Source organism: Phyllobates terribilis, unplaced genomic scaffold (genome assembly GCF_046119375.1).
Source record: "Phyllobates terribilis strain yellow unplaced genomic scaffold, ASM4611937v1 Scaffold_9__5_contigs__length_417890890, whole genome shotgun sequence".
NCBI classification, from domain to species: Eukaryota; Metazoa; Chordata; class Amphibia; order Anura; family Dendrobatidae; genus Phyllobates; species Phyllobates terribilis.
This window is the reverse complement of record NW_027362769.1, coordinates 94,550,329-94,694,507: the sequence shown is the minus strand read 5'-3', so window position 1 is coordinate 94,694,507 and position 144,179 is coordinate 94,550,329.

Here is a 144,179-nt window from a genome sequence, read left to right as displayed (position 1 = left end):
ACGAAGATGTTTAGTGCGGACGATGCCATTATCAGCATGACTATTCCGGTGATTTACATGCTGGAGCACATGTTAAACAGAATTCGGAGTCAGGTGGTGGCACAAGAGGAGGTGGAGGAAGTAGAGGAGGAGGAGTTGTATGCGGAAGGGCTAACATCTGCAAGGTCCAGACGGTCGGCAGCACCAAGGCGGCAGGCATGTGAGGGTGGGGGAGATGGTTTTACCAGGGCGCATGGTAGCAGCCAAACTAGTGAGGAAGGTGCAGGAGCCCAGGAAGAAGTGGAGGACGAACTGATGGAAGACTCATCAGATGAGGGAGACCTTGATCACATTTCTGTTGTGCGAGGTTGGGGGGAGAGGACAGAGGAAGGAAGCATGATTGTTACCTCGCCACCAACATAACAGGGACTTGGTGCTCCTGGATGCGCAACACACATGAGTGCCTTCTTGCTGCACTACCTGCAACATGACCCTCGAATTGTGAGAATTAGAAATAATCCTGACTACTGGGTTGCCACACTGTTAGATCCCCGGTACAAAAGTAAATTTGCAGAAATTATTCCTGCCATAGAAAGGGATGCACGCATGCAGGAGTATCAGCAGAGACTGTTGCAGAATCTTACATGTGCTTTTCCACAAAATACCAGTGGTGCACGTAGTGAATCTCACAGTTCCAACTTGCCAACCGTGGGACCGTCAAGTGTTCAGCACTCAAACCGTAACAGAACCACAGTATCTGCTGGTAACATCAATTTTGCGGAATCATTTCACCACTTTTTTAGCCCATCCTTTGCAAGGCCACAGGAGACAAGAAGTCTGACACATAGTCAACGCCTAGAGACGATGGTACAGGAGTATCTCCAAGTAAACATTGAAGCCACGACTGTGTCACTGGACCCTTGCTCTTTTTGGGCTTCCAATCTGGATAAATGGCCGGAGCTAGCCACTTACGCCTTGGAGATCTTGTCATGCCCCGCAGCCAGCGTTCTGTCTGAACGTGTGTTCAGCGCTGCTGGTGGTGTGCTGACAGATAAGCGCACGCGGCTCTCCACTGATAATGTAGACAGACTCACGTTCATAAAGATGAACAAATCATGGATCCGAAACGACTTTTCTACCCCTGTGTCATCCTGGGGAGAGTAAAAGCTTGATGATTGGTTAAAATCACCCTACCAACCGTTTTAAGCTTTCAAATTACTAATCATGTTTATCTGTATCTTGACTGGAAAATAATTTGGGCTTTGTAGCAGTGTGCAGCACTGATCCTATTAGGCCATCTATACTAAAGCTTCACCAGATTTAAAATTAAAATAATTTTTAGCTGCATCTAGCCCGGAAAATAATTTTGGGGCTCCGAGATGCGCAAGGCACATAAGTGCCTTCTTGCTGCACTACCTGCAGCATGACCCTCATATTGTCAGAATTCGAAGTAATCATGACTACTGGGTTGCCACACTCTTAGATCCCCCAAACTTTTCGATCAACCCTTTCATTTTAATAAAGACCAAAAAAATGGTCATTTTTGAAATTATAAGCATTAGCAGGTTGTTAGAAACTGAAATCAAACAGTTTTCAACTCAAAACTTTATTCTAGGTGATGTTACATTTTCACATAGGACCCCTTGTTCGAAAGGAGCTTCTGAACTCTCTCGTCCATTGAATTTGTCAGGTTTTGGATGGTTTCTGCTTCAATTGTTTTGCATGAGGACAGAATACCCTCCCAGAGCTGTTGCTTAGATGTGAACTGCCTCCCGCCATCATAGACACTCCTTTTAATGATGCTCCAAAGGTTCTGAATGGGGTAGAGGTCAGGGGAGCATGGGGGTCACACCATAAGTTTGTCCCCTTTTATGCCCATATCAGCCAGAGATGCAGATGTTTTATGTGCAGCATGAGATGGTGCATTATCATGCAGAAAAATGATCTTGCTGTGAAATACACGGTTCTTCTTCTTGAACCATGGCAGGAAGTGCTGTTTGAGAAAATCCACATACATTATGGAGTTCATCTTTAGCGCCTTCAGGGATCCTAAAGGGGCCGACAATCTCTCTCCCCATGATTCCAGCCCAAAACATTACTCCACCTCCTCCTTGTTGGCGCTGTAGCCGTGTTTGCGTGGGGTGTCCATCAACCAGCCATCCTCCACTCCATCCATCTGGACCATCGAGCGCTGCACGGCACTCATCCGTGAACAAAACAGTTTTGAAATCAGTCTTCATGTAATGTTTGGCCCACTGGAGCCGTTTCCGCTTGTGTGAAGTGGATAGAGGAGGTCGACAGGATGGCGCATGCACAGCTGCAAACCTCTGAAGGACCCTGCATCTTGTTGTTCGGGGGACGTTGGAGGCACAAGCAGCTTCAAAAACTTGTCTGCTGCTATGACAAGGCTTTTTTGCCGCTGCTCTTTCAACCTGACGTAATTGCCTGTAGGAAAGAGTCCTCAATTTGCCCTTATCAGCACGCACACGTGTGTACTGTGAATCAGCTACATACTTCTTGATTGCCAAGACACTTCATCCTGATCATCGCACAATGTTGATTGTAGTCATGCCTTGACCTAAACACTCCACAATTTGTTGCTTCTCAGCAGCCGACACATCCTTTTTCTTTCCCATTTTGGCAGAAAATGTAGGCTGCTTAATAATGTGAGAGAGCCTTCTTAAGTAGTCTTGCCTTTCATTGGACACACCTGCCAAACTTATTAGCACAGGTGTCTGCAATTGCTTACAGTGATATAAAGAGCCCTGACACACATCACCATCAATGAGTTTAACTGACAAACAAACAAATTCTTCCCTTATCACTCCTAAACACTTTTTGTATAATAATTTGGAACGCAGTGTACATGTGCTTTTCCACAAAACACCAGTGGTTCACGTAGTGAATCTTACAGTTCTAACTTGCCAACCGTGGTCTGTATGGAGTTGTTCAATAAAGGGCCCAAAATTAAGATAACATAGATGGGAGAGGTCTCTATGAATAGGAATTCCTAAGTATTTGATACCCTGTGAGGGCCAGGCAAAGGGAAAGTTGGACTGGATGGAATCCTATATGGATTTGGGGAGGGAGACATCGAGGGCCTCAGACTTCGCTGCATTGATTTTAAAATTTTACCATGTAACAAAGTGATCTATTTCAGCCATAACAGCATGGATGGATATATGTGATTGAGTGATATATACTAGGACATCATCAGCAAATAGAGAGCACTTGTACTCGGTGCCTCCCACCTCAATCCACCTAATATTGGGGTTATGGCGAATTGATGAGAGCAGGTGCTCCGTCACTAGGATGTATAAGAGATGGGACAGAGGACATCACTGCCTTGTCCCATTGGTGATTGTGAAAGGTGATGAAAATGTTCTGACGCACCCCCTGGGCCTTGGGACACCCGGAGCCGGACCCTTTTTGGTGGATGCTGGTGGTTGTAGTCTTCGTGGCGGCGACCCAGTTCCGTGGCTCAGGGCGGTCAAACCAGTGGCGGAACTATTTATGTGGTTTTCATGTTTAAATGTCCGACTACGCCACCCGTGGATTGCGGTCAGAGTGAACCGCCGCTACAGGGCAGACCACTGAGGCTGGTGTTGTGGGTGCAGCAGAGCGTAGCATAACTCCCCACGGGAGGAGTATAGCCTCAGGGCAGTGTATGCGGAGGATGGGGGTGATGGTGCAGGGCAGCAGCAGTAACGACACGGAGTCAGTGATGCAGTTCAGGGCCTTTACTCACAGTTCTTATTATCCAGACCACGTCTGCAGGTAACGGCTGCCCACGTCGTATTGTGCTCACCAGGTGAGGGGCTCAGACAACTCCCAGATAACTTTGGAGCACTTCACAGGACCCCCTTTGTGTGTCCTTTGTCTGGCCTTTCTTACCAACACTTCTGTCCGGCTGCCTCGGGCCTCCTCTTGGTAAACTTGGCGCCAGTTTCCCTGACCCTATGTGGTGCCTTCCTAGCGGGTGTAGCGAGGGGCTGCGCCACATAAAATGTCAGAGCCTCCGGTTTCTAGCTGAGGGTCGTTTCCTGCCTCCACTAGTTCGGGGACCGGTCTCCCCCTTTGGCCTGACCCCTCCACGCAGGTGGATTCGGGCGTGCGGTGGCGACTCGCCCGTCCGCACCCCTGGGATCCCTTCATTCCTCGTTCCTGGAGCCTTCTCCGCTCCTCTTCCTTCCTTCTCCCTCTTCCAGGCCTGGGCCTCTGTTACTAGGCCCGCCTCCGGAGCAGAGCTCATGCAGAGCCCCTGCTCCCTGCCACTTCTGCTCAGACTTCTCTGCACTGAACTAAGATGGTGCCCACCTTTTATACTCCCTTCTCAATGCACCCAGGAACTGCTTCCTCCCTGCTCCTGCACTACAGGGTTCCCCTTCCTCAGTGTTCCCTCCCCCCACTCCAGCCAGGGACAGGGACTGTCGTGCCCATCTCAGGGGCATATTGGTCGCCCTGCCCCACGGCAATGTGGTGAAATGCATGCAGGTGTCGGGTCCTGATCCACACTCCATCCTTACCTGAGAGTGAGATATCACACCTATGGGTGAGGTGCAATACGTCTGTAGCAACCGAGCCCTCAGGGTGCTACAGTTCCATTTATCTTCAGCCTAGGTGACGTATTGCGATACAGGGCCGTGATTTTGGCTATAAAAAGGTCCCCTAGACCCCTACCCCAAGCTTTTTAAGAGAATCATATATGGCGTGCCAGGAGACTCTATGGAATGCTTTCTCAGCATCCAACGAGAGTATCTAATTACAAATTTTTAACTGCATCTAGCCCAGGAAATACTTTGTGCCTAGTAGCAGTGTCTGCTAGTGAGCGGATTATCCCGGCTGTTAAGCAAGCAGCACCACCTGTAGTTTAGACACTTAATTTTTTCAAAGGAAATGCTTCGGGACCATGGGATACTTAGTGAAGAGCATCAGGAGGCACCCCAAGGCATAGGGGCTGGGACTGGCAGTAGGATGCCTTGCGGTGGACAGCCGAGCTCGATCCTTATAAAAGCTTTTTAACTGCAGCAGCTTTAGTGGACGCTACTGGAGCTGGAACTCTATTTTATTATAAATTTAAGAACACAAACTAGTACAAGTAACGAAAACAATTTCCAGCAATATAACCGATACATAAACAATGTATATACAAGGGACCCCACCTGCCTGACAACCACCATACAACCACAGCCTATCCAAACATACCTCAAACTTCCTCCACACTTACACCTGATTCTGCCGTAACAAAAACCAGAGATGCAGAAGCAAAATACATATAACAAAATATAAACCACATAAACCATATGAAATAACACACAACACTTAAATCATGAGTAACACATAATAACACATACACTACCCCAACTCTCACTATACCCCCAACCCGAACCGGCCTCTAAGTTCCGAAAAAGTCCTTCCGGACTTAGGGCGAACCCCGACAGTTTTGGGCCCGGGCCAGTCCAAGTTCATGCTTAACCCCCCTCAAAACCCCCACCCCACCTAACTAACCCCCAAAGTAAAAGAACAATAAGACAACAATAATAATAACAACAAGAACAATAACAAAAATACCATCCGCACCGGTTCGGTGCTTGTAAACCCTTTTCATGATACCATTCTCAAAACAAAAAGCTACGGTGAGAACTTAGCCCACCACCAGGAGGCTTGGAGCAATCCAGAACTAAGGCACCTGGAAGGAGAAACCCCTCCAGAGACGGGAGGCCCCCGATGCACCCAGCCTTTCATACTCCAAGGAGCGCATCTTCACCAGGTCACCAAGGATGTTGCTACATACCTCACCCACTGGGAGGATTTTACTGCCCGTCGACACTAAACACCGTGCATTCCATGTGAAAAACCTAACCACTAGGCTAACTAGAAAAAGAGTGCACTGGTCCCGTCCACCAAGGTCTCTGAACGCTCCATAGGCCCACTCAGCGTAGGAGAGGCCCGCCAGCCTAGGCCAGTCAATGGAAGCGCCCACCCTGTTGCATACCTCTGCATTAAAGGGACACTGAAGCAGGAAGTGCTCCATGCTCTCAAGCGTGTCAGCACAACTCTCACGAGGACAATTCCTATCCTCGGAGTTCCTGTACTTCAAGTTGTCCCTCACATACAGCTTACCCTGAAAGCAGCGCCAAGTCAAGTCCCAATACTTCGCGGGGATCCGTTTTGAATTTAAAAGACGCAACCCCACCTCCAGATCCCGACTTGGGCAGTCCCTGAGTGCCAGTGGCTTTTGAAAATGGGTCGATAAGATCCTCCCCTCGAGAAATTTCCTCGTGAGAGTCCTCACCTCCCACACTCCCAAACCCCACCGGCGTATTACTTTCAAAACCGGGGTAACATAAGCCGGGAGATGCCCGTGCGGTGTGCGAAGATCCTTCACACGCCCTCCTGTCTCCCAATCCTGGAAGAAGGACTGCAACCATCCCCTACAGGAGAATACCCACAGAGGAGCCCTCTCTTTCCAGAGGTTTGATATATTTAGCTTAAGAAAGGTGCAAACCAAGAACACCACGGGGTTGACCATATTCAACCCCCCTAGTCTCCTCGTACGGTAAGTAACCTCCCGCTTGACTAGGTTCAGCCTGTTTCCCCATAACAGTTGGAAAAACAGGCCATAGACCCGCGTCCAGAGAGGCTCTGGCAAAATGCAAATGCTGCCTAGATACATTAACAATGGGAGCAGGAAACCTTTGCACAAGCTCACCCTTTCCCTCAGGGTCAAAGACCAACCCTTCCACTGGTCCACTCTCTGGGCGGCAGTTTTAAGTCTACTTTCCCAGTTTTTGGTTGGGTAATCACCCTGGCCAAATTCAACGCCTAGGATCTTGGCATACTCTTGGGGCTCTGGGAGGGTGTCCGGGAGATCAAACCTGGGATCTCCTCCCCCCAGCCAAAGACTCCCACACTTGCTCCGATTGACAATGGAACCAGAGGCCCTGGAGTAGCCCTCCACCTCAGACATCACTGCCCGCACCTCCTCTTTTGAGGAGACAAAAACAGAAACATCATCAGCATAGGCCACTACCTTCAGGGCGGCCTCCCGTTCGCCCGCCTGGTCCATCCTCACCCCCGCTATTGGTCCACGATCCACCCTCCTTATGAAGGGATCAATCGCGAACACATACAGCAGGGGACTGAGAGGACATCCCTGACGAACGCCGGAGCCCACCGCAAAGGCCTGTCCAATCCAACCATTCACAAGTGGGAAACTCTCCGCCCCTCTGTACAATGTCTTCAGCCAGTCCACGAACCTCCCTGGCAGACCATACCTCAGAAGAGTGGACCACAGGTACTCGTGATCAACCCGGTCAAAGGCTTTGGCCTGATCCAAGGACAGCAGATACCCCTTCCAGAGGCCAGCCCTACCCTGTTCCACAGCCTCCCGGACACCGAGAACAGCACTAAAAGTGCTACGGCCAGGAACACAGCAGTGCTGGGACTCAGAAAGGAGCCGTGGCGCAAACTTCACCAACCTATTAAAGAGTACTTTAGCCAAAACCTTCCTGTCCACATTGAGAAGCGCTATGGGCCTCCAGTTCTCAATGTGCGACGGATCCTTTCCCTTAGAAAGAAGGATCAAAGCTGACCTCCTCATTGATCTCGGAAGAGTGCCCGAGGAGAGACACTCATTAAAAACCTGAGTCAATAAGGGGACCAAAAGGTCCTTAAAGGTCTTGTAGAACTCCGACGTTAAGCCGTCCGGACCTGGTGATTTTTTGAGCTGGAGCCCGTCAATCGCCAGTCTAACTTCCTCTTCTTTGATCTCATCCACCAAGACATCGAGCGAGGGGTCTACCCCTGATTCAGGAATGGCCTCAGCCAGGAAAGCCGACGTCTCATCTCGATCCAGCTCCCTCCTCCCCAAGAGATGTGAGTAAAAGGATCTGACGACCTCCAAGATCCCTGACCTGGACCTGGTCAGGGATCCTGTACTGTCCCTCAGACCCGCCACTATCTTACTACTCACTGACATCTTGCAGTTTCTGTAGGGGTCGGGTGAGCGATACTTCCCGAAGTCCCTCTCAAAAACCAAAGATGTGTGCCTATCATACTGACATCTCTTGAGTAAGGCTTTCACCCTGGTGATGTCCTCACGGCCACCCCCAGTCGAGACAAGTTCCTCGAGTTTCCTCCTCAGGCCCCGATACAGGAGATCCCTGTTCAGGCTTCTGAGGTTAGAAAGCTGGCGGAAGAATCTCGCCACCCGATGTTTGAAGATCTCCCACCACTCTGACTTAGTGTTACCAAGGCCCAGTAGCGGTACCTGACTTTGAAAGAAATCCTCAAAGGACTGTCTTACAGCTGCTTCCTTCAGGAGTGACGAATTCAGCTTCCAAAAACCTCTTCCCATCCGAGGAGTCTCTGTAACATTCAGAGAAAACATAATCAGGCAGTGGTCGGAGAATTCAACCTCTACCACCGATAAAGGTGAAGAGACTGCCTCCTCCTTCAAATAAAACCTGTCTATTCTAGACCTAGTCTGACTACCTCTGAAATAAGTGTAACCCGCGTGGCCCGTGGTGTTCCGGATGTGGACATCCACTAGGCGAGCCTCACTAACTATGCTATTCAAGGCGACGCTGTCGTAGGCCAACCGGTCTCTGGAACCTCCTCTGTCTTGGGGCCTCGAGACATTGTTGAAGTCCCCTCCAAAGACCACCAGTCGGCTACAAAACAAAAAGGGTTTAATACTCATAAAGAGACACTTGCGGTCCCACTTAGTCTGGGGACCATAGATGTTTATGAGCCGAAGCTCTTGTCCCCTTATGAACACATCCAAGATCAAGCACCTCCCCATTTCCAACTCAATAACCCGTCGGCATACTACATCTGCGGTCTTGAAAAGGACCGCCACACCGCTATACGGCTCAGCCGCAAGAGACCAATAGGAAGGCCCGTGTACCCACTCCCTCTTAGCTTTTTTAAGGGACGTGAGATCGACCAACCTGGTCTCCTGCAAAAACAAAATGTCGGCATCAAGCTGGCCGAGAAAATGGAAGGCCGTGAACCTAGCCGCATCAGACTTTATGCTGGCAACATTAATGGTCGCCAGCGTCAACGGGGTGAGTGCCGCCATCATGAGTGATCAGGTTGGACAGCGACCTTCTTCCCACCCACCTTACCCTTTACATGTGCTCCATTTTCCTCCTCAGAGGACGATATAGCACGTTTCAGGCACACCGACACATCCATACCTGCTGTTCCACACACAACTTTAACGGGCACAACTGTTTCAGGCGCACCCTTGCCCTTGTCAGGAGGCCCTGGGTCGACCCCCCCCACCAGAGGCCCGGTTTCCCCAACCCCCGATGTTGAGGGCCTGGCGCCCCCTTTAGCCCCTACATCCTTGTCCGCAACCCCCAGCACCAGACCCCCCTCCTCCCCCCCATCTGAAGACAAGGGAGACTCGCTTAGGGCCTGGTACTGGTTGGAGAGCTCCACCGGAGGAAGGGAGGAAGAGCCTTCCTTTGGCACCTGGCCCCGGGTTGCCTTCTCCTTCGAGTTACCCTTCTTCCTCACCCTTTTCTTCTCCCTTTTCTTTTGCTGTTGCCACTCTTCATTCCCCCCCTCATCCACACCTTCGCTGGATGAGGATAAGGGAGAGGTGGCCCCATCCTCCCTGACCATCCTCCTGACCTCTTCGTCTATCTCACTGTCCGGGACCTCAGCTGCAAGCTCCCCCGAACTAGGGACCAGAGGCAGGGACATAATCCCCTGGTCCCTCTCCACCACTCTCCTCGGACGCTGCTCTTTCCCTCCCGCCTCAGGGGGAGTTCTGCTCCTCACCGGTCCCTTACTTCCTACGCCGCCGCTAGTCCCTTCACCGGCTGGTCTGGTCCTCGCCTCCTCCCTACCAGCACCTCCCGGATTCAGGCCAACATTGGCATAGGAGCGCGGACAGCGACTAAACGGGTGTCCCAAGACACCACACAGGTTACACCGAATGTCCCTACAGGTTGCGGCCAGATGACCCACCCCTCCACACATTGCGCACTTCTCCACCTTACACCCCGCGCTGAAGTGAGAGGGGCTGCCGCACCTGTGGCACAACTTCGGCTGCCCCTGGTAAAAGATCAGGATTCGGTCCCTTCCCAAGAATGCTGAAGTGGGAATGTGGGTAACCGAGTAACCCGAGACCTTCAGTTTTACCATAAAGGTCCAGGCCCCTGACCAGATGCCATGCTTGTCCAGATTCTTTTTGGGAATCTGGACCACCTCCCCATACCTGCTCAGCCAGGTCATGATGTCCATCTCAGAAAGTGACTCGTTACTGGTGAGCACGGTCACTTTCTTCACTGAGTTTTGGCGAGAGATAGCCTGGACTATAAACCCTCGCCATTCAGGGCAAATCCGAGCCAGCTCATACTGAGACCAGAAGAGCTCTAGGCCCTCCGATCTCACAAAGCTGACGTCGAAAAAGGTGGCACCATAGGGATGAATCAGGGCATAGATGTCATCAGCCCTGAAGCCCATCCCCAGGAAAAGCTCCACCACCTTGTCCCTAGAGGGGCAAGTTTCATTGCCTTCCCACCGGAGACGGACCACATTCCTACGGACGCCACCCTGCCCTGCTGTCGGCAGAGACCACGTAACGTTCTCTGCCCCTAACTCTCGGAAGGCGGACAGACCATGTCGGTCTATCCAGAACGATAAATCTACCTCCCTACCCTCCACTGTAATGGACTGCTCTCCCCTCTTCAGGGCGTCCAGGAGACGCCATTGCAAGTAACCCTGCCCAGTGTCCCCTGACAAGGACCCTCCACTACCCGCGGCAGCGGCCGCCGCAAAGGTGCGGACATGTGAACCGCCCTCTAACGAGGCCACCAACGAACTGGGATTCCTTGGCCTCACACTTGGCCCCTCATTCACACTCACACTCTGCCTCACAGCCTCACCTACCGCCCCTGCACCACTACCATCACCACCAGCCGTACCACTCACCACTTCCATACCTGCATCCTCACCTCCATCCTCACCTCCTTCATGTACCCCATTCATCCCCACCTCATGCACCCCATCCATGCTAGCCAGAACAGGTGGGGTACTAACCGCTTTACCCAAGGTCCTGGCATCACTGGGGGGGGGTTTCAGGACACTCACCACATCCGCAGCATTGTCCTTACTCCCCTTCTCCCCCTCTGCCACCTTGGACCCTCTAATATTCATGCACTGGGTATCACAGGGGCCGGGATTTTGGGCGCCGGGTTTTACCAACCTCACAGGTGCAGACACCCCAGCCGGTTTACCCCCGGCAGCCTTGTCCCCAGCATGCGGCCCCTCAACCCTCTGGCCAGATATGGAAGCAGTGTCTCTCTCCTCCCCCACCATCCTCCGGACCTCAGCCAAGATCTCTGAAAAAGCTGCTCCGGCTCCACCGCCACAACCCCCACCTTCCTCTGCCTGAGACCCAGAGGCCATGGGAGACAGAGACGGGAACTCCACCACACTGAATATGTCTGGCGCCACTGCCAGCGATGACCCTTTGCCATCCCTACTGTCCTCCGTAGGGATCGCCACACCATCACCACTTGCCTTACATTTGCCTTCACTCTCCCCACCGGACCTGCGCCGAGGACCAACTTCATGATTCGGGCGCCCTTGACCGGTGGGGGTTACACAGGAGACAGCAGCAGCATCAGTATCATCATTAAACACGTAACGCATACTCACCGTCTCCTGTGCCTTCTTCTTGCGCCCCTTCTTCTTTCCAGGTCCCGGATCTTCGTCCCCGAAACAAAAATGCTGGAGGTTCACCGGGGACTCCAGCAACCGGATGGCCGCCATGAGCCCCCCGGACCCCGAAGACGCCTCCATGTCCTCCTCCTCTGATGTGCTAGAGGCAGGCAGCGCCACCTGCTCAGGACGCAGACCGGAAGATTTAGGAGGCTCCCCAGTAACGCCGGCAGGCTGCTCGACCGGGGTTACTGCCACCTCCTGGGACACTGTTCCTGGATCCGTCTCTGTCTTCCCTGCTGTTTTCCCTGCTGCCTCCCTCCCAGCCGCAGGTTTCTTCTGGGTAACTCCAGGTGCTGTGGTGGGCAGGACGAGGGGCGGGGCACTGGCGCAAGGCTTGCTGAGCCTTCTGGTACTATAAGCATTGCTTGCTGCTTTTTCTTTCATGTCCCTCCTGCCTCCCTCCTTCCCTCCGCCCACAGACTGTACAGAGGCAGTGCAGAGAGCTGCGGTGGGCAGGACTAGAGGCGGACCAGCAGACCGGGAACTGCTGGGCTCTGCAGTTCCACTCGCGGCCCTCATGGTAGCTGCGCCGAGCGCTGAGGTGGGCGGGGCTTGGGGCGGGTTGGCAGACTGGGGGCCGCTGGGCTCGGTAGTTCCATGTGTGCCTCTCATGGTGGCCGCGCTGAGTGCCGAGGTGGGCGGGGCTAGGGGCGGACTGGTAGACCGGGTGCCGCTGGGCTCTGCAGTTCCACGTGTCTCTCTCATGGTGGCCACGCCGAATGTCGAGGTGGGCGGGGCTTGGGGCGGGTTGGCAGACTGGGGCCCGCTGGGCTCGGTAGTTCCACGTGTGCCTCTCATGGTGGCCGCGCTGAGCGCCGAGGTGGGCGGGGCTAGGGGCGGGCTGGCAGACCAGGTGCCGCTGGGCTCTGCAGTTCCACGTGTGTCTCGCATGGTGGCCACGCCGATTGCCAAGGTGGGCGGGGCTAAGGGCGGGCCGGCAGACCGGGTGCCGCTGGGCTCTGCAGTTCTACGTGTGTCTCTCATGGTGGCCACGCCGAGCGCTGAGGTGGGTGGGGCAAGGGGCGGAGCCCCGGACCGCGATCCCCCGGCCTTTGTGCCCGCACCCACACTATCCTCTGCTCGCACTAACAGCGCGCCACTTCCTCCACCCCCCACCTTCTCCTCCTCCACGGCTGGGGTAACCCCCGGGGCAGCACCCAGAGCTGTGGTGGGTGGGACAGGGGGCGGGGCTCCAGACAAACGTTCCTTTCCAGGCTCCTGGCTGCCATGCGTAGTCCTGGGAGTGCCTTCACTGGCCGGCAGGCCCCCTTCACACGCCCCCCTTCCTTGCTGCGTGGTTAACCCCTCCTGGCCCGAGAACCGCCGATCATTAGAGAATTTCTCCAGAAAGGGACCCGCAGCCCTCTCTATTTCTGCCTGCCTCTGCTCCACCTCGGCGATCCTATCCTTGACCCTCTGGATTTGCGTGGCGATCGCCGGGCGCTTCCTCTGGGCTGCTGCATTATATAGCGCCTTGGCCTGCCGCAAGTCCAGCAGGAGTTTCGCCAGTGCCACCTTCCCCTTTTCGTGGCACCGCAACATCTCCACCACCCGCTGGGAGAAAGCCTCCGCTGACTCGTCCGGGCCCCTCTCGGCCCATGGGGCACTCCCCTTGCTTCCCTTGGGCTTGCCAGTCACCTTGTTAGCCGATGCCGGCATGCTCACCGTAGCCGTTTCACGCTGGGACAGCCTCCCAGACCTCCTCACAGAGTCCTCCGATGGATCCATATTCAGTCCTCCGACCCCACCCGGCCCAGACCGGGAGGGCCGGAGCCCGGGGATACCCCCCGACACCCCTGCCTCGGTCCTGGGAAAACGAAGAGGCAAGGGTCGGGCTTAGAAAAAAGTCCTAGTTGGAGCTTCCCAGGAGCTCCTCCACACAGCTCTCACTCAGCTAGGAACACAGGCCACACCTCCTCCACTTCCTGCTACCGTGGCTGCTGGCATGAGACTTGCCCTCCAATAGATCCTTGTAAATGGATTTAAAGTGTATTCATTCAAATTAGAGAGACAATTTAAATTAAAAAGCTTAGAGCTGTCTCCACCACAGGGGGGCTCGCTCGACCCACCAGCGGACAGGCACCAGTATTGGGAGAGGGGGGCTGGCCGTCAGGGTTCACCGCGGCTCTGGCACAAACCCGGCGACACGGAGGTGGCACGGGCAGGAGCGGACTGGCCGTGTCGGCTTCTCACTTTTTGGATTTTAGAAGGGCATGACATGCCTATATCTGTGTCTCCCCCTCCTTTTACTCCTCCACCTCTTTTATTTTCGCATGACTATATGTACTTGTCACTTTTCCATGTGTTAGTTATGTCTTCTGAGCAGTTTGTCAGCTTTTGGACACCTTTGAAGGTGTTTTCTATGTGTTTCTATGTGTTTTTGTTTGCCTGCCATTGGTTTTAACGGTGTTCGAAGGTGTTCGACGAACAGTTCGACGAACAGTTCGGCGAACACACGGGTGTTCGACGAACCGAACCGAACTCGAACACTACGGGGGTGGCTCAACACTACTAGCTGCAGATTATAATTATATTGAATTTGAAACCTGGTTGAGGTTAGTATAGATGGACTAATAGAACAAGTCCCACACACTGCTACAAGCCGAAATATTATTTCACAGCTAGAGGCAGAAAATAATTATATTGAATTTGCAATCTGGTGGAGGTATGTATAAATGGACTAATAGAACAAGTCCCACACGCTGCTACAAGCCGAAACATTTTTTCAGAGCTAGATGGAGAAAAAAATATTGAATTTGCAACCTGGTGGAGGTTAGTATAGATGGACTAATAGAACAATTCCCACACACTGCTAGAAGCCGAAATATTTTTTCAGAGCTAGATGCAGATAAAAATTATATTGAATTTGCAACCTGGTGGAGGTTAGTATAGATGGACTAATAGAACAAGTCCCACACACTGCTACAAGCCGAAATATTTTTTCAGAGCTAGATGCAGATAAAAATTATATTGAATTTGCAACCTTGTGAAGGTTAGAATAGATGGACTAATAGAACAAGTCCCACACACTGCTACAAGCCGAAATATTTTTTCAGAGCTAGATGCAGAAAAAATTATATTGAATTCGCAACCTGGTGGAGGTTAGTATAGATGGACTAATAGAACATGTCCCACACACTGCTACAAGCCAAAATATTTTTTCAGAGCTAGATGCATATAAAAATTATATTGAATTTGCAACCTGGTGGAAGTTTGTATAGAAGGACTAATAGAACAAGTCCCACACACTGCTAGAAGCCGAAATATTTTTTCAGAGCTAGATGCAGAAAAAAAATATATTGAATTTGCATCCTGGTGGAGGTTAGTATAGATGGACTAATAGAACAAGTCCCACACACTAGTACAAGCCAAAATATTTTTTCAGAGCTAGATGCAGAAAAAAATGATATTGAATTTGCAACCTGGTGGAGATTAGTATAGATGGACTAATAGAACAAGTCCCACACACTGCTACAAGCCGAAATATTTTTTCAGAGCTAGATGCAGAAAAAAATTATATTGAATTTGCAACCTGGTGGAAATTAGTATAGATGGACTAATAGAACAAGTCCCACACACTGCTACAAGCCGAAATATTTTTTCAGAGCTAGATGCAGATAAAAATTATATTGAATTTGCATCCTTGTGGAGGTTAGTATAGATGGACTAATAGAACCAGTCCCACACACTGCTACAAGCCAAAATATTTTTCCAGAGCTAGATGCAGATAAAAATTATATTGAATTTGCAACCTTTTGGAGGTTAGTATAGATGGAATAATAGAACAAGCCCCACATAATGCTACAAGTCGAAATATTTTTTCAGAGCTAGATGCAGATGAAAATTATATTGAATTTGTAACCTGGTTGAGGTTAGTATAGATGGACTAATAGAACAAGTCCCACACACTGCTACAAGCCGAAATATTTTTTCAGAGCTAGATGCAGATAAAAATTATATTGAATTTGCAACCTGGTGGAGGATAGTATTGATGAACTATTAGAACAAGTCTCACACACTGAAACAAGCCAAAATATTTTTTCAGAGCTAGATGCAGAAAAAAATTATATTGAATTTGCAACTTGGTGGAAGTTAGTATAGATGGACTAATAGAAAAAGTCCCACACACTGCTAGAAGCCGAAATATTTTTTCATAGCTAGATGCAGGAAAAAATTATATTGAATTTGCAACCTGGTGGAGGTTAGTATAGATGGACTAATAGAACAAGTCCCACACACTGCTACAAGCCGAAATATTTTTTCAGAGCTAGATGCAGATAAAAATTATATTGAATTTGCAACATGGTGGAGGTTAGTATAGATGGACTAATAGAACAAGTCCCACACACTGCTACAAGCCGAAATATTTTTTCAGAGGTAGATGCAGATAAAAATTATATTGAATTTGCAACCTTGTGAAGGTTAGTATAGATGGACTAATAGAACAAGTCCCACACACTACTACAAGCCAAAATATTTTTTCAGAGCTAGATGCAGAAAAAATTATATTGAATTCGCAACCTGGTGGAGGTTAGTATAGATGGACTAATAGAACATGTCCCACACACTGCTAAAAGCCGAAATATTTTTTCAGAGCTAGATGCAGATAAAAATTTTATTGAATTTGCATCCTTGTGGAGGTTAGTATAGATGGACTAATAGAACAAGTCCCACACACTGCTACAAGCCGAAATATTTTTTCAGAGCTAGTTGCAGGAAAAAATTATATTGAATTTGCAACTTGGTGGAGGTAGTATAGATGGACTAATAGAACAAGTCCCACACACTGCTACAAGCCGAAATATTTTTTCAGAGCTAGATGCGGATAAAAATTATATTGAATTTGCAACCTGGTGAAGGTTAGTATAGATGGACTAATAGAACAAGTCCCACACATTGCTACAAGCCGAAATATTTTTTCAGAGCTGGATGCTGATAAAAATTATATTGAATTTGCAACCTTGTGGAGTTTAGTATAGATGGACTAATAGAACAAGCCCCACACACTGCTACAAGCCGAAATATTTTTTCAGAGCTAGATGCAGAAAAAAATTATATTGAATTTGTAACCTGGTGGAGGTTAGTAAAGATGGACTAATAGAACAAGTCCCACACACTGCTACAAGCCGAAATATTTTTTCAGAACTAGATGCAGATAAAAATTATATTGAATTTGCAACCTGGTGGAGGTTAGTATAGATGGACTAATAGAACAAGTCTCACACACTGAAACAAGCCAAAATAATTTTTCAGAACTAGATGCAGAAAAAAATTATATTGAATTTGCAACTTGGTGGAGGGTAGTATAGATGGACTAATAGAACAAGTCCCACACACTGCTACAAGCCGAAATATTTTTTCAGACCTAGATGCAGGAAAAAATTATATTGAATTTGCAACCTGGTGGAGGTTAGTATAGATAGACTAATAGAACAAGTCCCACACACTGCTACAAGCCGAAATATTTTTTCAGAGCTAGATGCAGATAAAAATTATATTGAATTTGCAACCTGGTGGAGGTTAGTATAGATGGACTAATAGAACAAGTCCCACACACTGCTACAAGCCGAAATATTTTTTCAGAGCTAGATGCAGATAGAAATTGAATTTGCAACCTTGTGAAGGTTAGTATAGATGGACTAATAGAACAAGTCCCACACACTGCTACAAGCCGAAATATTTTTTCAGAGCTAGATGCAGAAAAAATTATATTGAATTTGCAACCTGGTGGAGGTTAGTATAGATGGACTAATAGAGCAAGTCCCACACACTGCTACAAGCCGAAATATTTTTTCAGAGCTAGATGCAGATAAAAATTATATTGAATTTGCAACCTGGTGGAGGTTAGTATAGATGGACTAATAGAACAAGCCCCACATAATGCTACAAGTCGAAATATTTTTTCAGAGCTAGATGCAGATGAAAATTATATTGAATTTGTAACCTGGTTGAGGTTAGTATAGATGGACTAATAGAACAAGTCCCACACACTGCTACAAGCCGAAATATTTTTTCAGAGCTAGATGCAGAAAAAAATTATATTGAATTTGCAATCTGGTGGAGGTTAGTATAGATGAACTAATAGAACAAGTCCCACACACTGCTACAAGCCGAAATATTTTTTCAGAGCTAGATGCAGATAAAAATTATATTGAATTTGCAACCTGGTGGAGGTTAGTATTGATGGACTATTAGAACAAGTCTCACACACTGAAACAAGCCAAAATATTTTTTCAGAGCTAGATGCAGAAAAAAATTATATTGAATTTGCAACTTGGTGGAGGTTAGTATAGATGGACTAATAGAACAAGTCCCACACACTGCTACAAGCCGAAATATTTTTTCAGAGCTAGATGCAGGAAAAAATTATATTGAATTTGCAACCTGGTGGAGGTTAGTATAGATGGACTAATAGAACAAGTCCCACACACTCTACAAGACGAAATGTTTTTTCAGAGCTAGATGCAGATAAAGATTATATTGAATTTGCAACATGGTGGAGGTTAGTATAGATGGACTAATAGAACAAGTCCCACACACTGCTACAAGCCGAAATATTTTTTCAGAGCTAGATACAGATAAAAATTATATTGAATTTGAAACCTTGTGAAGGTTAGTATAGATGGACTAATAGAACAAGTCCCACACACTGCTACAAGCCGAAATATTTTTTCAGAGCTAGATGCAGAAAAAATTATATTGAATTCGCAACCTGGTGGAGGTTAGTATAGATGGACTAATAGAGCAAGTCCCACACACTGCTACAAGCCAAAATATTTTTTCAGAGCTAGATGCATATAAAAATTTTATTGAATTTGCAACCTGGTGGAGGTTAATATAGATGGACTAATAGAACAAGTCCCACACACTGCTAGAAGCTGAAATATTTTTTCAGAGCTAGATGCAGAAAAAAATTATATTGAATTTGCATCCTGGTGGAGGTTAGTATAGATGGACTAATAGAACAAGTCCCACACACTGGTACAAGCCGAAATATTTTATCAGAGCTAGATGCAGAAAAAAATGATATTGAATTTGCAACCTGGTGGAGGTTAGTATAGGTGGCCTAATAGAACAAGTCCCACACACTGCTAGAAGCCGAAATATTTTTTCAGAGCTAGATGCAGATAAAAATGATACTGAATTTGCATCCTTGTGGAGGTTAGTATAGATGGACTAATAGAACAAGTCCCACACACTGCTACAAGCCGAAATATTTTTTCAGAGCTAGATGCAGAAAAAAATTATATTGAATTTGCAACCTGGTGGAGGTTAGTAAAGATGGACTAATAGAACAAGTCCCACACACTGCTACAAGCCGAAATATTTTTTCAGAGCTAGATGCAGATAAAAATTATATTGAATTTGCAACCTGGTGGAGGTTAGTATAGATGGACTAATAGAACAAGTCTCACACACTGAAACAAGCCAAAATATTTTTTCAGAGCTAGATGCAGAAAAAAATTATATTGAATTTGCAACTTGGTGGAGGTTAGTATAGATGGACTAATAGAACAAGTCCCACACACTGTTACAAGCCGAAATATTTTTTCAGAGCTAGATGCAGGGAAAAATTATATTGAATTTGCAACTTGGTGGAGGTTAGTATAGATGGACTAATAGAACAAGTCCCACACACTGCTACAAGCCGAAATATTTTTTTTAGAGCTAGATGCAGATAAAAATTATATTGAATTTGCAACCTGGTGGAGGTTAGTATAGATGGACTAATAGAACAAGTCCCACACACTGCTACAAGCCGAAATATTTTTTCAGAGCTAGATGCAGATAAAAATTATATTGAATTTGCAACCTTGTGGAGGTTAGTATAGATGGACTAATAGAACAAGTCCCACACACTGCTACAAGCCGAAATATTTTTTCAGAGCTAGATGCAGATAAAAATTATATTGAATTTGCAACCTTGTGGAGGTTAGTATAGATGGACTAATAGAACAAGTCCCACACACTGCTACAAGCCGAAATATTTTTTCAGAGCTAGATGCAGAAAAAAATTATATTGAATTTGCAACCTGGTGGAGGTTAGTAAAGATGGACTAATAGAACAAGTCCCACACACTGCTAAAAGCCAAAATATTTTTCCAGAGCTAGATGTAGAAAAAAATTATATTGAATTTGCAACATGGTGGAGGTAAGTATAGATGGACTAATAGAACAAGTCCCACACACTGCTACAAGCCGAAATATTTTTCCAGAGCTAGATGCAGATAAAAATTATATTGAATTTGCAACTTTCTGGAGGTTAGTATAGATGGACTAATAGAACAAGCCCCACATAATGCTACAAGTCGAAATATTTTTTCAGAGCTAGATGCAGATGAAAATTATATTGAATTTGTAACCTGGTTAAGGTTAGTATAGATGGACTAATAGAACAAGTCCCACACACTGCTACAAGCCGAAATATTTTTTCAGAGCTAGATGCAGAAAAAAATTATATTGAATTTGCAATCTGGTGGAGGTTAGTATAGATGGACTAATAGAACAAGTCCCACACACTGCTACAAGCCGAAATATTTTTTCAGAGCTAGATGCAGAAAAAAATATTGAATTTGCAACCTGGTGGAGGTTAGTATAGATGAACTAATAGAACAAGTCCCACACACTGCTACAAGCCGAAATATTTTTTCAGAGCTAGATGCAGATAAAGATTATATTGAATTTGCAACATGGTGGAGGTTAGTATTGATGGACTATTAGAACAAGTCTCACACACTGAAACAAGCCAAAATATTTTTTCAGAGCTAGATGCAGAAAAAAATTATATTGAATTTGCAACTTGGTGGAGGTTAGTATAGATGGACTAATAGAACACGTCCCACACACTGCTACAAGCCGAAATATTTTTTCATAGCTAGATGCAGGAAAAAATTATATTGAATTTGCAACCTGGTTGAGGTTAGTATAGATGGACTAACAGAACAAGCCCCACATAATGCTACAAGTCGAAATATTTTTTCAGAGCTAGATGCAGATGAAAATTATATTGAATTTGTAACCTGGTTGAGGTTAGTATAGATGGACTAATAGAACAAGTCCCACACACTGCTACAAGCCGAAATATTTTTCCAGAGCTAGATGCAGATAAAAATTATATTGAATTTGCAACCTTCTGGAGGTTAGTATAGATGGACTAATAGAACAAGCCCCACATAATGCTACAAGTCGAAATATTTTTTCAGAGCTAGATGCAGATCAAAATTATATTGAATTTGTAACCTGGTTGAGGTTAGTATAGATGGACTAATAGAACAAGTCCCACACACTGCTACAAGCCGAAATATTTTTTCAGAGCTAGATGCAGAAAAAAATTATATTGAATTTGCAATCTGGTGGAGGTTAGTATAGATGGACTAATAGAACAAGTCCCACACACTGCTACAAGCCGAAATATTTTTTCAGAGCTAGATGCAGAAAAAAAAATTGAATTTGCAACCTGGTGGAGGTTAGTATAGATGAACTAATAGAACAAGTCCCACACACTGCTACAAGCCGAAATATTTTTTCAGAGCTAGATGCAGATAAAGATTATATTGAATTTGCAACATGGTGGAGGTTAGTATTGATGGACTATTAGAACAAGTCTCACACACTGAAACAAGCCAAAATATTTTTCCAGAGCTAGATGCAGAAAAAAATTATATTGAATTTGCAACTTGGTGGAGGTTAGTATAGATGGACTAATAGAACAAGTCCCACACACTGCTACAAGCCGAAATATTTTTTCATAGCTAGATGCAGGAAAAAATTATATTGAATTTGCAACCTGGTGGAGGTTAGTATAGATGGACTAATAGAACAAGTCCCACACACTGCTACAAGACGAAATGTTTTTTCAGAGCTAGATGCAGATAAAGATTATATTGAATTTGCAACATGGTGGAGGTTAGTATAGATGGACTAATAGAACAAGTCCCACACACTGCTACAAGCCGAAATATTTTTTCAGAGCTAGATACAGATAAAAATTATATTGAATTTGCAACCTTGTGAAGGTTAGTATAGATGGACTAATAGAACAAGTCCCACACACTGCTACACGCCGAAATATTTTTTCAGAGCTAGATGCAGAAAAAATTATATTGAATTCGCAACCTGGTGGAGGTTAGTATAGATGGACTAATAGAGCAAGTCCCACACACTGCTACAAGCCAAAATATTTTTTCAGAGCTAGATGCATATAAAAATTTTATTGAATTTGCAACCTGGTGGAGGTTAATATAGATGGACTAATAGAACAAGTCCCACACACTGCTTGAAGCTGAAATATTTTTTCAGAGCTAGATGCAGAAAAAAATTATATTAAATTTGCATCCTGGTGGAGGTTAGTATAGATGGACTAATAGAACAAGTCCCAAACACTGGTACAAGCCGAAATATTTTAGCAGAGCTAGATGCAGAAAAAAATGATATTGAATTTGCAACCTGGTGGAGGTTAGTATAGGTGGCCTAATAGAACAAGTCCCACACACTGCTAGAAGCCGAAATATTTTTTCAGAGCTAGATGCAGATAAAAATGATACTGAATTTGCATCCTTGTGGAGGTTAGTATAGATGGACTAATAGAACAAGTCCCACACACTGCTACAAGCCGAAATATTTTTTCAGAGCTAGATGCAGAAAAAAATTATATTGAATTTGCAACCTGGTGGAGGTTAGTAAAGATGGACTAATAGAACAAGTCCCACACACTGCTACAAGCCGAAATATTTTTTCAGAGCTAGATGCAGATAAAAATTATATTGAATTTGCAACCTGGTGGAGGTTAGTATAGATGGACTAATAGAACAAGTCTCACACACTGAAACAAGCCAAAATATTTTTTCAGAGCTAGATGCAGAAAAAAATTATATTGAATTTGCAACTTGGTGGAGGTTAGTATAGATGGACTAATAGAACAAGTCCCACACACTGTTACAAGCCGAAATATTTTTTCAGAGCTAGATGCAGGGAAAAATTATATTGAATTTGCAACTTGGTGGAGGTTGGTATAGATGGACTAATAGAACAAGTCCCACACACTGCTACAAGCCGAAATATTTTTTTTAGAGCTAGATGCAGATAAAAATTATATTGAATTTGCAACCTGGTGGAGGTTAGTATAGATGGACTAATAGAACAAGTCCCACACACTGCTACAAGCCGAAATATTTTTTCAGAGCTAGATGCAGATAAAAATTATATTGAATTTGCAACCTTGTGGAGGTTAGTATAGATGGACTAATAGAACAAGTCCCACACACTGCTACAAGCCGAAATATTTTTTCAGAGCTAGATGCAGATAAAAATTATATTGAATTTGCAACCTTGTGGAGGTTAGTATAGATGGACTAATAGAACAAGTCCCACACACTGCTACAAGCCGAAATATTTTTTCAGAGCTAGATGCAGAAAAAAATTATATTGAATTTGCAACCTGGTGGAGGTTAGTAAAGATGGACTAATAGAACAAGTCCCACACACTGCTAAAAGCCAAAATATTTTTCCAGAGCTAGATGTAGAAAAAAATTATATTGAATTTGCAACATGGTGGAGGTAAGTATAGATGGACTAATAGAACAAGTCCCACACACTGCTACAAGCCGAAATATTTTTCCAGAGCTAGATGCAGATAAAAATTATATTGAATTTGCAACTTTCTGGAGGTTAGTATAGATGGACTAATAGAACAAGCCCCACATAATGCTACAAGTCGAAATATTTTTTCAGAGCTAGATGCAGATGAAAATTATATTGAATTTGTAACCTGGTTAAGGTTAGTATAGATGGACTAATAGAACAAGTCCCACACACTGCTACAAGCCGAAATATTTTTTCAGAGCTAGATGCAGAAAAAAATTATATTGAATTTGCAATCTGGTGGAGGTTAGTATAGATGGACTAATAGAACAAGTCCCACACACTGCTACAAGCCGAAATATTTTTTCAGAGCTAGATGCAGAAAAAAATATTGAATTTGCAACCTGGTGGAGGTTAGTATAGATGAACTAATAGAACAAGTCCCACACACTGCTACAAGCCGAAATATTTTTTCAGAGCTAGATGCAGATAAAGATTATATTGAATTTGCAACATGGTGGAGGTTAGTATTGATGGACTATTAGAACAAGTCTCACACACTGAAACAAGCCAAAATATTTTTTCAGAGCTAGATGCAGAAAAAAATTATATTGAATTTGCAACTTGGTGGAGGTTAGTATAGATGGACTAATAGAACACGTCCCACACACTGCTACAAGCCGAAATATTTTTTCATAGCTAGATGCAGGAAAAAATTATATTGAATTTGCAACCTGGTTGAGGTTAGTATAGATGGACTAACAGAACAAGCCCCACATAATGCTACAAGTCGAAATATTTTTTCAGAGCTAGATGCAGATGAAAATTATATTGAATTTGTAACCTGGTTGAGGTTAGTATAGATGGACTAATAGAACAAGTCCCACACACTGCTACAAGCCGAAATATTTTTCCAGAGCTAGATGCAGATAAAAATTATATTGAATTTGCAACCTTCTGGAGGTTAGTATAGATGGACTAATAGAACAAGCCCCACATAATGCTACAAGTCGAAATATTTTTTCAGAGCTAGATGCAGATGAAAATTATATTGAATTTGTAACCTGGTTGAGGTTAGTATAGATGGACTAATAGAACAAGTCCCACACACTGCTACAAGCCGAAATATTTTTTCAGAGCTAGATGCAGAAAAAAATTATATTGAATTTGCAATCTGGTGGAGGTTAGTATAGATGGACTAATAGAACAAGTCCCACACACTGCTACAAGCCGAAATATTTTTTCAGAGCTAGATGCAGAAAAAAAAATTGAATTTGCAACCTGGTGGAGGTTAGTATAGATGAACTAATAGAACAAGTCCCACACACTGCTACAAGCCGAAATATTTTTTCAGAGCTAGATGCAGATAAAGATTATATTGAATTTGCAACATGGTGGAGGTTAGTATTGATGGACTATTAGAACAAGTCTCACACACTGAAACAAGCCAAAATATTTTTTCAGAGCTAGATGCAGAAAAAAATTATATTGAATTTGCAACTTGGTGGAGGTTAGTATAGATGGACTAATAGAACACGTCCCACACACTGCTACAAGCCGAAATATTTTTTCATAGCTAGATGCAGGAAAAAATTATATTGAATTTGCAACCTGGTTGAGGTTAGTATAGATGGACTAACAGAACAAGCCCCACATAATGCTACAAGTCGAAATATTTTTTCAGAGCTAGATGCAGATGAAAATTATATTGAATTTGTAACCTGGTTGAGGTTAGTATAGATGGACTAATAGAACAAGTCCCACACACTGCTACAAGCCGAAATATTTTTCCAGAGCTAGATGCAGATAAAAATTATATTGAATTTGCAACCTTCTGGAGGTTAGTATAGATGGACTAATAGAACAAGCCCCACATAATGCTACAAGTCGAAATATTTTTTCAGAGCTAGATGCAGATGAAAATTATATTGAATTTGTAACCTGGTTGAGGTTAGTATAGATGGACTAATAGAACAAGTCCCACACACTGCTACAAGCCGAAATATTTTTTCAGAGCTAGATGCAGAAAAAAATTATATTGAATTTGCAATCTGGTGGAGGTTAGTATAGATGGACTAATAGAACAAGTCCCACACACTGCTACAAGCCGAAATATTTTTTCAGAGCTAGATGCAGAAAAAAAAATTGAATTTGCAACCTGGTGGAGGTTAGTATAGATGAACTAATAGAACAAGTCCCACACACTGCTACAAGCCGAAATATTTTTTCAGAGCTAGATGCAGATAAAGATTATATTGAATTTGCAACATGGTGGAGGTTAGTATTGATGGACTATTAGAACAAGTCTCACACACTGAAACAAGCCAAAATATTTTTCCAGAGCTAGATGCAGAAAAAAATTATATTGAATTTGCAACTTGGTGGAGGTTAGTATAGATGGACTAATAGAACAAGTCCCACACACTGCTACAAGCCGAAATATTTTTTCATAGCTAGATGCAGGAAAAAATTATATTGAATTTGCAACCTGGTGGAGGTTAGTATAGATGGACTAATAGAACAAGTCCCACACACTGCTACAAGACGAAATGTTTTTTCAGAGCTAGATGCAGATAAAGATTATATTGAATTTGCAACATGGTGGAGGTTAGTATAGATGGACTAATAGAACAAGTCCCACACACTGCTACAAGCCGAAATATTTTTTCAGAGCTAGATACAGATAAAAATTATATTGAATTTGCAACCTTGTGAAGGTTAGTATAGATGGACTAATAGAACAAGTCCCACACACTGCTACACGCCGAAATATTTTTTCAGAGCTAGATGCAGAAAAAATTATATTGAATTTGCAACCTGGTGGAGGTTAGTATAGATGGACTAATAGAGCAAGTCCCACACACTGCTACAAGCCAAAATATTTTTTCAGAGCTAGATGCATATAAAAATTTTATTGAATTTGCAACCTGGTGGAGGTTAATATAGATGGACTAATAGAACAAGTCCCACACACTGCTTGAAGCTGAAATATTTTTTCAGAGCTAGATGCAGAAAAAAATTATATTAAATTTGCATCCTGGTGGAGGTTAGTATAGATGGACTAATAGAACAAGTCCCAAACACTGGTACAAGCCGAAATATTTTATCAGAGCTAGATGCAGAAAAAAATGATATTGAATTTGCAACCTGGTGGAGGTTAGTATAGGTGGCCTAATAGAACAAGTCCCACACACTGCTAGAAGCCGAAATATTTTTTCAGAGCTAGATGCAGATAAAAATGATACTGAATTTGCATCCTTGTGGAGGTTAGTATAGATGGACTAATAGAACAAGTCCCACACACTGCTACAAGCCGAAATATTTTTTCAGAGCTAGATGCAGAAAAAAATTATATTGAATTTGCAACCTGGTGGAGGTTAGTAAAGATGGACTAATAGAACAAGTCCCACACACTGCTACAAGCCGAAATATTTTTTCAGAGCTAGATGCAGAAAAAAATTATATTGAATTTGCAACTTGGTGGAGGTTAGTATAGATGGACTAATAGAACAAGTCCCACACACTGCTACAAGCCGAAATATTTTTTCAGAGCTAGATGCAGGGAAAAATTATATTGAATTTGCAACTTGGTGGAGGTTAGTATAGATGGACTAATAGAACAAGTCCCACACACTGCTACAAGCCGAAATATTTTTTCAGAGCTAGATGCAGATAAAAATTATATTGAATTTGCAACCTGGTGGAGGTTAGTATAGATGGACTAATAGAACAAGTCCCACACACTGCTACAAGCCGAAATATTTTTTCAGAGCTAGATGCAGATAAAAATTATATTGAATTTGCAACCTTGTGGAGGTTAGTATAGATGGACTAATAGAACAAGTCCCACACACTGCTACAAGCCGAAATATTTTTTCAGAGCTAGATGCAGATAAAAATTATATTGAATTTGCAACCTTGTGGAGGTTAGTATAGATGGACTAATAGAACAAGTCCCACACACTGCTACAAGCCGAAATATTTTTTCAGAGCTAGATGCAGAAAAAAATTATATTGAATTTGCAACCTGGTGGAGGTTAGTAAAGATGGACTAATAGAACAAGTCCCACACACTGCTAAAAGCCAAAATATTTTTCCAGAGCTAGATGTAGAAAAAAATTATATTGAATTTGCAACATGGTGGAGGTAAGTATACATGGACTAATAGAACAAGTCCCACACACTGCTACAAGCCGAAATATTTTTCCAGAGCTAGATGCAGATAAAAATTATATTGAATTTGCAACCTTCTGGAGGTTAGTATAGATGGACTAATAGAACAAGCCCCACATAATGCTACAAGTCGAAATATTTTTTCAGAGCTAGATGCAGATGAAAATTATATTGAATTTGTAACCTGGTTGAGGTTAGTATAGATGGACTAATAGAACAAGTCCCACACACTGCTACAAGCCGAAATATTTTTTCAGAGCTAGATGCAGAAAAAAATTATATTGAATTTGCAATCTGGTGGAGGTTAGTATAGATGGACTAATAGAACAAGTCCCACACACTGCTACAAGCCGAAATATTTTTTCAGAGCTAGATGCAGAAAAAAATATTGAATTTGCAACCTGGTGGAGGTTAGTATAGATGAACTAATAGAACAAGTCCCACACACTGCTACAAGCCGAAATATTTTTTCAGAGCTAGATGCAGATAAAGATTATATTGAATTTGCAACATGGTGGAGGTTAGTATTGATGGACTATTAGAACAAGTCTCACACACTGAAACAAGCCAAAATATTTTTTCAGAGCTAGATGCAGAAAAAAATTATATTGAATTTGCAACTTGGTGGAGGTTAGTATAGATGGACTAATAGAACACGTCCCACACACTGCTACAAGCCGAAATATTTTTTCATAGCTAGATGCAGGAAAAAATTATATTGAATTTGCAACCTGGTGGAGGTTAGTATAGATGGACTAATAGAACAAGCCCCACATAATGCTACAAGTCGAAATATTTTTTCAGAGCTAGATGCAGATGAAAATTATATTGAATTTGTAACCTGGTTGAGGTTAGTATAGATGGACTAATAGAACAAGTCCCACACACTGCTACAAGCCGAAATATTTTTCCAGAGCTAGATGCAGATAAAAATTATATTGAATTTGCAACCTTCTGGAGGTTAGTATAGATGGACTAATAGAACAAGCCCCACATAATGCTACAAGTCAAAATATTTTTTCAGAGCTAGATGCAGATGAAAATTATATTGAATTTGTAACCTGGTTGAGGTTAGTATAGATGGACTAATAGAACAAGTCCCACACACTGCTACAAGCCAAAATATTTTTTCAGAGCTAGATGCAGAAAAAAATTATATTGAATTTGCAATCTGGTGGAGGTTAGTATAGATGGACTAATAGAACAAGTCCCACACACTGCTACAAGCCGAAATATTTTTTCATAGCTAGATGCAGGAAAAAATTATATTGAATTTGCAACCTGGTGGAGGTTAGTATAGATGGACTAATAGAACAAGCCCCACATAATGCTACAAGTCGAAATATTTTTTCAGAGCTAGATGCAGATGAAAATTATATTGAATTTGTAACCTGGTTGAGGTTAGTATAGATGGACTAATAGAACAAGTCCCACACACTGCTACAAGCCGAAATATTTTTCCAGAGCTAGATGCAGATAAAAATTATATTGAATTTGCAACCTTCTGGAGGTTAGTATAGATGGACTAATAGAACAAGCCCCACATAATGCTACAAGTCAAAATATTTTTTCAGAGCTAGATGCAGATGAAAATTATATTGAATTTGTAACCTGGTTGAGGTTAGTATAGATGGACTAATAGAACAAGTCCCACACACTGCTACAAGCCAAAATATTTTTTCAGAGCTAGATGCAGAAAAAAATTATATTGAATTTGCAATCTGGTGGAGGTTAGTATAGATGGACTAATAGAACAAGTCCCACACACTGCTACAAGCCGAAATATTTTTTCAGAGCTAGATGCAGATAAAGATTATATTGAATTTGCAACATGGTGGAGGTTAGTATAGATGGACTAATAGAACAAGTCCCACACACTGCTACAAGCCAAAATATTTTTTCAGAGCTAGATGCAGATAAAAATTATATTGAATTTGCAACCTTGTGAAGGTTAGTATAGATGGACTAATAGAACAAGTCCCACACACTGCTACAAGCCGAAATATTTTTTCAGAGCTAGATGCAGAAAAAATTATATTGAATTCGCAACCTGGTGGAGGTTAGTATAGATGGACTAATAGAGCAAGTCCCACACACTGCTACAAGCCAAAATATTTTTTCAGAGCTAGATGCATATAAAAATTATATTGAATTTGCAAACTGGTGGAGGTTAGTATAGATAGACTAATAGAACAAGTCCCACACACTGCTACAAGCTGAAATATTTTTTCAGAGCTAGATGCAGATAAAAATTATATTGAATTTGCATCCTTGTGGAGGTTAGTATAGATGGACTAATAGAACAAGTCCCACACACTGGTACAAGCCGAAATATTTTTTCTGAGCTAGATGCAGAAAAAAATTATATTGAATTTGCAACCTGGTGGAGGTTAGTATAGATGGACTAATAGAACAAGTCCCACACACTGCTACAAGCCGAAATATTTTTTCAGAGCTAGATGCAGATAAAAATTATATTGAATTTGCATCCTTGTGGAGGTTAGTATAGATGGACTAATAGAACAAGTCCCACACACTGCTACAAGCCGAAATATTTTTTCAGAGCTAGATGCAGAAAAAAATTATATTGAATTTGCAACCTGGTGGAGGTTAGTAAAGATGGACTAATAGAACAAGTCCCACACACTGCTACAAGCCGAAATATTTTTTCAGAGCTAGATGCAGAAAAAAATTATATTGAATTTGCATCCTGGTGGAGGTTAGTATAGATGGACTAATAGAACAAGTCCCACACACTGGTACAAGCCGAAATATTTTTTCTGAGCTAGATGCAGAAAAAAATGATATTGAATTTGCAACCTGGTGGAGGTTAGTATAGATGGACTAATAGAACAAGTCCCACACACTGCTACAAGCCGAAATATTTTTTCAGAGCTAGATGCAGATAAAAATTATATTGAATTTGCATCCTTGTGGAGGTTAGTATAGATGGACTAATAGAACAAGTCCCACACACTGCTACAAGCCGAAATATTTTTTCAGAGCTAGATGCAGAAAAAAATTATATTGAATTTGCAACCTGGTGGAGGTTAGTAAAGATGGACTAATAGAACAAGTCCCACACACTGCTACAAGCCGAAATATTTTTTCAGAGCTAGATGCAGATAAAAATTATATTGAATTTGCAACCTGGTGGAGGTTAGTATAGATGGACTAATAGAACAAGCCTCACACACTGAAACAAGCCAAAATATTTTTTCAGAGCTAGATGCAGAAAAAAATGATATTGAATTTGCAACTTGATGGAGGTTAGTATAGATGGACTAATAGAACAAGTCCCACACACTGCTATAAGCCGAAATATTTTTTCAGAGCTAGATGCAGGGAAAAATTATATTCAATTTGCAACTTGGTGGAGGTTAGTATAGATGGACTAATAGAACAAGTCCCACACACTGCTGCAAGCCGAAATTTTTTTCAGAGCTAGATGCAGATAAAAATTATATTGAATTTGCAACCTGGTGGAGGTTAGTATAGATGGACTAATAGAACAAGTCCCACACACTGCTACAAGCCGAAATATTTTATCAGAGCTAGATGCAGATAAAAATTATATTGAATTTGCAACCTTGTGGAGGTTAGTATAGATGGACTAATATAACAAGTCCCACACACTGCTACAAGCCGAAATATTTTTTCAGAGCTAGATGCAGAAAAAAATTAAATTGAATTTGCAACCTGGTGGAGGTTAGTAAAGATGGACTAATAGAACAAGTCCCACACAGTGCTAAAAGCCAAAATATTTTTCCAGAGCTAGATGTAGAAAAAAATTATATTGAATTTGCAACATGGTGGAGGTAAGTATAGATGGACTAATAGAACAAATCCCACACACTGCTACAAGCCGAAATATTTTTTCAGAGCTAGATGCAGATAAAAATTATATTGAATTTGCAACCTGGTGAAGGTTAGTATAGATGGACTAATAGAACAAGTCCCACACACTGCTACAAGCCGAAATATTTTTTCAGAGCTAGATGCAGATAAAAATGATATTGAATTTGCAACCTGGTGGAGGTTAGTATAGATGGACTAATAGAACAAGTCTCACACACTGAAACAAGCCAAAATATTTTTTCAGAGCTAGATGCAGAAAAAAATTATATTGAATTTGCAACTTGGTGGAGGTTAGTAGAGATGGACTAATAGAACAAGTCCCACACACTGCTACAAGCCGAAATATTTTTTCAGAGCTAGATGCAGAAAAAAATTAAATTGAATTTGCAACCTGGTGGAGGTTAGTAAAGATGGACTAATAGAACAAGTCCCACACAGTGCTAAAAGCCAAAATATTTTTCCAGAGCTAGATGTAGAAAAAAATTATATTGAATTTGCAACATGGTGGAGGTAAGTATAGATGGACTAATAGAACAAATCCCACACACTGCTACAAGCCGAAATATTTTTTCAGAGCTAGATGCAGATAAAAATTATATTGAATTTGCAACCTGGTGAAGGTTAGTATAGATGGACTAATAGAACAAGTCCCACACACTGCTACAAGCCGAAATATTTTTTCAGAGCTAGATGCAGATAAAAATGATATTGAATTTGCAACCTGGTGGAGGTTAGTATAGATGGACTAATAGAACAAGTCTCACACACTGAAACAAGCCAAAATATTTTTTCAGAGCTAGATGCAGAAAAAAATTATATTGAATTTGCAACTTGGTGGAGGTTAGTAGAGATGGACTAATAGAACAAGTCCCACACACTGCTACAAGCCAAAATATTTTTTCAGAGCTAGATGCAGGGAAAAATTATATTGAATTTGCAACTTGGTGGAGGTTAGTATAGATGGACTAATAGAACAAGTCCCACACACTGCTACAAGCTGAAATATTGTTTCAGAGCTAGATGCAGTTAAAAATTATATTGAATTTGCAACCTGGTGGAGGTTAGTATAGATGGACTAATAGAACAAGTCCCACACACTGCTACAAGCCGAAATATTTTTTCAGAGCTAGATGCAGATAAAGATTATATTGAATTTGCAACCTTGTGGAGGTTAGTATAGATGGACTAATAGAACAAGTCCCACACACTGCTACAAGCCGAAATATTTTTTCAGAGCTAGATGTAGAAAAAAATTATATTGAATTTGCAACCTGGTGGAGGTTAGTAAAGATGGACTAATAGAACAAGTCCCACACACTGCTAAAAGCCAAAATATTTTTCCAGAGCTAGATGAAGAAAAAAATTATATTGAATTTGCAACATGGTGGAGGTAAGTATAGATGGACTAATAGAACAAGTCCCACACACTGCTACAAGCCGAAATATTTTTTCAGAGCTAGATGCAGATAAAAATTATATTGAATTTGCAACCTGGTGAAGGTTAGTATAGATGGACTAATAGAACAAGTCCCACCCACTGCTACAAGCCGAAATATTTTTTCAGAGCTAGATGCAGATAAAAAGTATATTGAATTTGCATCCTTGTGGAGGTTAGTATAGATGGACTAATAGAACAAGTCCCACACACTGCTACAAGCTAAAATATTTTTTTCAGAGCTAGATGCAGAAAAAAATTATATTGAATTTGCAACCTGGTGGAGGTTAGTAAAGATGGACTAATAGAACAAGTCCCACACACTGCTACAAGCTGAAATATTTTTTCAGAGCTAGATGCAGATAAAAATTATAATGAATTTGCAACCTGGTGGAGGTTAGTATAGATGGACTAATAGAATAAGTCTCACACACTGAAACAAGCCAAAATATTTTTTCAGAGCTAGATGCAGAAAAAAATTATATTGAATTTGCAACCTGGTGGAGGTTAGTAAAGATGGACTAATAGAACAAGTCCCACACACTGCTACAAGCCGAAATATTTTTTCAGAGCTAGATGCAGATAAAAATTATATTGAATTTGCAACCTGGTGGAGGTTAGTATAGATGGACTAATAGAACAAGTCTCACACACTGAAACAAGCCAAAATATTTTTTCAGAGCTAGATGCAGAAAAAAATTATATTGAATTTGCAACTTGGTGGAGGTTAGTATAGATGGACTAATAGAACAAGTCCCACACACTGCTACAAGCCGAAATATTTTTTCAGAGCTAGATGCAGGGAAAAATTATATTGAATTTGCAACTTGGTGGAGGTTAGTATAGATGGACTAATAGAACAAGTCCCACACACTGCTACAAGCCGAAATATTTTTTCAGAGCTAGATGCAGATAAAAATTATATTGAATTTGCAACCTGGTGGAGGTTAGTATAGATGGACTAATAGAACAAGTCCCACACACTGCTACAAGCCGAAATATTTTTTCAGAGCTAGATGCAGATAAAAATTATATTGAATTTGCAACCTTGTGGAGTTTAGTATAGATGGACTAATAGAACAAGTCCCACACACTGCTACAAGCCGAAATATTTTTTCAGAGCTAGATGCAGATAAAAATTATATTGAATTTGCAACCTTGTGGAGGTTAGTATAGATGGACTAATAGAACAAGTCCCACACACTGCTACAAGCCGAAATATTTTTTCAGAGCTAGATGCAGAAAAAAATTATATTGAATTTGCAACCTGGTGGAGGTTAGTAAAGATGGACTAATAGAACAAGTCCCACACACTGCTAAAAGCCAAAATATTTTTCCAGAGCTAGATGTAGAAAAAAATTATATTGAATTTGCAACATGGTGGAGGTAAGTATACATGGACTAATAGAACAAGTCCCACACACTGCTACAAGCCGAAATATTTTTCCAGAGCTAGATGCAGATAAAAATTATATTGAATTTGCAACCTTCTGGAGGTTAGTATAGATGGACTAATAGAACAAGCCCCACATAATTCTACAAGTCGAAATATTTTTTCAGAGCTAGATGCAGATGAAAATTATATTGAATTTGTAACCTGGTTGAGGTTAGTATAGATGGACTAATAGAACAAGTCCCACACACTGCTACAAGCCGAAATATTTTTTCAGAGCTAGATGCAGAAAAAAATTATATTGAATTTGCAATCTGGTGGAGGTTAGTATAGATGGACTAATAGAATAAGTCCCACACACTGCTACAAGCCGAAATATTTTTTCAGAGCTAGATGCAGAAAAAAATATTGAATTTGCAACCTGGTGGAGGTTAGTATAGATGAACTAATAGAACAAGTCCCACACACTGCTACAAGCCGAAATATTTTTTCAGAGCTAGATGCAGATAAAGATTATATTGAATTTGCAACATGGTGGAGGTTAGTATTGATGGACTATTAGAACAAGTCTCACACACTGAAACAAGCCAAAATATTTTTTCAGAGCTAGATGCAGAAAAAAATTATATTGAATTTGCAACTTGGTGGAGGTTAGTATAGATGGACTAATAGAACACGTCCCACACACTGCTACAAGCCGAAATATTTTTTCATAGCTAGATGCAGGAAAAAATTATATTGAATTTGCAACCTGGTGGAGGTTAGTATAGATGGACTAATAGAACAAGCCCCACATAATGCTACAAGTCGAAATATTTTTTCAGAGCTAGATGCAGATGAAAATTATATTGAATTTGTAACCTGGTTGAGGTTAGTATAGATGGACTAATAGAACAAGTCCCACACACTGCTACAAGCCGAAATATTTTTCCAGAGCTAGATGCAGATAAAAATTATATTGAATTTGCAACCTTCTGGAGGTTAGTATAGATGGACTAATAGAACAAGCCCCACATAATGCTACAAGTCAAAATATTTTTTCAGAGCTAGATGCAGATGAAAATTATATTGAATTTGTAACCTGGTTGAGGTTAGTATAGATGGACTAATAGAACAAGTCCCACACACTGCTACAAGCCGAAATATTTTTTCAGAGCTAGATGCAGAAAAAAATTATATTGAATTTGCAATCTGGTGGAGGTTAGTATAGATGGACTAATAGAACAAGTCCCACACACTGCTACAAGCCGAAATATTTTTTCAGAGCTAGATGCAGAAAAAGATATTGAATTTGCAACCTGGTGGAGGTTAGTATAGATGAACTAATAGAACAAGTCCCACACACTGCTACAAGCCGAAATATTTTTTCAGAGCTAGATGCAGATAAAGATTATATTGAATTTGCAACATGGTGGAGGTTAGTATTGATGGACTATTAGAACAAGTCTCACACACTGAAACAAGCCAAAATATTTTTTCAGAGCTAGATGCAGAAAAAAATTATATTGAATTTGCAACTTGGTGGAGGTTAGTATAGATGGACTAATAGAACAAGTCCCACACACTGCTACAAGCCGAAATATTTTTTCATAGCTAGATGCAGGAAAAAATTATATTGAATTTGCAACCTGGTGGAGGTTAGTATAGATGGACTAATAGAACAAGTCCCACACACTGCTACAAGCCGAAATATTTTTTCAGAGCTAGATGCAGATAAAGATTATATTGAATTTCCAACATGGTGGAGGTTAGTATAGATGGACTAATAGAACAAGTCCCACACACTGCTACAAGCCAAAATATTTTTTCAGAGCTAGATGCAGATAAAAATTATATTGAATTTGCAACCTTGTGAAGGTTAGTATAGATGGACTAATAGAACAAGTCCCACACACTGCTACAAGCCGAAATATTTTTTCAGAGCTAGATGCAGAAAAAATTATATTGAATTCGCAACCTGGTGGAGGTTAGTATAGATGGACTAATAGAGCAAGTCCCACACACTGCTACAAGCCAAAATATTTTTTCAGAGCTAGATGCATATAAAAATTATATTGAATTTGCAAACTGGTGGAGGTTAGTATAGATGGACTAATAGAACAAGTCCCACACACTGCTACAAGCTGAAATATTTTTTCAGAGCTAGATGCAGATAAAAATTATATTGAATTTGCATCCTTGTGGAGGTTAGTATAGATGGACTAATAGAACAAGTCCCACACACTGGTACAAGCCGAAATATTTTTTCTGAGCTAGATGCAGAAAAAAATGATATTGAATTTGCAACCTGGTGGAGGTTAGTATAGATGGACTAATAGAACAAGTCCCACACACTGCTACAAGCCGAAATATTTTTTCAGAGCTAGATGCAGATAAAAATTATATTGAATTTGCATCCTTGTGGAGGTTAGTATAGATGGACTAATAGAACAAGTCCCACACACTGCTACAAGCCGAAATATTTTTTCAGAGCTAGATGCAGAAAAAAATTATATTGAATTTGCAACCTGGTGGAGGTTAGTAAAGATGGACTAATAGAACAAGTCCCACACACTGCTACAAGCCGAAATATTTTTTCAGAGCTAGATGCAGAAAAAAATTATATTGAATTTGCATCCTGGTGGAGGTTAGTATAGATGGACTAATAGAACAAGTCCCACACACTGGTACAAGCCGAAATATTTTTTCTGAGCTAGATGCAGAAAAAAATGATATTGAATTTGCAACCTGGTGGAGGTTAGTATAGATGGACTAATAGAACAAGTCCCACACACTGCTACAAGCCGAAATATTTTTTCAGAGCTAGATGCAGATAAAAATTATATTGAATTTGCATCCTTGTGGAGGTTAGTATAGATGGACTAATAGAACAAGTCCCACACACTGCTACAAGCCGAAATATTTTTTCAGAGCTAGATGCAGAAAAAAATTATATTGAATTTGCAACCTGGTGGAGGTTAGTAAAGATGGACTAATAGAACAAGTCCCACACACTGCTACAAGCCGAAATATTTTTTCAGAGCTAGATGCAGATAAAAATTATATTGAATTTGCAACCTGGTGGAGGTTAGTATAGATGGACTAATAGAACAAGCCTCACACACTGAAACAAGCCAAAATATTTTTTCAGAGCTAGATGCAGAAAAAAATGATATTGAATTTGCAACTTGATGGAGGTTAGTATAGATGGACTAATAGAACAAGTCCCACACACTGCTATAAGCCGAAATATTTTTTCAGAGCTAGATGCAGGGAAAAATTATATTCAATTTGCAACTTGGTGGAGGTTAGTATAGATGGACTAATAGAACAAGTCCCACACACTGCTGCAAGCCGAAATTTTTTTCAGAGCTAGATGCAGATAAAAATTATATTGAATTTGCAACCTGGTGGAGGTTAGTATAGATGGACTAATAGAACAAGTCCCACACACTGCTACAAGCCGAAATATTTTATCAGAGCTAGATGCAGATAAAAATTATATTGAATTTGCAACCTTGTGGAGGTTAGTATAGATGGACTAATATAACAAGTCCCACACACTGCTACAAGCCGAAATATTTTTTCAGAGCTAGATGCAGAAAAAAATTAAATTGAATTTGCAACCTGGTGGAGGTTAGTAAAGATGGACTAATAGAACAAGTCCCACACAGTGCTAAAAGCCAAAATATTTTTCCAGAGCTAGATGTAGAAAAAAATTATATTGAATTTGCAACATGGTGGAGGTAAGTATAGATGGACTAATAGAACAAATCCCACACACTGCTACAAGCCGAAATATTTTTTCAGAGCTAGATGCAGATAAAAATTATATTGAATTTGCAACCTGGTGAAGGTTAGTATAGATGGACTAATAGAACAAGTCCCACACACTGCTACAAGCCGAAATATTTTTTCAGAGCTAGATGCAGATAAAAATGATATTGAATTTGCAACCTGGTGGAGGTTAGTATAGATGGACTAATAGAACAAGTCTCACACACTGAAACAAGCCAAAATATTTTTTCAGAGCTAGATGCAGAAAAAAATTATATTGAATTTGCAACTTGGTGGAGGTTAGTAGAGATGGACTAATAGAACAAGTCCCACACACTGCTACAAGCCAAAATATTTTTTCAGAGCTGGATGCAGGGAAAAATTGTATTGAATTTGCAACTTGGTGGAGGTTAGTATAGATGGACTAATAGAACAAGTCCCACACACTGCTACAAGCTGAAATATTGTTTCAGAGCTAGATGCAGTTAAAAATTATATTGAATTTGCAACCTGGTGGAGGTTAGTATAGATGGACTAATAGAACAAGTCCCACACACTGCTACAAGCCGAAATATTTTTTCAGAGCTAGATGCAGATAAAGATTATATTGAATTTGCAACCTTGTGGAGGTTAGTATAGATGGACTAATAGAACAAGTCCCACACACTGCTACAAGCCGAAATATTTTTTCAGAGCTAGATGCAGAAAAAAATTATATTGAATTTGCAATCTGGTGGAGGTTAGTATAGATGGACTAATAGAACAAGTCCCACACACTGCTACAAGCCGAAATATTTTTTCAGAGCTAGATGCAGAAAAAAATATTGAATTTGCAACCTGGTGGAGGTTAGTATAGATGAACTAATAGAACAAGTCCCACACACTGCTACAAGCCGAAATATTTTTTCAGAGCTAGATGCAGATAAAGATTATATTGAATTTGCAACATGGTGGAGGTTAGTATTGATGGACTATTAGAACAAGTCTCACACACTGAAACAAGCCAAAATATTTTTTCAGAGCTAGATGCAGAAAAAAATTATATTGAATTTGCAACTTGGTGGAGGTTAGTATAGATGGACTAATAGAACACGTCCCACACACTGCTACAAGCCGAAATATTTTTTCATAGCTAGATGCAGGAAAAAATTATATTGAATTTGCAACCTGGTGGAGGTTAGTATAGATGGACTAATAGAACAAGCCCCACATAATGCTACAAGTCGAAATATTTTTTCAGAGCTAGATGCAGATGAAAATTATATTGAATTTGTAACCTGGTTGAGGTTAGTATAGATGGACTAATAGAACAAGTCCCACACACTGCTACAAGCCGAAATATTTTTCCAGAGCTAGATGCAGATAAAAATTATATTGAATTTGCAACCTTCTGGAGGTTAGTATAGATGGACTAATAGAACAAGCCCCACATAATGCTACAAGTCAAAATATTTTTTCAGAGCTAGATGCAGATGAAAATTATATTGAATTTGTAACCTGGTTGAGGTTAGTATAGATGGACTAATAGAACAAGTCCCACACACTGCTACAAGCCGAAATATTTTTTCAGAGCTAGATGCAGAAAAAAATTATATTGAATTTGCAATCTGGTGGAGGTTAGTATAGATGGACTAATAGAACAAGTCCCACACACTGCTACAAGCCGAAATATTTTTTCAGAGCTAGATGCAGAAAAAGATATTGAATTTGCAACCTGGTGGAGGTTAGTATAGATGAACTAATAGAACAAGTCCCACACACTGCTACAAGCCGAAATATTTTTTCAGAGCTAGATGCAGATAAAGATTATATTGAATTTGCAACATGGTGGAGGTTAGTATTGATGGACTATTAGAATAAGTCTCACACACTGAAACAAGCCAAAATATTTTTTCAGAGCTAGATGCAGAAAAAAATTATATTGAATTTGCAACCTGGTGGAGGTTAGTAAAGATGGACTAATAGAACAAGTCCCACACACTGCTACAAGCCGAAATATTTTTTCAGAGCTAGATGCAGATAAAAATTATATTGAATTTGCAACCTGGTGGAGGTTAGTATAGATGGACTAATAGAACAAGTCTCACACACTGAAACAAGCCAAAATATTTTTTCAGAGCTAGATGCAGAAAAAAATTATATTGAATTTGCAACTTGGTGGAGGTTAGTATAGATGGACTAATAGAACAAGTCCCACACACTGCTACAAGCCGAAATATTTTTTCAGAGCTAGATGCAGGGAAAAATTATATTGAATTTGCAACTTGGTGGAGGTTAGTATAGATGGACTAATAGAACAAGTCCCACACACTGCTACAAGCCGAAATATTTTTTCAGAGCTAGATGCAGATAAAAATTATATTGAATTTGCAACCTGGTGGAGGTTAGTATAGATGGACTAATAGAACAAGTCCCACACACTGCTACAAGCCGAAATATTTTTTCAGAGCTAGATGCAGATAAAAATTATATTGAATTTGCAACCTTGTGGAGTTTAGTATAGATGGACTAATAGAACAAGTCCCACACACTGCTACAAGCCGAAATATTTTTTCAGAGCTAGATGCAGATAAAAATTATATTGAATTTGCAACCTTGTGGAGGTTAGTATAGATGGACTAATAGAACAAGTCCCACACACTGCTACAAGCCGAAATATTTTTTCAGAGCTAGATGCAGAAAAAAATTATATTGAATTTGCAACCTGGTGGAGGTTAGTAAAGATGGACTAATAGAACAAGTCCCACACACTGCTACAAGCCAAAATATTTTTCCAGAGCTAGATGTAGAAAAAAATTATATTGAATTTGCAACATGGTGGAGGTAAGTATACATGGACTAATAGAACAAGTCCCACACACTGCTACAAGCCGAAATATTTTTCCAGAGCTAGATGCAGATAAAAATTATATTGAATTTGCAACCTTCTGGAGGTTAGTATAGATGGACTAATAGAACAAGCCCCACATAATTCTACAAGTCGAAATATTTTTTCAGAGCTAGATGCAGATGAAAATTATATTGAATTTGTAACCTGGTTGAGGTTAGTATAGATGGACTAATAGAACAAGTCCCACACACTGCTACAAGCCGAAATATTTTTTCAGAGCTAGATGCAGAAAAAAATTATATTGAATTTGCAATCTGGTGGAGGTTAGTATAGATGGACTAATAGAACAAGTCCCACACACTGCTACAAGCCGAAATATTTTTTCAGAGCTAGATGCAGAAAAAAATATTGAATTTGCAACCTGGTGGAGGTTAGTATAGATGAACTAATAGAACAAGTCCCACACACTGCTACAAGCCGAAATATTTTTTCAGAGCTAGATGCAGATAAAGATTATATTGAATTTGCAACATGGTGGAGGTTAGTATTGATGGACTATTAGAACAAGTCTCACACACTGAAACAAGCCAAAATATTTTTTCAGAGCTAGATGCAGAAAAAAATTATATTGAATTTGCAACTTGGTGGAGGTTAGTATAGATGGACTAATAGAACACGTCCCACACACTGCTACAAGCCGAAATATTTTTTCATAGCTAGATGCAGGAAAAAATTATATTGAATTTGCAACCTGGTGGAGGTTAGTATAGATGGACTAATAGAACAAGCCCCACATAATGCTACAAGTCGAAATATTTTTTCAGAGCTAGATGCAGATGAAAATTATATTGAATTTGTAACCTGGTTGAGGTTAGTATAGATGGACTAATAGAACAAGTCCCACACACTGCTACAAGCCGAAATATTTTTCCAGAGCTAGATGCAGATAAAACTTATATTGAATTTGCAACCTTCTGGAGGTTAGTATAGATGGACTAATAGAACAAGCCCCACATAATGCTACAAGTCAAAATATTTTTTCAGAGCTAGATGCAGATGAAAATTATATTGAATTTGTAACCTGGTTGAGGTTAGTATAGATGGACTAATAGAACAAGTCCCACACACTGCTACAAGCCGAAATATTTTTTCAGAGCTAGATGCAGAAAAAAATTATATTGAATTTGCAATCTGGTGGAGGTTAGTATAGATGGACTAATAGAACAAGTCCCACACACTGCTACAAGCCGAAATATTTTTTCAGAGCTAGATGCAGAAAAAGATATTGAATTTGCAACCTGGTGGAGGTTAGTATAGATGAACTAATAGAACAAGTCCCACACACTGCTACAAGCCGAAATATTTTTTCAGAGCTAGATGCAGATAAAGATTATATTGAATTTGCAACATGGTGGAGGTTAGTATTGATGGACTATTAGAACAAGTCTCACACACTGAAACAAGCCAAAATATTTTTTCAGAGCTAGATGCAGAAAAAAATTATATTGAATTTGCAACTTGGTGGAGGTTAGTATAGATGGACTAATAGAACAAGTCTCACACACTGCTACAAGCCGAAATATTTTTTCATAGCTAGATGCAGGAAAAAATTATATTGAATTTGCAACCTGGTGGAGGTTAGTATAGATGGACTAATAGAACAAGTCCCACACACTGCTACAAGCCGAAATATTTTTTCAGAGCTAGATGCAGATAAAGATTATATTGAATTTCCAACATGGTGGAGGTTAGTATAGATGGACTAATAGAACAAGTCCCACACACTGCTACAAGCCAAAATATTTTTTCAGAGCTAGATGCAGATAAAAATTATATTGAATTTGCAACCTTGTGAAGGTTAGTATAGATGGACTAATAGAACAAGTCCCACACACTGCTACAAGCCGAAATATTTTTTCAGAGCTAGATGCAGAAAAAATTATATTGAATTCGCAACCTAGTGGAGGTTAGTATAGATGGACTAATAGAGCAAGTCCCACACACTGCTACAAGCCAAAATATTTTTTCAGAGCTAGATGCATATAAAAATTATATTGAATTTGCAAACTGGTGGAGGTTAGTATAGATGGACTAATAGAACAAGTCCCACACACTGCTACAAGCTGAAATATTTTTTCAGAGCTAGATGCAGATAAAAATTATATTGAATTTGCATCCTTGTGGAGGTTAGTATAGATGGACTAATAGAACAAGTCCCACACACTGGTACAAGCCGAAATATTTTTTCTGAGCTAGATGCAGAAAAAAATGATATTGAATTTGCAACCTGGTGGAGGTTAGTATAGATGGACTAATAGAACAAGTCCCACACACTGCTACAAGCCGAAATATTTTTTCAGAGCTAGATGCAGATAAAAATTATATTGAATTTGCATCCTTGTGGAGGTTAGTATAGATGGACTAATAGAACAAGTCCCACACACTGCTACAAGCCGAAATATTTTTTCAGAGCTAGATGCAGAAAAAAATTATATTGAATTTGCAACCTGGTGGAGGTTAGTAAAGATGGACTAATAGAACAAGTCCCACACACTGCTACAAGCCGAAATATTTTTTCAGAGCTAGATGCAGAAAAAAATTATATTGAATTTGCATCCTGGTGGAGGTTAGTATAGATGGACTAATAGAACAAGTCCCACACACTGGTACAAGCCGAAATATTTTTTCTGAGCTAGATGCAGAAAAAAATGATATTGAATTTGCAACCTGGTGGAGGTTAGTATAGATGGACTAATAGAACAAGTCCCACACACTGCTACAAGCCGAAATATTTTTTCAGAGCTAGATGCAGATAAAAATTATATTGAATTTGCATCCTTGTGGAGGTTAGTATAGATGGACTAATAGAACAAGTCCCACACACTGCTACAAGCCGAAATATTTTTTCAGAGCTAGATGCAGAAAAAAATTATATTGAATTTGCAACCTGGTGGAGGTTAGTAAAGATGGACTAATAGAACAAGTCCCACACACTGCTACAAGCCGAAATATTTTTTCAGAGCTAGATGCAGATAAAAATTATATTGAATTTGCAACCTGGTGGAGGTTAGTATAGATGGACTAATAGAACAAGCCTCACACACTGAAACAAGCCAAAATATTTTTTCAGAGCTAGATGCAGAAAAAAATGATATTGAATTTGCAACTTGATGGAGGTTAGTATAGATGGACTAATAGAACAAGTCCCACACACTGCTATAAGCCGAAATATTTTTTCAGAGCTAGATGCAGGGAAAAATTATATTCAATTTGCAACTTGGTGGAGGTTAGTATAGATGGACTAATAGAACAAGTCCCACACACTGCTGCAAGCCGAAATTTTTTTCAGAGCTAGATGCAGATAAAAATTATATTGAATTTGCAACCTGGTGGAGGTTAGTATAGATGGACTAATAGAACAAGTCCCACACACTGCTACAAGCCGAAATATTTTATCAGAGCTAGATGCAGATAAAAATTATATTGAATTTGCAACCTTGTGGAGGTTAGTATAGATGGACTAATATAACAAGTCCCACACACTGCTACAAGCCGAAATATTTTTTCAGAGCTAGATGCAGAAAAAAATTAAATTGAATTTGCAACCTGGTGGAGGTTAGTAAAGATGGACTAATAGAACAAGTCCCACACAGTGCTAAAAGCCAAAATATTTTTCCAGAGCTAGATGTAGAAAAAAATTATATTGAATTTGCAACATGGTGGAGGTAAGTATAGATGGACTAATAGAACAAATCCCACACACTGCTACAAGCCGAAATATTTTTTCAGAGCTAGATGCAGATAAAAATTATATTGAATTTGCAACCTGGTGAAGGTTAGTATAGATGGACTAATAGAACAAGTCCCACACACTGCTACAAGCCGAAATATTTTTTCAGAGCTAGATGCAGATAAAAATGATATTGAATTTGCAACCTGGTGGAGGTTAGTATAGATGGACTAATAGAACAAGTCTCACACACTGAAACAAGCCAAAATATTTTTTCAGAGCTAGATGCAGAAAAAAATTATATTGAATTTGCAACTTGGTGGAGGTTAGTAGAGATGGACTAATAGAACAAGTCCCACACACTGCTACAAGCCAAAATATTTTTTCAGAGCTGGATGCAGGGAAAAATTATATTGAATTTGCAACTTGGTGGAGGTTAGTATAGATGGACTAATAGAACAAGTCCCACACACTGCTACAAGCTGAAATATTGTTTCAGAGCTAGATGCAGTTAAAAATTATATTGAATTTGCAACCTGGTGGAGGTTAGTATAGATGGACTAATAGAACAAGTCCCACACACTGCTACAAGCCGAAATATTTTTTCAGAGCTAGATGCAGATAAAGATTATATTGAATTTGCAACCTTGTGGAGGTTAGTATAGATGGACTAATAGAACAAGTCCCACACACTGCTACAAGCCGAAATATTTTTTCAGAGCTAGATGCAGAAAAAAATTATATTGAATTTGCAATCTGGTGGAGGTTAGTATAGATGGACTAATAGAACAAGTCCCACACACTGCTACAAGCCGAAATATTTTTTCAGAGCTAGATGCAGAAAAAAATATTGAATTTGCAACCTGGTGGAGGTTAGTATAGATGAACTAATAGAACAAGTCCCACACACTGCTACAAGCCGAAATATTTTTTCAGAGATAGATGCAGATAAAGATTATATTGAATTTGCAACATGGTGGAGGTTAGTATTGATGGACTATTAGAACAAGTCTCACACACTGAAACAAGCCAAAATATTTTTTCAGAGCTAGATGCAGAAAAAAATTATATTGAATTTGCAACTTGGTGGAGGTTAGTATAGATGGACTAATAGAACACGTCCCACACACTGCTACAAGCCGAAATATTTTTTCATAGCTAGATGCAGGAAAAAATTATATTGAATTTGCAACCTGGTGGAGGTTAGTATAGATGGACTAATAGAACAAGCCCCACATAATGCTACAAGTCGAAATATTTTTTCAGAGCTAGATGCAGATGAAAATTATATTGAATTTGTAACCTGGTTGAGGTTAGTATAGATGGACTAATAGAACAAGTCCCACACACTGCTACAAGCCGAAATATTTTTCCAGAGCTAGATGCAGATAAAAATTATATTGAATTTGCAACCTTCTGGAGGTTAGTATAGATGGACTAATAGAACAAGCCCCACATAATGCTACAAGTCAAAATATTTTTTCAGAGCTAGATGCAGATGAAAATTATATTGAATTTGTAACCTGGTTGAGGTTAGTATAGATGGACTAATAGAACAAGTCCCACACACTGCTACAAGCCGAAATATTTTTTCAGAGCTAGATGCAGAAAAAAATTATATTGAATTTGCAATCTGGTGGAGGTTAGTATAGATGGACTAATAGAACAAGTCCCACACACTGCTACAAGCCGAAATATTTTTTCAGAGCTAGATGCAGAAAAAGATATTGAATTTGCAAACTGGTGGAGGTTAGTATAGATGAACTAATAGAACAAGTCCCACACACTGCTACAAGCCGAAATATTTTTTCAGAGCTAGATGCAGATAAAGATTATATTGAATTTGCAACATGGTGGAGGTTAGTATTGATGGACTATTAGAACAAGTCTCACACACTGAAACAAGCCAAAATATTTTTTCAGAGCTAGATGCAGAAAAAAATTATATTGAATTTGCAACTTGGTGGAGGTTAGTATAGATGGACTAATAGAACAAGTCCCACACACTGCTACAAGCCGAAATATTTTTTCATAGCTAGATGCAGGAAAAAATTATATTGAATTTGCAACCTGGTGGAGGTTAGTATAGATGGACTAATAGAACAAGTCCCACACACTGCTACAAGCCGAAATATTTTTTCAGAGCTAGATGCAGATAAAGATTATATTGAATTTCCAACATGGTGGAGGTTAGTATAGATGGACTAATAGAACAAGTCCCACACACTGCTACAAGCCAAAATATTTTTTCAGAGCTAGATGCAGATAAAAATTATATTGAATTTGCAACCTTGTGAAGGTTAGTATAGATGGACTAATAGAACAAGTCCCACACACTGCTACAAGCCGAAATATTTTTTCAGAGCTAGATGCAGAAAAAATTATATTGAATTCGCAACCTGGTGGAGGTTAGTATAGATGGACTAATAGAGCAAGTCCCACACACTGCTACAAGCCAAAATATTTTTTCAGAGCTAGATGCATATAAAAATTATATTGAATTTGCAAACTGGTGGAGGTTAGTATAGATGGACTAATAGAACAAGTCCCACACACTGCTACAAGCTGAAATATTTTTTCAGAGCTAGATGCAGATAAAAATTATATTGAATTTGCATCCTTGTGGAGGTTAGTATAGATGGACTAATAGAACAAGTCCCACACACTGGTACAAGCCGAAATATTTTTTCTGAGCTAGATGCAGAAAAAAATGATATTGAATTTGCAACCTGGTGGAGGTTAGTATAGATGGACTAATAGAACAAGTCCCACACACTGCTACAAGCCGAAATATTTTTTCAGAGCTAGATGCAGATAAAAATTATATTGAATTTGCATCCTTGTGGAGGTTAGTATAGATGGACTAATAGAACAAGTCCCACACACTGCTACAAGCCGAAATATTTTTTCAGAGCTAGATGCAGAAAAAAATTATATTGAATTTGCAACCTGGTGGAGGTTAGTAAAGATGGACTAATAGAACAAGTCCCACACACTGCTACAAGCCGAAATATTTTTTCAGAGCTAGATGCAGAAAAAAATTATATTGAATTTGCATCCTGGTGGAGGTTAGTATAGATGGACTAATAGAACAAGTCCCACACACTGGTACAAGCCGAAATATTTTTTCTGAGCTAGATGCAGAAAAAAATGATATTGAATTTGCAACCTGGTGGAGGTTAGTATAGATGGACTAATAGAACAAGTCCCACACACTGCTACAAGCCGAAATATTTTTTCAGAGCTAGATGCAGATAAAAATTATATTGAATTTGCATCCTTGTGGAGGTTAGTATAGATGGACTAATAGAACAAGTCCCACACACTGCTACAAGCTGAAATATTTTTTCAGAGCTAGATGCAGAAAAAAATTATATTGAATTTGCAACCTGGTGGAGGTTAGTAAAGATGGACTAATAGAACAAGTCCCACACACTGCTACAAGCCGAAATATTTTTTCAGAGCTAGATGCAGATAAAAATTATATTGAATTTGCAACCTGGTGGAGGTTAGTATAGATGGACTAATAGAACAAGCCTCACACACTGAAACAAGCCAAAATATTTTTTCAGAGCTAGATGCAGAAAAAAATGATATTGAATTTGCAACTTGATGGAGGTTAGTATAGATGGACTAATAGAACAAGTCCCACACACTGCTATAAGCCGAAATATTTTTTCAGAGCTAGATGCAGGGAAAAATTATATTCAATTTGCAACTTGGTGGAGGTTAGTATAGATGGACTAATAGAACAAGTCCCACACACTGCTGCAAGCCGAAATTTTTTTCAGAGCTAGATGCAGATAAAAATTATATTGAATTTGCAACCTGGTGGAGGTTAGTATAGATGGACTAATAGAACAAGTCCCACACACTGCTACAAGCCGAAATATTTTATCAGAGCTAGATGCAGATAAAAATTATATTGAATTTGCAACCTTGTGGAGGTTAGTATAGATGGACTAATATAACAAGTCCCACACACTGCTACAAGCCGAAATATTTTTTCAGAGCTAGATGCAGAAAAAAATTAAATTGAATTTGCAACCTGGTGGAGGTTAGTAAAGATGGACTAATAGAACAAGTCCCACACAGTGCTAAAAGCCAAAATATTTTTCCAGAGCTAGATGTAGAAAAAAATTATATTGAATTTGCAACATGGTGGAGGTAAGTATAGATGGACTAATAGAACAAATCCCACACACTGCTACAAGCCGAAATATTTTTTCAGAGCTAGATGCAGATAAAAATTATATTGAATTTGCAACCTGGTGAAGGTTAGTATAGATGGACTAATAGAACAAGTCCCACACACTGCTACAAGCCGAAATATTTTTTCAGAGCTAGATGCAGATAAAAATGATATTGAATTTGCAACCTGGTGGAGGTTAGTATAGATGGACTAATAGAACAAGTCTCACACACTGAAACAAGCCAAAATATTTTTTCAGAGCTAGATGCAGAAAAAAATTATATTGAATTTGCAACTTGGTGGAGGTTAGTAGAGATGGACTAATAGAACAAGTCCCACACACTGCTACAAGCCAAAATATTTTTTCAGAGCTAGATGCAGGGAAAAATTATATTGAATTTGCAACTTGGTGGAGGTTAGTATAGATGGACTAATAGAACAAGTCCCACACACTGCTACAAACTGAAATATTGTTTCAGAGCTAGATGCAGTTAAAAATTATATTGAATTTGCAACCTGGTGGAGGTTAGTATAGATGGACTAATAGAACAAGTCCCACACACTGCTACAAGCCGAAATATTTTTTCAGAGCTAGATGCAGATAAAGATTATATTGAATTTGCAACCTTGTGGAGGTTAGTATAGATGGACTAATAGAACAAGTCCCACACACTGCTACAAGCCGAAATATTTTTTCAGAGCTAGATGTAGAAAAAAATTATATTGAATTTGCAACGTGGTGGAGGTTAGTAAAGATGGACTAATAGAACAAGTCCCACACACTGCTAAAAGCCAAAATATTTTTCCAGAGCTAGATGAAGAAAAAAATTATATTGAATTTGCAACATGGTGGAGGTAAGTATAGATGGACTAATAGAACAAGTCCCACACTGCTACAAGCCGAAATATTTTTTCAGAGCTAGATGCAGATAAAAATTATATTGAATTTGCAACCTGGTGAACGTTAGTATAGATGGACTAATAGAACAAGTCCCACACACTGCTACAAGCCGAAATATTTTTTCAGAGTTAGATGCAGAAAAAATTATATTGAATTTGCAACCTGGTGGAGGTTAGTATAGATGGACTAATAGAACAAGTCCCACACACTGCTACAAGCCGAAATATTTTTTCAGAGCTAGATGCTGAAAAAAATTATATTGAATTTGCATCCTTTTGGAGGTTAGTATAGATGGACTAATAGAACAAGTCCCACACACTGCTACAAGCCGAAATATTTTTTCAGAGCTAGATGCAGAAAAAAATTATATTGAATTTGCAACCTGGTGGAGGTTAGTAAAGATGGACTAATAGAACAAGTCCCACACACTGCTACAAGCTGAAATATTTTTTCAGAACTAGATGGAGATAAAAATTATATTGAATTTGCAACCTGGTGGAGGTTAGTATAGATGGACTAATAGAACAAGTCCCACACACTGCTACAAGCCGAAATATTTTTTCAGAGCTAGATGTAGAAAAAAATTATATTGAATTTGCAACGTGGTGGAGGTTAGTAAAGATGGACTAATAGAACAAGTCCCACACACTGCTAAAAGCCAAAATATTTTTCCAGAGCTAGATGAAGAAAAAAATTATATTGAATTTGCAACATGGTGGAGGTAAGTATAGATGGACTAATAGAACAAGTCCCACACTGCTACAAGCCGAAATATTTTTTCAGAGCTAGATGCAGATAAAAATTATATTGAATTTGCAACCTGGTGAACGTTAGTATAGATGGACTAATAGAACAAGTCCCACACACTGCTACAAGCCGAAATATTTTTTCAGAGTTAGATGCAGAAAAAATTATATTGAATTTGCAACCTGGTGGAGGTTAGTATAGATGGACTAATAGAACAAGTCCCACACACTGCTACAAGCCGAAATATTTTTTCAGAGCTAGATGCTGAAAAAAATTATATTGAATTTGCATCCTTTTGGAGGTTAGTATAGATGGACTAATAGAACAAGTCCCACACACTGCTACAAGCCGAAATATTTTTTCAGAGCTAGATGCAGAAAAAAATTATATTGAATTTGCAACCTGGTGGAGGTTAGTAAAGATGGACTAATAGAACAAGTCCCACACACTGCTACAAGCTGAAATATTTTTTCAGAACTAGATGGAGATAAAAATTATATTGAATTTGCAACCTGGTGGAGGTTAGTATAGATGGACTAATAGAACAAGTCTCACACACTGAAACAAGCCAAAATATTTTTTCAGAGCTATATGCAGAAAAAAATTATATTTAATTTTCAGGTTGGTGGAGGTTAGTATAGATGGACTAATAGAACAAGTCCCACACACTGCTAAAAGCCGAAATATTTTTTCAGAGCTAGATGCAGGGAAAAATTATATTGAATTTGCAACTTGGTGGAGGTTAGTATAGATGGACTAATAGAACAAGTCCCACACACTGCTACAAGCTGAAATATTTTTTCAGAGCTAGATGCAGATAAAAATTATATTGAATTTGCAACCTGGTGGAGGTTAGTATAGATGGACTAAAAGAACAAGTCCCACACACTGCTACAAGCCGAAATATTTTTTCAGAGCTAGATGCAGATAAAAATTATATTGAATTTGCAACCTTGTGGAGGTTAGTATAGATGGACTAATAGAACAAGTCCCACACACTGCTACAAGCCAAAATATTTTTTCAGAGCTAGATGCAGAAAAAAATGATATTGAATTTGCAACCTGGTGGAGGTTAGTAAAGATGGACTAATAGAACAAGTCCCACACACGGCTATAAGCCAAAATATTTTTCCAGAGCTAGATGTAGAAAAAAATTATATTGAATTTGCAACATGGTGGAGGTAAGTATAGATGGACTAATAGAACAAGTCCCACACACTGCTACAAGCCGAAATATTTTTTCAGAGCTAGATGCAGATAAAAATTATATTGAATTTGCAACCTGGTGAACGTTAGTATAGATGGACTAATAGAACAAGTCCCACACACTGCTACAAGCCGAAATATTTTTTCAGAGTTAGATGTAGAAAAAATTATATTGAATTTGCAACCTGGTGGAGGTTAGTATAGATGGACTAATAGAACAAGTCCCACACACTGCTACAAGCCGAAATATTTTTTCAGAGCTAGATGCTGAAAAAAATTATATTGAATTTGCATCCTTTTGGAGGTTAGTATAGATGGACTAATAGAACAAGTCCCACACACTGCTACAAGCCAAAATATTTTTTCAGAGCTAGATGCAGAAAAAAATTATATTGAATTTGCAACCTGGTGGAGGTTAGTAAAGATGGACTAATAGAACAAGTCCCACACACTGCTACAAGCCGAAATATTTTTTCAGAACTAGATGCAGATAAAAATTATATTGAATTTGCAACCTGGTGGAGGTTAGTATAGATGGACTAATAGAACAAGTCTCACACACTGAAACAAGCCAAAATATTTTTTCAGAGCTATATGCAGAAAAAAATTATATTTAATTTGCAGCTTGGTGGAGGTTAGTATAGATGGACTAATAGAACAAGTCCCACACACTGCTACAAGCCGAAATATTTTTTCAGAGCTAGATGCAGGGAAAAATTATATTGAATTTGCAACTTGGTGGAGGTTAGTATAGATGGACTAATAGAACAAGTCCCACACACTGCTACAAGCTGAAATATTTTTTCAGAGCTAGATGCAGATAAAAATTATTTTGAATTTGCAACCTGGTGGAGGTTAGTATAGATGGACTAAAAGAACAAGTCCCACACACTGCTACAAGCCGAAATATTTTTTCAGAGCTAGATGCAGATAAAAATTATATTGAATTTGCAACCTGGTGAACGTTAGTATAGATGGACTAATAGAACAAGTCCCACACACTGCTACAAGCCGAAATATTTTTGCAGAGCTAGATGCAGAAAAAATTATATTGAATTTGCAACCTGGTGGAGGTTAGTATAGATGGACTAATAGAACAAGTCCCACACACTGCTACAAGCCGAAATATTTTTTCAGAGCTAGATGCCGAAAAAAATTATATTGAATTTGCATCCTTTTGGAGGTTAGTATAGATGGACTAATAGAACAAGTCCCACACACTGCTACAAGCCGAAATATTTTTTCAGAGCTAGATGCAGAAAAAAATTATATTGAATTTGCAACCTGGTGGAGGTTAGTATAGATGGACTAAAAGAACAAGTCCCACACACTGCTACAAGCCGAAATATTTTTTCAGAGATAGATGCAGATAAAAATTATATTGAATTTGCAACCTTGTGGAAGTTAGTATAGATGGACTAATAGAAGAAGTCCCACACACTGCTACAAGCCGAAATATTTTTTCAGAGCTAGATGCAGAAAAAAATTATATTGAATTTGCAACCTGGTGGAGGTTAGTAAAGATGGACTAATAGAATAAGTCCCACACACTGCTAAAAGCCAAAATATTTTTCCAGAGCTAGATGTAGAAAAAAATTATATTGAATTTGCAACATGGTGGAGGTAAGTATAGATGGACTAATAGAACAAGTCCCACACACTGCTACAAGCCGAAATATTTTTTCAGAGCTAGATGCAGATAAAAATAATATTGAATTTGTAACCTGGTGAACGTTAGTATAGATGGACTAATAGAACAAGTCCCACACACTGCTACAAGCCGAAATATTTTTTCAGAGCTAGATGCAGAAAAAATTATATTGAATTTGCAACCTGGTGGAGGTTAGTATATATGGACTAATAGAACAAGTCCCACACACTGCTACAATCCGAAATATTTTTTCAGAGCTAGATGCCGAAAAAAATTATATTGAATTTGCATCCTTTTGGAGGTTAGTATAGATGGACTAATAGAACAAGTCCCACACACTGCTACAAGCCGAAATATGTTTTCAGAGCTAGATGCAGAAAAAAATTATATTGAATTTGCAACCTGGTGGAGGTTAGTAAAGATGGACTAATAGAACAAGTCCCACACACTGCTACAAGCCGAAATATTTTTTCAGAACTAGATGCAGATAAAAATTATATTGAATTTGCAACCTGGTGGAGGTTAGTATAAATGGACTAATAGAACAAGTCTCACAAACTGAAACAAGCCAAAATATTTTTTCAGAGCTAGATGCAGAAAAAAATTATATTGAATTTGCAACTTGGTGGAGGTTAGTATAGATGGACTAATAGAACAAGTCCCACACACTGCTACAAGCCGAAATATTTTTTCAGAGCTAGATGCAGGAAAAAATTATATTGAATTTGCAACCTGGTGGAGGTTAGTATTGATGGACTAATAGAACAAGTCCCACACACTGCTACAAGCCGAAATATTTTTTCAGAGCTAGATGCAGATAAAAATTATATTGAATTTGCAACCTCGTGGAGGTTAGTATCGATGGACTAATAGAACAAGTCCCACACACTGCTACAAACCAAAATATTTTTTCAGAGCTAGATGCAGAAAAAAATTATATTGAATTTGCAACCTAGTGGAGGTTAGTAAAGATGGACTAATAGAACAATTCCCACACACTGCTACAAGCCGAAATATTTTTCCAGAGCTAGATGCAGAAAAAAATTATATTGAATTTGCAACATGGTGGAGGTAAGTATAGATGGACTAATAGAATAAGTCCCACACACTGCTACAAGCCGAAATATTTTTTCAGAGCTAGATGCAGATAAAATTTATATTGAATTTGCAACCTTGTGGAGATTAGTATAGATGGACTAATAGAACAAGTCAAACACACTGCTACAAGCCGAAATATTTTTTCAGAGCTAGATGCAGAAAAAATTATATTGAATTTGCAACCTGGTGGAGGTTAGTATAGATGGACTAATAGAACATGTCCCACACACTGCTACAAGCCAAAATATTTTTTCAGAGCTAGATGCATATAAAAATTATATTGAATTTGCAACCTGGTGGAGGTTAGTATAGATGGACTAATAGAACAAGTCCCACACACTGCTAGAAGCTGAAATATTTTTTCAGAGCTAGATGCAGAAAAAAATTATATTGAATTTGCAACTTGGTGGAGGTTAGTATAGATGGACTAATAGAACAAGTCCCACACACTGCTACAAGCCGAAATATTTTTTCAGAGCTAGATGCAGGAAAATATTATATTGAATTTGCAACCTGGTGGAGGTTAGTATAGATGGACTAATAGAACAAGTCCCACACATTGCTATAAGCCGAAATATTTTTTCAGAGCTAGATGCAGATAAAAATTATATTGAATTTGCAACCTGGTGGAGGTTAGTATAGATGGACTAATAGAACAAGTCCCACACACTGCTACAAACCAAAATATTTTTTCAGAGCTAGATGCAGAAAAAAATTATATTGAATTTGCAACCTAGTGGAGGTTAGTAAAGATGGACTAATAGAACAATTCCCACACACTGCTACAAGCCGAAATATTTTTCCAGAGCTAGATGCAGAAAAAAATTATATTGAATTTGCAACCTGGTGGAGGTTAGTATAGATGGACTAATAGAACAAGTCCCACACACTGCTAGAAGCTGAAATATTTTTTCAGAGCTAGATGCAGAAAAAAATTATATTGAATTTGCAACCTGGTGGAGGTTAGTATAGATGGAGTAATAGAATAAGTCCCACACACTGGTACAAGCCAAAATATTTTTTCCGAGCTAGATGCAGAAAAAAATTATATTGAATTTGCAACCTGGTGGAGGTTAGTATAGAAGGACTAATAGAACAAGTCGCACACACTGCTACAAGCCGAAATATTTTTTCAGAGCTAGATGCAGAAAAAAATTATATTGAATTTGCAACCTGGTGGAGGTTAGTATAGATGGACTAATAGAACAAGTCCCACACACTGCTACAAGCCGAAATATTTTTTCAGAGCTAGATGCTGAAAAAAATTATATTGAATTTGCATCCTTTTGGAGGTTAGTATAGATGGACTAATAGAACAAGTCCCACACACTGCTACAAGCCGAAATATTTTTTCAGAGCTAGATACAGAAAAAAATTATATTGAATTTGCAACCTGGTGGAGGTTAGTAAAGATGGACTAATAGAACAAGTCCCACACACTGCTACAAGCCGAAATATTTTTTCAGAACTAGATGCAGATGAAAATTATATTGAATTTGCAACCTGGTGGAGTTAGTATAGATGGACTAATAGAACAAGTCTCACACACTGAAACAAGCCAAAATATTTTTTCAGAGCTAGATGCAGAAAAAAATAATATTGAATTTGCAGCTTGGTGGAGGTTAGTATAGATGGACTAATACAACAAGTCCCACACACTGCTACAAGCCGAAATATTTTTTCAGAGCTAAATGCAGGGAAAAATTATATTGAATTTGCAACTTGGTGGAGGTTAGTATAGATGGACTAATAGAACAAGTCCCACACACTGCTACAAGCTGAAATATTTTTTCAGAGCTAGATGCAGATAAAAATTATATTGAATTTGCAACCTGGTGGAGGTTAGTATAGATGGACTAAAAGAACAAGTCCCACACACTGCTACAAGCCGAAATATTTTTTCAGAGATAGATGCAGATAAAAATTATATTGAATTTGCAACCTTGTGGAGGTTAGTATAGATGGACTAATAGAACAAGTCCCACACACTGCTACAAGCCGAAATATTTTTTCAGAGCTAGATGCAGAAAAAATTATATTGAATTTGCAACCTGGTGGAGGTTAGTAAAGATGTACGAATAGAATAAGTCCCACACACTGCTAAAAGCCAAAATATTTTTCCAGAGCTAGATGTAGAAAAAAATTATATTGAATTTGCAACATGGTGGAGGTAAGTATAGATGGACTAATAGAACAAGTCCCACACACTGCTACAAGCCGAAATATTTTTTCAGAGCTAGATGCAGATAAAAATAATATTGAATTTGCAACCTGGTGAACGTTAGTATAGATGGACTAATAGAACAAGTCCCACACACTGCTACAAGCCAAAATATTTTTTCAAAGCTAGATGCAGAAAAAATTATATTGAATTTGCAACCTGGTGGAGGTTAGTATATATGGACTAATAGAACAAGTCCTACACACTGCTACAATCCGAAATATTTTTTCAGAGCTAGATGCCGAAAAAAATTATATTGAATTTGCATCCTTTTGGAGGTTAGTATAGATGGACTAATAGAACAAGTCCCACACACTGCTACAAGGCGAAATATTTTTTCAGAGCTAGATGCAGAAAAAAATTATATTGAATTTGCAACCTGGTGGAGGTTAGTAAAGATGGACTAATAGAACAAGTCCCACACACTGCTACAAGCCGAAATATTTTTTCAGAACTAGATGCAGATAAAAATTATATTGAATTTGCAACCTGGTGGAGGTTAGTATAAATGGACTAATAGAACAAGTCTCACACTGAAACAAGCCAAAATACTTTTTCAGAGCTAGATGCAGAAAAAAATTATATTGAATTTGCAACTTGGTGGAGGTTAGTATAGATGGACTAATAGAACAAGTCCCACACACTGCTACAAGCCGAAATATTTTTTCAGAGCTAGATGCAGGAAAAAATTATATTGAATTTGCAACCTGGTGGAGGTTAGTATTGATGGACTAATAGAACAAGTCCCACACACTGCTACAAGCCGAAATATTTTTTCAGAGCTAGATGCAGATAAAAATTATATTGAATTTGCAACCTGGTGGAGGTTAGTATAGATGGACTAATAGAACAAGTCCCACACACTGCTACAAGCCGAAATATTTTTTCAGAGCTAGATGCAGAAAAAATTATATTGAATTTGCAACCTGGTGGAGGTTAGTATAGATGGACTAATAGAACATGTCCCACACACTGCTACAAGCCAAAATATTTTTTCAGAGCTAGATGCATATAAAAATTATATTGAATTTGCAACCTGGTGGAGGTTAGTATAGATGGACTAATAGAACAAGTCCCACACACTGCTAGAAGCTGAAATATTTTTTCAGAGCTAGATGCAGAAAAAAATTATATTGAATTTGCAACTTGGTGGAGGTTAGTATAGATGGACTAATAGAACAAGTCCCACACACTGCTACAAGCCGAAATATTTTTTCAGAGCTAGATGCAGGAAAAAATTATATTGAATTTGCAACCTGGTGGAGGTTAGTATAGATGGACTAATAGAACAAGTCCCACACATTGCTACAAGCCAAAATATTTTTTCAGAGCTAGATGCAGATAAAAATTATATTGAATTTGCAACCTGGTGGAGGTTAGTATAGATGGACTAATAGAACAAGTCCCACACACTGCTACAAACCAAAATATTTTTTCAGAGCTAGATGCAGAAAAAAATTATATTGAATTTGCAACCTAGTGGAGGTTAGTAAAGATGGACTAATAGAACAATTCCCACACACTGCTACAAGCCGAAATATTTTTCCAGAGCTAGATGCAGAAAAAAATTATATTGAATTTGCAACCTGGTGGAGGTTAGTATAGATGGACTAATAGAACAAGTCCCACACACTGCTAGAAGCTGAAATATTTTTTCAGAGCTAGATGCAGAAAAAAATTATATTGAATTTGCAACCTGGTGGAGGTTAATATAGATGGAGTAATAGAACAAGTCCCACACACTGGTACAAGCCGAAATATTTTTTCCGAGCTAGATGCAGAAAAAAATTATATTGAATTTGCAACCTGGTGGAGGTTAGTATAGAAGGACTAATAGAACAAGTCGCACACACTGCTACAAGCCGAAATATTTTTTCAGAGCTAGATGCAGAAAAAAATTATATTGAATTTGCAACCTGGTGGAGGTTAGTATAGATGGACTAATAGAACAAGTCCCACACACTGCTACAAGCCGAAATATTTTTTCAGAGCTAGATGCTGAAAAAAATTATATTGAATTTGCATCCTTTTGGAGGTTAGTATAGATGGACTAATAGAACAAGTCCCACACACTGCTACAAGCCGAAATATTTTTTCAGAGCTAGATACAGAAAAAAATTATATTGAATTTGCAACCTGGTGGAGGTTAGTAAAGATGGACTAATAGAACAAGTCCCACACACTGCTACAAGCCGAAATATTTTTTCAGAACTAGATGCAGATGAAAATTATATTGAATTTGCAACCTGGTGGAGTTAGTATAGATGGACTAATAGAACAAGTCTCACACACTGAAACAAGCCAAAATATTTTTTCAGAGCTAGATGCAGAAAAAAATTATATTGAATTTGCAGCTTGGTGGAGGTTAGTATAGATGGACTAATAGAACAAGTCCCACACACTGCTACAAGCCGAAATATTTTTTCAGAGCTAAATGCAGGGAAAAATTATATTGAATTTGCAACTTGGTGGAGGTTAGTATAGATGGACTAATAGAACAAGTCCCACACACTGCTACAAGCTGAAATATTTTTTCAGAGCAAGATGCAGATAAAAATTATATTGAATTTGCAACCTGGTGGAGGTTAGTATAGATGGACTAAAAGAACAAGTCCCACACACTGCTACAAGCCGAAATATTTTTTCAGAGATAGATGCAGATAAAAATTATATTGAATTTGCAACCTTGTGGAGGTTAGTATAGATGGACTAATAGAACAAGTCCCACACACTGCTACAAGCCGAAATATTTTTTCAGAGCTAGATGCAGAAAAAATTATATTGAATTTGCAACCTGGTGGAGGTTAGTAAAGATGGACTAATAGAATAAGTCCCACACACTGCTAAAAGCCAAAATATTTTTCCAGAGCTAGATGTAGAAAAAAATTATATTGAATTTGCAACATGGTGGAGGTAAGTATAGATGGACTAATAGAACAAGTCCCACACACTGCTACAAACCGAAATATTTTTTCAGAGCTAGATGCAGATAAAAATAATATTGAATTTGCAACCTGGTGAACGTTAGTATAGATGGACTAATAGAACAAGTCCCACACACTGCTACAAGCCGAAATATTTTTTCAGAGCTAGATGCAGAAAAAATTATATTGAATTTGCAACCTGGTGGAGGTTAGTATATATGGACTAATAGAACAAGTCCCACACACTGCTACAATCCGAAATATTTTTTCAGAGCTAGATGCCGAAAAAAATTATATTGAATTTGCATCCTTTTGGAGGTTAGTATAGATGGACTAATAGAACAAGTCCCACACACTGCTACAAGCCGAAATATTTTTTCAGAGCTAGATGCAGAAAAAAATTATATTGAATTTGCAACCTTGTGGAGGTTAGTATAGATGGACTAATAGAACAAGTCCCACACACTGCTACAAGCCGAAATATTTTTTCAGAGCTAGATGCAGAAAAAATTATATTGAATTTGCAACCTGGTGGAGGTTAGTAAAGATGGACTAATAGAATAAGTCCCACACACTGCTAAAAGCCAAAATATTTTTCCAGAGCTAGATGTAGAAAAAAATTATATTGAATTTGCAACATGGTGGAGGTAAGTATAGATGGACTAATAGAACAAGTCCCACACACTGCTACAAGCCGAAATATTTTTTCAGAGCTAGATGCAGATAAAAATAATATTGAATTTGCAACCTGGTGAACGTTAGTATAGATGGACTAATAGAACAAGTCCCACACACTGCTACAAGCCAAAATATTTTTTAAAAGCTAGATGCAGAAAAAATTATATTGAATTTGCAACCTGGTGGAGGTTAGTATATATGGACTAATAGAACAAGTCCTACACACTGCTACAATCCGAAATATTTTTTCAGAGCTAGATGCCGAAAAAAATTATATTGAATTTGCATCCTTTTGGAGGTTAGTATAGATGGACTAATAGAACAAGTCCCACACACTGCTACAAGGCGAAATATTTTTTCAGAGCTAGATGCAGAAAAAAATTATATTGAATTTGCAACCTGGTGGAGGTTAGTAAAGATGGACTAATAGAACAAGTCCCACACACTGCTACAAGCCGAAATATTTTTTCAGAACTAGATGCAGATAAAAATTATATTGAATTTGCAACCTGGTGGAGGTTAGTATAAATGGACTAATAGAACAAGTCTCACACTGAAACAAGCCAAAATATTTTTTCAGAGCTAGATGCAGAAAAAAATTATATTGAATTTGCAACTTGGTGGAGGTTAGTATAGATGGACTAATAGAACAAGTCCCACACACTGCTACAAGCCGAAATATTTTTTCAGAGCTAGATGCAGGAAAAAATTATATTGAATTTGCAACCTGGTGGAGGTTAGTATTGATGGACTAATAGAACAAGTCCCACACACTGCTACAAGCCGAAATATTTTTTCAGAGCTAGATGCAGATAAAAATTATATTGAATTTGCAACCTGGTGGAGGTTAGTATAGATGGACTAATAGAACAAGTCCCACACACTGCTACAAGCCGAAATATTTTTTCAGAGCTAGATGCAGAAAAAATTATATTGAATTTGCAACCTGGTGGAGGTTAGTATAGATGGACTAATAGAACATGTCCCACACACTGCTACAAGCCAAAATATTTTTTCAGAGCTAGATGCATATAAAAATTATATTGAATTTGCAACCTGGTGGAGGTTAGTATAGATGGACTAATAGAACAAGTCCCACACACTGCTAGAAGCTGAAATATTTTTTCAGAGCTAGATGCAGAAAAAAATTATATTGAATTTGCAACTTGGTGGAGGTTAGTATAGATGGACTAATAGAACAAGTCCCACACACTGCTACAAGCCGAAATATTTTTTCAGAACTAGATGCAGATAAAAATTATATTGAATTTGCAACCTGGTGGAGGTTAGTATAAATGGACTAATAGAACAAGTCTCACACTGAAACAAGCCAAAATATTTTTTCAGAGCTAGATGCAGAAAAAAATTATATTGAATTTGCAACTTGGTGGAGGTTAGTATAGATGGACTAATAGAACAAGTCCCACACACTGCTACAAGCCGAAATATTTTTTCAGAGCTAGATGCAGGAAAAAATTATATTGAATTTGCAACCTGGTGGAGGTTAGTATTGATGGACTAATAGAACAAGTCCCACACACTGCTACAAGCCGAAATATTTTTTCAGAGCTAGATGCAGATAAAAATTATATTGAATTTGCAACCTGGTGGAGGTTAGTATAGATGGACTAATAGAACAAGTCCCACACACTGCTACAAGCCGAAATATTTTTTCAGAGCTAGATGCAGAAAAAATTATATTGAATTTGCAACCTGGTGGAGGTTAGTATAGATGGACTAATAGAACATGTCCCACACACTGCTACAAGCCAAAATATTTTTTCAGAGCTAGATGCATATAAAAATTATATTGAATTTGCAACCTGGTGGAGGTTAGTATAGATGGACTAATAGAACAAGTCCCACACGCTGCTAGAAGCTGAAATATTTTTTCAGAGCTAGATGCAGAAAAAAATTATATTGAATTTGCAACTTGGTGGAGGTTAGTATAGATGGACTAATAGAACAAGTCCCACACACTGCTACAAGCCGAAATATTTTTTCAGAGCTAGATGCAGGAAAAAATTATATTGAATTTGCAACCTGGTGGAGGTTAGTATAGATGGACTAATAGAACAAGTCCCACACATTGCTACAAGCCAAAATATTTTTTCAGAGCTAGATGCAGATAAAAATTATATTGAATTTGCAACCTGGTGGAGGTTAGTATAGATGGACAAATAGAACAAGTCCCACACACTGCTACAAACCAAAATATTTTTTCAGAGCTAGATGCAGAAAAAAATTATATTGAATTTGCAACCTAGTGGAGGTTAGTAAAGATGGACTAATAGAACAATTCCCACACACTGCTACAAGCCGAAATATTTTTCCAGAGCTAGATGCAGAAAAAAATTATATTGAATTTGCAACCTGGTGGAGGTTAGTATAGATGGACTAATAGAACAAGTCCCACACACTGCTAGAAGCTGAAATATTTTTTCAGAGCTAGATGCAGAAAAAAATTATATTGAATTTGCAACCTGGTGGAGGTTAATATAGATGGAGTAATAGAACAAGTCCCACACACTGGTACAAGCCGAAATATTTTTTCCGAGCTAGATGCAGAAAAAATTATATTGAATTTGCAACCTGGTGGAGGTTAGTATAGAAGGACTAATAGAACAAGTCGCACACACTGCTACAAGCCGAAATATTTTTTCAGAGCTAGATGCAGAAAAAAATTATATTGAATTTGCAACCTGGTGGAGGTTAGTATAGATGGACTAATAGAACAAGTCCCACACACTGCTACAAGCCGAAATATTTTTTCAGAGCTAGATGCTGAAAAAAATTATATTGAATTTGCATCCTTTTGGAGGTTAGTATAGATGGACTAATAGAACAAGTCCCACACACTGCTACAAGCCGAAATATTTTTTCAGAGCTAGATACAGAAAAAAATTATATTGAATTTGCAACCTGGTGGAGGTTAGTAAAGATGGACTAATAGAACAAGTCCCACACACTGCTACAAGCCGAAATATTTTTTCAGAACTAGATGCAGATGAAAATTATATTGAATTTACAACCTGGTGGAGTTAGTATAGATGGACTAATAGAACAAGTCTCACACACTGAAACAAGCCAAAATATTTTTTCAGAGCTAGATGCAGAAAAAAATTATATTGAATTTGCAGCTTGGTGGAGGTTAGTATAGATGGACTAATAGAACAAGTCCCACACACTGCTACAAGCCGAAATATTTTTTCAGAGCTAAATGCAGGGAAAAATTATATTGAATTTGCAACTTGGTGGAGGTTAGTATAGATGGACTAATAGAACAAGTCCCACACACTGCTACAAGCTGAAATATTTTTTCAGAGCTAGATGCAGATAAAAATTATATTGAATTTGCAACCTGGTGGAGGTTAGTATAGATGGACTAAAAGAACAAGTCCCACACACTGCTACAAGCCGAAATATTTTTTCAGAGATAGATGCAGATAAAAATTATATTGAATTTGCAACATGGTGGAGGTAAGTATAGATGGACTAATAGAACAAGTCCCACACACTGCTACAAGCCGAAATATTTTTTCAGAGCTAGATGCAGATAAAAATAATATTGAATTTGCAACCTGGTGAACGTTAGTATAGATGGACTAATAGAACAAGTCCCACACACTGCTACAAGCCGAAATATTTTTTCAGAGCTAGATGCAGAAAAAATTATATTGAATTTGCAACCTGGTGGAGGTTAGTATATATGGACTAATAGAACAAGTCCCACACACTGCTACAATCCGAAATATTTTTTCAGAGCTAGATGCCGAAAAAAATTATATTGAATTTGCATCCTTTTGGAGGTTAGTATAGATGGACTAATAGAACAAGTCCCACACACTGCTAAAAGCCGAAATATTTTTTCAGAGCTAGATGCAGAAAAAAATTATATTGAATTTGCAACCTGGTGGAGGTTAGTAAAGATGGACTAATAGAACAAGTCCCACACACTGCTACAAGCCGAAATATTTTTTCAGAACTAGATGCAGATAAAAATTATATTGAATTTGCAACCTGGTGGAGGTTAGTATAAATGGACGAATAGAACAAGTCTCACACTGAAACAAGCCAAAATATTTTTTCAGAGCTAGATGCAGAAAAAAATTATATTGAATTTGCAACTTGGTGGAGGTTAGTATAGATGGACTAATAGAACAAGTCCCACACACTGCTACAAGCCGAAATATTTTTTCAGAGCTAGATGCAGGAAAAAATTATATTGAATTTGCAACCTGGTGGAGGTTAGTATTGATGGACTAATAGAACAAGTCCCACACACTGCTACAAGCCGAAATATTTTTTCAGAGCTAGATGCAGATAAAAATTATATTGAATTTGCAACCTGGTGGAGGTTAGTATAGATGGACTAATAGAACAAGTCCCACACACTGCTACAAACCAAAATATTTTTTCAGAGCTAGATGCAGAAAAAAATTATATTGAATTTGCAACCTAGTGGAGGTTAGTAAAGATGGACTAATAGAACAATTCCCACACACTGCTACAAGCCGAAATATTTTTCCAGAGCTAGATGCAGAAAAAAATTATATTGAATTTGCAACATGGTGGAGGTAAGTATAGATGGACTAATAGAACAAGTCCCACACACTGCTACAAGCCGAAATATTTTTTCAGAGCTAGATGCAGATAAAATTTATATTGAATTTGCAACCTTGTGGAGGTTAGTATAGATGGACTAATAGAACAAGTCCCACACACTGCTACAAGCCGAAATATTTTTTCAGAGCTAGATGCAGAAAAAATTATATTGAATTTGCAACCTGGTGGAGGTTAGTATAGATGGACTAATAGAACATGTCCCACACACTGCTACAAGCCAAAATATTTTTTCAGAGCTAGATGCATATAAAAATTATATTGAATTTGCAACCTGGTGAAGGTTAGTATAGATGGACTAATAGAACAAGTCCCACACACTGCTAGAAGCTGAAATATTTTTTCAGAGCTAGATGCAGAAAAAAATTATATTGAATTTGCAACTTGGTGGAGGTTAGTATAGATGGACTAATAGAACAAGTCCCACACACTGCTACAAGCCGAAATATTTTTTCAGAGCTAGATGCAGGAAAAAATTATATTGAATTTGCAACCTGGTGGAGGTTAGTATAGATGGACTAATAGAACAAGTCCCACACATTGCTACAAGCCGAAATATTTTTTCAGAGCTAGATGCAGATAAAAATTATATTGAATTTGCAACCTGGTGGAGGTTAGTATAGATGGACTAATAGAACAAGTCCCACACACTGCTACAAACCAAAATATTTTTTCAGAGCTAGATGCAGAAAAAAATTATATTGAATTTGCAACCTAGTGGAGGTTAGTAAAGATGGACTAATAGAACAATTCCCACACACTGCTACAAGCCGAAATATTTTTCCAGAGCTAGATGCAGAAAAAAATTATATTGAATTTGCAACCTGGTGGAGGTTAGTATAGATGGACTAATAGAACAAGTCCCACACACTGCTAGAAGCTGAAATATTTTTTCAGAGCTAGATGCAGAAAAAAATTATATTGAATTTGCAACCTGGTGGAGGTTAGTATAGATGGACTAATAGAACAAGTCCCACACACTGGTACAAGCCGAAATATTTTTTCCGAGCTAGATGCAGAAAAAAATTATATTGAATTTACAACCTGGTGGAGGTTAGTATAGAAGGACTAATAGAACAAGTCGCACACACTGCTACAAGCCGAAATATTTTTTCAGAGCTAGATGCAGAAAAAAATTATATTGAATTTGCAACCTGGTGGAGGTTAGTATAGATGGACTAATAGAACAAGTCCCACACACTGCTACAAGCCGAAATATTTTTTCAGAGCTAGATGCTGAAAAAAATTATATTGAATTTGCATCCTTTTGGAGGTTAGTATAGATGGACTAATAGAACAAGTCCCACACACTGCTACAAGCCGAAATATTTTTTCAGAGCTAGATACAGAAAAAAATTATATTGAATTTGCAACCTGGTGGAGGTTAGTAAAGATGGACTAATAGAACAAGTCCCACACACTGCTACAAGCTGAAATATTTTTTCAGAACTAGATGCAGATAAAAATTATATTGAATTTGCAACCTGGTGGAGTTAGTATAGATGGACTAATAGAACAAGTCTCACACACTGAAACAAGCCAAAATATTTTTTCAGAGCTAGATGCAGAAAAAAATTATATTGAATTTGCAGCTTGGTGGAGGTTAGTATAGATGGACTAATAGAACAAGTCCCACACACTGCTACAAGCCGAAATATTTTTTCAGAGCTAAATGCAGGGAAAAATTATATTGAATTTGCAACTTGGTGGAGGTTAGTATAGATTGGCTAATAGAACAAGTCCCACACACTGCTACAAGCTGAAATATTTTTTCAGAGCTAGATGCAGATAAAAATTATATTGAATTTGCAACCTGGTGGAGGTTAGTATAGATGGACTAAAAGAACAAGTCCCACACACTGCTACAAGCCGAAATATTTTTTCAGAGCTAGATGCAGATAAAAATTATATTGAATTTGCAACCTTGTGGAGGTTAGTATAGATGGACTAATAGAACAAGTCCCACACACTGCTACAAGCCGAAATATTTTTTCAGAGCTAGATGCAGAAAAAATTATATTGAATTTGCAACCTGGTGGAGGTTAGTAAAGATGGACTAATAGAATAAGTCCCACACACTGCTAAAAGCCAAAATATTTTTCCAGAGCTGGATGTAGAAAAAAATTATATTGAATTTGCAACATGGTGGAGGTAAGTATAGATGGACTAATAGAACAAGTCCCACACACTGCTACAAGCCGAAATATTTTTTCAGAGCTAGATGCATATAAAAATTATATTGAATTTGCAACCTGGTGAACGTTAGTATAGATGGACTAATAGAACAAGTCCCACACACTGCTACAAGCCGAAATATTTTTTCAGAGCTAGATGCAGAAAAAATTATATTGAATTTGCAACCTGGTGGAGGTTAGTATAGATGGACTAATAGAACAAGTCCCACACACTGCTACAAGTCGAAATATTTTTTCAGAGCTAGATGCCGAAAAAAATTATAATGAATTTGCATCCTTTTGGAGGTTAGTATAGATGGACTAATAGAACAAGTCCCACACACTGCTACAAGCCGAAATATTTTTTCAGAGCTAGATTCAGAAAAAAATTATATTGAATTTGCAACCTGGTGGAGGTTAGTAAAGATGGACTAATAGAACAAGTCCCACACACTGCTACAAGCCGAAATATTTTTTCAGAACTAGATGCAGATAAAAATTATATTGAATTTGCAACCTGGTGGAGGTTAGTATAAATGGACTAATAGAACAAGTCTCACATACTGAAACAAGCCAAAATATTTTTTCAGAGCTAGATGCAGAAAAAAATTATATTGAATTTGCAACTTGGTGGAGGTTAGTATAGATGGACTAATAGAACAAGTCCCACACACTGCTACAAGCCGAAATATTTTTTCAGAGCTAGATGCAGATAAAAATTATATTGAATTTGCAACCTGGTGGAGGTTAGTATAGATGGACTAATAGAACAAGTCCCACACACTGCTACAAACCAAAATATTTTTTCAGAGCTAGATGCAGAAAAAAATTATATTGAATTTGCAACCTAGTGGAGGTTAGTAAAGATGGACTAATAGAACAATTCCCACACACTGCTACAAGCCGAAATATTTTTTCAGAGCTAGATGCAGAAAAAAATTATATTGAATTTGCAACATGGTGGAGGTAAGTATAGATGGACTAATAGAACAAGTCCCACACACTGCTATAAGCCGAAATATTATTTCAGAGCTAGATGCAGATAAAAATTATATTGAATTTGCAACCTTGTGGAGGTTAGTATAGATGGACTAATAGAACAAGTCCCACACACTGCTACAAGCCGAAATATTTTTTCAGAGCTAGATGCAGAAAAAATTATATTCAATTTGCAACCTGGTGGAGGTTAGTATAGATGGACTAATAGAACATGTCCCACACACTGCTACAAGCCAAAATATTTTTTCAGAGCTAGATGCATATAAAAATTATATTGAATTTGCAACCTGGTGGAGGTTAGTATAGATGGACTAATAGAACAAGTCCCACACACTGCTAGAAGCTGAAATATTTTTTCAGAGCTAGATGCAGAAAAAAATTATATTGAATTTGCAACCTGGTGGAGGTTAGTATAGATGGACTAATAGAACAAGTCCCACACACTGGTACAAGCCGAAATATTTTTTCCGAGCTAGATGCAGAAAAAAATTATATTGAATTTGCAACCTGGTGGAGGTTAGTATAGAAGGACTAATAGAACAAGGCGCACACACTGCTACAAGCCGAAATATTTTTTCAGAGCTAGATGCAGAAAAAAATTATATTGAATTTGCAACCTGGTGGAGGTTAGTATAGATGGACTAATAGAACAAGTCCCACACACTGCTACAAGCCGAAATATGTTTTCAGAGCTAGATGCAGATGAAAATTTTATTGAATTTACAACCTTGTGGAGGTTAGTATAGATGGACAAAGAGAACAAGTCCCACACACTGCTACAAGCCAAAATATTTTTTCAGAGCTAGATGCAGATAAAAATTATATTGAATTTGCATCCTTGTGGAAGTTAGTATAGATGGACTAAGAGAACAAGTCCTACACACTGCTACAAGCCGAAATATTTTTTCAGAGCTAGATGCAGATAAAAATTATATTGAATTTGCAACCTGGTGGAGGTTAGTATAGATGGACTAATAGAACAAGTCTCACACACTGAAACAAGCCAAAATATTTTTTCAGAGCTAGATGCAGAAAAAAATTATATTGAATTTGCAACTTGGTGGAGGTTAGTATAGTTGCACTCATAGAACAAGTCCCACACACTGCTACAAGCCAAAATATTATTTCAGAGATAGATGCAGAAAAAAATCATATTGAATTTGCAACTTGGTGGAGGTTAGTATAGATGGACTAATAGAAAGAGTCCCACACACTGCTACAAGCCGAAATATTTTTTCAGAGCTAGATGCAGAAAAAAATTATATTGAATTTGTAACCTGGTGGAGGTTAGTAAAGATGGACTAATAGAACAAGTCCCACACACTGCTACAAGCCAAAATATTTTTCCAGAGCTAGATGCAGAAAAAAATTATATTGAATTTGCAACATGGTGGAGGTAAGTATAGATGGACTAATAGAACAAGTCCCACACACTGCTACAAGCCAAAATATTTTTTCAGAGCTAGATGCAGATAAAAATTATATTGAATTTGCAACCTGGTGGAGGTTAGTATAGATGGACTAATAGAACAAGTCCCACACACTGCTACAAGCCGAAATATTTTTTCAGAGCTAGATGCAGAAAAAAATTATATTGAATTTGCATCCTTTTGGAGGTTAGTATAGATGGACTAATAGAACAAGTCCCACACACTGCTACAAGCCGAAATATTTTTTCAGAGCTAGATGCAGAAAAAAATTATATTGAATTTGCAACCTGGTGGAGGTTAGTAAAGATGGACTAATAGAACAAGTCTCACACACTGCTACAAGCCGAAATATTTTTTCAGAACTAGATGCAGATAAAAATTATATTGAATTTGCAACCTGGTGGAGGTTAGTATACATGGACTAATAGAACAAGTCTCACACACTGAAAGAAGCCAAAATCTTTTTTCAGAGCTAGGTGCAGAAAAAAATTATATTGAATTTGCAACTTGGTGGAGGTTAGTATAGATGGACTAATAGAACAAGTCCCACACACTGCTACAAGCCGAAATATTTTTTCAGAGCTAGATGCACATAAAAATTATATTGAATTTGCATCCTGGTGAAGGTTAGTATAGATGGACTAATAGAACAAGTCCCACACACTGCTACAAGCCGAAATATTTTTTCAGAGCTAGATGCAGATAAAAATTATATTGAATTTGCAACCTGGTGGAGGTTAGTATAGATGGACTAATAGAAGAAGTCCCGAAAACCCTGCTGCAAGCCGAAATATTTTTTCAGAGCTAGATGCAGAAAAAATTATATTGAATTTGCAACCTGGTGTAGGTTAGTAAAGATGGACTAATAGATCAAGTCCCACACACTGCTACAAGCCGAAATATTTTTTCAGAGCTAGATGCAGAAAAAATTACATTGAATTTGCAACCTGGTGGAGGTTAGTATAGATGGACTAATAGAACAAGTCCCACACACTGCTACAAGCCGAAATATTTTTTCAGAGCTAGATGCAGAAAAAAATTATATTGAATTTGCAATCTGTTGGAGGTTAGTATAGATGGACTAATAGAACAAGTCCCACACACTGCTACCAGCCGAAATATTTTTTCAGAGCTAGATGCAGAAAAAAATTATATTGAATTTGCAACCTGGTGGAGGTTAGTATAGATGGACTAATAGAACAAGTCCCACACACTGCTACAAGCCGAAATATTTTTTCAGAGCTAGATGCAGAAAAAAATTATATTGAATTTGCATCCTTTTGGAGGTTAGTATAGATGGACTAATAGAACAAGTCCCACACACTGCTACAAGCCGAAATATTTTTTCAGAGCTAGATGCAGAAAAAAATTATATTGAATTTGCAACCTGGTGGAGGTTAGTAAAGATGGACTAATAGAACAAGTCCCACACACTGCTACAAGCCGAAATATTTTTTCAGAACTAGATGCAGATAAAAATTATATTGAATTTGCAACCTGGTGGAGGTTAGTATAGATGGACTAATAGAACAAGTCTCACACACTGAAACAAGCCAAAATATTTTTTCAGAGCTAGGTGCAGAAAAAAATTATATTGAATTTGCAACTTGGTGGAGGTTAGTATAGATGGACTAATAGAACAAGTCCCACACACTGGTACAAGCCGACATATTTTTTCAGAGCTAGATGCAGAAAAAAATTATATTGAATTTGCAACCTGGTGGAGGTTAGTATAGATGGACTAATAGAACAAGTCCCACACACTGCTACAAGCCAAAATATTTTTTCAGAGCTGGATGCAGATAAAAATTATATTGAATTTGCAACCTTGTGGAGGTTAGTATAGATGGACTAATAGAAAGAGTCCCACACACTGCTACAAGCCGAAATATTTTTTCAGAGCTAGATGCAGAAAAAAATTATATTGAATTTGTAACCTGGTGGAGGTTAGTAAAGATGGACTAATAGAACAAGTCCCACACACTGCTACAAGCCAAAATATTTTTCCAGAGCTAGATGCAGAAAAAAATTATATTGAATTTGCAACATGGTGGAGGTAAGTATAGATGGACTAATAGAACAAGTCCCACACACTGCTACAAGCCAAAATATTTTTTCAGAGCTAGATGCAGATAAAAATTATATTGAATTTGCAACCTGGTGGAGGTTAGTATAGATGGACTAATAGAACAAGTCCCACACACTGCTACAAGCCGAAATATTTTTTCAGAGCTAGATGCAGAAAAAAATTATATTGAATTTGCATCCTTTTGGAGGTTAGTATAGATGGACTAATAGAACAAGTCCCACACACTGCTACAAGCCGAAATATTTTTTCAGAGCTAGATGCAGAAAAAAATTATATTGAATTTGCAACCTGGTGGAGGTTAGTAAAGATGGACTAATAGAACAAGTCCCACACACTGCTACAAGCCGAAATATTTTTTCAGAACTAGATGCAGATAAAAATTATATTGAATTTGCAACCTGGTGGAGGTTAGTATAGATGGACTAATAGAACAAGTCTCACACACTGAAAGAAGCCAAAATATTTTTTCAGAGCTAGGTGCAGAAAAAAATTATATTGAATTTGCAACTTGGTGGAGGTTAGTATAGATGGACTAATAGAACAGGTCCCACACACTGCTACAAGCCGAAATATTTTTTCAGAGCTAGATGCACATAAAAATTATATTGAATTTGCATCCTGGTGGAGGTTAGTATAGATGGACTAATAGAACAAGTCCCACACACTGCTACAAGCCGAAATATTTTTTCAGAGCTAGATGCAGATAAAAATTATATTGAATTTGCAACCTGGTGGAGGTTAGTATAGATGGACTAATAGAAGAAGTCCCGAAAACCCTGCTGCAAGCCGAAATATTTTTTCAGAGCTAGATGCAGAAAAAATTATATTGAATTTGCAACCTGGTGTAGGTTAGTAAAGATGGACTAATAGATCAAGTCCCACACACTGCTACAAGCCGAAATATTTTTTCAGAGCTAGATGCAGAAAAAATTACATTGAATTTGCAACCTGGTGGAGGTTAGTATAGATGGACTAATAGAACAAGTCCCACACACTGCTACAAGCCGAAATATTTTTTCAGAGCTAGATGCAGAAAAAAATTATATTGAATTTGCAATCTGTTGGAGGTTAGTATAGATGGACTAATAGAACAAGTCCCACACACTGCTACCAGCCGAAATATTTTTTCAGAGCTAGATGCAGAAAAAAATTATATTGAATTTGCAACCTGGTGGAGGTTAGTATAGATGGACTAATAGAACAAGTCCCACACACTGCTACAAGCCGAAATATTTTTTCAGAGCTAGATGCAGAAAAAAATTATATTGAATTTGCATCCTTTTGGAGGTTAGTATAGATGGACTAATAGAACAAGTCCCACACACTGCTACAAGCCGAAATATTTTTTCAGAGCTAGATGCAGAAAAAAATTATATTGAATTTGCAACCTGGTGGAGGTTAGTAAAGATGGACTAATAGAACAAGTCCCACACACTGCTACAAGCCGAAATATTTTTTCAGAACTAGATGCAGATAAAAATTATATTGAATTTGCAACCTGGTGGAGGTTACTATAGATGGACTAATAGAACAAGTCTCACACACTGAAACAAGCCAAAATATTTTTTCAGAGCTAGGTGCAGAAAAAAATTATATTGAATTTGCAACTTGGTGGAGGTTAGTATAGATGGACTAATAGAACAAGTCCCACACACTGCTACAAGCCGAAATATTTTTTCAGAGCTAGATGCACATAAAAATTATATTGAATTTGCATCCTGGTGGAGGTTAGTATAGATGGACTAATAGAACAAGTCCCACACACTGCTACAAGCCGAAATATTTTTTCAGAGCTAGATGCAGATAAAAATTATATTGAATTTGCAACCTGGTGGAGGTTAGTATAGATGGACTAATAGAAGAAGTCCCGAAAACCCTGCTGCAAGCCGAAATATTTTTTCAGAGCTAGATGCAGAAAAAATTATATTGAATTTGCAACCTGGTGTAGGTTAGTAAAGATGGACTAATAGATCAAGTCCCACACACTGCTACAAGCCGAAATATTTTTTCAGAGCTAGATGCAGAAAAAATTACATTGAATTTGCAACCTGGTGGAGGTTAGTATAGATGGACTAATAGAACAAGTCCCACACACTGCTACAAGCCGAAATATTTTTTCAGAGCTAGATGCAGAAAAAAATTATATTGAATTTGCAATCTGTTGGAGGTTAGTATAGATGGACTAATAGAACAAGTCCCACACAGTGCTACCAGCCGAAATATTTTTTCAGAGCTAGATGCAGAAAAAAATTATATTGAATTTGCAACCTGGTGGAGGTTAGTAAAGATGGACTAATAGAACAAGTCCCACACACTGCTACAAGCCGAAATATTTTTTCAGAACTAGATGCAGATAAAAATTATATTGAATTTTCAACCTGGTGGAGGTTAGCATAGATGGACTAATAGAACAAGTCTCACACACTGAAACAAGCCAAAATATTTTTTCAGAGCTAGGTGCAGAAAAAAATTATATTGAATTTGCAACTTGGTGGAGGTTAGTATAGATGGACTAATAGAACAATTCCCACACACTGCTACAAGCCGAAATATTTTTTCAGAGCTAGATGCACATAAAAATTATATTGAATTTGCATCCTGGTGGAGGTTAGTATAGATGGACTAATAGAACAAGTCCCACACACTGCTAGAAGCTGAAATATTTTTTCAGAGCTAGATGCAGATAAAAATTATATTGAATTTGCAACCTGGTGGAGGTTAGTATAGATGGACTAATAGAAGAAGTCCCGAAAACACTGCTGCAAGCCGAAATATTTTTTCAGAGCTAGATGCAGAAAAAATTATATTGAATTTGCAACCTGGTGTAGGTTAGTAAAGATGGACTAATAGAGCAAGTCCCACACACTGCTACAAGCCGAAATATTTTTTCAGAGCTAGATGCAGAAAAAATTATATTGAATTTGCAACCTGGTGGAGGTTAGTATAGATGGACTAATAGAACAAGTCCCACACACTGCTACAAGCCGAAATATTTTTTCAGAGCTAGATGCAGAAAAAAATTATATTGAATTTGCAACCTGGTGGAGGTTAGTAAAGATGGACTAATAGAACAAGTCCCACACACTGCTACAAGCCGAAATATTTTTTTAGAACTAGATGCAGATAAAAATTATATTGAATTTGCAACCTGGTGGAGGTTAGCATAGATGGACTAATAGAACAAGTCTCACACATTGAAACAAGCCAAAATATTTTTTCAGAGCTAGATGCAGAAAAAATTATATTGAATTTGCAACCTGGTGGAGGTTAGTATGGATGGACTAATAGAACAAGTCCCACACACTGCTACAAGCCGAAATATTTTTTCAGAGCTAGATGCAGAAAAAAATTATATTGAATTTGCATTCTGTTGGAGGTTAGTATAGATGGACTAATAGAACAAGTCCCACACACTGCTACCAGCCGAAATATTTTTTCAGAGCTAGATGCAGAAAAAAATTATATTGAATTTGCAATCTGGTGGAGGTTAGTATAGATGGACTAATAGAACAAGTCCCACACACTGCTACAAGACTAAATATTTTTTCAGAACTAAATGCAGATAAAAATTATATTGAATTTGCAACCTGGTGGAGGTTAGCATAGATGGACAAATAGAACAAGTCTCACACACTGAAACAAGCCAAAATATTTTTTCAGAGCTAGGTGCAGAAAAAAATTATATTGAATTTGCAACTTGGTGGAGGTTAGTATAGATGGACTAATAGAACAAGTCCCACACACTGCTACAAGCCGAAATATTTTTTTCAGAGCTAGATGCAGAAAAAATTATATTGAATTTGCAACCTGGTGGAGGTTAGTAAAGATGAACTAATAGAGCAAGTCCCACACACTGCTACAAGCTGAAATATTTTTTCAGAGCTAGATGCAGAAAAAAATTATATTGAATTTGCAACCTGGTGGAGGTTAGTATATATGGACTAATAGAACAAGTCCCACACACTGCTACCAGCCGAAATATTTTTTCAGAGCTAGATGCAGAAAAAAATTATATTGAATTTGCAATCTGGTGGAGGTTAGTATAAATGAACTAATAGAACAAGTCCCACACACTGCTACCAGCCGAAATATTTTTTCAGAGCTAGATGCAGAAAAAAATTGTATTGAATTTGCAATCTGGTGGAGGTTAGTATAGATGGACTAATAGAACAAGTCCCACACACTGCTACAAGACGAAATATTTTTTCAGAACTAGATGCAGATAAAAATTATATTGAATTTGCAACCTGGTGGAGGTTAGCATAGATGGACTAATAGAACAAGTCTCACACACTGAAACAAGCCAAAATATTTTTTCAGAGTTAGGTGCAGAAAAAAATTATATTGAATTTGCAACTTGGTGGAGGTTAGTATAGATGGACTAATAGAACAAGTCCCACACACTGCTACAAGCCGAAATATTTTTTCAGAGCTAGATGCAATTAAAAATTATATTGAATTTGCATCCTGGTGGAGGTTAGTATAGATGGACTAATAGAACAAGTCCCACACACTGCTACAAGCCGAAATATTTTTTCAGAGCTAGATGCAGATAAAAATTATATTGAATTTGCAACCTGGTGGAGGTTAGTATAGATGGACTAATAGAAGAAGTCCCACACACTGCTACAAGCCGAAATATTTTTTCAGAGCTAGATGCAGAAAAAATTATATTGAATTTGCAACCTGGTGGAGGTTAGTAAAGATGGACTAATAGAGCAAGTCCCACACTCTGCTACAAGCCGAAATATTTTTTCAGAGCTAGATGCAGAAAAAATTATATTGAATTTACAACCTGGTTGAGGTTAGTATAGATGGACTAATAGAACAAGTCCCACACACTGCTACAAGCCAAAATATTTTTTCAGAGCTAGATGCAGAAAAAATTATATTGAATTTGCAACCTGGTGGAGGTTAGTAAAGATGGACTAATAGAGCAAGTCCCACACACTGCTACAAGCCGAAATATTTTTTCAGAGCTAGATGCAGAAAAAATTATATTGAATTTGCAACCTGGTGGAGGTTAGTATAGATGGACTAATAGAACAAGTCCCACACACTGCTACCAGCCGAAATATTTTTTCAGAGCTAGATGCAGAAAAAAATTATATTGAATTTGCAATCTGGTGGAGGTTAGTATAGATGGACTAATAGAACAAGTCCCACACACTGCTACAAGCCGAAATATTTTTTCAGAGATAGATGCAGAAAAAAATATTGAATTTGCAACCTGGTGGAGGTTAGTATAGATGGACTAATAGAACAAGTCCCACACACTGCTACCAGCCGAAATATTTTTTCAGAGCTAGATGCAGATAAAAATTATATTGAATTTGCAACCTGGTGGAGGTTAGTATAGATGGACTAATAGAACAAGTCTTACACACAGAAACAAGCCAAAATATTTTTTCAGAGCTAGATGCAGAAAAAAATTATATTGAATTTGCAACTTGGTGGAGGTTAGTATAGATGGATTAATAAAACAAGTCCCACACACTGCTACAAGCCGAAATATTTTTTCAGAGCTAGATGCAGAAAAAATTATATTGAATTTGCAACCTGGTGGAGGTTAGTATAGATGGACTAATAGAACAAGTCCCACACACTGCTACAAGCCAAAATATTTTTTCAGAGCTAGATGCAGATAAAAATTATATTGAATTTGCAACCTGGTGGAGGTTAGTATAGATGGACTAATAGAACAAGTCCCACACACTGCTAGAAGCTGAAATATTTTTTCAGAGCTAGATGCAGAAAAAAATTATATTGAATTTGCAACCTGGTGGAGGTTAGTGTAGATGGACTAATAGAACAAGTCCCACAAATTGCTACAAGCCGAAATATTTTTCAGAGCTAGATGCAGAAAAAAATTATATTGAATTTGCAACCTGGTGGGGGTTAGTATAGATGGACTAATAGAACATGTCCCACACACTGCTACAAGCCGAAATATTTTTTCAGAGCTAGATGCAGATAAAAATTATATTAAATTTGCATCCTTGTGGAGGTTAGTATAGATGGACTAATAGAACAAGTCCCACACACTGCTACAAGCCGAAATATATTTTCAGAGCTAGATGCAGATAAAAATTATATTGAATTTGCAACCTGGTGGAGGTTAGTAAAGATGGACTAATAGAACAAGTCCCACACACTGCTACAAGCCGAAATATTTTTTCAGAGCTAGATGCAAATAAAAATTATTTTGAATTTGCAACCTGGTGGAGGTTAGTATAGATGGCCTAATAGAACAAGTCTCACACACTGAAACAAGCCAAAATATTTTTTCAGAGCTAGATGCAGAAAAAAATTATATTGAATTTGCAACTTGGTGGAGGTTAGTATAGATGGACTAATAGAACAAGTCCCACACACTGGTACAAGCCGACATATTTTTTCAGAGCTAGATGCAGAAAAAAATTATATTGAATTTGCAACCTGGTGGAGGTTAGTATAGATGGACTAATAGATCAAGTCCCACACACTGCTACAAGCTGAAATATTTTTTCAGAGCTAGATGCAGAAAAAAATTATATTGAATTTGCAACCTGGTGGAGGTTAGTATAGATGGACTAATAGAACAAGTCCCACACACTGCTAGAAGCTGAAATATTTTTCAGAGCTAGATGCAGAAAAAAATTATATTGAATTTGCAACCTGGTGGAGGTTAGTGTAGATGGACTAATAGAACAAGTCCCACACATTGCTACAAACCGAAATATTTTTCAGAGCTAGATGCAGAAAAAATTATATTGAATTTGCAACCTGGTGGGGGTTAGTATAGATGGACTAATAGAACAAGTCCCACACACTGCTACAAGCCGAAATATTTTTTCAGAGCTAGATGCAGATAAAAATTATATTGAATTTGCATCCTTGTGGAGGTTAGTATAGATGGACTAATAGAACAAGTCCCACACACTGCTACAAGCCGAAATATTTTTTCAGAGCTAGATGCAGATAAAAATTATATTGAATTTGCAACCTGGTGGAGGTTAGTAAAGATGGACTAATAGAACAAGTCCCACACACTGCTACAAGCCGAAATATTTTTTCAGAGCTAGATGCAGATAAAAATTATTTTGAATTTGCAACCTGGTGGAGGTTAGTATAGATGGACTAATAGAACAAGTCTCACACACTGAAACAAGCCAAAATATTTTTTCAGAGCTAGATGCAGAAAAAAATTATATTGAATTTGCAACTTGGTGGAGGTTAGTATAGATGGACTAATAGAACAAGTCCCACACACTGGTACAAGCCGACATATTTTTTCAGAGCTAGATGCAGAAAAAAATTATATTGAATTTGCAACCTGGTGGAGGTTAGTATAGATGGACTAATAGATCAAGTCCCACACACTGCTACAAGCTGAAATATTTTTTCAGAGCTAGATGCAGAAAAAAATTATATTGAATTTGCAACCTGGTGGAGGTTAGTATAGATGGACTAATAGAACAAGTCCCACACACTGCTACAAGCCGAAATATTTTTTCAGAGCTAGATGCAGATAAAAATAATATTGAATTTGCAACCTGGTGGAGGTTAGTATAGATGAACTAATAGAACAAGTCCCACACACTGCTACAAGCCGAAATATTTTTTCAGAGCTAGATTCAGATAAAAATTATATTGAATTTGCAACCTGGTGGAGGTTAGTACAGATGGACTCATACAACAAGTCCCACACACTGCTACAAGCCGAAATATTTTTTCAGAGCTAGATGCAGAAAAAATTATATTGAATTTGCAACCTGGTGGAGGTTAGTATAGATGGACTAATAGAACTAGTCCCACACACTGGTACAAGCCGAAATATTTTTTTCAGAGCTAGATGCAGAAAAAAATTATATTGAATTTGCAACCTGGTGGAGGTTAGTATAGATGGACTAATAGAACAAGTCCCACACACTGCTACAAGCCGAAATATTTTTTCAGAGCTAGATGCAGGTAAAAATTATATTGAATTTGCAACCTGGTGGAGGTTAGTACAGATGGACACATAGAACAAGTCCCAAACACTGGTACAAGCCGAAATATTTTTTCAGAGCTAGATGCAGAAAAAAATTATATTGAATTTGTAACCAGGTGGAGGTTAGTATATATGGACTAATAGAACAAGTCCCACACACTGCTACAAGCCGAAATATTTTTTCAGAGCTAGATGCAGATAAAAATTATATTGAATTTGCAACCTGGTGGAGGTTAGTACAGATGGACACATAGAACAAGTCCCACACACTGGTACAAGCCGAAATATTTTTTCAGAGCTAGATGCAGATAAAAATTATATTGAATTTGCAACCTGGTGGAGGTTAGTATAGATGGACTAATAGAACAAGTCCGACACACTGCTACAACCCGAAATATTTTTTCAGAGCTAGATGCAGAAAAAAATATATTGAATTTGTAACCTGGTGGAGGTTAGTATATATGGACTAATAGAACAAATCCCACACACTGCTACAAGCCGAAATATTTTTTCAGAGCTAGATGCAGGTAAAAATTATATTGAATTTGCAACCTGGTGGAGGTTAGTACAGATGGACTAATAGAACAAGTCCCACACACTGGTACAAGCCGAAATATTTTTTCAGAGCTAGATGCAGAAAAAAATGATATTGAATTTGCAACCTGGTGGAGGTTAGTATAGATGAACTAATAGATCAAGTCCCACACAGTGGTACAAGCCGAAATATTTTTTTCAGAGCTAGATGCAGAAAAAAATTATATTGAATTTGCAACCTGGTGGAGGTTAGTACAGATGGACTCATGGAACAAGTCCCACACACTGGTACAAGCCAAAATATTTTTTCAGTGCTAGATGCAGAAAAAAATTATATTGAATTTGCAACCTGGTGAAGGTTAGTAAAGATGGACTAATAGAACAAGTCCCACACACTGCTACAAGCCAAAATATTTTTCCGGAGCTAGATGCAGAAAAAAATTATATTGAATTTGCAACATGGTGGAGGTAAGTATAGATGGACTAATAGAACAAGTCCCATACACTGCTACAAGCCAAAATATTTTTTCAGAGCTAGATGCAGATATAAACTATATTGAATTTGCAACCTGGTGGAGGTTAGTATAGATGGACTAATAGAACAAGTCCCACACACTGCTACAAGCCGAAATATTATTTCAGAGCTAGATGCAGAAAAAAATTATATTGAATTTGCATCCTTTTGGAGGCTAGTATAGGTGGACTAATAGAACAAGTCCCACACACTGCTTCAAGCCGAAATATTTTTTCAGAGCTAGATGCAGATAAAAATTATATTGAATTTGCAACCTGGTGGAGGTTAGTAAAGATGGACTAATAGAACAAGTCCCACACACTGCTACAAGCCGAAATATTTTTTCAGAGCTAGATGCAGATAAAAATTATTTTGAATTTGCAACCTGGTGGAGGTTAGTATAGATGGCCTAATAGAACAAGTCTCACACACTGAAACAAGCCAAAATATTTTTTCAGAGCTAGATGCAGAAAAAAATGATATTGAATTTGCAACTTGGTGGAGGTTAGTATAGATGGACTAATAGAACAAGTCCCACACACTGGTACAAGCCGAAATATTTTTTCAGAGCTAGATCCAGAAAAAATTATATTGAATTTGCAACCTGTTGGAGGTTAGTATAGATGGACTAATAGAACTAGTCCCACACACTGGTACAAGCCGAAATATTTTTTTCAGAGGTAGATGCAGAAAAAAATTATATTGAATTTGCAACCTGGTGGAGGTTAGTATAGATGGACTAATAGAACAAGTCCCACACATTGCTACAAGCCGAAATATTTTTTAAGTGCTTTTTCAGATAAAAATTATATTGAATTTGCAACCTGGTGGAGGTTAGTATAGATGGACTAATAGAGCAAGTCCCACACACTGCTACAAGCCGAAATATTTTTTCAGAGCTAGATGCAGAAAAAATTATATTGAATTTGCAACCTGGTGGAGGTTAGTATAGATGGACTAATAGAACAAGTCCCACACACTGCTACAAGCCGAAATATTTTTTCAGAGCTAGATGCAGAAAAAAATTATATTGAATTTGCAATCTGGTGGAGGTTAGTATAGATGGACTAATAGAACAAGTCCCACACACTGCTACAAGCCGAAATATTTTTTCAGAGCTAGATGCAGAAAAAAATATTGAATTTGCAACCTGGTGGAGGTTAGTATAGATGGACTAATAGAACAAGTCCCACACACTGCTACCAGCCGAAATATTTTTTCAGAGCTAGATGCAGATAAAAATTATATTGAATTTGCAACCTGGTGGAGGTTAGTATAGATGGACTAATAGAACAAGTCTTACACACTGAAACAAGCCAAAATATTTTTTCAGAGCTAGATGCAGAAAAAAATTATATTGAATTTGCAACTTGGTGGAGGTTAGTATAGATGGATTAATAAAACAAGTCCCACACACTGCTACAAGCCGAAATATTTTTTCAGAGCTAGATGCAGAAAAAATTATATTGAATTTGCAACCTGGTGGAGGTTAGTATAGATGGACTAATAGAACAAGTCCCACACACTGCTACAAGCCAAAATATTTTTTCAGAGCTAGATGCAGATAAAAATTATATTGAATTTGCAACCTGGTGGAGGTTAGTATAGATGGACTAATAGAACAAGTCCCACACACTGCTAGAAGCTGAAATATTTTTTCAGAGCTAGATGCAGAAAAAAATTATATTGAATTTGCAACCTGGTGGAGGTTAGTGTAGATGGACTAATAGAACAAGTCCCACAAATTGCTACAAGCCGAAATATTTTTCAGAGCTAGATGCAGAAAAAAATTATATTGAATTTGCAACCTGGTGGGGGTTAGTATAGATGGACTAATAGAACATGTCCCACACACTGCTACAAGCCGAAATATTTTTTCAGAGCTAGATGCAGATAAAAATTATATTAAATTTGCATCCTTGTGGAGGTTAGTATAGATGGACTAATAGAACAAGTCCCACACACTGCTACAAGCCGAAATATATTTTCAGAGCTAGATGCAGATAAAAATTATATTGAATTTGCAACCTGGTGGAGGTTAGTAAAGATGGACTAATAGAACAAGTCCCACACACTGCTACAAGCCGAAATATTTTTTCAGAGCTAGATGCTAAAAAAAATTATATTGAATTTGCAGCCTGGTGGAGGTTAGTATAGATGGACACATAGAACAAGTCCCACACACTGCTACAAGCCGAATTATTGTTTCAGAGCTAGATGCAGAGAAAAATTATATTGAATTTGCAACCTGGTGGAGGTTAGTATAGATGGACTAATAGAACAAGTCCCACATACCGTCACAATCCGAAATATTTTTTCAGAGCTAGATGCAGAAAAAAATTATATTGAATTTTCAACCAGGTGGAGGTTAGTATAGATGGACTAATAGAACAAGTCCCACACACTGCTACAAGCCGAAATATTTTTTCAGAGGTAGATGCAGATAAAAATTATATTGAATTTGCAACCTGGTGGAGGTTAGTATAGATGGACTAATAGAACAAGTCTCACACACTGCTACAACCCGAAATATTTTTTCAGAGCTAGATGCAGAAAAAAATTATATTGAATTTGTAACCTGGTGGAGGTTAGTATATATGGACTAATAGAACAAGTCCCACACACTGCTACAAGCCGAAATATTTTTTCAGAGCTAGATGCAGATAAAAATTATATTGAATTTGCAACCTGGTGGAGGTTAGTACAGATGGACACATAGAACAAGTCCCACACACTGGTACAAGCTGAAATATTTTTTCAGAGCTAGATGTAGAAAAAAATGATATTGAATTTGCAACCTGGTGGAGGTTAGTATAGATGAACTAATAGATCAAGTCCCACACACTGGTACAAGCCGAAATATTTTTTTCAGAGCTAGATGCAGAAAAAAATTATATTGAATTTGCAACCTGGTGGAGGTTAGTACAGATGGACTCATGGAACAAGTCCCACACACTGGTACAAGCCAAAATATTTTTTCAGAGCTAGATGCAGAAAAAAATTATATTGAATTTGCAACCTGGTGTAGGTTATTATAGATGGACTAATAGAACAAGTCCCACACACTGCTACAAGACGAAATATTTTTTCAGCGCTAGATGCAGAAAAAAATTATATTGAATTTGCAACCTTTTGGAGGTTAGTAAAGATGGACTAATAGAACAAGTCCCACACACTGCTACAAGCCGAAATATTATATCAGAGCTAGATGCAGAAAAAAATTATATTGAATTTGCAACCTGGTGGAGATTAGTATAGATGGACTAATAGAACAAGTCCCACACACTGCTACAAGCCGAAATATTTTTACAGAGGTATATGCAGATAAAAATTATATTGAATTTGCAACCTGGTGGAGGTTAGTATAGATGGACTAATAGAACAAGTCCCACACACTGCTACAAGCCGAAATATTTTTTCAGAGCTAGATGCAGAAAAAAATTATATTGAATTTGCAACCTGGTGAAGGTTAGTAAAGATGGACTAATAGAACAAGTCCCACACACTGCTATAAGCAGAAATATTTTTTCAGAGATAGATGCAGAAAAAAATTATATTGAATTTGCAACCTGGTGCAGGTTAGTATAGATGGACTAATAGAACATGTCCGACACACAGCTACAACCCGAAATATTTTTTTCAGAGCTAGATGCAGAAAAAAATTATATTGAATTTGCAACCTGGTGGAGGTTAGTATAGATGGACTTATAGAACAAGTCCCACACACTGCTAGAAGCCGAAATATTTTTTCAGAGCTAGATGCAGAAAAAAATTATATTGAATTTGCAACCTGATGGAGGTTAGTATAAATGGACTAATAGAACAAGTCCCACACACTGGTACAACCCGAAATATTTTTTCAGAGCTAGATGCAGAAAAAAATTATATTGAATTTGTAACCTGGTGGAGGTTAGTATAGATGGACTAATAGAACAAGTCCCACACACTGCTACAAGCCGAAATATTTTCTCAGAGCTAGATGCAGATAAAAATTATATTGAATTTGCAACCTGGTGGAGGTTAGTACAGATGGACTAATAGAACAAGTCCCACACACTGCTACAAGCCAAAATATTTTTCCAGAGCTAGATGCAGAAAAAAATTATATTGAATTTGCAACATGGTGGAGGTAAGTATAGATTGACTAATAGAACAAGTCCCATACACTGCTACAAGCCAAAATATTTTTTCAGAGCTAGATGCAGATATAAACTATATTGAATTTGCAACCTGGTGGAGGTTAGTATAGATGGACTAATAGAACAAGTCCCACACACTGCTACAAGCCGAAATATTTTTTCAGAGCTAGATGCAGAAAAAAATTATATTGAATTTGCATCCTTTTGGAGGTTAGGATAGGTGGACTAATAGAACAAGTCCCACACACTGCTACAAGCCGAAATATTTTTTCAGAGCTAGATGCAGATAAAAATTATATTGAATTGCAACCTGGTGGAGGTTAGTAAAGATGGACTAATAGAACAAGTCCCACACACTGCTACAAGCCGAAATATTTTTTCAGAGCTAGATGCAGATAAAAATTATTTTGAATTTGCAACCTGGTGGAGGTTAGTATAGATGGCCTAATAGAACAAGTCTCACACACTGAAACAAGCCAAAATATTTTTTCAGAGCTAGATGCAGAAAAAAATTATATTGAATTTGCAACTTGGTGGAGGTTAGTATAGATGGACTAATAGAACAAGTCCCACACACTGGTACAAGCCGAAATATTTTTTCAGAGCTAGATGCAGAAAAAAATTATATTGAATTTGCAACCTGGTGGAGGTTAGTATAGATGGACTAATAGAACAAGTCCCACACACTGCTACAAGCTGAAATATTTTTTCAGAGCTAGATGCAGAAAAAAATTATATTGAATTTGCAACCTGGTGGAGGTTAGTATAGATGGACTAATAGAACAAGTCCCACACACTGCTACAAGCCGAAATATTTTTTCAGAGCTAGATGCAGATAAAAATAATATTGAATTTGCATCCTTGTGGAGGTTAGTATAGATGGACTAATAGAACAAGTCCCACACACTGCTACAAGCCGAAATATTTTTTCAGAGCTAGATGCAGAAAAAAATTATATTGAATTTGCAACCTGGTGAAGGTTAGTAAAGATGGACTAATAGAACAAGTCCCACACACTGCTACAAGCCGAAATATTTTTTCAGAGCTAGATGCAGAAAAAAATTATATTGAATTTGCAACATGGTGGAGGTTAGTATAGATGGACTAATAGAACAAGTCCCACACACTGCTACAAGCCGAAATATTTTTTCAGAGCTAGATTCAGATAAAAATTATATTGAATTTGCAACCTAGTGGAGGTTAGTATAGATGGACTAATAGAACAAGTCCCACACTCTGCTAGAAGATGAAATATTTTTTCAGAGCTAGATGCAGAAAAAAATTACATTGAATTTGCAACATGGTGGAGGTAAGTAGAGATGGACTAATAGAACAAGTCCCACACACTGCTACAAGCCAAAATATTTTTTCAGAGCTAGATGCAGAAAAAAATTATATTGAATTTGCAACCTGGTGGAGGTTAGTAAAGATGGACTAATAGAACAAGTCCCACACACTGATACAAGCCGAAATATTTTTTCAGAGCTAGATGCAGAAAAAATTATATTGAATTTGCAGCCTGGTGGAGGTTAGTATAGATGGACTATTAGAGCAAGTCCCACACACTGCTACAAGCCGAAATATTTTTTCAGAGCTAGATGCAGAAAAAATTATATTGAATTTGCAACCTGGTGGAGGTTAGTATAGATGGACTAATAGAACAAGTCCCACACACTGCTACAAGCCGAAATATTTTTTCAGAGCTAGATGCAGAAAAAAATTATATTGAATTTGCAATCTGGTGGAGGTTAGTATAGATGGACTAATAGAACAAGTCCCACACACTGCTAGAAGCTGAAATATTTTTTCAGAGCTAGATGCAGAAAAAAATTATATTGAATTTGCAATCTGGTGGAGGTTAGTATAGATGGACTAATAGAACAAGTCCCACACACTGCTACAAGCCGAAATATTTTTTCAGAGCTAGATGCAGAAAAAAATATTGAATTTGCAACCTGGTGGAGGTTAGTATAGATGGACTTATAGAACAAGTCCCACACACTGCTACAAGCCGAAATATTTTTTCAGAGCTAGATGCAGATAAAAATTATATTGAATTTGCAACCTGGTGGAGGTTAGTATAGATGGACTAATAGAACAAGTCTTACACACTGAAACAAGCCAAAATATTTTTTCAGAGCTAGATGCAGAAAAAAATTATATTGAATTTGCATCCTGGTGGAGGTTAGTATAGATGGACTAATAGAACAAGTCCTTCACACTGCTACAAGCCGAAATATTTTTTCAGAGCTAGATGCAGATAAAAATTATATTGAATTTGCATCCTGGTGGAGGTTGGTATAGATGGACTAATAGAACAAGTCCCACACACTGCTACAAGCCGAAATATTTTTTCAGAGCTAGATGCAGATAAAAATTATATTGAATTTGCAACCTGGTGGAGGTTAGTACAGATGGACACATAGAACAAGTCCCACACACTAGTACAAGCCGAAATATTTTTTCAGAGCTAGATGCAGAAAAAAATTATATTGTATTTGCAACCTGGTGGAGGTTAGTATAGATGAACTAAGAGAACAAGTCCCACACACTGGTACAAGCCGAAATATTTTTTTCAGAGCTAGATGCAGAAAAAAATTATATTGAATTTGCAACCTGGTGGAGGTTAGTATAGATGGACTAATAGAACAAGTCCCACACACTGGTACTAGCCGAAATATTTTTTTCAGAGCTAGATGCAGAAAAAAATTATATTGAATTTGCAACCTGGTGGAGGCTAGTATAGATGAACTAATAGAACAAGTCCCACACACTGGTACAAGCCGAAATATTTTTTTCAGACCTAGATGCAGAAAAAAATTATTTTGAATTTGAAACTGGTGGAGGTTAGTATAGATGGACTAATAGAACAAGTCACACACACTGCTACAAGCCGAAATATTTTTTCAGAGCTAGATGCAGATAAAAATTATATTGAATTTGCAACCTGGTGTAGGTTATTATAGATGGACTAATAGAACAAGTCCCACACACTGCTACAAGCCGAAATATAGTTTCAGAGCTAGATGCAGAGAAAAATATATTGAATTTGCAACCTGGTGGAGGTTAGTATAGATGGACTAATAGAACAAGTCCCACATACTGTCACAATCCGAAATATTTTTTCAGAGCTAGATGCAGAAAAAAATTATATTGAATTTGCAACCAGGTGGAGGTTAGTATAGATGGACTAATAGAACAAGTCCCACACACTGCTACAAGCCGAAATATTTTTTCAGAGGTAGATGCAGAAAAAAATTATATTGAATTTGCAACCTGGTGGAGGTTAGTATAGATGGACTAATAGAACAAGTCCGACACACTGCTACAACCCGAAATTATTTTTCAGAGCTAGATGCAGAAAAAAATTATATTGAATTTGTAACCTGGTGGAGGTTATTATTGATGGACTAATAGAACAAGTCCCACACACTGCTACAAGCCAAAATATTTTCTCAGAGCTAGATGCAGATAAAAATTATATTGAATTTGCAACCTGGTGGAGGTTAGTACAGATGGACACATAGAACCAGTCCCACACACTGGTACAAGCCGAAATATTTTTTCAGAGCTAGATGCAGAAAAAAATTATATTGAATTTGCAACCTGGTGGAGGTTAGTATAGATGAACTAATAGAACAAGTCCCACACACTGGTACAAGCCGAAATATTTTTTTCAGAGCTAGATGCAGATAAAAATGATATTGAATTTGCAACCTGGTGGAGGTTAGTACAGATGGACTCAAAGAACAAGTCCCACACACTGGTACAAGCCGAAATATTTTTTCAGAGCTAGATGCAGAAAAAAATTATATTGAATTTGCAACCTGGTGGAGGCTAGTATAGATGAACTAATAGAACAAGTCCCACACACTGGTACAAGCCGAAATATTTTTTTCAGACCTAGATGCAGAAAAAAATTATTTTGAATTTGAACCTGGTGGAGGTTAGTATAGATGGACTAATAGAACAAGTCACACACACTGCTACAAGCCGAAATATTTTTTCAGAGCTAGATGCAGATAAAAATTATATTGAATTTGCAACCTGGTGTAGGTTATTATAGATGGACTAATAGAACAAGTCCCACACACTGCTACAAGACGAAATATTTTTTCAGCGCTAGATGCAGAAAAAAATTATATTGAATTTGCAACCTTTTGGAGGTTAGTAAAGATGGACTAATAGAACAAGTCCCACACACTGCTACAAGCCGAAATATTATTTCAGAGCTTGATGCAGAAAAAAATTATATTGAATTTGCAACCTGGTGGAGATTAGTATAGATGGACTAATAGAACAAGTCCCACACACTGCTACAAGCCGAAATATTTTTACAGAGGTATATGCAGATAAAAATTATATTGAATTTGCAACCTGGTGGAGGTTAGTATAGATAGACTAATAGAACAAGTCCCACACACTGCTACAAGCCGAAATATTTTTTCAGAGCTAGATGCAGAAAAAAATTATATTGAATTTGCAACCTGGTGAAGGTTAGTAAAGATGGACTTATAGAACAAGTCCCACACACTGCTACAAGCAGAAATATTTTTTCAGAGATAGATGCAGAAAAAAATTATATTGAATTTGCAACCTGGTGCAGATTAGTATAGATGGACTAATAGAACATGTCCGACACACTGCTACAACCCGAAATATTTTTTTCAGAGCTAGATGCAGAAAAAAATTATATTGAATTTGCAACCTGGTGGAGGTTAGTATAGATGGAATTATAGAACAAGTCCCACACACTGCTACAAGCCGAAATATTTTTTCAGAGCTAGATGCAGAAAAAAATTATATTGAATTTGCAACCTGATGGAGGTTAGTATAGATGGACTAATAGAACAAGTCCCACACACTGGTACAAGCCGAAATATTCTTTCAGAGCTAGATGCAGAAAAAAATTATATTGAATTTGCAACCTGGTGGAGGTTAGTATAGATGGACTTATAGAACAAGTCCCATACACTGCTACAAGCTGAAATATTTTTTCAGAGCTAGATGCAGATAAAAATTATATTGAATTTGCAACCTGGTGGAGGTTAGTATAGATGGACTAATAGAACAAGTCCCACACACTGCTACAAGCTGAAATATTTTTTCAGAGCTAGATATAGAAAAAAATTATATTGAATTTGCAACCTGGGGGAGGTTAGTATAGATGGACTAATAGAACCAGTCCCACACACTGCTACAAGCCGAAATATTTTTTCAGAGCTAGATGCAGAACAAAATTATATTGAATTTGCAACCTGGTGGAGGTTAGTATAGATGGACTAATAGAAAGATGCTATGCCCAAAAGGTTTTACTTCACTAGGTGCAGTAAAAAAATTTGTATTCTATACACAGGTGGTGTAGCTTGCAACACATATAGGCTACTCCACTGACTAACACATACTGCAAGAGGCCAAAAAGGATTTGCTTTGCTAGATTTAGCCAAATGCTGTGAAAAAAAACTTGCACAGCACTGGCACAGACCTCCTTGGCAAAAAGTGATAGGAACTGATGTAACCTAGCCCTGAGAAGGACTGCAATTACAATTAGTCTTTACTCCCAACCTATCTATTTAAGAGCACAGACCTGCCTGATAAAAGTCGTAGGAAATTATGTAACCTAGTCCTCAAAAGGACTGCAATCACAACTATTCCCTACTCCCAAGCTATCTGTAGATTTGTGCGAAAATTGTCTTGAAATTAACAAAGTATAGCGCACACAGCAACAGCGGTGCCGTCTAACACGCAGCTGCAGCAGTGAGAAAATAGTGGCGACGGGGAAAATGGCTGGGTCTTATAGGGCAAGGACATGTGACATACACTGTCAATGACAGATGCCCTTGCTTGTGTGAAAAAAAGCAGTTCGCTTCGTGTGTGCGCTGCTGATAGGCTGACAGATTTCACCTCCCCACTGTAAATGCGGGAAAGAGAAAAAAAAATGGAGATCTTCATTATTTCTGCAGAGATCCATCTTGGTGGACTCCTCAAAGTTTGTCAGGATGGTACATATGTCAGACATCCAGGTCCACTCCTGAGGTCTTATGTGTGGAGTCTGACCTGAATATCGACGGCCTTGTTGCAGCTGGTACTCCACAACTGCTCTCTTCTGCTCACAAATCCTTTGCAACATGTGGAGGGTAGATTTCCAATGTGTGGGGACATCACACACCAGTCGGTGTGCCGGAAGCTGCAAACGCTGCTGCAACACAGCAAGGGCGGCGGAAGCTGTAGCCGACTTCCGAAAATGAGCTGACAGGCGGCGTACTTTGACGAGCAGATCTGGCAACTCGGGGTACGATTTAAAAAACCGCTGAACCACAAGGTTAAGCACATGAGCCAGGCATGGTACGTGTGTGATCTCGCCTCGCCTCAGAGCCGCAACCAGGTTACGGCCATTGTGACACACGACCATGCCTCCTGGATATAGGTTCAGCGGTCTCAGCCACAGATCTGCCTGCTCTTTCACAGCTGTCCACAACTCACAAGCAGTGTGAGGTTTATCACCTACGCTTATGAGTTTCAGCACAGCCTGTTGTCGCTTGGCTGAGGCAGTACTGCAGTGCTTCCAGCTTGTAACTGATGTGGTGATATCTGAGATGGAGGCTGAACATGAGGAGGAGGAGGAGGAGGATGATGCGCAGGAGCTGTACACTGTGGGGGCAACTCTGACTGACATGGGGCCTGCAATCCTCGGTGTGGGGAGGATGTGTTCCGTCCCAAGGTCCGACTGGGTCCCGGCTACCACTATGTTTACCCAGTGTGCCATCAGGGAGATGTAACGTCCCTGGCCACAAGCACTTGTCCACGTGTCCGTTGTCAGGTGGACTCTCTCAGTAACTGCGTTGTTGAGGGCACGGCAGATTAGAGATGAGCGTTGTTCTACTCGAACTGTTCGCCAATCTCAAATTCGAGCTGTTTTGGGCGGTGTTCGAGCCGGTCGGCGAACACGAACAATTTGAGAAAAATTCGGCTGTTCGAGGTTATGTTCGATAACTGTTCGTGCACCAAAATCATAACTGGATTTTTTCTCAGTAATGATGAAAATTAATGTTAATACGCAGTTTGAGTGTACAGCGGGGCGGGGGGAGGGGCAGGGGATGGATCTCTGCAGGAACAATGAAGATCTCCATTTTTTTTTCTCTTTCCCGCATTTGCAGTGGGGAGGTGCAATCTGTCAGCCTATCAGCAGCGCACACACGGAGCGAAGTGCTTTTTTTCACACAAGCAAGGGCATGTGTGATTGGCAGTGTATGTCACATGTCCTTGCCCTATAAGACCAAGCCATTTTCCCCGTCGCCACCATTTTCTCACTGCTGCAGCTGCGTGTTAGACGGCACCGCTGTTGCTGTGTGCGCTATACCTTGTTAATTTCAAGCCAATTTTCGCACAAATATACAGATAGCTTGGGAGTAGGGAATAGTTGTGATTGCAGTCCTTTTAAGGACTAGGTTACAGCGTTTCCTACGACTTTTATCAGGCAGGTCTGTGCTCTTAAATAGATAGATTGTGGGAGTAAAGACTAATTGTAATTGGAGTCCTTTTCAGGACTAGGTTACATCAGTTCCTATCAGTTTTTGCCAGGCAGGTCTGTGCCAGTGCTGTGCAAGTTTTTTTCACAGCATTTGGCTGAATCTAGCAAAGCTAATCCTTTTTGGCCTATTGCAGAGTGTGTTAGTCAGTGGAGTAGCCTATCTGTGTTGCAAGATATACCACCTGTGTATAGAATACCAATTTTTTTACTGCACCTAGTGAAGTAAAATCTTTTGGGCATAGCATCATTCTATTAGTCCATCTATACTGACCTCCATCAGGTTGCAAACTGAATATAATTTTTTTCTGCATCTAGCTCTGAAAAAATATTTGGGCTTCTAGCAGTGTGTGGGACTTGGTCTATTAGTCCATCTATACTGACCTCCATCAGGTTGCAAATTAAAAATAATTTTTTTCTTCATTTAGCTCTGAAAAAATATTTGGGCTTCTAGCAGTGTGTGGGACTTGTTCTATTAGTCCTTCTATACTGACCTCCAGCAGGTTGCAAATTGAATATAATTTTTTTCTGCATCTAGCTCTGAAAAAATATTTGGGCTTCTAGCGGTGTGTGGGACTTGGTCTATTAGTCCATCTATACTGACCTCCATCAGGTTGCAAATTAAAAATAATTTTTTTCTGCATCTAGCTCTGAAAAAATATTTGGGCTTCTAGCAGTGTGTGGGACTTGGTCTATTAGTCCATCTATACTGACCTCCATCAGGTTGCAAATTAAAAATAATTTTTTTCTTCATTTATCTCTGAAAAAATATTTGGGCTTCTAGCAGCGTGTGGGACTTGTTCTATTAGTCCATCTATACTGACCTCCATCAGGTTGCAAATTAAAAATAATTTTTTTCTGCATCTAGCTCTGAAAAAATATTTGGGCTTCTAGCAGTGTGTGGGACTTGGTCTATTAGTCCATCTATACTGACCTCCATCAGGTTGCAAATTAAAAATAATTTTTTTCTGCATCTAGCTCTGAAAAAATATTTGGGCTTCTAGCAGTGTGTGGGACTTGGTCTATTAGTCCATCTATACTGACCTCCATCAGGTTGCAAATTGAATAAAAAAATTTTCTGCATCTAGCTCTGAAAAAATATTTGGGCTTCTAGCGGTGTGTGGGACTTGGTCTATTAGTCCATCTATACTGACCTCCATCAGGTTGCAAATTAAAAATAATTTTTTTCTGCATCTAGCTCTGAAAAAATATTTGGGCTTCTAGCAGTGTGTGGGACTTGGTCTATTAGTCCATCTATACTGACCTCCATCAGGTTGCAAATTAAAAATAATTTTTTTCTTCATTTATTTCTGAAAAAATATTTGGGCTTCTAGCAGCGTGTGGGACTTGTTCTATTAGTCCATCTATACTGACCTCCATCAGGTTGCAAATTAAAAATAATTTTTTTCTGCATCTAGCTCTGAAAAAATATTTGGGCTTCTAGCAGTGTGTGGGACTTGGTCTATTAGTCCATCTATACTGACCTCCATCAGGTTGCAAATTAAAAATAATTTTTTTCTGCATCTAGCTCTGAAAAAATATTTGGGCTTCTAGCAGTGTGTGGGACTTGGTCTATTAGTCCATCTATACTGACCTCCATCAGGTTGCAAATTGAATAAAAAAATTTTCTGCATCTAGCTCTGAAAAAATATTTGGGCTTCTAGCGGTGTGTGGGACTTGGTCTATTAGTCCATCTATACTGACCTCCATCAGGTTGCAAATTAAAAATAATTTTTTTCTGCATCTAGCTCTGAAAAAATATTTGGGCTTCTAGCGGTGTGTGGGACTTGGTCTATTAGTCCATCTATACTGACCTCCATCAGGTTGCAAATTAAAAATAATTTTTTTCTGCATCTAACCCAGCCAATAGTTTTGGCCTAATACCACAGTTTGGCCACTCAGCTCTGCTCGGTTACCATCCATTGTTTTTTTGTGCAAACAACTCCAGAGTTGTGAATTAGTTAACCACCAAAATGAGTGGAAAAAGGCCTGCTGCTGGTGGAAAGGGGAATAGGCGTGTTGGGAAGGGGAAAAAAGGTTGTGTCCGTGGGGTAGGTGCAGAAGAAAGACCATCTTCCAGCCAAACTAAAATGTCTACTTCTTTTAGCGGACAATGTGATAAGATCCCTTTCTTACGGCCACGCCAATCGCTACAAATTCCAGATGAGGCACAAAAACAGCAGGTGCTTCAACGGATATCAAGTGCTCCTTTAAGTGGGCTCTCCTCCACATCAACTTCAACATCACAAATACTCCAGTCCTCAAAGGTGTCACCCAAATCGCACTTGCTTCCTCACAGCTCCCAAATCTCCAGCTGCCCGTCTGAGTATGAGGTAGAACAGATGGTTGAGTCTGCAGAGCTGTTTACTCATACTATAGCCTGGGAATCAGAGGTCGACTCCAGCGCTTCTGTGAATCCAGACGAGGAAATGATCTGCACTGATGCCCAGAATCTTTATGAGTCGGATCCAGGACCAGACGCAGAAGGTTCTGACCATAATGTAGACCCTCATTCCCAAACTGTAACTCCTGTTGGTGGAGACAATGAGGAAGACGATGATAAGACTCAAATACCTGATTGGAGCGACAACTTTAGTTTTTTGTCAGGGCAGGAACAGGTTGGCTCTGAGGACGACGGGTGTGATAACGCACAGGGTGATGATGATGAGGTCGGAGATCCCACTTACTGTCAACCCACAGTCAGCCAAGAGATGAGGTCAGCAGAGGAGGTGGAGAAAGATGCTAGTGACGACGAGGTCAGGTTGCGCCTTCCTGGACAGAGACGTAGTACTGGAAGCACGTCAACAACTGCATCCTCAAACACAACTCTGCCTCTCACCACAAGTCGTGGTGGCTCTTCAGGTCGCATGGGTGCTAAGCCTTGCATAGCCTGGGCATTTTTTCAGATCGATAAAGATGACCCAACTCGTGTTATCTGTAACATTTGTCAGCAAAAGCTAAGTAGAGGCCAAAAAATACATAGTTTGAGTACTTCATGCATAAACCGGCACATGGACATGAAGCATAAGTTGCAGTGGGAAGCTCAGTGTGCTACAATGCGGTCTAGCCGGCCGGGCCAACCACCGTCTGCCATATCTTGTGCATCCGCGGCCTCTTCATCCTCTGTGACTGGGGGGACAGCAGTCACACCTGTTTTGGGGCGCAGACCTGCCACCTCTTTACCCGCAACAGCCAGCGTGATTGGCAGGTCATCATTTTCTTTGGAGGTGGTAACACCAGCTGGTCTTGAGCGCTCTCCGACATCGATAGCACCACCTTTGGATCAAGGCAACCTAACATGTCCGCCTGCATCTTCCTCACAGACCGGCAGTTTGCCGGGGACACCCTTATCAACCCCGTCTAAGCACAATAGCCAGCCCTCGGTCCCTCAGATGTGGACAAGTAAAAGACCATTTCCTCCTAGCCATGAGAAAGCTAAGAGGTTGAATTTCACCATCTGCAAGCTCTTGGCTACAGAAATGCTGCCTTTCCGCCTGGTGGACACAGAGGATTTTCGAGACCTTATGTCCGTCGCAGTGCCCCAGTACCAGATGCCCAGTCGGCACTACTTCTCAAAGAAAGGTGTGCCTGCGCTCCACCAGCATGTCGCACACAACATCACCGCTTCTTTGAGAAACTCTGTGTGTGACAGGGTGCATTTCACCACAGACACTTGGACGAGTAGGCATGGACAGGGGCGTTACATGTCGCTGACTGGGCACTGGGTAACTATGGTGACAGCAGGACAAGGGGCTGCTGTCCAAGTCTTGCCGTCCCCACGAGTTGTGCGTCAATCCTCTTTATGTCATTTTTCCTCCACTGCTTCTGCCTCCTCAACCTCCTCTCGGTCTTCCACCTGCACCCAAAGCCTGTCTGGTCATGCTACAAGCTTTCTAACTGCGCAGAAGGGATCCTGCACACCTCCTTACTATGCTGGCAGTAGGGCTCAACGTCATCAGGCGGTTTTTACATTGAAATGTCTGGGAAATGTGAGTCACACAGCTGAGGAGTTGTGGTCAGCTCTGGAGAACCAATTTCATGAATGGTTGTCTCCACTGGACCTGAAACCAGGGAAGGCCGTGTGCGACAATGCTGCAAACCTGGGTGCGGCCCTTCGCCGGGGCAATGTCACACACGTGCCTTGTATGGCTCACGTGTTGAACCTGGTTGTCCAGCAATTTTTAGCCCACTATCCCAGACTAGATGGCCTTCTGCAGAGGGCACGGTCGCTGTGTGCTCACTTCCGCCGTTCGCATCCCGCAGCTCAGCGACTTACATCTCTACAGAAGTCGTTGGGCCTGCCACTTCACCGGCTAAAATGCGATGTGCCTACCCGGTGGAATTCAACTCTGCACATGTTGCAGCGACTGTGGCAGCACCGACAAGCCCTGGTGCAATACGTTCTGACGTATAGCCTGGGCCAACGAGATTCAGAGGTGGGGCAAATCACGCTGGAGGAGTGGTCTCAGATCAGGGACCTATGCACCCTTCTGCACAGTTTTGAAATGGCGACGAAGATGTTTAGTGCTGACGATGCCATTATCAGCATGACTATTCCGGTGATTTACATGCTGGAGCACATGTTAAACAGAATTCGGAGTCAGGTGGTGGCACAAGAGGAGGTGGAGGAAGTAGAGGAGGAGGAGTTGTATGCGGAAGGGCTAACATCTGCAAGGTCCAGACGGTCGGCAGCACCAGGGCGGCAGGCATGTGAGGGTGGGGGAGATGATTTTACCAGGGCGCATGGTAGCAGCCAAACTAGTGAGGAAGGTGCAGGAGCCCAGGAAGAAGTGGAGGACGAACTGATGGAAGACTCATCAGATGAGGGAGACCTTGATCACATTTCTGTTGTGCGAGGTTGGGGGGAGAGGACAGAGGAAGGAAGCATGATTGTTACCTCGCCACCAACACAACAGGGACTTGGTGCTCCTGGATGCGCAACACACATGAGTGCCTTCTTGCTGCACTACCTGCAACATGACCCTCGAATTGTGAGAATTAGAAATAATCCTGACTACTGGGTTGCCACACTGTTAGATCCCCGGTACAAAAGTAAATTTGCAGAAATTATTCCTGCCATAGAAAGGGATGCACGCATGCAGGAGTATCAGCAGAGACTGTTGCAGAATCTTACATGTGCTTTTCCACAAAATACCAGTGGTGCACGTAGTGAATCTCACAGTTCCAACTTGCCAACCGTGGTCTGTATGGAATTGTTCAATAAAGGGCCCAAAATTAAGATAACATAGATGGGAGAGGTCTCTATGAATAGGAATTCCTAAGTATTTGATACCCTGTGAGGGCCAGGCAAAGGGAAAGTTGGACTGGATGGAATCCTATATGGATTTAGGGAGGGAGACATCGAGGGCCTCAGACTTCGCTGCATTGATTTTAAAATTTTACCATGTAACAAAGTGATCTATTTCAGCCATAACAGCAGGGATGGATATATGTGATTGAGTGATATATACTAGGACATCATCAGTAAATAGAGAGCACTTGTACTCGGTGCCTCCCACCTCAATCCACCTAATATTGGGGTTATGGCGAATTGATGAGAGCAGGTGCTCCGTCACTAGGATGTATAAGAGAGGGGACAGAGGACATCCCTGCCTTGTCCCATTGGTGATTGTGAAAGGTGATGAAAATGTTCTGACGCACCCCCTGGGCCTTGGGACACCCGGAGCCGGACCCTTTTTGGTGGATGCTGGTGGTTGTAGTCTTCGTGGCGGCGATCCGGTTCCGTGGCTCAGGGCGGTCAAACCAGTGGCGGAACTATTTATGTGGTTTTGATGTTTAAATGTCCGACTACGCCACCCGTGGATTGCGGTCAGAGTGAACCGCCGCTACAGGGCAGACCGCTAAGGCTGGTGTTGTGGGTGCAGCAGAGCGTAGCATAACTCCCCACGGGAGGAGTATAGCCTCAGGGCAGTGTATGCGGAGGATGGGGGTGATGGTGCAGGGCAGCAGCAGTAACGACACGGAGTCAGTGATGCAGTTCAGGGCCTTTACTCACAGTTCTTATTATCCAGACCACGTCTGCAGGTAACGGCTGCCCACGTCGTACTGTGCTCACCAGGTGAGGGGCTCAGACAACTCCCAGATAACTTTGGAGCGCTTCACAGGACCCCCTTTGTGTGTCCTTTGTCTGGCCTTTCTTACCAACACTTCTGTCCGGCTGCCTCGGGCCTCCTCTTGGTAAACTTGGCGCCAGTTTCCCTGACCCTATGTGGTGCCTTCCTAGCGGGTGGAGCAAGGGGCTGCGCCACATAAAATGTCAGAGCCTCCGGTTTCTAGCTGAGGGTCGTTTCCTGCCTCCACTAGTTCGGGGACCGGTCTCCCCCTTTGGCCTGACCCCTCCACGCAGGTGGATTCGGGCGTGCGGTGGCGACTCGCCCGTCCGCACCCCTGGGATCCCTTCATTCCTCGTTCCTGGAGCCTTCTCCGCTCCTCTTCCTTCCTTCTCCCTCTTGCAGGCCTGGGCCTCTGTTACTAGGCCCGCCTCCGGAGCAGAGCTCATGCAGAGCCCCTGCTCCCTGCCACTTCTGCTCAGACTTCTCTGCACTGAACTAAGATGGTGCCCACCTTTTATACTCCCTTCTCAATGCACCCAGGAACTGCTTCCTCCCTGCTCCTGCACTGCAGGGTTCCCCTTCCTCAGTGTTCCCTCCCCCCACTCCAGCCAGGGACAGGGACTGTCGTGCCCATCTCAGGGGCATATTGGTCGCCCTGCCCCACGGCAATGTGGTGTAATGCATGCAGGTGTCGGGTCCTGATCCACACTCCATCCTTATCTGAGAGTGAGATATCACACCTCTGGGTGAGGTGCAATACGTCTGTAGCAACCGAGCCCTCGGTGCTACAGTTCCATTTATCTTCAGCCTAGGTGACGTATTGTGATACAGGGCCGTGATTTTGGCTATAAAAGGGTCCCCTAGACCCCTACCCCAAGCTTTTTAAGAGAATCATATATGGCGTGCCAGGAGACTCTATGGAATGCTTTCTCAGCATCCAACGAGAGTATCTACTTACAAATTTTTAACTGCATCTAGCCCAGGAAATACTTTGTGCCTAGTAGCAGTGTCTGCTAGTCAGCGGATTATCCCGGCTGTTAAGCAAGCTACACCACCTGTAGTTTGGACACTTAATTTTTTCAAAGGAAATGCTTCGGGACCACGGGATACTTAGTGAAGAGCATCAGGAGGCACCCCAAGGCATAGGGGCTGGGACTGGCACTAGGATGCCTTGCGGTGGACAGCCGAGCTCGATCCTTATAAAAGCTTTTTAACTGCAGCAGCTTTAGTGGACGCTACTGGAGCTGGAATTACGCGGCTGCTGGCATGAGACTTGCCCTCCAATAGATCCTTGTAAATGGATTTAAAGTGTATTCATTCAAATTAGAGGGACAATTTAAATTAAAAAGCTTAGAGCTGCCTCCACCACAGGGGGGCTCTCTCGACCCACCAGCGGACAGGCACCAGTATTGGGAGAGGGGGGCTGGCCGTCAGGGTTCACCGCGGCTCTGGCACAAACCCGGCGACACGGAGGTGGCACGGGCAGGAGCGGACTGGCCGTCTCGGCTTCTCACTTTTTGGATTTTAGAAGGGCATGACATGCCTATATCTGTGTCTCCCCCTCCTTTTACTCCTCCACCTCTTTTCTTTTCGCATGACTATATGTACTTGTCACTTTTCCATGTGTTAGTTGTGTCTTCTGAGCAGTTTGTCAGCTTTTGGACACCTTTGAAGGTGTTTCTATGTGTTTCTATGTGTTTTTGTTTGCCTGCCATTGGTTTTAACGGTGTTCGAAGGTGTTCGACGAACAGTTCGACGAACAGTTCGGCGAACACACGGGTGTTCGACGAACCGAACCGAACTCGAACACTACGGGGGTGGCTCAACACTACGGCAGATGTTTTGGGACACGTGCTTGTCTAGTGCGGGGATGGCACACCGGGCAAAATAGTGTCGGCTGTGGACCGAGTACCGAGGGACGGCCACCGCCAAAAGGTTGCGGAAGGATTCCGTCTCCACCAGCCTAAAAGGCAGCATTTCCAATGCAAGCAGTCGTGAAATGTGCGAATTTAGGACTGTGGCCTGTGGGGTGTTAGCTGCGAATTTGCGCTTTCATTCAAAGCTTTGGGATATGGACAATTGAACGCTGCGGTGGGACGTGGACGTGGACGTTGATGCTGTTTCTTGAGAAACTGCCATAACAAGTGAAGACTGAGAGGAGGGGGCATCTTTTCATGCAGTATGGACAGGGGATTGCCTTGCACGCACAACAGGGGGTTCTCTTACATGCACATTAGCGGAAGAAGCAGTGGTGACACCCGCTGACACTGGTCGTGGACCCTGGGGTTCGCCCCACAAAGTCGGGTGCTTTGCTGACATGTGCCTGATCATGCTGGTGGTGATCAGGCTGGTAGTTTTGTCACCCCTGCTGATGCTGGCATGGCAGGTGGTACAAATGGCCTTTTTGGGGTAATCAGCAGAGTCTTTAAGAAAATTCTAGACTCTGGAAGACCTACCGGTTGTACTGGCAACGTCCCTCGTGTTGGTGTTACGGGGAACTGTTGCCCGCCTTCTGTGTGCGGCCACCACACTGCTTCTTCCTGCCTGCTGGGGTACTCTGCCTCCCTTCCCCTGTGTGCTGCTGGCCTCGCTCTGCGTGTCCTCCTGCCACGTTGGGTCAGTTACTAGATCATCCACCACCTCCTCCTCTTCCACTTGCGCACAACGATCCTCCTCCTCACTTCGTGGCAATTGTGTCTCTCGTCATCGTCCACCTCTTGTGACAAATTGCCAGCGTCGACTTCCTGTGGCCGTGGCTGTTCAAATATTTGGGCATCGTTACATGGGACTCCTCTTCCACCACTTCAAGCGGAGCAGGCGAGGGGCACAAATATGGAAATGGACCAGTGAACAGCTCTTCAGAGTGTCCAAGTGTGGGATCAGTTGCTGTCTGACGACACTCGGCATGGTGGGAGGAAGGAGCATCAGGGTGAGGAGGGGTATGCGGTCGAGACTCACGGCTACTAAAACTTGACCGTGTGGAAGACAGACCGGAGATGGTGGCCCAGGTAACTGGAAGTATTATCTGCTATCCAATTAATAACCTGTTCACACTGATCAGTTCGCAATACTGGTGTTGTAGTGTGCTTCCCTAGTAATTCGGTCAAGAAGTGGGAGCGAGAAGATGTGGCTGTTGGTTGTGGCACATTTTCACCTTGGCCACAGCCCCGTCCTCTACACGCTCCATCACCAAAACGTCCTTTTTCCTTTGCCACGCGCCTTGCCCATTGTAAATGAAGTAAAATAGCTTACACTCGCACTATTAATGGAAAAAGGGTAATAAAAAGGAGATTAGAACCGTGGAAGAGGAAAACCACAGTTCTATTTCTCTGGCCTACACCAGAATCTTTTAAACAGATATATTTGTGTCTGAACAGTCAGGGAGACACTATTACTGTTTTTTTTTATGTAAAAAAGTCCAAAAGCTGGATAATACAGAGATTTGAAGCTTGGAACTGCAAAACCAAACTTCTAGTTATCTGGCCTACACCAGACTCTTTTAAACAGATATATTTGTGTCTGAACAGTCAGGGAGACACTATTACTGTTTTTTTTTACGGAAAAAAGGCCAAAAGCTGCATAATACTGAGATTTGAACCGTCGAACTGCAAAACCAAACTTGTAGTTATCTGGCCTACACCAGAATATTTTAAACAGATATATTTGTGTCTGAACAGTCAGGGAGACACTATTACTGTTTTTTTTGTGTAAAAAAGGCCAAAAGCTGAATAATACAGAGATTTGAACCGTCGAACTGCAAAACCAAACTTCTAGTTATCTGGCCTACACCAGAATATTTTAAACAGATATATTGGTGTCTGAACAGTCACAGACACACTCAATTATTTTTTTTTTGGGGGGGGATACCAAAAGGTTAATAAGACGCGTATTTGTACAGTCTGACTGAGGAAAAAAAAATACAGGATCTAGATGAAAAAAAAAGGATTTTTCCTGGCCCCTGAGACCGGGGGATAAGTCTAGCAATTTGACCAGCAGGAGCACACAGGACTGTAATGCAGTGTTTGTTGGTATAACCACTGCGTCTCCTATACAGCCTGCCTGCCTGCCTGATATCTGGGATGGATATTAGTCCTGAGAAGGACTGTTTGTTTGATTTTGCAGGCTTTAGAGACCCTACACGAATTATTGCGCAGTATAAATCTCTCCCTAGCTCTGCAGCACTGACCCTACACTGTCTGATCTGGAGCGACTGTGTCCAAGATGGCGGTGCCCGGTTTTAAATACTCGAGGTGACGCTGTGCGGCCAGCCAATCACTGTAATGCCCACAACCAACATGGCTGCGGCATTACAGTGACTGGCTGGCAATCCCTGCATGTTCATTGGCTCTGTAAAGAGCGCCAAACATGCAGGGCGGAGACCCGAGCTCCCGCCCGAGTAACCCGAGTAGCGAGATGTTCGGGCGAGTACCGAGCAGTGTCGAACATGCTCGCTCAACACTAATACTGAGAAACAGGAAAAAAATTCTGAAGTGAGCTGAAATGGTGGAAAAAATGCAATTCTGAAATTATTTTTGCGTTTTGTTTATATTTTGATCAATGTGTAGCAAAAATGACCTGGAAACATGATTCTTCATGTCAATATGTTTACTTTAATACCAGCCATAGTTTTTTTTATTACTGTAGTGGTTTTAAGGCTGTGTGCCCAAGATGAGTTTTTGGTACATTTTTGACGCTGTGTATTTTCACTGCATAAAAAACGCGGTTTCTTACAGTTCTAGCAAAGTGGATGGGATTTATAGAAATCTCATTCCCATTGTTTTTTTTTACGCAGCGTAAACTGATCTGCGGTGCGAGTTTGAAATCCGCAGCAAGTCAATTTCTCTTGCGGGTATGCTGAGTTTTATATGCAGATTTTTACCATAAAGTTGCATTAGATGCAGAAAATCTGCAGGTAAAAAACGCAGAGAGTTTCCGCTCAAAATCGCATGTAATCCACAATGCATGACTATGAAGCAGGCGCCATTCCTCACGCTATGCACCCAATGTAAGACATACATGTACGTTGTGTTTCAGCAAGGTTTTTAAGGGGAAACTGCAATCATGCCTTCATATAGGATGGTAATAGAGGTAATAGAGGATTTATCCCATGCTTATGGTTTTTAATGAATATTAACGAACGATAATTATTTGACAGTACACATATAACTATTAAATTACATAACCTTCCTTACACTGTCATGCCAGAGCTGGTATGTCACTCTCCACAAGAATAAACGTTACCCCTTAGACCTCAGTCGAGAGCTTCTCACCCAGCCAAATCAGTTCTCATACTTTGCACTGATGAGGGGCAATACCCCGAAACACCGTGTCTGCAAATTGAAATTCTGATTTGGCTTTTAGGCTGTGTGCCCACTGTGCGTTTTTCAAGCGTTTTTGCTGCGGAATTTCAGCAGCGAAAACGCTTAAAAAACGCTTAGTAATACGTGCTCCATGGTCCCCAATGATAATCCGCATGTGCTGTGCACATGCTGCGGAAATTTCCGCTGCGGATTATCATTGCGGAAAAATATGCAGCATGTCCATTAATTTTGGCGACACGCAGCGTAATTGCCACCATTGACTTGCATTGAAATGCTTAATATCTGTGTCAGCACATTTGCACACACGGATATTAAAGCGTTTCATTGTGCGTATGGTGCCCGGGTCTGGAGAAGAGGAGACTCTCATCCAGACCCAGGTACCATAGTACCTGTAAAAAAAAAGAATTTAAAATAAAAAATAAAGATTATACTTACCTTCCGATGGCCCCCGGCCTCCACAGCGATGCGTCTGGTCTCTGGTTCGGCTTGCGGAGGTGTGAGGACCTGCCATGACGTCATTTAGTCATGTGACAAGTCACGCGATCGCTGACATCGGCGGTCGCGTAACCTGTCACATGACTCAATGACGTCATCGCAGGTCCTTTCACACCACCGCGAGACACCGGGGAGTCCGGACGGAGAGGAGAAAATACCCAGGGCCATCAGAAGGTAAGCATAATCGTTATTTTTTACCATTCTTATTCTTTTTTTTTAACTATTACTTGGTCACACTATATATGCCGGTTGCATGGATTTATATAGTGTGACCAAGTTGTCAAGCACTTTTCCAAGTGATGCTAAAATCGCTTGGAAAAGCGCTTGATAACCCGCATGCAGAAATGCATGCAAAAACACTTGACAAACACTGCTACCTGGCGGGAAAAATGCATGTACAATCCGCATGTGTTTTTCCTGCCAGGGAGAAGCAGAAAAAATATGCAGCATTTCTGCATCGTGGGCACTTAGCCTTATTCCAAGTTGTATTGCAAGGATCGAAAGTAACTATAGAGTTCAAGTCCTCTTCCTCTCTGAAGAGGCAATTTGCATATGACATTATAGCATTTCTTAGTTTACAGAAGTGCTGTATAAGTCTGAGAGGCAATTTTGTAATTACCAAAATTTTTATACACAGTGAATGCTCACAAAAAATGCATACAAGGCAGTATACTTTTCTTTTTACATTGAGAACATATGCGGCTTTATTGCTATACAATGATATACATATGTCGGAGCGTTCAGTTAGATATATCAGTAAATTTTCCCCAATTAAACCTCCGAAAAAAGCCTGAACACAGCATGCATATGACTGTGAACAGCCCCTATGATGTTTATATACCTAAGGTCGGTTTCACATGTCAGTTTTTTTGGTTCATGTGCGATCATTTTATGGATAGTTCACGGACCCAATGACAATGACAATGAATTAGCCTTTTCACGTGTCTTTTTTTTCTTTTCAGACTGGCTGTCCACAAAAACAAGGGGAGGAGAAGTGTCCTATTTTGAGCAGCGTTGCGAATCAAACTCGCCAATGCAAGTCAATGGTGCCGTAAAATAAAAAAAGGATAGCACATGGATGTCATCAGTGAGCTGATCGTATTTTACTGTTTAATGGGAAGCTAAAAAATTGTTCTCATACGTGAAAGACAGATTTTAGAAGGTTATAAAAAGTGACATATGGACCAAAAATGGTTCACTTATGACAAAAAAAAAAGGGTTTTTAAAGTCGACCTCGGGTGCACATATCATGAAATATTGCCCTGAATGGTTAACCCTTTAAATGACTGTATATCAGAGATAACCCTTTAAGAATAGACAACAATAGATTGAATAATATATAAAAGTTGGGCCTCTTTCACGCGTCAGTGTGTCCGGTACGTGTGGTGACAGTTTCCACACGTACTGGAGACACTAACACACGTAGAACCATTCAAATGAATAGGGCTGTCCGTGTGTTCCAGACGCTGACATGTTCTTTTTTTTGCGCATGCATGGTCTGCAAAACGTCTCACATGGATGACATCCGTGTGTCATCCGTGTGACACGTACCGCGCCTGGGAATCAGCACAGTTTGCGCCTTTCCCAAGCGCCAGGTGCTGAACGCTGCCCTCATCATGGATCCCTGCTGGCGCTGTGATCAGCACCAACAGGGACAATGATGAGGGTAGTAGTAGTCTGCTCCCACTGTGCTCCTATGTAAAAATAAGAATAAAATAATAAAATCCTTATACTCACCTGTCCAAAGATGTCGCCCGCTGTAATCTTCTGACCGCTGATGCTGACGAGCTGGGAGGATGAGCGGCTCTGGAGCTGCGCTCAGTGACAGACAGGACACCGCTCGCTGAGTGCAGCTCCAAAGCCGCTCGCTGGAGCTGCTCATTCTCCCCGGCTCCTCGGTGTCAGCAGTCAGAGGATTACAGTGAGGGACATCTCTGGACAGGTGAGTATAAGGATTTTATTATTTTATTCTTATTTTTACATTAGGGACACAGCAGGAGCAGACACTAATACCCTCATCATTGTCCCTGCAGGTGCTGATCGTAGCGATGGCAGGGAAACATGATGAGTGCAGTGTTCAGCACTCGGCGCTTGGGAACAGCTCTAACTGTAGCGCTGATTCCCAGGCGCCGGTACGTGTTATCCTAATGCGGCACACGGGTGGCACACGGGCGGCACACGGTTGCCACACGTGTGACACACGGACATCTCTGGTACTGGTTTTTCCAGTCCTGGAAATATACGGACATATGAAACTGGCCTTAGGTTGTAGTTGTAAATTTGCTTCCTATATTGTAAATTGAATATATTTGGTTAAAAGTTCAAAAGTTAGAAAAACTAACATCCCGCACTGTGTCCTGTTGTCTCACACAATTACATCAGGCACATTCTGAGACATATTCAGGAATAGCTATTGTTGTGATAACATTTTCCAGAGAAATCTGCAGCTTCCATATAAAGATATGTTTTCTTTACAAAATTCTTTAACTATATTGCTATCAGATTATAATGAAAGAAGAGAAGGCTTCATGATTAACACATGATCGCTGCCTGGAAAGGAAATCACATTCCTTGGAGAGAAGAAATCGAGGCGGCTGCAGAATGTGAAATTATGCAAATTCATTGACTGAACATTGTTCCTGTTCCCTTGCACTAGGTATTTCTTCTAGAAAATATTTTTTGCTTGAATCTGTCCATTTGGGTGCAATGAACAAGGGAGGGTTTTTTTTTCAGGGGGTTCGAACATAAAATTATTTTTTTTATCATAATGTTTAAGTAACACGAGCAAGAAGAGATATGTTTTTTATATAAATAAAAGATTATTATTATTATTATTATTATTATTATTATTATTATTAAGGAGAGATGCTGGGGCGCCTGTGTTGTGCCATTCCTCAATTATTTTTCCTGTAAAAATATGAATGAATTGAAAACTAGGCCTTAAAGGGGTTGTCCACTACTAGGACAATCCCTTCTTGATCTAAACGTTTGGTCCCAATAAATTAAAAAAGTTTATACTCACCTCCCGTGCTGGCACCGTTCCAGCGTTGTCAGTGTAGCGCCCCGAGGGTTCGGCCGCTACAGGGGTATTGCACCTCAACCAGAGGTGTGGTATTCCACTCCCGGGTAAGGATGGAGTATGGACCAGGGCTCAGTTAGCTGCACACATATATGCTCCTCATTTCCGGGGGACAGCTCTACGGTGCTCCCATTAGTATGCAGGCACGACTGACTATGTCCCTGGCTGGAGTGGGGAGGGGGGGGACCCTAGTGATGTGGGAGCAGATAGGGGCTGGTTTCTGGGCATAGGAAGGAGCTCATTGGATGCAGGTCACCTGAGCTCAGATACGGAGGAAGAGGTATAAAAGGTGGGCACCATCTTAGAACAGTGTTCAGTCTGTGAGGTGAAAGTGAGAGTGGAGGAGAAGGGGAGCAGAGAGCCAGGCCCAGGGACACGGGCAGGGCGAGAGGGAGAGAGGGAAAAGGAACAGAACAGAAAGAGAAAGGAACAGAACAGAAAGAGAAGGAACCAAAGAATAGAAAGGCCCAGGAACACGAAGGTAGAAGGGACCCTAAGGACCCAGGAGATTACGGGTGACGGGTCAGGCAAGAAAAGGGTACCGGATCCCAAGTTGGTGGAGGCAAATAATCCTCAGCCAAGAACCGGAGGTCGTGATTATTTAATGGTGTGACCCCTCACTAAACCTACTAGGAAGGCACCACATAGGGCCAGGGAAGCTGGCGCCAAGTTCTCCCAGAGAAGGCCCGAGGCAGCCGGACAGAAGCTTGGTCACTGGTGGGGCACGGCCAGAGGAAGGATAGAAGGGAGTTCTGTGCCATACTCCTGAATTGCCCGGGGGTTGACCGAGCCCCTCACCTGGTGGACGCAGCACAGCTTGGGCAGTCACTACCTGTACAGAAGTGGCTTGGAGTATACGAACTGTGAGTAAAAGACCCTGGACTGCAACTCGTTGTCGTTGTGTTTCTTATCAGGCCAGCACTAACGGTACTGGGACACCCTGCACTACAACCCCCACCATCTACGCTCACTGCCCTGAGGCTACACTCCTCCCGTGGGGAGTTGTACTATTCCCTGCTGCACCCACAACACCAGCCTCAGCGGTCTGCTCTGCAGCGGCGGTTCAATCTGACCGCAATCCACGGGTGGCGTAGTCGGACATTGCAAAACATATAGAAGACTGCCACTGGTCTGACCACCCTGAGCCACGGGATCGGGTTGCCACTACTACTCCCAGCATTGCCCTAAAGGCCCGGTTCCGAGTGCCCCACGGCCCAGGGGGCGAGTCATCAGCACTCGCGGTCCCGGGACTCTCCTGCTGTTGTTCTGAGACGTGACCCTGGTGCCCAATCAGCGCTGGCATCACTGTCTCCACCTTCGTATGAATTGAACATGAAGAGGAAGTCAGAGATCAGCTGCAGCCCTGGCTTCTTCTTCGTGTTCAATTCGACATAAGGCGGAGACAATGATGCCAGTGCTGACTGGGCACCAGGGTCATGTATCACAACAACTGCACAGGAGCTCCGGGACCGTGAGTGCTGACACCGCTGGAATGGCGCTGCCATGGGAGGTAAGTGTGAGCTTTTTATTTTTTCGGGGCCAAGCGTGGGGTATGAGAAGGAGGTGTCCAAGTTGTGGACAACTTCTTTAACATTCATCTTGTCAACATGCCATATAAATAAACATGCCCCACTGACAGATGGAATGGTAACAACCAGTTGATAACGTATTCATACATTTCCAGGAGAAATAACAGAGAGCACAGCACAGAATTCTAAAATCGTCTTCAACTTTGTTATTTTGTTCAAGTCTTGGTCTACGCCAGTCTTAACTAAAATAGATAGGATGGCTGACAGGTCTTCTCTGATTGGTGATCTGTTTTAGGGCTCGCTCATACAAGCATATTCATTGGATCTTTTATTGGATAGCACTTGGACTAATGTTATACTATTGGGCAGTGCAGATCTGCGTTTTTTTCTCATACCAATTCGGCATGATAAGAAAATGGCTGTATACTGCGAGTGGCTCCATAAATTGAATCACATGCAACCATTCAAGTCTATGAGTGTGTTGAAAACATCGGACTGCACTCGGATGACATCTGAGTGCAGTCCGATTTCCGCAAACTCACAGAATGGAGAAGATGGAGAAATATTGTTTTCCGTCTTCTCCTCACCTATTCTCCCGTTCTCTCTTCGGAAAGATTTGGATCACACTAAACTGACACTCGGATCAAAGAGTTTGATTGGAGTGTCATTACCACAATCGATCCGATTCTCTCGGAGGAAAGAATATATAATCGTGTGACCCTGACCTTAGTCTTGTCTTTTCATATTCCCATGGGGTGTACATATATCATACAGGAAAGTACAGTGATCTGAATCTGCTCTATAAGGCCACGATCACACGTTCAGTATTTTACATCAGTATTTGTAAGCCAAAACCAGGCGTGGAACAATCAGAGGAAAAGTATAATAGAAACACGGCACCACTTCTGTATTCATCACCCACTCCTGGTTTTGGCTTACAAATACTGATGTAAAAAACTCACCAAATAATGAACATGTGAACATGGCCTGAGATGAAATTCTAGGATATACTGGTTCCATTCAAACTAAAGGACAGGTTTTATATGCAGCACAAAAAGCTGGTGCAAAAATGTAGGAATACTCAGACACCTCTGACAGCGACTTATCTCCATCTGAATATGATAGGATCAAATGACTGATCCATCTCTACTCCGACATCAAATGCCCCCATACACATCAGATAGTCGGCTGGTCACGGCAAAATCTGTAGGTTTGGCCAACTTTAATTTAATGTGTATGGGTTCCGTTTCGACTAGATAACTTGAGTACTTAATTCACTGCAATAATAACTGCTAATTCAGTGCTGAGCAATATTAATGCAATAATGAGATCACATGTTAAAGGCCCCTCGTGGGGCTAATAAATATTGTAAAAATAAAATAAAACATTTTTTTAAGTTTAAAAATAAAGAGTGAAAACACTCAAAATTCCATTTTTTCCCCAAAAAAATGTTATCTGAAAAAAAATAAACATAGTATTGCCACAATGTTTTACCCTCATCCTGTGCTGTCAGAGTAGTATTATGTCCAAGGGAAAGGAAAGCGGGTGTTCAGTGGGATGAGCCCTGTTCCCTGCGGTCTCGGGCCAGTGGACAAAAGCACCTACTGACCCCTGTGCCTCCATACTGACAAATACAACTCGTCCTGAAAAAAAACAAGCCCTCATACAGCTTCGTTGATGAAAAAAATGAAAATATTATGGCTCCTGGAATGAGGCAATGAAAAACGAAAAATTTGCTCTGTCCTAAAGCCCCAAAATGGACAAATCCTTAAGGGGTAAAATAACACGTTAGTCATAAACTATACAGTCACATAATCTGAACTAGTGTTGGTGCACGGATATCTGTGTGATAATTCTTCAGAAATGATTCACAACACTTGGCGTATGCAAAATGTCATATTCTTGTTTTGTGTTGTCATTTATTCTGTAGAAACTTGTCTATATTCCTGGAGGTGATAAGTATTATTTAGGAATGTAAACTGTCTTGAAATATCCTTCAAACTGGTTAGCCATCCCGAAGGACAGCGCAAGAAGCTACAGAACAGTATGGCTATTGCAAGTGTTTAGGATCAGTCGGATGCAAATGACTCGCCCAGGGGGGGATATATGCAGGAAACTCGGTACCCGGGCCTTTACCTCCTTGGGATGTCACGGAAGTCGGCTCCCGGGCTCGTCCTCTGGGTCACTCTTTAAAAGGGGTTTTAGTGTTTTTGTTAACAGTTTGTCTCGTGACGCCACCTGTGGTTTCTGGGAATGGTTACCAGCGCTGCTGCAGACCTCCGGGGGTGATGGGATGGCAGCTGGGATGTTTCTGCTCCCCACAGGCAGAGCGGGCCCCAGGGGCAGAGTTGATACATGGGATGCAGGTGAGAGATGGCCCGGTTGGGTCAGGGGGAATGACGGACACGCACACAGGGGATTCGCTTCAGTACCTTTACTGGTGTAACGGCAGGTATGGTCCAGGGTACTTGCTAGGAAGGGTGCACTTCAGGACTCTCCCCAGTGATCGGGTGTGGTGAGGCCAGGGACTGGAACTTCATATTCCCAGTTATGAAGGTCTCAGCAGGAATGCTAGTCTGTCTGACTTCAAAGGACCCCAGGAGAGAATTGAATACAGGTCAGCTAGGATATATACCTTTGTAGTGCAAACGCCTATTCCTGACAAGAGTATGGGGGAGCTAATTGAATCATGGCAATGAGGAATAGCTAATTGAATTACCTCTGAAGTCAGGGGAAGCTCCTGTGTTAGATCAATTACCATGCGCACCTTACAATGAGAATATTGCTGGGAAATGGATTATGAAATGTCTGATAGAAGGAAGAGGAGATTACATGTAAATCGCCTATTTTCTGCCCTGCCCAAGTTACGTATAAATGTGTCCCTCTGTGAGAGAGGAGGCGTCTTCTGTTGAGGGTCACCTGTCACTACAGATGGGCAGAAAGACATAAGGAACCGCCCTGGACCCATGACAGCACCCTTCCTGCCGTGTCCAGAGACCTTTGATGAAAGTGTGGTATATTCACTTTTATTCCTTTTAATTTTACTGTATCGTATTACTGCTTCCTTACTTTATTTGTCTGACTACTGTATATATATATATCTTGTAACCGCTTGTATATATTGTACCTAGCATCGCTCTTTTGAGTAAATAAATATATAAAATGTATAAGCTCGCTTCACATTATCCTAAACCCGGAACTCACGGAAGTTGTGAGGAAGGATCAGGGGCACGTGGCTCCGATTGGTTTGTGACAATTGGTGGCAGCGGTTGGGATTTGGATATCTGTGAACTGAGCTCGGTGATAGTTAGTAGATCAGACTTAGTATACAGTGAAAGCGTGTGTGCGATACTGTGCCCTTCCCCCTCTTAGTTTTCTGTCCTATCTTTTATTTGGCTATGGACTCTGGTGGATGGCATACTGCCTCAGAAGCAAAGGTTCCCAGATGAGTGCTACCAGAGGGGACGCTGAGCAGATGGAAGGTGGCAGTGTGGTGCCAGTCGCTGACCAGACTGAGGTGTCAGAGGGGGGTGGAAGTGCCCGCGACACCCACGAAAATCCTGGACATTCTGTTATGCAATCAACAGCTCCAGCTGGAGGGGCCAGTAATCCAGCCCTGGACGCTCTTATGCAGGCCTACATCCAGGCTCTGAGAGATGGACAGCAGGAGCAGAGCCAGGCCGTGCTCCGCATGTGGCAAGCTGAGCGAGATGCCCAGGAAAGAAAGTGGCAAACTGAGAGAGATGCCCAGGTAAGAAAGGAGCAAGCTGAGCGAGATGCCCAAGAAAGAAAGGAGGAGAGGCAGTACCAGCTACAGTTAGCCCAGTTCCGGAGCCGGCAGGACCCACCGGCTCAAACAGCACAGACTCCAGCAGCCCCAAAAGCTAAGCTGCGCTCAGAGGATCTGCCTGTCCTGGAATCGGACGGAGACCTGGACCTTTTCCTGAAAGGGTTTGAACAGGTGTGTCTCCAGTACCAGGTACCCAAGGCAGACAGGGCACGCACCCTGTCCACCAGGCTAAGAGGGAGAGCCCTGGACGCTTTCTCGTCTCTCTCTGCAGCCCAGCACCAGGACTATGACCTCATTAAAGCTGCGCTGATCCTGAGGTACAATCTCACGCCTGAGGTGTTCAGAGTGAAATTCCGCAGCCTGAGGAAATGACCGACCGAGAGCCACCTAGAGACTCTGCTCCAGATGAGTGTCCAGCTTCACAGATGGGCAGAGGGAAATATAGACAATCCCGACGAAGCAACCTTGGATCTGTTCCTCAAGGAGCAATTCTTAAACATTTGCTCAGAGGAAGTGCAACAATATGTCCTGGACTGGAAACCCCAAGATGCCAGAACTGCTGCGGAGCTAGTGTAGCGCCCCGAGGGTTCGGCCGCTACAGGGGTATTGCACCTCTGCCAGAGGTGTGGTATTCCACTCCCAGGTAAGGATGGAGTATGGACCAGGGCTCAGTTAGCTGCATACAGCACACTCACCCCATTTCCGAGGGACAGCTCAACGGTACTCCCATTAGACAGAAATGCAGGTACGACAGACCATGTCCCTGGCTGGAGTGGGGAGGGGGGAGGAATACCTAGTGATGTAGGAGTAGATAGGGGTTGGTTCCTGAGCGTAGGCAGGAGCCCATTGGTTGCTGGTCACCTGGGCTCATGGCTAGAGGGAGGTATAAAAGGTGGGCACCATCTTAGGACAGACAGTGAAGTCAGACAGTCAGTCTGTGCAGAGAGAGGAGAAGACAGGGAGTAGAGGCTCTGTAGGAGCTCTACTCCAGAGTGGGCCTAGTGAAAGGCCGAGGAGGAGAGTGGAGAGAGAGAGGAGGTGAAGGGGAGCTGTGGTTCCTTCTCAGCCCAGCTCCACGAGAAAGGAGAAGAAGGAGGAACAGAAAAGAGGAGAAGAAGAGACAGAGGAACAGAGGGGCTCAGGAACAAGGAAGTGGAAGGGACCCTAAGAACCCACGAGAATACCGGGTGAAGGGTCAGGCAGATTAAGGGTACCGGATCCCAAGTTGGTGGAGGAGAAACTACCCTCAGCCAAAGACCGGAGGCTGTGACCATTTATTGGTGCAGCACCTCATCAAACCTGCTAGGAAGGCACCATAAAGGACAGCGGGGAACGGGGCCCACGTTTACCCGCGCAGATCCGCGGTAGCTGGACAAAAGTGGGTCACTGGTGAGGCAGGCCAGAGGAAGGATTGAAGGGGGTCCTGAGCCATACTTCTGAGCTGCCTGGGAGTTGACCGAGCCCCACACCTGGTGGACGCAGCACGGCTCGGGCGGTCACTGCTGACAGAAGTGACCTGGAACAAATGAACTGTGAGTAAAGACCCTGGACTGTAACTTGTTGTCTGTGTGCTCCTTCGCGCCTCCAGCACTACCGGTACTGGGACTCTCACCATCATCACTCCCACCATCCACTACAGTGCCCTGGGGCTGCACTCTTCCCGTGGGGAGTCACACCACCTCAGCTGCATCCACCATCAGCCCCAGCGGTCTGCCCTGCAGCGGCGGTTCCTAATGACCGCAAATCCACGGGTGGCGTAGTCGGACATCACTTAAAATATCTAAAGGACTGCCACTGGTCTGACCGCCCTGAGTCACGGGACCGGGTCACCACTACTACCCCCATCGTCTCCCCATTGCCCGGTTCCGAGTGCTCCACGGCCCAGGGGGCGAGTCACTAGCGGATGAGTACGTCGCCAACCGGACGTCGCGGAGACCTGTCAGCACCGGCTGGAGGGGGGGTAAGACCAATCCTGTTGCGGGTAACCCTGCAGTTTTCCCTGAGACTACCCCCGCCCGAAAACCTATGGGCCCCATTGTTCCCCCTTCCAAGCCCCAGGGAGGACCCCCTTGATGTCACGCTTGCAATCAGCCGGGACATTACAGGGCGAACTGCCCTAGCCGGAAGAGGAACCCCCCTACTTCCCAAACCCCAGCAGCGGGTCCAACAGTTTTTGTGGTGGGGAGCGGTGGGGCCAGGCCCAATGACAATCTCCAGCAAGTGACTGTGGGGAATAAAGTGGTTATGGGACTAAGGGACACGGGGGCCGATGTGACCCTAGTACAGCCTGAACTGGTACCCCCGGAGAGTATCATCCCTGGAAAGACGCTGACCGTCAGCGGGGTTGGTACGGAGAAGATAACTCTACCCATGGCTTGTGTGCATCTGGATTGGGGTGTGGACAAGAGGCTGGTAGAGGTCGGGGTTACATCTCGTCTCCCTGCTAATGTCTTGTTGGGGACAGACTTGGGGCCTCTCACCTCTCAGTATGGGAAGAGAGCAACCCCACTGCCCCGTGGTAATGTATCTGTAAGTGATATTATACTTTGTGGTACCATACATGCTGATCCTTGTAGTGACGTGCCAGCTGACAGGAGTGCAGATGGGGGGATTTAGCCCCCCTTCCTGCTCTCTCAGCTGACATGTCCAGCTCTGAACTTTTCAGTGAGAATGCTAATGTAATTCATTTTCGTGCTAATGAACTCTCTGGCTTGGCTGAGGAGCTGGTGGGGGCCTTGCCTGCCCGTCCCAACTGTCAGCTTGCACATGATCCCTTCAGCAGCTCAAAACCTAGTGAACCTGTCAAGTGTGTATTACGTGTTGGGGCAACCCACAGTGACCCCACAACCCATCCAGGTGAGGGAAGGGGACCGGGACTCCATGAGGAGACCCCGGGCATTGCTGTGGTCACCCGCAGCAGGAGGGCTCAGGAGGCAGAGGCCGCTTTGCACCCTGACTCCTCCACCCCATCACCTGGGTCTGGGACTGGGCCCACTGGTGTTAACCCCCCAGCGCCGTTCCCTGAGGTTCCGGTGAGAGTGCGGCCTTCAGGTCCCTGTTAGCGGGCTCCAGCCAGGAGTTCCAGGTGGCTGTCCAAGCCGACAGCAGCCTGGAAGCCTTGAAGGAACGCGCAGGTAAGCCCCCCTTGGAGACAGACAAGGACCGCTTGTTCTGGGACCAAGGGAGGCTGTATAGGGAAACACTGCCCACAGATGTACAAGAAGGTTGGCGCGGCGAGAGGCACCTAGTGGTACCTCAGCTGTACCGGGCTGAGTTGTTACGGCTCGTGCATGAGATTCCGTTGGCTGGTCACCTAGGGGTCGCTAAGACCAAGGCTCGGCTAGCCCACTTGTTTTATTGGCCTAAGATGGGGACAGCAGTAGCTGCCTACTGTCGTTCGTGTGTCACCTGTCAGAGGATGGGGAAGGCGGGGCCAGGCCCTAAAGCCCCATTGATACCTCTGCCCATAATAGGTGAGCCTTTCCAGCGGATTGCTGTGGACCTCATTGGGCCGCTGCCCATTCCCAGCAGCTCCGGGAAACGCTACATACTAACGGTAGTAGACTACGCTACTAGGTACCCAGAAGCTGTCGCGCTGTCCTCCATCTGGGCAGACGTAGTGGCCAAAGCCCTGCTGGTAATCTTCACCCGTGTTGGTTTCCCCCAGGAGATGCTCATGGACCGAGGGACCCAGTTCATGTCTGACTTGATGCAGAGCCTGTGTAAGCAAACAGGGGTGCAACATCTGGTGTCCAGCCCGTATCACCCACAGACTAATGGCCTGTGTGAACGGTTCAATGGCACGTTGAAACAGATGATCCGAATGTTGGTCGAGTCCCAGGGACGCAACTGGGAGCGACACCTCCCACATCTGTTGTTTGCTTACCTGGAAGTGCCTCAAGCCTTGACAGGGTTCTCCCCCTTCGAGCTCCTGTATGGAAGATGGGTACGGGGACCCCTCACTCTCATGAGGGAATCCTGGGAGGAAGAAGCAGGCACCCCGGGCGTTTCAGTCGTGGAATTTGTCTTGCGATTCCGTGACAGAATGCAGGCTCTGACGCAGCTGGTGCATGACAACATGGTCCAGGCCCAGGCAGAGCAGAAGCGCTGGTATGACCAGAATGCCCGGGAGAGGACATACCAGGAAGGGCAGAAAGTATGGGTCCTAGTCCCTGTGCCCCAGGACAAGCTTCAGGCAAAATGGGAGGGCCCTTAAGACGTGCATCAGCAGCTCAGCAAGGTCAATTACCTGGTCACAATTGACCCAGTCCGGAACAGGCAGAAGGTCTTCCATGTCAACATGATGAAAGCGCATCATGACAGGGAAGCCTGTGCCTTTCCGGTATGCAGTCTGCTGGAGGAAGGGAAGAGGAGGACCTCATGGATCTGCTCGCACATGCCCGTGCGGGAGGGTCCATGGAGGATGCCCCCATGAACATCCTACTGTCTGAGGACCAACGGTCCCAGCTGAAGGAAGTCATGCGCCCTTTCCCTGGCCTCCTCTCGGGAAAGCCCGGGCGGACAAAGCTGGCAGTCCACCGAGTGGACACGGGGAATCACGCCCCTATTCGGCGAACGGCATATCGCGTCTCCTTGGAGGTACAGGAGCAAATGCGGAAGGAGATTGCCGAGATGCTGGAGCTGGGGGTGATCCGCCCGTCTGCCAGCGCATGGGCCTCACCTGTAGTCCTCGTACCCAAAAAGGACCGGACGACCCGGTTCTGTGTGGATTACAGGGGGCTCAATGCCATTACCGCCGATGACGCGTTCCCCATGCCGCGCATCGACGACCTGCTTGACCGGTTGGGCAAGGCTCAGTACTTGGCCATCATGGACTTGAGCCGAGGATACTGGCAGATTCCCCTGTCCCCAGAGGCACAGGAGAAATCAGCCTTTATCACTTCTTTTGGACTGTATGAGCCCACCGTCATGCCATTTGGCATGAAGAATGCCGCCGCCACTTTCCAGCGGATGGTCAACACCTTGCTGTCAGGGTGCGAAGGGTTCGCAGCAGCGTACCTGGATGACATTGCCGTCTTCAGCTCCACTTGGGAGGAACACCTTCGGCACCTGTCAGAGGTGCTGGGGCAGATCCACCGGGCAGGCTTGACCATCAAGCCGGGAAAGTGTCAGATGGGCATGACCGAGGTCCAATACCTGGGACACCGGGTAGGTGGGGGGAAACTGAGACCAGAACCCGGGAAGGTGGATGCAATCACGACCTGGCCCGCCCCAAGGACCAAGAAACAGGTGATGTCTTTCTTGGGTACGGCCGGGTACTATAGGAAGTTCGTACAGGACTATAGTGCCCTGGCCAAGCCCCTGACAGACATCACCAAGAAGAAGCTGCCGCAAGCTGTCAACTGGACAGCGGACCGCGAGCGCTCCTTCCAGGCCTTGAAAGCTGCCCTGGCGGCAGCCCCTGTACTCCAGGCGTACGACGACTCCCGGCCGCTTGTAGTACAGACTGACGCCAGCACCTACGGTCTCGGTGCGGTGCTGAGCCAACCTGACTCAGCAGGTCAAGAGCACCCTGTTTAATACCTCAGTCGGAAACTTCTGCCGATGGAAGTGGCCTACTCTACGGTGGAGAAGGAATGCCTGGCGATCGTGTGGGCTCTGCAGCATCTGCAGCCATACATGTATGGGCGCCATTTCACCGTGGTGACGGACCACAACCCCCTCACTTGGCTATCTCGAGTAGCCAGTGAGAACGGAAGGTTGTTGCGTTGGAGCCTTGCTCTCCAACACTACAACTTTGATGTTCGGTATAAGTCCGGCCGGGCCCACGGTAACGCAGATGGGTTATCCAGGCAAGGGGAGGCAGCTGAAGTGCTTGCGGATGATGACCGACGAGGTCTTCCTCCGAACACACTCTAAAAGGGGGAGGTGTGGTGAGGCCAGGGACTGGAACTTCATATTCCCAGTTATGAAGGTCTCAGCAGGAATGCTAGTCTGTCTGACTTCAAAGGACCCCAGGAGAGAATTGAATACAGGTCAGCTAGGATATATACCTTTGTAGTGCAAACGCCTATTCCTGACAAGAGTATGGGGGAGCTAATTGAATCATGGCAATGAGGAATAGGTAGTTGAATTACCTCTGAAGTCAGGGGAAGCTCCTGTGTTAGATCAATTACCATGCGCACCTTTCAATGAGAATATTGCTGGGAAATGGATTATGAAATGTCTGATAGAAGGGAAGAGGAGATTACATGTAAATTGCCCATTTTCTGCCCTGCCCTAGTTACGTATAAATGTGTCCCTCTGTGAGAGAGGAGGGGTCTTCTGTTGAGGGTCACCTGTCACTACAGATGGGCAGAAAGACATAAGGAACCGCCCTGGACCCATGACAGCACCCTTCCTGCCATGTCCAGAGACCTTTGATGAAAGTGTGGTATATTCACTTTTATTCCTTTTAATTTTACTATATCGTATTACTGCTTCCTTACTGTATTTGTCTGACTACTGTATATATATATCTTGCAACCGCTTGTATATATTGTACCTAGCATCACTCTTTTGAGTAAATAAATATATAAAATTTATAAGCTCGCTTCACATTATCCTAAACCCGGAACTCACGGAAGTTGTGAGGAAGGATCAGGGGCACGTGGCTCCGATCGGTTTGTGACAGCGGGTATAAGGCCTCCAAGGCGGGGCTTGAGCTTCGCGTGCTACCAATGGTCACGCCTCTCTGATTCCCACGGTTACACCCTTCTTCTTCCCGCGCGGCGACGAGGTAATGGCGGCGATGTTCACCACAGTTCAAACACAGTTCAAATACGGCACACAGTACCCGGTGGCAACGGGCACGGAATCCTGTTCGTGACGCCAGGAAGAGTATGACTCACCCAGGGGGATATGGGTGAGACCCGGTACCCGGCCTTGACGTTCTGTGGGATGTCGCGGCAGTCGGCTCCCGGGCCCGTCCTCTGGGTCACTCTTTAAAAGGGGTTTTAGTGTTTTTGGTAACAGTTTGTCTCGTGACGCCACCTGTGGTTTCTGATAATAGTTACCAGCGCTGCTGCTGACCTCCGGGGGTGATGGGATGGCAGCTGGGATGTTTCTGCTCCCCACAGGCGGAGCGGGCCCCCGGGGCAGAGTTGATAGATGGGATGCAGGTGAGAGATGGCTCGGTCCGGTCAGGGGGAATGACGGACACGCACACAGGGGATTCGCTTCAGTACCTTTACTGGTGTAATGGCAGGTATGGTCCAGGGTACTTTCTAGGAACGGTGCACTTCAGGACTCTCCCCAGTGAGTGGGTATAAGGCCTCCTGATCTGTTTCTTCCCCTCTCTAAGCTTCTGGCCCACCTGGAACTTGGCCTAGCTTCTATGTTGTGTTGCTCTCTCACCTGACCGCTTGGTAGTAGGACTTTTCCTTGGCAACCACTATCCCTGGACGCCGGGGCCTTCGTGGTTCCTAGTCCTGTTACTAATGGTAGCTTCAGGATGACCAGGAGTCCAGAAGCCTTCTGGTATGCCGGTTGTCCCTACTGGGTGTAGAGAACCCTGTAGGCGCGGACCCGGTGTCCGGATTGTGTCTTGGGGTGAGCCTGTGATGCTCCTCTGCCCCCTTAACTCCCCTCTCCTTGCCTCTGCCACACTCGGGGCCCTCAACACACACAGCAGCTCACGTGCTGCTCTCAGACTGCTCTCTGTGTTATGCACACGCCGGACTGACTGGCGTGTGTGTGATTCGTGATCCCACTTTGCCATGAACCGGAGAATGCCTGGAGGGGCGTAACTAAGTATCAACCCGATCCGACCCAGGTCGCACGCCGGCTACGACGCCATGCACCAGGGAGGAACCGAGCAGAGGGACCAGGTGCCACTCCAGGTCAGACCCCGGACACGGCTGTTGACCCACACCGGGGAATACAGGAACAGGCAGGTTAGAGCACAGGCTGGGTAGGGTCCAGTACAGACTGGGAGACGGGTTCAGAGCAGCAGATGCGGTAATCAAGCAGAGTAAAGCGAAACCGCAGGTGCGGTGGACAGGGCTGAGCAGAGCGAAACCGCAGGTGCGGTGGACAGGGCTGAGCAGAGCGAAACCGCAGATGCGGTGGACAAGGCTGAGCAGAGTGAAACCGCAGATGCGGTGGACAAGGCAGAGCAGAGCGAAACCGCAGTTGCGGTGGACAAGGCAGAGCAGAGTGAAACCGCAGATGTGGTGGACAGGGCTGAGCAGAGTGAAACCGCAGGTGCGGTGGACAGGGCTGAGCAGAGCGAAACCGCAGATGCGGTGGAAAAGGCTAAGCAGAGCGAAACCGAAGATGCGGTGGACAAGGCAGAGCAGAGCGAAACCGCAGATGCGGTTGACAAGGCTGAGCAGAGCAAAACCGCAGATGCGGTGGACAAGGCTGAGCAGAGCGAAACCGAAGATGCGGTGGACAGGGCTGAGCAGAGCAAAACCGCAGATGCGGTGGAAAAGGCTGAGCAGAGCGAAACCGAAGATGCGGTGGACAAGGCAGAGCAGAGCGAAACCGCAGATGCGGTGGACAAGGCTGAGCAGAGCGAAACCGCAGATGCGGTGGACAAGGCTGAGCAGAGCGAAACCACAGATGCGGTGGACAAGGCTGAGCAGAGCGAAAATGCAGATGCAGTGGACAAGGCTGAGCAGAGCGAAACCACAGATGTGGTGGGCAGAGCAGAGCAAAACCGCGGGTGCGGTGGACAGGGCTCTGTTCACACGGAACAGACTGGAAGGGAAAGGCAGAACCAGATACACACAAGGTACTTGCAAAGAAGTAGCTGGTGGACTCCAAACTCACAAACGGAAGTACAGCGACAACGAGTAGGAGTTAGGTGCAGGTTCAAACTCTGCAGAAAAAGAGAGAAAACGAACATAGAGACAAAACAGGTAACAGGTTAGGAGACAGTTCAGACAGGAACTGTTGCTGCAACAAAATACAGGAACGAGCCTAGATATAGCCAAGTGCTGGTTCAGAAACTGCAGCAAAAGGGAGGAAACAGACATAGAGACAAAACAGGTAAGAGGCTAGGAGACAGTTCAGACAGGAACTGTTACTGCAACGAAATACAGGAACGAGCCTGGGTAAAAGGCCCCCAGAGGCAGAAACGAACAGGCTAGGAGCGTGTTCAGACAGGCCTGGAAATACAGCCTCCAGGAAGGTGGACAGGCAAGAAAAAACAGAACAGGACCTGGCACCTCATAGGCAAAAAGCCCTCTGAGGATAAACGTTGCTCAGGCACCAGCTTCCAGGTGAAGCTGGTTTAAATATCCAGTGACAGACAGCAATAGGCTGAGGACGCATTAGGGGTGTGTCCACAGCAGCTACAAAAAGCAGGAAGTAACCGGGCCGCCGCCCTAAACAGTCAGAACAGAGACAAACAGACAGCATGAATAGAAGCCAGACTAGCAGACTGGACCGAAGATCAAGTTTGCGATCTTGCACGGTGAGAGACGGTGCACCATGCAAGCCCGCCACCAGGTATGCTACACTCTGACTAAAAAGACTCACTGCCTAACTCCACCCTCCATATATATATCCCTAACAGGGCTCCCTCTGGTGGTCTGAGGTGGAAGGGTGGAGGTGTCTGTGTGTAGTGAGGGCCTCATGTGTAGAAGTCCATCCATGCACCCTTTTGGGTCCTGTGGTACCTGTAGTAGCAGGGTGCCACACAAATGTTAAAGGACAAGTACAATCAAAAAGACAGTTTTCAGCTTAGGCCCTCGTGCACCAGCAGTGTCACAATCCTGAGGTCATACTGTACTTGCAATCACCTCTGATTCCAAACTGCACTTTATTTTTGTTATATTATATCCATTGTTGGACTGGGGTGCCAAGTGCCCACCAGTAACCAACTCCAGGGCCCCACTTTTCAGCTAAATGCAAATGTGACATTATCCTCAATCACAATTTTCTATAGCAATGATCTGGGTAGATTGTTAAATGAATAAGATGCTGCCTTTGTCTGTACATAGAGATTCAAGTATATGCTGCCAAGCACAGATCATATAATAGGATGGTGGCCCACCGCAGGATTCTTCTGTTCTCCTGTGGGACAGTCCAAGCCTGTTTATATCTAAGAAATAAATGAGGCATGCTGAATTGTTTATAATAATATGGAAGTACTAGATGGTGGCCCGATTCTAAAGCATCGGGTATCCTAGCATATGTCTCCCGACCCTCCTTTATAATGCCCCATGCAGGAAGTCACATCCCCCGTATATAATACCCCATGCATATAATACCCCATGCAGGATGTCACATCCCCCGTATATAATACCCCATGCAGGATGTCACATCCCCCCTATATAATGCCCCATGCAGGAAGTCACATCCCACTATAGTGCCCCATGCAGGATGTCACATCCCCCCTATATAATACACCATGCAGGATGTCACTTCTCCCCCCATATAATGGTCCATGCAGGATGTCACCTCTCCTCCATATAATGCCCCATGTAGGATGTCACCTCTCCCCCATATAATGCCCCATGCAGGATGTCACCTCTCCCCCCATATAATGCCCCATCTAGGATGTCACCTCTCCCCCCATATAATGCCCCATGCAGGATGTCACCTCTCCCCCCATATAGTGCCCCATGCAGGCTGTCACATCCCCCCTATATAATACCCCATGCAGGATGTCACCTCTCCCCCCATATAATGCCCCATGTAGGATGTCACCTCTCCCCCATATAATGCTCCATGTAGGATGTCACCTCTCCCCCCATATAATGCCCCATGTAGGATGTCACCTCTCCCCCCATATAATGGCCCATGCAGGATGTCACCTCTCCCCCATATAATGCCCCATGTAGGATGTCACCTCTCCCCCATTTAATGCCCCATGTAGGATGTCACCTCACCCCCCATATAATGGCCCATGCAGGATGTCACCTCTCCCCCATATAATGCCCCATGTAGGATGTTACCTCTCCCCCCATATAATGCCCCATGCAGGATGTCACCTCTCCCCCATATAATACCCCATGTAGGATGTCACCTCTCCCCCCATATAATGTCCCATGCAGGATGTCACCTCTCCCCCCATATAATGCCCCATGCAGGCTGTCACATCCCCCTATATAATACCCCATACAGGATGTCCCATCCCCCCCATAGTGCCCCATGCAGGTCCCCTATGGCCCCATACAAAAAAAAAAAAAATCCAATACTCACCTCACTTCTCAGCTGTTGCTCCGGACTCCAGCGTAGCCGGCATCTTCACGATGTGCGCTGTGATCGGTCAGGAGAGAGCGCGGTGTAAAGACGTCACCGCGCCCTCTGACCTGAAACGTCACAGAGCATCAGCGGAAGACACAGGAGCTGCTGCGCAGGCACGGGGAGGGGTAAGTATGACACCGGGTGCCGGGGTCCTGATCGAGCGGGGGGAGGGACGGGAGGAGAGGAGAGGGGAGGGGAGAGGAGGGGAGGTGAGGGGAGAGGAGGGGAGGGGTAAGTATGACGCCGGGGTCCTGATCGAGCGGGGGAAGGGACGGGAGGAGAGGAGAGAGGAGGGGAGAGGAGGGGAGGGGTAAGTATGACGCCGGGGTCCTGATCGAGCGGGGGGAGGGCCGGGAGGAGAGGAGAGGGGAGGGGAGAGGAGGGGAAAGGAGGGGAGGGGCGTCACACTTGTCCTCGGGAGATAAGCGGCTGTAGCCGCTGATCTTCCGACGATAGCCGCATGTAGGTCAGCGGCGCCTGCGGTCGGGGGACTTATGCTGCGAGCAGCCGGCTGCATCTCCCGGCTGCATTGCCACTGACCTCCGTGCCTCACATGAGCCGCTAATAGCCGCCATGTTTTTCTGAAATGCCGCGTCGCTGATTGACTGCGGCCAGACCAATCAGCGACCCGGGATTTCCTGGACAGACAGACAGAAAGACAGAAAGACAGACTGATGGGATAAGACAATTATATAGATAGATTCTCCTGCAGAAGAATTTGGGCTACAGGGTGTAGTACATCAAATGTATTGCCTATTTGACAAAACAAGGACTATCACGAAAAAGGATGAGATACGGAGAGTATAAACAAGGATTTTATTCAACCAATGTGTTTTGGTGCCGGGTCTGCGCCTTTCTCAAGGAAAAAACCTTGCTTATACTCTCCGAATCTCATCCCTTCCATGAACGCAGCCAGCACATCGTGATAATATCAGCTTTGCCTAACTGTTATCTGGATGATACTCTCCTTCAGCCACAGGACTGCTGCAATGGCACATCAGGCTTCTAAAGGTGTTGTGTCAGTATTTTACATCAGTATTTGCAAACCAAAATCATGAGTGGAACAATCAGAGGAAAAGTATAATAGAAACATGTCATCACTTCTGTATTTTTCACCCACTCCTGGTTTTTACTTACAAAACAAATACTGATGTAAAATACTGACCAAATACTGAACGTGTGAACGTGGCCTTACAGATGAGCTCTACCATTACCCTCACCCCCATCTTGCCCCATACGGTACTGCCCTATCTGTATGCATTTGTCCCACCCAGATCTTCCCATATGCATTGCTTATAGCTCTGTAATACAGATCAGAAGGGACCTTGTGTAGTGCTGTACAGTTAACTTGCATTGTGCAAAAGGCCAAAGATCTTTATAATGATTGGAATTAATCCATAATAATCTGTGTGTCATGGAAATATTGAAAATTCTCTCTTCTCCTCTGCCATAGAAGTTAAGGAAATATTTTATCTCCCCAAGCCGTTCTTTCCACTTCCCTTATCCACCATCTGTCTCTGTGCTAATTAGAGCGCGATGGAGAAGTGGCTTGTGGGCAGATGCCAGTACAGAGAGAGGTGGCAAACCCAATTAACACAGACTTGTGATAAATTTACATCTAGCTAAGGAAGATTTAATCCCGGGCTTCAAAGGGATTCAACAGAAATCTGCAGTCAGGCCGGCGCAGACACAAAATATAAAATATCTAAAGTTCCATACATCCGATAATAATGGGACCCATATTTTTAGTGGCAGGGTCAGCTAAGGAACAATATGCGTAACGATAAGCCCCTCTGGTGAGCTGTAATCCAAAAGTACAAAATAATAGACCGCAGCTCGTGTGTGGTCTCTAAAGGAAGGTAAATTCATAACGGAAAATATGATATCGCTTGCAAGCTTCTGCAAGCAACCAGCGATAAGTTATCCCAGAAGTTAGAGATTCTGATAAAAATATGAAGGTTGGAGCCCAGCACACATGATGTCATCCCAGGAGGTGTGTGGACAGATCTTCCCCTTCAGCATAAAAGACTCCATTGAGGAGGGGTCAGTGTTCATTGCCAGGGGTTATAGAGTCTATAAGCAAAGGATCACGTTTGATAATGGTCACTCATTGGGGCGCCCCCAGCTATAATGAGTCGTCTCTGCGAACTTTATAGTAAGTTTCTTCTTTAATCCTATTTTATTTATGTAACTGTATACTCTGTACTGTAAATGTTTATTTGTAAAATCTTTGTATATTTTTTCCTAAACACTGGCTCCCTTTTGGATTAAATATAAAATTGAATAGTTCTTTTTCTTTTGTTCTGTAATCGCTCCCTCCCCTGAAGCCATATATGCTACCAGAAAGCAGGCGTCCGACCAGGCCTTTATTATATTTCGAACTGGGTCGGAGGTGGCAGCGAATAATATTAATTGGGCTATTGTGAGGCAGGCAGTAACCATACGAAACGTATACACATATTCCATTCGTTGGCATTCGGAGATGTATATGCCATATGCTCACTGCGCGCTTGCCGATACCTACGTACTGAGTAATCAGGATTGTGTGCACGCGAATCGCTGCTCAATCCTGACAGAGTGATGGCAGCGGTGGAATATTGTGTGATCTCCCCAGTGTCATCACTGACGTCCTTGACACTGTGTTTTAAAGATTTGCACTACTTCATAAGTATAGTTATCTTTTAGTTTTCAGTTTGCAATAACATTAGCAGTAAGTATTTAAAACAATGCCCAATTTTTTAGAACTTAATTTATTTCTGTAGCTATGCTTCCTCTTACCCATACATTCAGGGTATAAAAAATGTAAAGTGATGTAAAGATCATTGTGAGGCAGTGCTTACAGGATAATTATGCAGAGCAGCCTAAAGACAAGAATCGTATGAGCACCACTTCTTTGTAAAAACCATAAAAAGCTGCACAAAATAAAAAACACATATCTCTGGAACCATTTGTGGGACTTAAGAAAAGCAACAAAAAATGGCATAGTCAGAGGAGTAGTGGGAATACAAGCGCAAAACCTGGCTACTTTTGACATAGTGACAGGTACCCTTTAAATAACAGTGAATAGCAGTCAGACCTGCTGACCCACTCATCACCAGTCAATCCACAGAGGACTTTGAGAAGAATACTGGTCACAATAACTATCTGCCTTGGGCTGACAACTTCTGGTCAATTAGATTTCATAATAGACAGCAAAGTGTCAATAGGTCATTTGGAGAAGTAAATTATACAAAAAGAAGGGTGATGGTAGTCAAAAGTAAGAGTGAAATATATATTATTTTATTTTTTGGTCGATTTGAGCTGTAGTTTTTATTGGAACCATTTTGGGGGCCGTACAATTTTCTGATATAATTTTATTACTTTCTTTTTTTTTTTGCGAGGCAGAGTGACTAAAAAACAGAGATTCTACCACTTTGATTTTTTTAAGTTTGGCATTCACTGTATAAGATAATTATTAGTGTTGAGCGAACATGCTCGACACTGCTCGGTACTCGCCTGAGCATCACGCTACTCGGGATGTTCGACGAGCACCGAGCATTTCCGGGTTACTCGGGCGGGAGCTCGGGTCTCCGCCCTGCATGTTTGGCGCTCTTTACAGAGCCAATGAACATGCAGGGATTGCCAGCCAGTCACTGTAATGCCGCAGCCATGTTGGTTGTGGGCATTACATTGATTGGCTGGCCGCACAGCGTCACTTCGAGTATTTAAAACCGGGCGCCGCCATCTTGGACACAGTCGCTCCGGTTCAGCTAGTGTAGGGAAAGCGCTGCTGAGCTAGGGAGAGATTTATACTGCGAAATAGTTAGTGTAGGGTCTGTAAAGGCTGCCAAATCAAACAAACAGTCCTTCTCAGGACTAATATCCATCCCAAATATCAGGCAGGCAGGCAGACTGTATAGGAGACGCAGTGGTTATACCAGCAAACGCTGCATTACAGTCCTGTGTGTTCCTGTTGCTGAAATTTATGGACTTAGCTCCAGGTCCTGGGGGGGCAGGAAAAATCCTTTTTTTTTCATCTAAATCCTCTTTTTTTTTCCTCCTTCACACTGTACAAATACCTGTCTTATTAACCTTTTGGTGTCCATCCCCCCCCAAAAAAAAAAAAAAAGTGTGTCTCTGACAGTTCAGACACAAATATATCTGTTTAAAATAGTCTGGTGTAGGACAGAGAAACAGAAGTGTGGTTTTGCAGTTCCACGGTTCAAACCTCTGTATTATCCACTTTTGGGCCATTTGTACCTAAAAAACCCCAGTTTGAGTGTGTCGCTCACTGTTCAGCCGCAAATATATCTATTTAAAAAAGTCTAGTATACACCAGTAAATTATAACTGTGGTTTTGCCGTTCCACGGTAAAAAATCTCTATTATCCTGCTTTTGGCATTTTTTGCTGTAAAGAAAAACAGTAATAGTGTCTCTTGATTGTTCAGACACAAATATATCTGTTGAAAATAGTCTGGTGTAGGCCCGAGAAATAGAACTGTGGTTTTGCAGTTCCACGGGTCAAATCTCTGTAATATCCTGCTTTTGGCATTTTTTGCCGTAAAGAAAAACAGTAATAGTGTCTCCTGATTGTTCAGACACCAATATATCTGTTTAAAAGAGTCTGGTATACACCAGTAAATTATAACTGTGGTTTTGCTGTTCCATGGAAAAAATCTCTATTATCCAGCTTTTGGTATTTTTTACGTAAAGAAAAACAGTAATAGTGTCTCCTGATTGTTCAGACAACAATATATCTGTTTAATAGAGTCTGGTATACACCAGTAAATTATAACTGTGGTTTTGCCGTCCCACAGTAAAAAATCTCTATTATCCAGCTTTTGGTATTTTTTCCGTAAAGAAAAACAGTAACAGTGTCTCCTGATTGTTCAGACACCAATATATCTGTTTAAAAGAGTCTGGTATACACCAGTAAATTATAACTGTGGTTTTGCCGTTCCGCGGTAAAAAATCTCTATTATCCTGCTTTTGGCATTTTTGCCGTGAAGAAAATCAGTTATAGTGTCTCTTGATTGTTCAGACACAAATATATCTGTTGAAAATAGTCTGGTGTAGGCCCGAGAAATAGAAGTGTGGTTTTGCAGTACCACGGGTCAAATCTCTGTATTATCCTGCTTTTGCCATTTTTTGCCGTAAAGAAAAACAGTAATAGTGTCTCCTGACAGTTCAGACACAAATATATCTGTTGAAAATAGTCTGGTGAAGGCCAGAGAAATAGAAGTGTGGTTTTGCAGTTCCACGGTTCAAACCGCTGTATTATCCACTTTTGGGCCATTTTTACCTAAAAAAAAAACAGTTTGAGTGTGTTGCTCACTGTTCAGCCACAAATATATCTATTTTAAAATTGTCTGGTATACCCCAGTAAACAATAACTGTGGCTTTGCCATTCCACGGTAAAAAATCTCTATTATTCAGCTTTTGGTATTTTTTCCGTAAAGAAAAACAGTAATAGTTTCTCCCTGATTGTTCAGATTGTTCAAAAGAGTTGGGTGTAGGCCAGAGAAATAGAACTGTGGTTTTCCTCTTCCACGGTTCTAATCTCCTTTTTATTACCCTTTTTCCATTGATAGTGCGAGTGTAAGCTATTTTACTTCCTTTACAATGGGCAAGGCGCGTGGCAAGGGACGTGGAACTGGACGTTCTGGTGATGGTGCGTGCAGAGGACAGGGCCGTGGCCAAGGTGAAAATGTGCCACAACCAACAGCCACATCTTCTCGCTCCCACTTCTTGACTGAATTACTAGGGAAGCACAGAACAACAGTATTGCGAACTGATCAGTGTGAACAGGTTATTAATTGGATAGCAGATAATACTTCCAGTTACCTGGGCACCACCACCTCCGGTCTGTCTTCCACACGGTCAAGTTTTAGTAGCCGTGAGTCTCGACCGCATACTCCTCCTCACCCTGATGCTCCTTCCTCCCACCATGCCGAGTGTCGTCAGACAGCAACTGATCCCACACTTGGACACTCTGAAGAGCTGTTCACTGGTCCATTTCCAGATTTGTGCCCCTCGCCTGCTCCGCTTGAAGTGGTGGAAGAGGAGATCCTATGTAGCGATGCCCAAATATTTGAACAGCCACGGCCACAGGAAGTCGACGCTGGCAATTTGTCACAAGAGGTGGACGATGACGAGACACAATTGCCAGGAAGTGAGGAGGAGGATCGTGGTACGCAAGTGGAAGAGGAGGAGGTGGTGGATGATCTAGTAACTGACCCAATGTGGCAGTAGGACATGCAGAGCGAGGCCAGCAGCACACAGGGTGAGGGAGGCAGAGTACCCCAACAGGCAGGAAGAATCAGTGTGGTGGCCGCACACAGAAGGCAGGCAACAGTTCCCCGTAACACCAACATGAGGGACGTTGCCAGTACAACCTGTAGGTCTTCCAGAGTCTGGAATTTTTTTAAAGACTCTGCTGATAACCCCAAAAAGGCCATTTGTACCACCTGCCACCACCAGCATCAGTAGGGATGACAAAACTACCAGCCTGACCACCACCAGCATGATCAGGCACAAGGCAGCAAAGCACCCGACTTTGTGGGATGAACCCCAGGGTCCACGACCAGTGTCAGCGGGAGTCACCACTGCTTCTTCCGCTGTTGTGCGTGCAATAGAACCCCCTGTTGTGTGTGCAAGGCAATCCCCTGTCCATGCTGCATGCAAAGATGCCCCCTCCTCTCAGTCTTCACTTGTTATGGCAGTTTCTCAAGAAACAGCATCAACGTCCACATCCACGTCCCACCGCAGAGTTCAATTGTCCATATCCCAGACCTTTGAACGAAAGCGGAAATTCGAGGCCAATGCCCCAAAGGCCACAGTCCTAAATTCGCACATTTCACGACTGCTTGCGTTGGAGATGCTGCCTTTTAGGCTGGTGGAGTTGCCCCCACAGTGTACAGCTCCTGCGCATCATCCTCCTCCTCCTCCTCATGTTCAGCCTCCATCTCAGATATCACCACATCAGTTACAAGCTGGAAGCAATACAGTATTGCCTCCGCCAAACGGCAACAGGCTGTGCTGAAACTCATAAGCTTAGGTGAGAAACCTCACACTGCTTGTGAGATGTGGACAGCTGTGAAAGAGCAGGCAGATCTGTGGCTGAGACCGCTGAACCTACATCCAGGCATGGTCGTGTGTGATAATGGCGGTAACCTGGTGGCGGCTCTGAGGCGAGGCGAGATCACACACGTACCATGCCTGGCTCATGTGCTTAACCTCGTGGTTCAGCGGTTTCTTAAACCGTACCCCGAGTTGCCAGATCTGCTCGTCAAAGTACTCCGCCTGTCAGCTTATTTTCGCAAGTCGGCTACAGCTTCCGCCGCCCTTGCTGTGTTGCAGCACCGTTTTCAGCCTCCGTCACACGGACTGGTGTGTGATGTCCCCACACGTTGGAACTCTACCCTCCACATGTTGCAAAGGATTTGTGAGCAGAAGAGAGCAGTTGTGGAGTACCAGCTGCAACAAGGCCATCGATATTCAGGTCAGACTCCACACATAAGACCTCAGGAGTGGACCTGGATGTCTGACATATGTACCATCCTGACAAACTTTGAGGAGTCCACCAAGATGGTGAGTGGCGATGACGCCATCATTAGCATCAGCATCCCACTTGTCTGTCTTTTGCAACGCTCTCTGCAGAGAATTAAAGAGGAGGCATTGCAGCCAGAGTATGATGAGATGGATCAAGAAGCCGTAGTGGGCGATTACACACAGCCCAGCCTCATCTCATCCCAACGTGCATTGGGGGACAATGAGGGAGAGGAGGAGTAGGAGGAGGAAGAACAGGAGCTGGTATCATGCGCTGTAGACGGTAGTACCTATACAACTGTCATACAGTCGGTTCAGCATGGGTGGCCTGAGGACAGGGGGGGGGGAGGAGGAGGAGGAGGAGGAGAGCATGGTCAGTCGTCATCTTGGTGAGGACACGGAAGACTTGCCCATTACCTGTCTGGCACGCACGGCTGACTTTATGTTACGCTGCCTTAACCGTGACCCTCGCGTTGTCAAAATGTTGGGTGACAGTCAGTACTGGTTGGTGACACTTTTAGACCCCCACTACAAGGAGAACTTTCACTCTATTATTCCTGAGGTGGAGAGGTCTACAAAAATGGGGCAGTACCAGAAGGCCCTTGCTGCAGAACTGTTAAAAAAATTCCCATCTGAACACGCTAGCGGCAGAGGTCACAGTTCGTTGCCCAACCAAGGCGTACATGCGAGAGAGATGCAACTCCAATCCAGCAGAGGCAGGGGAACACTGTCAATGTTCTGGGACAGTTTTAACACACCCTCCCTTCGGACAGACCCTGAGGCGCGGGGTACTCTCACAAGGAGTGGAAAGTTTCAAAAGATGGTGAGGGAGTACATTGCCGACCGTACCAGCATCCTCCGTGATTCCTCTGTGCCATTTAATTATTGGGTATCCAAGCTGGACACTTGGAATGAACTCACTCTGTACGCCTTGGAGGTCCTGGCCTGCCTTGCCGCTAGCGTGTTATCGGAGCGTGTTTTTAGTGCCGCTGGGGGAATTATAACTGATAAGCGCACTCGCCTGTCAACTGACAATGCTGACAAGCTGACCCTTATCAAAATGAAAAAGGGCTGGATTGGGCCAGACTTCTCATCACCACCAAATGACAGCAGAGTAACATAAAGTCAAATCCACCCGGTTATTTCGGGAGGTGTACTCACATGCACTGCTTCACACCCACACATGGATATATGCTTCCTCATTTCGGCTGTTTTATGTTCTTCTCCTTATCCTCAGCCTCCACCACCACTATACCACCAGGGTGACCGTGGTCCGTGTTGCCATTATTGAAAGTTCCTCCGTCCTTATTTTTGTCAGCTTTTGCTTGGAAGGCATAAGCAAAGACTGTGGGAGACCCACTCCCCAATAATGGGAATAATATTTTTAAGATGCTGTACTGTATGGCTCTTGTAAGGGGCATTAAAACCGTCTTGTTAAGCTACCGTGACCTCCACCACTTTTCCAAGGGGCATTAAAACCGTCTTGTTAAGCTACTGTGACCTCCACGTCTCTTCCGAGGGGCATTAAAACCGTCTTGTTAAGCTACTGTGACCTCCACCACTTTTCCAAGGGGCATTAAAACCATCTTGTTAAGCTACTGCGACCTCCACGTCTCTTCCGAGGGGCATTAAAACCATCTTGTTAAACCACTCTGAACTCCACAGTTCTTCCAAGGGGTATTGAAATGTTGTTTTTAATCAACTCTAACCTCCACGACTCTTCGAACGGGCATTGCATTTCCTCCTAATATTTGGCAGCTTTTGCTTGGAAGGCATAAGCAAAGACTATGGGAGACCCACTCCCCAATAATGGAAATAATGTTTTTAAGATGCTGCACTGCATGGCTCTTGTAAGGGGCATTGCAAGTTCCTCCGTCCTAATTTTTGGCAGCTTTTGCTTGGATGGTATAAGCAAAGACTATGGGAGACCCACTCCCCAATAATGGGAATAATGTTTGTAATATGCTGTACTGCATGGCTCTTGTAAGGGGCATTGCAAGTTCCTCCGTCCTTATTTTTGGCAGCTTTTGCTTGGAAGGCATAAGCAAAGACTATGGGAGACCCACTCCCCAATAATGGGAATAATGTTTTTAAGATGCTGCACTGCATGACTCTTGTAAGGGAAGGGGCATTGCAAGTTCCTCCATCCTAATTTTGGCAGCTTTTGCTTGGATGGCATAAGCAAAGCCTATGGGAGACCCACTCCCCAATTATGGGACTAATGTTTGTAATATGCTGTACTGCATGGCTCTTGTAAGGGCCATTGCAAGTTCCTCCATCCTAATTTTTGGCAGCTTTTGCTTGGAAGGCATAAGCAAAGACTATGGGAGACCCACTCCCCAATAATGGGAATAATGTTTTTAAGATGCTGTACTGTATGGCTCTTGTAAGGGGCATTTAAACCGTCTTGTTAAGCTACTGCGACCTCCACCACTTTTTCAAGGGGCATTAAAACCGTCTTGTTAAGCTACTGCGACCTCCACCACTTTTCCAAGGGGCATTAAAACCGTCTTGTTAAGCTACTGTGACCTGCACCACTTTTCCAAGGGACATTAAAACCGTCTTGTTAAGCTACTGCGACCTCCACGTCTCTTCCGAGGGGCATTAAAACCATCTTATTAAGCTACTGCGACCTCCACCACTTTTTCAAGGGGCATTAAAACCGTCTTGTTAAGCTACTGCGACCTCCACGTCTCTTCCGAGGGGCATTAAAAGCGTCTTATTAAACCACTCTGAACTCCACAGCTCTTCCAAGGGGCATTGAAATGTTGTTTTTAATTACCTCTAACCTCCACGACTCTTCCAACAGGCATTGCATTTCCTCCTAATTTTAGTCAGCTTTTGCTTTTCAATGCAAAGGCGAAAACTAAGGGAGACCCACTCCCCAATAATGCGTAGAAGGTTTTTAGTACGCTGTAATCCACGTCTGTTTCAAGGGGCATTACAGTTCCTCATAATTTTTGGAAAGCCTTCCATTCACTGCTTAGGCCAACAGTGTACAGGAGACCCAGTTGCTATAAATGGAAAAAATGGTTTAGTTAAGGCCCTCTGACCTCCATGTCACTTCCAAGGGGCATTGGAGTGCCTCGAAATTTTTGGTAGGCAATGGGCATTGCACTCACTGTATGCCCTATAACTGTATAGCCGAACCGCTCCTTTTGGTACAGAAACATATCCTACAAGACTTGTGTGGTTGACTGGCCTGATATTGATGTGAATGGTCCCTGTTCCTCCTGCTCTTTCTCCTTTGCCACCACCTCATCCATCATTTATCACCTGAAGCTTTGATTTAACGGGAGTCATAGAACTGGGATAGTAGCAGGAAAACATCCAGCAATCCTCGGAGGAGGTAAGATATGCGCCAAAATGCTGACCACCTCCGGCCTAGCCGCTACTACATACATGCGCTTGCATTCCAAGAAAACAAAGCAGATGTTAACGTCTATCATCATCATCATGCTCCTCACCTTGGCACTCGCAACTCCCCTGATGGAGAAGCCAGGGCCCACCGGAGGAGTCTGGTTCTCTGGTGGGCTCGTCCAATGCTGCCCTAAAGCAGGCCAGGCTAAGAAAAGTGTGTGGGAAAAGAAAAGTGTGTGGGAAGGTAACAGGAGAAATAGGGGCGGCTGGGGACCGTTTATGGACACCCGGCCGCCCCCAGGCGGCTGGGGACCGTGTGTGGACACCCGGCCGCGGGGCAGCTGGGGACCGAGTATGGACACCCGGCCGCTCCCTGGCGGCTGGGGACCGAGCGTGGACACCCGGCCACCGGACGGCTGGGGACTGAGTATGGATACGAGGCCGCCGATGCAGTCATGACATGGTGGCCGGCGTCTGCCTCCACATGCCTAAAAGGCCCAATTTCAAGTGCAAGCAAGCTAGCAGTATGGTATTGCAGCCTGGGGGTGGGTGGGTGGCAGGTTGCACACTTACGCTTGCATTCCAAGAAAACAAAGCAGATGCTAACTTCTATCATCATCATGATCCTCACCTTGGCACTCTCAATTCCCCTGATGGAGAAGCCAGGGCCCACCGGAGGAGTCTGGTTCTCTGGTGGGCTCGTCCAATGCTGCCCTAAAGCAGGCCAGGCTAAGAAAAGTGTGTGGGAAGGTAACAGGAGAAATAGGGGCAGCTGGGGACCGCTTATGGACACCCGGCCGCCCCCAGGCGGCTGGGGACCGTGTATGGACACCCGACCGCGAGGCGGCTGGGGACCGAGTGTGGACACCCGGCCGCCGTGCGGCTGGGGACTGAGTATGGATACCTCGCTGCCGAAGCAGCCATGAGGTAGTGGCCAGCTTCGGCCTCCTCCAAACTAAAAGGCCCCATTTCAAGTGCAAGCAAGCTAGCAGTATGGTATTGCAGCCTGGGGGTGGGTGGGTGGCAGGCTGCATACTTGCGCTTGCATTGCAAGGAATGGGGGAGGTACAATTGAACACTGCCCTGGGACAAGGACTTGCACGGGGATAGTTGCAAGTCTGCATCTTCTGATGTGGAAAGGATCACTTCTGATGGGCACACTTTTAGGCAGTGACCTGGGTGTCAGAGATGCTTCCAGGGGTCTTCCCCATGCTGTTCCCATGTCTTTTCAGCACTGTATGCATGTGTCACACAGCACATGGCCAGATAAGATTGTAAAATGTTAAAATGACATTTCCTGGTGAATGCATTTGTCACGGTTGAAAGCAATACAAAAGTGCAAAAACGCATAAAAAATGCTACTTGTGAACATAGCCCAAGGTGTGGAGGAGTATTTTTGTTTTTGGTTATTTATTTTACCTTATACACAAGTATTTACCCTGGAAAGGAAGTTCCTTAACATATTTCACAGGAAAACCGTTTCAGTTTCGTTTTTGAACGTTTTATTGTGAGCCCGTTAAAGTGGCTTAATACCTCTGACCAAGTTGTTGACAGCAGTGACCTGGGGGTCAGAAATGCTTCCTGGGGCGATGCCCATGCTGTCCCCATGTCATTTGAGCACTGTCACTATCGTTTTGGGCACTTTTCAGGCTTTCTACAGACTGCCAGGGGTGCCGCTGCAAAAATGCTCGGGTCTCCCATAGACTAACGTTGGGCTCGTTGCTCGGGTCGAGCACCCGAGTATCACGGTGAGCTCGGCCCGAGCTTCGAGCACCCGAGCATTTTAGTGCTCGCTCAACACTAATAATTATAAAAAAAATTATCAGTTTGAACAGTAATGCACGTTGCTATACTAAACATTTATTTTTTTTATTTTTAAGATTTAAAGGTCAGTTTTAAAAGGGGACGATAGGTCCCTTTTTATGTACTTTTTAGGTTTATTTTTTATATATTTTTCATTGTTATTTAAATTTTGGTCAGTTCCCTTAGAGAACTTGAACCTGCAATTGCTTGTACAATGCACTGCAATACTGTAATATTGCAGTGTATTGTAAAATTACCGTTCTCCTATCAAACCCAGCCACAGGAAAGTATTGGGTCATGCAATGTTTGCCACCTTGTACAGTTGCAACAAAAGTGTACAAATCAGATCAATTAGATTTGTGGCTGCACAATCATCTTACACCATCCTTAGAATGGCCGAAGTCATGCATTTACCTATTGATGAATGAAATCATGGGTTTCGTTGGAAGAATATGTATGAATGATCTGTATTTCCATTGCTCGGAATCTAGGTAAGCACTGGTGTTCAGCATGTATACAAAGCTTGATTGCAAACTTAGCCACAAGCCTTTATCACACTCCCAAATGCCTTTTCCATTATTCATCTACTGTATGTGTTTTTTGTGAATTTTGTATAGTTTGCACATCACTGAGCATTTCCACTAATCTAAGGAACATCTGGATCAGGCTATCTTCACATGGTTAATGTAGAGGACTATAGAGATAAAAGACATTGATAACTATTTTGCTTATGTATAACAGATTGTACGCCATGTTTCAATGTATATTTCTTGCTTTGAAGAAAGCATAGCACTTCTGAGAAAAATGCAAGAAAAAAGGCAGAAGATGAAATTATAATTAAATGAAATTATAAGACCTTTCTCAAATGCATATTAATAATAAGTATTAGGGCTGGTGCACACGGCCATATTTTCCGTTCGAATGTTATCTGGTAAAAAAAAACAGACAACACTCACACCAATGTTATTCAATGGGGCAATGCAGATGAACGATTTTTTTCACTGACCAAATGGGCATGTGAAAAAAAAAATTGCAGCATGCACAATTTTTCCCCGTAAATCAGATGAGACTAACCCATTCAAATGTATGGGTGCGAGAAAAAAATTGGAAGCATACGGAGCCACAGTACAGCATCCTATCTTTGTGGAAAAATTCTGTAGGATAGGAAACTGTAAATGATCCTGTAAATGATTAATAGCTGCTACTGTAAAAAATGGATTGAACACAAATGACAAGTGAGAACAAAAATTCTGGATGAAACTCTGAACGATTTTTTAAAGAGTTGTGTGAACCTACAATTAGAGGTATGTAAGTTTTGCTTTCATTTTACTAGAATAAGCAAAAAATTGGTTGAGATGGAAACTATGAGAGGCAGGAGCTGATTCTATAAAGCATCTAAATGACAAATTGGAACCTTGTAATTTAACCTTGCAATAGGATGTCTTTGTGTATTTTGCAGCCTAGAAAAAGGTGACAGTACAGTTGCTTCTAAAGGATTAATCCTCCAAAGGAGGACATGGCTGCTTATAAAGGGGTAAGCTACTGGAAGAGAAAATAGCTGCTTGTAAAAGGCTAATTTACTGTGGTTTGACATTGCTGGTTTTAAAGAGTTTATCTGAGTCTCTCATTACAAATACATAGAGTCTACAACAGACTCACAGAGAAGTTGTGACAAGTTATAACTCTATGGTTGTTTCTACTAGCCTTCTTCTCATGCAGCTCCGCAATACACAGTAATCTATTTTACATGCTGTAGCTTCATACTGTATATCATCACATCCAGCATGGACAGCACAGATCTCCAATGTGTTTACATGCTGCACACAATCTCCCCCCCTACACAGTGATATTTTACCATACAGTTGTCCAGTAGAGAGCGTAGAAATTTGAGACTTTACCTAATTATAAATGTATTAAAAAAGTGTTATTCTGGTCTCCTTTTGCCTTAGATCCCCTTTAAATACAATGCATGTTCCAAACATTTCCATCAGTACCTAGCCTGTACTCATTAGATGCTTTAGTCTACAATAATGACATTTTTATAATCAAGTATTACGCTGGAGTTAATTAGTTTAATCTACTTTAGGTAGAGTTTAGATCTAACTACCAAGTAAAAATACATTTATATCAGCAATGTGTTAAGGAGATTATAGGTTATTATGACTAAACAGTTCTCTAACAACAGAAAAGCTGGATGTGTAGTCCTTTCCTGCAATTTACTTTCCATCAATGGGTCCTATATACGGTAATAATTTTTTTATTAAAAAGTCTTTCAGACTTGCTAATAAGTAATTTCCTTGTAATGCTGCTAGTGCTGCAATCTAGAAATGATGTAACCTACTTGTACTTTAATATCCCAACAATGCTTACAATAAGTAGTATAAAATATAGTTTGTGGCATAATGAAGGTATTTGGACCTAGACAGATTGTTGTTTGGGAATAATATATCTTAAAATAGAAGTACCATACGGTGGCAGATGGAGAGCCAGCAGCTCAATAGTATGGAGCCTGATAGGCTCACCAGGTGAAGTGGATCCACTAAATCTTAGCTCTGGGTGTTGATGCAGAAAGTTGGAAGGCACATGGGGAGTGAGGACTTGGCACACACAGTAATCTCAGGATCAGCAGGAAGGATGAAGTGAAACCCAGAAGGGATGAATGCAAGCATAAACACAAAAAGCACAGATGGTGACATATGCCAAACATAGGATTAGAGTCTCAATCCCAAGACACAGGTGTGTGTCTAAATGGGCCTTAAATAGGTCTAGGGAAATTATGTCATTGATCCACTCTGGGCAACATGCAATAGTCATTGTGGAGCACAGCAGAGGGCAGTGCATCCAGAGGAAGGAAACAGAGCCCAGGGATATCCGGAACAGGTATATGACAGAGCCATAGAGTTTGTTGAGTCGTTATTCATGCTCTGTGTGCCCAGCTTTGCGTTCATACCTGCATAACCAACCTACTGATGCCTACAATTTATAAACTATTATTTATCCAATTAACTCAAAAGGCCAATAGAGGCGATGGATGTGTAGCACCCTGAGGATTCGGCTGCTACAGGGGTATTGCATCTCAACCCAGAGGTGTGATATTCCACTCCCGGGTAAGGATGGAGAGTGGAGCTGAGCTCAGAAAGCTGCATGCACTACACACATCCCATTTCCGAGGAACAGACCAACGGTACGCCCACTTAGAAATGTGCAGGTACGACCGAGTCTGTTCTTGGCTGGAGTGGGAGGGGGGTGGTACATCCCAGTAGTGTAGGGGCAGATAGGGGGAGCAGCCTGGGTAAAGATAGGGGCTCATTGGGTGCTGGTCACCTGAGCTCACACATAGAGGGAGTATTTAAGGTGGGCACCATCTAAGATCAGGGTCAGTCAGTCAGCCACAGTCAGTCTGTGAGAAGACAGAGAGACATCAGTCTTTGCAGAGGAGTGGAAGAGAGCAGAGGAGCAGAGCAGCCCCAGAGCAAGAGTGAGAGAGGAGAAAGAAAGACCCAGAGGGGGAGAAAGAAGGAACTCTGAGAACCCAAACTAAATCAAAGGGTGAAGAGTTGGCAACAGGGTACCGGATCCCAAACTGGTGGGGGCTACAGCATACCTCAGCCAGAGACCGGAGGCCGTGGGCAGCATCTGCCACGGCCACCCACCATATCCACCCGGAAGGCAGACCACGCGTAGGGTCAGGGAACCCAGAGTCAAGGGTTACCAACAGAAGGCCCGAGGGAGCCGGACATAGGTGGATCCCTGGTGGGGAAGGCCAGAGACGAGGACAGGTCAGAACGGGAGCTCAGAACCACGCTCCAGAACTGCTTGGGGGTTGGCCGAGTCCAGGACCTGGTGGACGCAGCACGGCTCGGGTGGTCACTCAAGGCCGGAGTGACCGGAACATCTGCAGTAAGTAAAGAACCCTGAACTGCACAACCCGACTCTGTCTCTGATTACCATCATCCCTGCACTTCCACAACCACCATCCTCTGCACCTGACCCCCTGAGGCTATACCCCTCCCGTTGGGGGTTATACTACCGAAGCTGCACAAACACCATCAGCCTCAGCGGACCCTGCTGCAGCGGCGGCCGTAGTGACCGCAATTCAACGGGTGGCGTAGTCGACATAAAGAACATCCAGTAACATCATAGGACTGCCACACACTGAGCTTGACACCCTGGGCACGGACCGGGTCACAGCCACTCGGAGACTACAACCCCCATCTGATCCGGCTCCGGGTATCCCCAACAACACTGGCCCAGGGGGCGCGTCAACTTTGGCGTAGTCGGCAGGATACCGTGCCCGCAACAACCGGGTACTGCGTGCCTGAAGAAAAGTACATCGATACCTTAAAAAGAAGTCTCCTGCCGGTTCCGGAGGGTCCCCGCCATCGGACTCCATCACAGGTCGATTCCCGCCGGTTGTCCGCCATTAACAGCTTTTTCCCGCCATCTGCAGAGTTTCCCGCCACTGGGAGACGATTCCCGCCATTTCCAAAGATTTCCCGCCTTGGAAGAGCGGACGCCATTATGGGCGTGCCAGAGGGTGGCAAGAGGCCGCCTCCCATCGTGGGCCAGGACCGAAAATGGCGCCAAAAGTGGAAACCGCCCCCACCAACAGAGACTGTGATGCTAGAGGTGTCTGTCAGCGTGAAAGAACTGCCCCTGGAGCTGACAATCACTAAGTTGCCCCGGGACCACCCTCGAAGTGGGCGGAGACAGAAGGAGAGAACAAAGATGGGTGTCGCTTGGAGCAGTCTGGAGAGAGCGCACCCGGAGACAAGAAGCCTGGAGCAGAGTCCAGAAAGAGCCTACCCGGAGATGGAGGGAGAGCCAGGCAGCACCGACCCAGCGGTCAGGAGCCTGATGCGGGCCGCCACTCCAGGCAGCACCGACCCAGTGGTCAGGAGCCTGTTGCCGGTCGCCACTCCAGAAGGCCTGCTGGAGACAACAAGAGGAGAGCAGAGCAGCACCGACCCGTTGGTCAGGAGCCTGCTAGAAACAACGACCCCACTAGGCTTAGTGGAGGTCCTGGCACAGCTCCCCCGAGATCGGGAGTGTGCACAGACTGCGCTGGAGGGCCTCGCACGGAGGATGGCCCGGGTACAGCGAGAGACGTTGGCGGAGTGGAGCCGAGAGATGGCCCAGCAGACAAGAACCCGTCAGCGGAGCACGCCACCCGAGACGAGGAGACAGACCGCCTCTGAGGATGGCGCAGGAGGACTGAAGGCCGGAGACGGCGCCGAGAAGGGAGCCGAACGAAAGGAGGCAGGTAAAGGGGACGTCTCTACCCCAAACCGGGAAACCGCGCACCTGCCCCAGCTCCCCGTCGCAGAGCCCGAAGTACCCCCTGCCGTGCCCGTAACCGCAACGTCACCGCCACAGACTAGGCCTCAACCGGAAGCCGCAGCCGCGACCCCTGTGACGTCACACGCCTCGACCCCAAGCGTGACCAAGCAGGAAGTACCACCAGCCTGGTCGCAGGGCCTAGTACCCCCGGGCGCCGCAATACCAACAGCGCCCCCTACCTCCGCGGAGCCACCGGCCTGGTCGCAGGGCCAAGTAGCTCAGGGCGCCGCCGTCCTTACGGTGCCCTTCACTTTCCAGGTGCCCCAAGCCTGGTCGCAAGGCCTGGGCAACCCGGGCGCCGCTACCACCACGGCGCCCATAACACCTAAAGTACCGCACCTGGGTGAGGACCTGTTCGCCCAGTCTACGTGCCCGGACGGGTCTGAAACTGAAACTGTCCACAAAGAAAGAGCAGGAGGACGTCGTCGTTGAGTACAGCAGAGTAGAAGCTGTATATAGTTGCCCGTCGGGGCACAGTGAACCGTTGCTGCTAATATAGTCCCCGTTGGGACCAGAGAACTGAACTGTTAACCCGTGTGTCCCTATTCCCACTGACCGAGGACTGAGAGCGGTCATCCCTATTCCCATTACTTGGCCGAGGACTGAGAGCGGCCATCTCCCCTTGTATATAGTTGCGCTTTCTAAAGCGCCCCCTACTGGTTTTATGGGAAAACCATGTTCTTCAAGAGACAGTCGCACTTTACCCGGTCACAAGTTGCACCGTGACCGGAGGAACCAGAAGACAAGAATGTTAATATGAAAAGTTTTATGATGCTGCTAATATATGTTGTTTTATATGTTTTATTATGTTGTTTATGCAAAAATTGTATGTTTTGGATGTTGTTTATATCTTGCAGCCCGAGGACGTGCTGTGATTTACCAGGGGGGAATGTAGCACCCTGAGGATTCGGCTGCTACAGGGGTATTGCATCTCAACCCAGAGGTGTGATATTCCACTCCCGGGTAAGGATGGAGAGTGGAGCTGAGCTCAGAAAGCTGCATGCACTACACACATCCCATTTCCGAGGAACAGACCAACGGTACGCCCACTTAGAAATGTGCAGGTACGACCGAGTCTGTTCCTGGCTGGAGTGGGAGGGGGGTGGTACATCCCAGTAGTGTAGGGGCAGATAGGGGGAGCAGCCTGGGTAAAGATAGGGGCTCATTGGGTGCTGGTCACCTGAGCTCACACATAGAGGGAGTATTTAAGGTGGGCACCATCTAAGATCAGGGTCAGTCAGTCAGCCACAGTCAGTCTGTGAGAAGACAGAGAGACATCAGTCTTTGCAGAGGAGTGGAAGAGAGCAGAGGAGCAGAGCAGCCCCAGAGCAAGAGTGAGAGAGGAGAAAGAAAGACCCAGAGGGGGAGAAAGAAGGAACTCTGAGAACCCAAACTAAATCAAAGGGTGAAGAGTTGGCAACAGGGTACCGGATCCCAAACTGGTGGGGGCTACAGCATACCTCAGCCAGAGACCGGAGGCCGTGGGCAGCATCTGCCACGGCCACCCACCATATCCACCCGGAAGGCAGACCACGCGTAGGGTCAGGGAACCCAGAGTCAAGGGTTACCAACAGAAGGCCCGAGGGAGCCGGACATAGGTGGATCCCTGGTGGGGAAGGCCAGAGACGAGGACAGGTCAGAACGGGAGCTCAGAACCACGCTCCAGAACTGCTTGGGGGTTGGCCGAGTCCAGGACCTGGTGGACGCAGCACGGCTCGGGTGGTCACTCAAGGCCGGAGTGACCGGAACATCTGCAGTAAGTAAAGAACCCTGAACTGCACAACCCGACTCTGTCTCTGATTACCATCATCCCTGCACTTCCACAACCACCATCCTCTGCACCTGACCCCCTGAGGCTATACCCCTCCCGTTGGGGGTTATACTACCGAAGCTGCACAAACACCATCAGCCTCAGCGGACCCTGCTGCAGCGGCGGCCGTAGTGACCGCAATTCAACGGGTGGCGTAGTCGACATAAAGAACATCCAGTAACATCATAGGACTGCCACACACTGAGCTTGACACCCTGGGCACGGACCGGGTCACAGCCACTCGGAGACTACAACCCCCATCTGATCCGGCTCCGGGTATCCCCAACAACACTGGCCCAGGGGGCGCGTCAGATGCACCAAATATTTATAAGGAGAAGCTGGGCTTCTGGAGACAAAAGAGATGCAACTTCACATCCCACACTTCTTCTCCCTTAGTGCTGAACCCAATTCATATTGCTCAATTTTGAGTAAACAGCAGATCCTTTGTTCTTCTGGTTACTAATAAAGCATTCATTAGCTCAGGACATGCAATGCTTTGCATTTGTAGCCAAAAATAATATAAAACCAAAATGCTTTCATTCCTATGAATGAACGCAGATGGAGCCAACAAATAACATCATAAATTATACAGTATCCTACAATTACGTAACATGATTTTTACTGTCCAATTAATTTGGTCAAAACTATATTGGAATGTAAAACTTGCTGAGCGATTTATACTATTGTATTTTTAGACAGAAACAGGCATGTGTGCCCATTTGCGCTGTACCATTTTATTTTTTATTCATTTTA